Here is a 144,179-nt window from a genome sequence, read left to right as displayed (position 1 = left end):
CTCTGTGTCTTAGGACTTGACTTTCTCCTATATTCTCATAGAAATTTCATTTTGCTGTAGAAACTTACCTTATTAGTGTAGTGAGATTAAGTTTAACAGTTTAATTTCGACTTCCTTCACAGCAAAGAAAATACAAGGTTACAAGCCACCAAATGCAGGAGGTGTAAGAGAATTCACTGAAGAAACACAGGGAGCTGCAAAAGGTGGCCCTTGCTTGCCTTCTGCTTCCTCTTTACTCTGCATGGAGTTTGCTGGTGATGACCAGGATTGTGAGATTTTGAACTTCCTTAATTAGAATTTGCCTTTTCAACTCCTCCAAAGAGTGCTTTCCCAGAGCCTGCCTATCAATGACCTAGCAAAATCTCATGATTAGACTCTTGTCACCTGTGTAGAGATATCAGTCACTTGAGGAAACAAATTGGGCCAGAAAGAAGCCTAATATCTAGAAAAGAGTACTTGAATATAAGTCACCCAAAATTTTTCACATTGCATAAATTCACACATTTTTTTAAAAATTCAGCAAGACCAAATGGTGGTGGCATATGCCTTTAAGTCCAGTACTCAGGAGACAAAGGCAGGTGGATCTCCAGGTTCCCATTCAGCTTGATTTACAGAGTGAGTTCCAGGATAGCCAAAGATATACAAAGAAACTCTTTCTCAAATGAAAAAAAAAAAAAAAGAGCTCAACAAACGATGAAAAATAAGCACGAAATAGAAAAGTGCCTTAAGTTGAAATAAATCAGGAATCTTAAATATATTATCATACAAATATATATATTCAAACCTTTCAGCATACTCGATTGAAGCTAACATAGCCAACATGGCAGAATCTTGTTTCAAAAATAAAAAAAAAATAAAGTAAAATTTTGGTTTTTTATGTTATTTATGTACTCATTCAAGGTCACTTAAATTAATGAATACAAAACTCTTAATATGTTTGCCATATGGTCTTTAGAATTCTAAATACAGCAAGATTATAAGGTCCCTTTGCACATTTAGATGTCTATATTTTAATGACGTGTTTTTGATGTTGGGAGGAACAGTAAATAAATCTATAATGAAAGTCCATATGCCTGTAGATGTTCCAAGAAGAATAAGATAACTATGGTGTGTTTATATTTAAAAAAAATACATTTAAAGTTGATCAACTGAAGCTTTAAGAGTCAGCTGGAATGTTTTCATGCAGAGAAAGATAGTTCATTCATTTCTCCCTTCAAATAAAGTAAATTTGAATTCAATGTGTACAGTAGAGTCTCTTATGTCTTAAAAGTGTTGTTTTTGTTGGCTAATATTTTCTACACTGTTGGCTTTATCTTTACCACAATAATTCAGTATAACCAAAAGATTATCTCTCAAAATTAAATTGCTCTTTCATAACTGTCCCCTTTCAACATAGCATATCATTTACATTCCCAGTGGAAAAAAAATGACACATGTAAAATTCCTTATAAATAATCGTTTGTTGCATAAGTAGATGCCCGTGCATGTTATTTTAAGTAGGTAAGTCTGCAATTTACAATGGATTAAATAAATTAAGCTGTTTGATTATATAAATGATGCTGAAGAGCTTAGAGCAAATTAGCTGGTAGGTACAGATCATGAAGAATTTGATAATGAGAGTTAGAGATGCTTCATTACCTAGACAAAAAAATGCAGCCAGGAAGTGTAGGATTTCCCAGGCTAAAGTGCAATGTATTGGTGAACAGTCCAATTGTCATTTGTTATAGCCAAACACTCCCTGAAGTGGCTGAAATTCTGAGGTGAAATTGGCAATGATAGAAAGAAGGCAAACTTGACCTCCTATTATTTGTGTGTCTTACATAGAAAGTTCATGGCTTGAGAACAGAAACTTCTTCATGAAGTCATAGGCAAGTTTAAGATCTTGCTCTTGATGTATAACAACACACCCCTTTTGTTCTCATCCCCAAGCACAATTGTCATTGCCCAGCCTTCCATTTTACCACAACACAAGACAATGGCGCCAACGTGTTCATGAGCAAGTTCATGGTGAGAAGAATCTGAAGAGGAATACAGTATATAAGAATTGTAGAAATGACAATCAGAGCAGTTCCTCTTGAATTACAAATCACTAGGTCTCAACAATTAATCCTCTAAAGCTGATTCTGCATTAGAATCAGTTGAAGAATTGGTTAAACAAACAGACACCTTCATAAAACAGAGTCGGTGGAAAGTGGAATTCATCTAGACACCATAGCCTTTCCAGAAATTTCTCCAGTTCTCTTGGTGTTGGTGATTTTTTTTTAACATCTTATTATATTTTTATTCATTTTGGTATTTTTAACCTATCAAGCTTTTAAAATAAAAAGTTAGTTTTGCCTTGTCTAGCATCTTATTCTGTTTTTCTAGAATCCAAAAAGAAGAATTTGACACACAATAATTCTATCTAGCAAGATGTCACCCAATGATTTGCATAGTGAATGCATCAACTCTTATTATAAACTTCATTCCAGGTAACAAGTTTTTCTGTGCTCAGGTTCTGGAATTTTTCTGTTTCTTTGACACCTATAACAGTCCTTAATCAAGAGAAGTATACTATATTTGATCACACTACAAGACTGTATTCCTTGTCCTTATAAATTTTTCTGTAGCCAGCTTGCCTCTAATTTGCAAGAAAAATGAATGATGAGCCACTAATAGACTCATGTAGCTTTTCTTCTCATTCATCTTTCTCCCAAGAAATCACAGTACATGCAGCTAACTACAAGACTTGTATTTTACCCAATTACTAACTAGTACAAGTTTATGTGCTACCTGTACAGAATTGGTCTCTTTCATGGGACTCAACCACCTAAGAAGATGACTTAAAGACATAAAGATGTTTACTTCTTTTTAAAATAGCAATAAAAATGACAATTACCAAGGTGATATTTACTTGTTAGTGATTTGTGTGCCTATGGTCCATATCTTCAACAAAATTTAAATATACACTGGCCTAGAAAAATATCGTGTACATTTTGTCCCTGTAAAATTACATAATGATGGGACATCAAAAGGTTTCTTTTAAAAATACAAAAGACCACTCCACCAAAATAAGATTCCCTTATACTTGGCATAGCCTCAAAATGTTAATCATTTATACTGATTAATAATCATTATACACATCTACCTTCCTTGTGATCTACTAAGTACATGAGGCAATAATTTTATTAAGGAATAGGAGGCACCATCAAACCACACACAAAGAATATATATTTGCATTACAGTTTTCTCTGTGTACAAAATGCTCAAGTAACACACTATATAGCTGAAATCCAGAACTATCTCTCCTTCACAGAGCCCACCCATGCAGAAAAAAAGGGCTCACAGGATTCTAAACCAACTAGTTCTACCTTCCCAAAAGGAATTACTTCACTTGAATTACTTCATGGCTCAAATGAACGATGGGATTTGAACAGAACACAGAGCCGAAATTGTTTGTGTACTTTCTTTATTCCTGATTAGTGAAATCGCACTGAGACTCTTCATGGGTGATCATAATAGAAAGTGAGAACATAAAGTAATTGACTTTGTTTTATTTCAAATAATTACAATAAACATGAATTACCTACAATAGGCTACAGACTATGCTATGTTAGCATGTGAAGAAGATTAAGTTGTAGCGCTTGTTTACTATAAATTCTTCTAATAGGTATTTATAGGCAATTCAAGTGATAGATTGCTTCACTCGGTGTAACTAAGCTTCACTAGGACACTTCCTATGGAAATGATTCTGTAGCAGATATAAATAACTGTGAGCCAAGCATCAGGTGTTATTTTGTAAGATATTAAATTTTTAAGCTCTGAAAAAGAAATCTGGCAATTTAGTTGGTGTTATGAAGATTATAAATGTCTCTAAAAGAGATTGCATATTATACAGAGGGGCTTGAAGAGATCTTGGACCCACTACAGGCTTAAAGCAGAATGTGTGGATTCAAACCTATGCTCTACTGCTGGAAACTATATGAACCTCTGAATGCAGAGAAGAGTCGATTCACACTTAGGATAAACTCCCTCCACAAGACTCATCTCTAATATTAACTGAAAAAAGGAAGTGGCTCTTGGTTGAGGTAACATGGATGTCTCCACTAGTCATTCATAATGTGCCATAATGTGATGGATTACTCCTAATATTTCTACACACTCTTAGTTTAATAAATGTTTAGAAATAAAATAACCCCACTCAGAAATGTAGAGAGCGATCTTGGTCCGGGACCCGCCGAACTTAGGAAATTAGTCTGAACAGGTGAGAGGGTGCGCCAGAGAACCTGACAGCTTCTGGAACAGGCGGAAGCACAGAGGCGCTGAGGCAGCACACTTTGTGGGCCGGGGACAGCCGGCCACCATCCGGACCGGAGGACAGGTGCCCGCCCGGCTGGGGAGGCGGCCTAAGCCACAGCAGCAGCGGTCGCCATCTTGGTCCGGGACCCGCCGAATTTAGGAAATTAGTCTGAACAGGTGAGAGGGTGCGCCAGAGAACCTGACAGCCTCTGGAACAGGCAGAAGCACAGAGGGGCTGAGGCAGCACCCTGTGTCGGCCGGGGACAGCCAGCCACCTTCCGGACCGGAGGACAGGTGCCCGCCCGGCTGGGGAGGCAGCCTAAGCCACAGCAGCAGTGGTCGCCATCTTGGTCCCGGGACTCCAAGGAACTTAGGAATTTAGTCTGCTTAGGTGAGAGTCTGTACCACCTGGGAACTGCCAAAGCAACACAGTGTCTGAGAAAGGTCCTGTTTTGGGCCTTCTTCTTCGGCCAGGAGGAGGTCCAAATACAAGATATCTGCGCACCTTCCCTGTAAGAGAGCTTGCCAGCAGAGAGTGCTCTGAGCACTGAAACTCAGAGGAGAGAATCTGTCTCCCGGGTCTGCTGATAGACGGTAACAGAATCACCAGAAGAACAATCTCTAAACAGAGTCAACTATAACTACTAACTCCAGAGATTACCAGATGGCGAAAGGTAAACGGAGGAATCTTACTAACAGGAACCAAGACCACTCACCATCACCAGAACCCAGCACACCCACTTCGCCCAGTCCAGGGAACCCCAACACACCTGAGAACCTAGACCTAGATTTAAAAGCATATCTCATGATGATGGTAGAGGACATCAAGAAGGACTTTAATAAATCACTTAAAGAAATACAGGAGAACACTGCTAAAGAGTTACAAGTCCTTAAAGAAAAACAGGAAAACACAATCAAACAGGTAGAAGTCCTTACAGAAAAAGAGGAAAAAACATACAAACAGGTGATGGAAATGAACAAAACCATACTAGACCTAAAAAGGGAAGTAGACACAATAAAGAAAACTCAAAGCGAGGCAACACTAGAGATAGAAACCCTAGGAAAGAAATCTGGAACCATAGATTTGAGCATCAGCAACAGAATACAAGAGATGGAAGAGAGAATCTCAGGTGCAGAAGATTCCATAGAGAACATTGGCACAACAATCAAAGAAAATGGAAAATGCAAAAAGATCCTAACTCAAAATATCCAGGAAATCCAGGACACAATAAGAAGACCAAACGTACGGATAATAGGAGTGGATGAGAAGGAAGATTTTCAACTCAAAGGACCAGCAAACATCTTCAACAAAATTATTGAAGAAAACTTCCCAAATCTAAAGAATGAGATGCATATGAACATACAAGAAGCCTACAGAACTCCAAATAGACTGGACCAGAAAAGAAATTCCTCCCGACACATAATAATCAGAACATCAAATGCACTAAATAAAGATAGAATACTAAAAGCAGTAAGGGAAAAAGGTCAAGTAACATATAAAGGCAAGCCTATCAGAATTACACCAGATTTTTCACCAGAGACTATGAAAGCCAGAAGAGCCTGGACAGATGTTATACAGACACTAAGAGAACACAAACTGCAGCCCAGGCTACTATACCCAGCCAAACTCTCAATTATCATAGAGGGAGAAACCAAAGTATTCCACGACAAAACCAAATTCACGAATTATCTCTCCACGAATCCAGCCCTTCAAAGGATAATAACAGAAAAAAACCAATACAAGAACGGGAACAACGCCCTAGAAAAAACAAGAAGGTAATCCCTCAACAAACCTAAAAGAAGACAGCCACAAGAACAGAATGCCACCTTTAACAACTAAAATAACAGGAAGCAACAATTACTTTTCCTTAATATCTCTTAACATCAATGGTCTCAACTCGCCAATAAAAAGACATAGACTAACAAACTGGCTACACAAACAAGACCCAACATTTTGCTGCTTACAGGAAACTCATCTCAGAGAAAAAGATAGACACTACCTCAGAATGAAAGGCTGGAAAACAATTATCCAAGCAAATGGTATGAAGAAACAAGCAGGAGTAGCCATCCTAATATCTGATAAGATTGACTTCCAACCCAAAGTCATCAAAAAAGACAAGGAGGGACACTTCATTCTCATCAAAGGTAAAATCCTCCAAGAGGAACTCTCAATTCTGAATATCTATGCTCCAAATACAAGAGCAGCCACATTCACTAAAGAAACTTTAGTAAAGCTCAAAGCACACATTGCACCTCACACAATAATAGTGGGAGACTTCAACACACCACTTTCACCAATGGACAGATCATGGAAACAGAAACTAAACAGGGACACACTGAAACTAACAGAAGTGATGAAACAAATGGATCTGACAGATATCTACAGAACATTTTATCCTAAAACAAAAGGATATACCTTCTTCTCAGCACCTCATGGTACCTTCTCCAAAATTGACCACATAATAGGTCACAAATCAGGCCTCAACAGATTCAAAAATATTGAAATTGTCCCATGTATCCTATCAGATCACCATGCACTAAGGCTGATCTTCAATAACAAAATAAATAACAGAAAGCCAACATTCACATGGAAACTGAACAACACTCTTCTCAATGATACCTTGGTCAAGGAAGGAATAAAGAAAGAAATTAAAGACTTTTTAGAGTTTAATGACAATGAAGCCACAACGTACCCAAACCTTTGGGACACAATGAAAGCATTTCTAAGAGGGAAACTCATAGCTATGAGTGCCTTCAAGAAAAAACGGGAGAGAGCACATACTAGCAGCTTGACAACACATCTAAAAGCTCTAGAAAAAAAGGAAGCAAATTCACCCAAGAGGAGTAGACGGCAGGAAATAATCAAACTCAGGGGTGAAATCAACCAAGTGGAAACAAGAAGAACTATTCAAAGAATTAACCAAACGAGGAGTTGGTTCTTTGAGAAAATCAACAAGATAGATAAACCCTTAGCTAGACTCACTAAAGGGCACAGGGACAAAATCCTAATTAACAAAATCAGAAATGAAAAGGGAGACATAACAACAGATCCTGAAGAAATCCAAAACACCATCAGATCCTTCTACAAAAGGCTATACTCAACAAAACTGGAAAACCTGGACGAAATGGACAAATTTCTGGACAGATACCAGGTACCAAAGTTGAATCAGGATCAAGTTGACCTTCTAAACAGTCCCATATCCCCTAAAGAAATAGAAGCAGTTATTAATAGTCTCCCAGCCAAAAAAAGCCCAGGACCAGACGGGTTTAGTGCAGAGTTCTATCAGACCTTCAAAGAAGATCTAACTCCAGTTCTGCACAAACTTTTTCACAAGATAGAAGTAGAAGGTATTCTACCCAACTCATTTTATGAAGCCACTATTACTCTGATACCTAAACCACAGAAAGATCCAACAAAGATAGAGAACTTCAGACCAATTTCTCTTATGAACATCGATGCAAAAATTCTTAATAAAATTCTCGCTAACCGAATCCAAGAACACATTAAAGCAATCATCCATCCTGACCAAGTAGGTTTTATTCCAGGGATGCAGGGATGGTTTAATATACGAAAATCCATCAATGTAATCCATTATATAAACAAACTCAAAGACAAAAACCACATGATCATCTCGTTAGATGCAGAAAAAGCATTTGACAAGATCCAACACCCATTCATGATAAAAGTTCTGGAAAGATCAGGAATTCAAGGCCAATACCTAAACATGATAAAAGCAATCTACAGAAAACCAGTAGCCAACATCAAAGTAAATGGAGAGAAGCTGGAAGCAATCCCACTAAAATCAGGGACTAGACAAGGCTGCCCACTTTCTCCCTACCTTTTCAACATAGTACTTGAAGTATTAGCCAGAGCAATTCGACAACAAAAGGAGATCAAGGGGATACAAATTGGAAAAGAGGAAGTCAAAATATCACTTTTTGCAGATGATATGATAGTATATATAAGTGACCCTAAAAATTCCAACAGAGAACTCCTAAACCTGATAAACAGCTTCGGTGAAGTAGCTGGATATAAAATTAACTCAAACAAGTCAATGGCCTTTCTCTACACAAAGAATAAACAGGCTGAGAAAGAAATTAGGGAAACAACACCCTTCTCAATAGCCACAAATAATATAAAATATCTCGGCGTGACTCTAACGAAGGAAGTGAAAGATCTGTATGATAAAAACTTCAAGTCCCTGAAGAAAGAAATTAAAGAAGATCTCAGAAGATGGAAAGATCTCCCATGCTCATGGATTGGCAGGACCAACATTGTAAAAATGGCTATCTTGCCAAAAGCAATCTACAGATTCAATGCAATCCCCATTAAAATTCCAACTCAATTCTTCAACGAATTAGAAGGAGCAATTTGCAAATTCATCTGGAATAACAAAAAACCGAGGATAGCAAAAACTCTTCTCAAGGATAAAAGAACCTCTGGTGGAATCACCATGCCTGACCTAAAGCTTTACTACAGAGCAATTGTGATAAAAACTGCATGGTACTGGTATAGAGACAGACAAGTGGACCAATGGAATAGAATTGAAGACCCAGAAATGAACCCACACACCTATGGTCACTTGATCTTCGACAAGGGAGCCAAAACCATCCAGTGGAAGAAAGACAGCATTTTCAACAATTGGTGCTGGCACAACTGGTTGTTATCATGTAGAAGAATGCGAATCGATCCATACTTATCTCCTTGTACTAAGGTCAAATCTAAGTGGATCAAGGAACTTCACATAAAACCAGAGACACTGAAACTTATAGAGGAGAAAGTGGGGAAAAGCCTTGAAGATATGGGCACAGGGGAAAAATTCCTGAACAGAACAGCAATGGCTTGTACTGTAAGATCGAGAATTGACAAATGGGACCTAATGAAACTCCAAAGTTTCTGCAAGGCAAAAGACACTGTCTATAAGACAAAAAGACCACCAACAGACTGGGAAAGGATCTTTACCTATCCTAAATCAGATAGGGGACTAATATCCAACATATATAAAGAACTCAAGAAGGTGGACCTCAGAAAATCAAATAACCCCCTTAAAAAATGGGGCTCAGAACTGAACAAAGAATTCTCACCTGAGGAATACCGAATGGCAGAGAAGCACCTGAAAAAATGTTCAACATCCTTAATCATCAGGGAAATGCAAATCAAAACAACCCTGAGATTCCACCTCACACCAGTGAGAATGGCTAAGATCAAAAATTCAGGTGACAGCAGATGCTGGCGAGGATGTGGAGAAAGAGGAACACTCCTCCATTGTTGGTGGGATTGCAGGCTTGTACAACCACTCTGGAAATCAGTCTGGCGGTTCCTCAGAAAATTGGACATAGTACTACCGGAGGATCCAGCAATACCTCTCCTGGGCATATATCCAGAAGAAGCCCCAACTGGTAAGAAGGACACATGCTCCACTATGTTCATAGCAGCCTTATTTATAATAGCCAGAAACTGGAAAGAACCCAGATGCCCCTCAACAGAGGAATGGATACAGAAAATGTGGTACATCTACACAATGGAGTACTACTCAGCTATTAAAAAGAATGAATTTATGAAATTCCTAGCCAAATGGATGGACCTGAAGAGCATCATCCTGAGTGAGGTAACACAATCACAAAGGAACTCACACAATATGTACTCACTGATAAGTGGATACTAGCCCAAAACCTAGGATACCCAAGATATAAGATACAATTTCCTAAACACATGAAACTCAAGAAAAATGAAGACTGAAGTGTGGACACTATGCCCCTCCTTAGAAGTGGGAACAAAACACCCATGGAAGGAGTTACAGAAACAAAGTATGGAGCTGAGATGAAAGGATGGACCATGTAGAGACTGCCATATCCAGGGATCCACCCCATAATCAGCTTCCAAATGCTGACACCATTGCATACACTAGCAAGATTTTACTGAAAGGACCCAGATGTAGCTGTCTCTTGTGAGACTATGCCGGGGCCTAGCAAACACAGAAGTGGATGCTCACAGTCAGCTAATGGATGGATCACAGGGCTCCCAATGGAGGAGCTAGAGAAAGTACCCAAGGAGCTAAAGGGATCTTCAACCCTATAGGTGGAACAACATTATGAACTAACCAGTACCCCTGAGCTCTTGACTCTAGCTGCATATGTATCAAAAGATGGCCTAGTCGGCCATCACTGGAAAGAGAGGCCCATTGGACACGCAGACTTTGTGTGCCCCGGTACAGGGGAACGCCAGGGCCAAAGGGGGGGAGTGGGTGGGTAGGGGAGTGGGGGTGGGTGGGTAAGGGGGACTTTTGGTATAGCATTGGAAATGTAAATGAGCTAAATACCTAATAAAAAATGGAAAAAAAAAATAAAAAAAAAATTAAAAAAAAAAAAAAAAACTTATTTCAACATCAATTTTTGGTAATTCTTCAAGTCTGTGAAGGCTGGATTTCAAATGACTATTTGTAAAAAAAAAAAAAAAAGAAATGTAGAGAGCTCTGTGAATAATCGAATTTTATCACTAACCTTGTTTCTTTTTAATCATGAAATCAACTGAAAGCTGTGCAATGAACATAGTAAATGATTACTTATCTAACAATGACGTCTTCATGGGGGTGATTAAAGAGGAAGAGAAAGGAAGGAACTATCATTCCCAGAATGACTGTTAGTTCATCTCTGGCACAAAGTGTTCCAAATTCATAAAGTTCTCAGCAATGTTTGAAGGAAATGAGACTCAGGGATTTCAGAGAGTTTAATGTGCAACTTGTGGATGAAGCTAAAGTGATCACAAAAGAAACTCACAAAGAAAAGCCAACCCAGAATATTGGTTTGTACCTCTATCTTTTAGAAAATAAATGGCAGTATCAATCTGCCAGGCAAGATATGCCCATTGATGCAATAGGAACATGCCTGCCTGTTTGGGGACACCCAAGTATTAAATTGGTTTATGGGTACCTCTAAAGAGAGAATATCTTGGCCACCAATTCAAAAGTCCATAGAATAGATATCCTTAGCAGTGAACCCCCTCCACAGTTCTTTAAACAAATTTAGATATGTTGTCCAAATGTTTTGTAAACAATGATGTTTATATCCATATAAAAGTGCTGCTATAGATGTTCAACAAAGAAGCTCTTCATTGCAGAGGGTCATGTTTAACACAGAGACTTATATCTGAATAATGTGAAGAATAAATAATTATTGATTATTCAGTCACAAAAGAGGCATCTATAGCACACTCCCCAGGGCTCCAGGAATTCCACACAATGCAGGACAGAAAGACACACAAGCCAGAGGACAGGGTACTGTGAAACACTGACATCAATATACGGCATAGCACTGCAGCCATAAATTCACAGCAACTATACATGTCTCCACACACAAGGCCTACAAAGTTGAGGACCCTTCCACATCAAGGATAGAGTAGATACCCATTACCTATGAGGCCACAACTTTTTTTGTGAGGAGATATTTACACTTAGTGTCTTGGGGAAGAGCCTTATTTTTTTCTGGTGGTAGTTTCTGGGTAGTTCCCCTTGCATCAGCAAATACAGTAAATAACCATCTATGCAAACAATCCTAACTAAACTCAGTGGATCAAAACCAAAACAAAACTGGAAAAGAAGGAAGAGGACTAGGAAAGAATAAAAGGTTCAAAGAGAGAGACTGAGAACCAAAGAGCTACATACAGGACTATGACTGTAGTAATGTATTATATACAAGTATGAGACTGTTTTTTAAAAATTAGATTGCAGTTAGGAAAGGAGCTAATGAATTTCAGAGCCACCAATTTATAGCATTTTATTCACAATTGGGAATAATGGCCCCCGGCAGTTGCAAAGATATAGGTTTAACCACAATAGGTGGCTGAATGGATGTGAATCATTTGCTACAGCATCATCGGGATGGAATTACTACATTGCAGAAATACAAGTATATTTTGAGAAGTGGGTGATTGGCTTGTAGACCATCACAAACTCATTTTCATATCCCTACTGAAGTCAATGCTGTGCATGGGCAATCCACTGGCCATTTCCCTCAGGTCTGATTTTTATCAAAGGGATTAGTCCATTAGCACTCTCTTAAGAGCCTCACTCAGTGCAGCTTTTTTAGAGTTATGAACAAATCTGTTAATCTGTACAAAGGCAAAAGTAAACAACAAAACTTACATCGAAGTGGAACATTGTCTAAATTTGCCTTTTGTCTTAAATGGCTATTTAAGAGGCAACTAAAATGTGGAGAAAGTAAACAACTTTTATAAATTGCAATAATTCTACAGATCCTCTTGAGTTTACGCTTGCAATAAACATATGGTCGATACTACTATATACATTATTAGACTCCTTTTGTGATTGTTTCTGCAAGGGGAGTCACTGGTAAAAATGAAACTACTGGGAAGGGGGAGGGACATCTCTGCTTTACAACATAAAATGATATATCATAATGATAAATGGTTCAAGTTATTCAAAAGAGAGGAAAATGGTACCAAAAAGTTGGAAAACTCAGAAAATTTTGACTTAATGTCGATGATTTTAAATAGCACTTACAAAGAGGAGATAGATGGATAGACAGATATTGTAATGAGTTACCATATACAAACAAAGTACTCTACCTGTCATGACAGTTCACTAAACTGTTAAGAGTTATGACAGAGTTTCTGAACTTCCCTGGAATTAATAGCTTCTTTAAAATGTCCCTGTTGTGGAGAAAAGAATTTATAATTCTGTCAAAGTTGTTGCCAATTAAGATACAGTACAGAAGTGAAGGATGTAAATCTGACTAAGAGTCCAGCTCATCTGGCTCATTGTCCAGCAAAAGATCCCAACTGTTTAATCTAATCAAGTTTAAAATGACCCAAGAGTGTTAAGGAGACTTAGTCAAAATGCTGGACTCTGGTCCCAATATAATGTGACTCAAAAGTAAGTGATAACAGGCAATCTAATTGAAGTAGATGGGCAGCTGCTTAGGATGTCATGTAGACACACTATCTTAAGTGAAGATGTGCATGCTTTTCTCACCCTGCAGAAATAGACTCTGGGCATCAGACTCGCAGCTTTGAAAGACTCTTTGCTGACCTAAATGATTGAGAAAAATTTGTCCTGAAAGTCTATTCTTCTCCATCCTGTAATGGAGCGTGGCAAATGGGCAACTTTAGAATTATGTAAGCTTGCTCAAGTGGCTAATTTAAAACAATTAACGAATAGTGTGGAATGGGCTAGGGTTGAATACCTGAGGTGCATGAAGAACTCTGGGTTCAATTAGAGATCTTTTAGATGTGGGTATATCAGTATCCACGAACTCTTTGCTTAATGACCTGTGAGAAAAGCTGATGAATCCTTGAGAATCGTTTTCTATTGTAGAGATATTAATAAATAACACCATGCGACAAGCAGAGCGCTGTATTGTATTAACTATTCAAGCTGTGCAGAAGCAAAAAGAAGTTCTTATTCTGCAAACAATTTGGCTAATGTCTTTCTTTTCATCTCTACTTATGGAGAAATTAAAAGTGAATTTGCATTCACCTGAGATGAATGAAAACACACACATTTCCTATGTTCTCTGCTTGATGAGATGTGGCAGTGCTTGATGCAATGGAAAATACTGTAACTCATTACATTAATAAAATAATATTTATAGATTGAGCTGAACACAAAGCCAAACCGAATTATAAATGGTTATTAATCATATCATCCCAGAGAATGGCTGATTAACCTAACTAGAGTACCAATACCCAGAAAAATGATAAAACTCCTAGATAGTTCCTCAACAGAGATTCCTTCAACAAGCAAATGTAAATTATTTTTCTGCCTTTTAATCAAAGTAAGCAGCAGATTATGGTTTCAGGATAAGTCACACAGAACTTATGGGACTTATACTTGCCTCTACTCAAAATTTTATATATATACACACATATATATGTATGTGTGTGTGTCTGTGTGTGTGTGTGCATGTGAGTGTGTATGTGTGTATGTATTATATGTGTATACTTATATATGTGTGCATCTATATGTGTACATATGTATGTCTATGTATGTATATATGTATATGTGCACACATATACATACATGTATATGTATGTAAATGTATGTATATGTATATATTATATAGTTTTATCAGTGTATGTATTTATGTGTATATCTGTATACAGAAAGATGTATATATGTGTATATGTATATGCATATATGTGTATATTAATTATGCACATATGCATAATATGTGCATTTATACATGTTTGCATATGAGTATTCATATGGGCACATGTCATGTATGCATATATACATATATGTGTGTATATATATGAATGTATGCATGTGCATACGTATATATGTATATTTGTATATGTGTATAGATTTGTATATGTGTGTATATTTATAAATACTTTCTTAGTGTTTTAAAGAAACATGGCAAAACAACTGGTTTTGTGACTCAACCCCCAAAATACACTCTTCAAATAAATTTGATAAGTGTCTCATAAACTTTGGAGAAGAGGACTGGAATGTTTGGTAAAAGTCTGTTACTGACACCCACAGGTAACTGCCAGCATTTTCAATGGTGAAACAATATTACAGCATTAAAGCAAGCACAATTTCACTGTTCTAAATGCGACATTAAGTCACACCACCCCTCCAAGGCCCAGTGGACATGTCTGAAGAGCAGGCAGAAATAATGTAAAACAGGTGACAAGGAGAAGAGCCATGAAATTGTATTCCTAACTTAAATACCAATTATGAGTACACAGGCAGCTGTGCTACCTGAACAAGACTGGGCCACGGGGTTCTGCTGCTTCCTGGAGGAACTGTTGTCAATCAATGGTTGCTGGGATAGTCACATCATTTTCTTCAGTAACATAGCCACTGGTAAGTAGGACAGGAACTAGTTGAGAAGAAACTCAGCACTAGACAGAGGAGTTAGAAATGCATAATTAGGATAAAATTGCATTATACTTCTTTATATAAATTATCAAAATTAATGAAAAATTCTTATTTTTTATTTGAATTTTAGTTGAAACTGTTTCTTTTACAGAATTCTATAAACTGTTTTTGGAGTTGACATATTTTGACTCATAAATTTGTGAGATACTGTGGTATGTGTTTCTTGTGCTGGCTTATATCACTAAATACATCATCTATGTCATTAGTGTGGTATCAAATATCAGGACTGTACTGGGATTTTGTACTCGTTTGTTTATATTCCTCTATGCATTACTTGACCCCTCATTTGTTTTCATATTTTTGCCCACTATAAATCATCCATTTCTATTTTTAATACCCTGCTTAACAATTCTTTGAGATTTCCATACAATGTATTTTGAGTATGTTCACACACACACACACACACACACACACACACACACACACACACACACACACACACTACAACTCCTCAAAATCCAGCCTCTCGGCGTTAGCTTCTATTATACACAATTTTAAATTTTCTTCCCCCGAGCCACTGGCCCATCAAGTCCAATCTGTATAGACTGACTATTCTTGAAGTAGCGCATAGCTTGGAATGTATTCAGTCCATTATGTGGCAGGTCAGCTGAGAAAGCTTACTCTCCCTCTGCAAGCAGCAATGAAATGCCAATAGCTCTTCAGCCATGGGTGAGCTTTTGTTTGTACTGTGCTTGCTTGCGATACTGTCAGAATCACCTTGAATGAGTTCATCCATGGAACTGTCCTGTTGTGTCTGAAAAACTGTTTTTCTAAAGTCATCCTCCACTTCTTTCTCTTACTATTTCTTCTCAAAGTTCCTTAAGTCTTTGGAGAAAGTGTGTGATATTTATGTTGGATTTATGGCTAAGCATTCCACCATCTAAAACACTGAAGTCTGACCAGTTGGAAGTCTCTGTGTTAATGGCCATCAACTCCAAAAAGAAGTTTCTCCGATGAGAGTTCAGAGGTGCATTGTTCTATGGGTATGGCTATAAGTCACTAGCAGTACTATGTTCAATTAGCAGAATAGTATTAGGAATATCAGCCTAGCACCTAGGGCCTATCTAGCCACATATTCTGTTTAGATGTATCTCCAACAATAGGATAGCTGTACTGTGGAGTTATTCTATTTTTTAAGGTTTGTTTGTGTGTGTGTATGTGTGTGTGTGTGCGTGCGTACGTGTGCGTGCGTGTGTGTGTGTGTGCACTCCATTTGCATGTATGCCTGCATGACAGAAAAGAGGATTGGATTATATTATAAATGGTTGTGAGCCACCATGTGGTTTCTGGGAATTTAATTCAGGACCTCTGTAAGAACAGCCAGTGCTCTTAACTCCTGAGCTACATCTCTAGCCCTGAGTGATTTTATTTTTAATATCCTCAAATACAAGACTTTCCCTCAACAGTTTAACTATTTTATATCTCTAGTCTTTTCTCCATAGTCTCACCAGCTTTCTTTTCTTTTCTTTTTTGTCTTTCAGGCATTAGCAATTCTAACCATAGTAACATGATATTTTATTGTTCTTTTCTTGTGCATTTCCCTGATGGTTGGTGATGTTCAGCACTTTCAAAGATTTGTTGGCTCCTTCTGTGACCTTTGGGAAGTGTCAACATAAGTCTATTGCCCATTTTGAACCAGAATATATAACAAAATATTGAAAATTTTAGTTTGTTTTGTATTCTAGATATTTTGTATTCTAAATATCAATCCCACTTTCATCTCTCTTCATTCCATTGGCAATCTCCTTTAATGGATCAAAGATTTTTAAGTCTAAGGAAATTTCCTGTATCTATTTTGTATTACTTTCCATTCTTGAATACTTGGAAACAAAATCTTTTTCCACTCCAATGCCCTGACTGTTTTACCTGTTTTCTTTAAGTAGCATCATACTTGTGCACATTGCACAATACCTGTGTCATTTTAGGTTGGTTCTTGTAAGTGGTGTCAAGTATTCATCTAGTTGTTCTTCTGCACAGAGAAACCCAGTTTCCCTAAAGGTCACCATTGAAATGATTCCTCCTTCTCTAATGAGCACTTGTAACATTTTTATGACAATCAGTTGGCTCTAGGAGACAAGAACTGAGAAAGTCACGTGATCCCTGCCATTTCTTTGGTAAAAACTGTCACCTATCTCTGTTTTTAAGTTTGTTTGCTTTTAGTAAATTTTATTTATTTTATACTCCATATTTTATCCCCCCTCATCCACCCTTCTACTGCTCCACATCCCATACCTCCTCCCCACCCCTGTCTCCACGTGGATGTCCCCACCCCCCACCCCACCTGGCCTCTAAACCCCCTAGTGCCTCCAGTATCTTGAGGGTTAAGTGCATTATCTCTGAATGAACACAGATCTCTGCTGTATGTGCGTTGCTGTATGGCCTCTTATCAGCTGGTGTATGCTGTCTCTTTGGTAATCCAGTGTTTGAGAGATCTCAGGGATCCAGATTAATTGAGACTGTTGGTCCTCCTACAGGGTTGCCCTTCTCCTCAGCTTCTTTCAGTCTTTCCCTAATCAACAAAAGGTAAAAATCAGGGCTGGAGAGATTGTTCAAAAGATAAGAGCTTTTCCAGAGGTTCAATTCCCAGCATCCACATGGTGGCTCACAAGCATCTGTACTGGGATCCAATGCCCTCTTTTGGTATGTCTGAAGTCAGAGACCATGTATTCACACGTATAATATAAATTAAAAAATCTTTAAAATAAAAAGTAAAAATCATTACTGACCTTTCATGACATCAAATGTAAGATCTCAATTTTTGTAAGTTGATTCTGCTCTTTTGGTTCCTATGTCTGTTACTTCTTTGGGTTCCATTTGCATGGAATATCTTTTTCTATCTCTTGTCTTTTGCCCTATGAGTATCCTGACATATGAACTGGGTGTATTGTTGGCATCATGTTCCATTCATTCATGACCTTTAAATTATCTAATGAGAGACATTTCCATTTAAGGTAATTATTGATAGTTAAGCTTCTATTGTTACTAGTGTGTTACTTTCTTTAGCTTCATTGTAAGTTCTTTTCACTTTCTCCTTGCTTTAAAGTCTTCCTCTGTGGGCAAATGACTTTCTTGGGTGTTTGGATAGTAGCTTATAGCTTTTGCTCTGTGAATCATAGACTTATGTGGTTACCATGTGACTTATAAAATGTTGACTATAATAAGCTACTTTGAAATGACATTATTAGGAGAAGAAAAGAAAGAAAAAATAAATTCAAAACTACATGTGGAAGAAATAAAAACATACAAAACCCATGTATGCCCATTCTTCCATCAAGTAAAATGTTCCTATTTACATCTTTGTACATGGCCCATCTCATAACATATGAGTATCGCTTTTTAAATTTCCTTACTTGTCTTCATATTAAACACACTATCTTTATTAGATTCTAAATTATTCTACAGCCATTCTTTCAATTGATTATCCCACCTCTAATATTTCCTTATTGCCAGTCTGTCTTTTATTTTGAAGAGCTCCCTTTAGTATTTCTTGTAGGAGGTGGAGTCTCTCATCTTCTGTTTCTGTGAAAGTGTCTCTTTCTCTCCATCTTGTACAGCTTTGCCATGAGCAGTATCTCAGTTGGCAGTTTCTCTGTAGCTATACTGTCAAAAACATTTCTTCCCACTCCCTTCTGCTCTCATGTAAATTAAAAAAAACCCTTATGTGTTATATCTTTTCTTTTACTAATTTAAAAATCAACTCACTGTCATTTTCATTAATTTATTCATTCACTTTACAACCTAATATCACCCCTTCCTCTTTTCCCAGAAACTCCTAATACAAATCAACCCCCAATCAAAATCCCAACACAATTCTTCAACGACATGGAAAGAGCAATTTTCAATTAATCTAGAAAGGCAAAACAACAACAACAAAAACAAAATAGAATACCAAAAAACAATCTCAGCAATAAAAGAACAGCTGGGGGAATCACCATCCCTGACATCAAGCTCTACTACAGAGCAATAGTCATAAAAACTTCATGGTATTGGCACAGAGACAAACACGTTGATCAATGGAGTAGAATTGAAGAACCAGAAATAAAACCACACACTTGATTTTTGACAAGGAAGCCAAACATATATACTGGGGAAAAAAAAAAGAAAGAAAGTGTCTTCAATAAATGGTGCTAGTCTAACTGGCTGTCTGTATATAGAAAAAAATGAAAATAGACCCATATTTTCACTTTGCACAAAGCTCAAGTCCAAATGGATCAAGGACCTCAACATAAAACCAGATGCACTGAATCTAATAGAAGAGAAAATGGGAAACAGTCTTGAACTCATTGGCACAGGGGGAAATTTCCTAAACAGAACTCCAATGGCTCATGCTCTAAGATCAAGAATTGATAAATGGGGCCCTCATGACACTGAAAAACTTCTGTAAGGCAAATGACATAGTCAAGAATACAAATTGGCAACCTACAGATTGGGAAAAAAACTTCACTAACCCCCGATCTGATAGAGGGCTAATAACCAAAATATATAAAGAACTCAAGAAGCTAACCACAAAAAAAAAAGTATAGAACTAAACCGAGAATTCACAACTGAGGAATCTTGAATGACTGAGAAGCACCTAAAGAAATGCTCAAAGCCCTTAGCAATCAGAGAAATGCAAATCAAAATGACCCTGATATCCCATCTTACACCAGTCAGAATGACTAAGATCAAAACTTCAGGTGACAACACATGTTGGAGAGGATGTGGAGAAAGAGGAACACTCCTCCATTGCTGGTGTAATTGTAAACTGGTACGGCCACTCTGGAAATCAATCTGGAGGTTCCTCAGAAAATTGGAAATAGATATACCTGAATACCCAGCTATACCACTCTTGGGAATATACCCAAAAGATGCCCCACTATCCACACGGGCACGTGTTCCACTATGTTCATAGTGGCCTTATTTGTGATAGCCAGAATCTGGAAACAACCCAGATGTTCCACAACAGAAGAATGATACAGAAAATGAGGTTCACTTACACAATGGAATATTACTCAGCTATTAAGAATAAGGACAACCTGAGTTTTGCAGGCAAATGGATGGAACTAGAAATTATCATCCTGAGTGAGGTAACTAAGATGCAAAAGGACATGCATGGTATGTACTCACTAATAAGTGGATATTAGCCACAAAAAAGTACAGAATACCCAAGATAGAGTCCACAGAAATCAAAAAGACCAACAAGCTGAAGAAGAAGAAAGCAATAGAAGGGAGGGAGGGAAGGACCTGGGAGGGAGAGTGGACAGGGTAGGGGAAAGAGTGGAACCTGATCTGGCATTGGGTATGGGAAAAGGACTGAAGCTCTAAGGGTCAGCAGAAAGAATGGAAATAAGCAATCTGGGGAGGTACGAGGTTGGGGGGACCCTCCAGAATGTACCAGAGACCAGTGAGTTGACAGACTCTCAGAACTCAGAGAGGAACCTTGGATGAAATGCCCTACAACAGGCCTAGGAAACTTTTAGAGCCCACCTCCAGCAGAAAGACAAGGCATCAAGTGAGGGAGGGGGTTGCCATCCCACTGTCAAAAACTCTGACCCATAATTGTTCCTGTCTGAAAGAACTGCAGCGATGGAAATGAAGAGGAGCCTGAGGAAAAGAAGGTCCAGTCACAGGCCCTAAGTGGGATCCAGCTCAAGGGGAGGTCCCAAGGCCTGACTCTATTACTGAGGCTATGGAGTGCTCACAAAAATGGGATCTATCATGATTGTTCTCCAAAAGACCCAACAAGCAGATAAAAGAGTCAGATGCAGATATTTTCACCCAACCAACGGACAGAAGCTGCTGACCCCTGTGGTTGAATTAGAAAAAAGCTAGAAGAAGCTGAGGAGGAGGGCAACCCTGTGGAAGGAGCAACAGTCTCAATTAACCTGGACCCCGGAGATCTCTCAAACACTGGGCCACCAGACAGGGGTCAGGGAGGAGATATGGGATGTAGAACCGTCGGAGGATGCACTAGGAAGGGAATAAAAAGTGGAGAAGAACGAACGAATGAACGAACGAACGAAAGAAGAAAAGAAAGAAAGAAAGAAAGAAAGAAAGAAAGAAAGAAAGAAAGAAAGAAAGAAAGAAAGAAAGATAGAAAGAAAGGAAGAAAGAAAGAGAAAGAGAGAGGGGGAAGGAGGGAGGCAGGGAGGGATGGAGGGAAGGAGGGAGAGAGGAAGGAAGGAAGGAAGGAAGGAAGGAAGGAAGGAAGGAAGGAAGGAAGGAGTTATTTAAAAGAAAGACAAAAAATAATTATTATTTTATTTACAGTCCAAATGTTGCCCCCTTTCCTGGTCCCCCAACCACAAGTTCTTGATCCAATCGCCCCTCCTCTTTGCTTCTGAGAGAGTTCTCTCCCACCCACCCACCCACTCCTACCTAACCCTGCTACTCTCTGGGACACTCTCTGGGACATCAAGTTTCTATGGATTAAGCTCATCCTTTCCCACTGAGACCAGACAAGAGAGACCTCTGCTACATATGTATCAGGGGCCATGGGGCCAGCCCGTGTATGCTCTTTGGTTGGTGGCTTAGTCTCAGGGAGCTCTGAGGGATCTGGTTTAGTTTATACTGTTGTTCTTACTATGGGGTTGCAATCTGCTTCAGCTCCTTCAGTCCTTCCCCTAATTCTTCCATAGGGTCCCTGACTTCAGTCAGATGATTATTAGTATCTACATCTGTCTCAGTCAGCTGCTGGTAGGGCCTCTCAGAGGACAACCATGACTGTCTTCAAGGCTCTGTTTTCTAGTACAACATGGCATCAGTAATAGTGTCTGAGTTTGGTGTCTGACCATCAGAGAGCTCCCAATTTGGGCTGGTCTCTGGATGCCCTTTCCTTCGGTTTATACTCCATTTTTTGTTCCAAAACTTTCTATAGACAAGAATTCTGGGTCAGAAATTTTGAAGATATTTGGGTGCCCCAATGCCACAAATGGAAGCAATGTCTATCTACTGGAAGTGGTCTTGTTAGGTTCTATCTCTCCACTGTTGGGCCTTTCCACTAAGATCATCTCCATTGGGTCCTGGAGCCTCTCATATCTCTAGTGTCTGGGACTTTCTAGATGTTCTTTCCCACTCCACCTCCCCTACTGTTGTATATTTCTATTCATTACCCTGACCTTCTGAGTTCTCTCCTGTCTCTCCCATACCTCTTTTCCCTTCCCTTCCCATCTGGATCCCTCCCTCTATAGACCTCTCCTGATTATTTTTTTAGGTATTTTCCTCATTTACATTTCCAATGCTATCCCAAAAGACCCCCATACCCTCCCCCCCCATTCCCCTACCCACCCACTACCAATTTTGGCCCTGGCATTCCCCTGTACTGGGGCATATAAGTTTGGAAGTCCAATGGGCCTCTCTTTCCAGTGATGGACAACCAGGCCATCTTTTGATACATATGCAGCTAGAGTCAAGAGCTCAGGGGTACTGGTTAGTTCATAATGTTGTTCTACATATAGAGTTGCAGATCCCTTTACCTCCTTGGGTACTTTCTCTAGCTCCTCCATTGGGGGCCCTGTGATCCATCCAATAGGTGACTGTGAGCATCCACTTCTGTGTTTGCTAGGCCCCGGCATAGTCTCACAAGAGAGAGCTCTATCTGGGTCCTTTCAGCAAAATCTTGCTAGTGTGTGCAATGGTGTCACCGTTTGGAAGCTGATTATAGGATGGATCCCGGGATATGGCAGTCTCTACATGGTCCATCCTTACGTAACAGCTCCAAACATTGTCTCTGTAACTCCTTCCACGGGTGTTTTGTTCCCAAATATAAGAAGGGGAAAAGTGTCCACACTTTAGTCTTCGTTCTTCTTGAGTTTCATGCGTTTAGCAAATTGTATCTTATATTTTGGGTATGCTAAGTTTCTGGGCTAATATCCACTTATCAGTGAGTACATATTGTGGGAGTTCTTTGTGATTGGGTTACGTCACTCAGGATGATGCCCTCCAGGTCCATCCATTTGCCTAGGAATTTCATAAATTCATTCTTTTTAATAGCTTATTAGTACTCCATTGTGTAGATGTACCACATTTTCTGTATCCATTCCTCTGTTGAAGGGCATTTGGGTTCTTTCCAGCTTCTGGCTATTATAAATAAGGCTGCTATGAACATAGTGGAGCATGTGTCCTTCTTACCGGTTGTGGCATCTTCTGGGTATATGCCCAGAAGAGGTATTGCTGGATCTTCCAGTAGTACTATGTCCAATTTTCTGAGGAACTGCCAGATTGATTTCCAGAGTGGTTGTACAAGCCTGCAATCCCACCAACAATGGAGGAGTGTTCCTCTTTCTCCACATCCACGACAGCATCTGCTGTCACCTGAATTTTTGATCTTAGCCATTCTGACTGGTGTAAGGTGGAATCTTAGGGTTGTTTTGATTTGTATTTCCCTGATGATTAAGGATGTTGAACATTTTTTCAAGTGCTTCTCTGCCATTCGGTATTCCTCAGGGGAGAATTCTTTGTTCAGCTTTGAGCCCCATTTTTTAATAGGGTTATTTGATTTTCTGGAGCCCACCTTCTTGAGTTCTTTATATATATTGGATATTAGTCCCCTATCTGATTTAGGATAGGTAAAGATCCTTTCCCAATCTGTTGGTGGTCTTTTTGTCTTGTTGAGTGTGTCTTTTGCCTTGCAGCTTTGCAACTTTATGTGGTCCCATTTATCAATTCTCGATCTTACTGGACAAGCCATTGCTGTTCTATTCAGGAACTTTTCCCCTGTACCCATATCTTCGAGGCTTTTCCCTACTTTCTCCTCTATAAGTTTCAGTGTCTCTGGTTTTATGTGGAGTTCCTTAATCCACTTATATTTGACCTTAGTAAAAGAAGATAGGAATGGATCAATTCGCATTATTCTACATGATAACAACCAGTTGTGCCAGCACCATTTGTTGAAGATGCTGTCTTTTTTCCACTGGATGGTTTTTGCTCCCTTGTCAAAGATCAAGTGACCATAGGTGTGTGGGTTCATCTCTGGGTCTTCAATTCTGTTCCATTGGTCTACTTGTCTGTCGCTATACCAGTACCATGCAGTTTTTATCACAATTGCTCTGTAGTAAAGCTTTAGGTCAGGCATGGTGATTCCACCAGAGGTTCTTTTATACTTGAGAAGAGTTTTTGCTATCCTAGGTTTTTTGTTATTCCAGATGAATCTGCTGATTGCCCTTTCTAATTCGTTGAAGAATTGAGTTGGAATTTTGATGGGGATTGCATTGAATCTGTACATTGCTTTTGGCAAGATAGCCATTTTTACAATATTGATCCTTCCAATCCATGAGCATGGGAGATCTTTTCATCTTCTTAGATCTTCTTTAAATTCGTTCTTCAGAGACTTGAAGTTTTTATCATAAATATCATTCACTTCCTTAGTTAGAGTCACGCCAAGGTATTTTATATTATTTTTGACTATTGAGAAGGGTGTTGTTTCCCTAATTGCTTTCTCGGCCTGTTTATCCTTTGTGTACAGAAAGGCCATTGACTTGTTTGAGTTAATTTTATATCCAGCTACTTCACTGAAGATGTTTATCAGGCATAGGAGTTCTCTGGTGGAATTTTTAGGGTCACGTACATATACTATCATATCATCTGCAAAAGTGATATTTTGACTTCTTCCTTTCCAATTTGTATCCCCTTAATCTCCTTTTGTTGTCTAATTGCTCTGGCTAGGACTTCAAGTACAATGTTGAATAGGTAGGGAGAGAGTGGACAGCCTTGTCTAGTCCCTGATTTTAGTGGGATTGCTTCCAGCTTCTCACCATTTACTTTGATGTTTGCTACTGGTTTGCTGTAGATTGCTTTTATCATGGTTAGGTATGGGCCTTGAATTTCTGATATTTCCAAGATTGTTATCATGAATGGGTGTTGGATTTTGTCAAATGCTTTCTCCACATCTAACGAGATGATCATGTGGTTTGTCTCTTTGAGTTTGTTTATACACTGGATTACGTTGATGGATTTCCATATATTGAACCATCCCTGCATCCCTGGGATTAAACCTACTTGGTCAGGATGGATGATTGTTTTGATGTGTTCTTGGATTCGGTTAGCAAGAACTTTATTGAGGATTTTTGCATCGATATTCATAAGGGAAATTGGTCTGAAGTTCTCTATCTTTGTTGGGTCTTTCTGTGGTTTAGGTATCAGAGTAATTGTGGCTTCATAGAATGAGTTGGGTAGAGTACCTTCTGTTTCTATTTTGTGGAATAGTTTGTGAAGAACTGGGATTAGGTCTTCTTTGAAGGTCTGATAGAACTCTGCACTAAACCCATCTGGTCCCGGGCTTTTTTTGGTTGGGAGACTATGAATGACTGCTTCTATTTCTTTAGGGGATATAGGACTGTTTAGATCATTAACCTGATCTTGATTCAACTTTGGTACCTGGTATCTGTCTAGAAACTTGTCCATTTCATCCGGGTTCTCCAGTTTTGTTGAGTATAGCCTTTTGCAGAAGGATCTGATGGTGTTTTGGATTTCTTCAGGATCTGTTGTTATGTCTCCCTTTCCATTTCTGATTTTGTTAATTAGAATGCTTTCCCTGCGCCCTTTAGTTAGTCTGGCTAAGGGTTTATCTATCTTGTTGATTTTCTCAAAGAACCGGCTCCTCGTTTGGTTGATTCTTTGAATAGTTCTTCTTGTTTCCACTTGGTTGATTTCGCCCCTGAGTTTGATTATTTCCTGCTGTCTACTCCTCTTGGGTGAATTTGCTTTCTTTTGTTCTAGAGCTTTTAGGTGTATTGTCAAGCTGCTAATGTGTGCTCGCTCTAGTTTCTTTTTGGAGGCACTCAGAGCTATGAGTTTTCCTTTTAGAAATGCTTTCATTGTGTCCCATAAGTTTGGGTATGTTGTGGCTTCATTTTCCTTAAACTCCAAAAAGTCCTTAATTTCTTTCTTTATCCCTTCCTTGACCAAGGTATCATTGAGAAGAGTGTTGTTCAGTTTCCACATGAATGTTGGCTTTCTATTATTTATTTTGTTATTGAAGATCAGGCTTAGTCCATGGTGATATGATAGGATGCATGGGACAATTTCAATATTTTTGTATATGTTGAGGCTTGTTTTGTGACCAATTATGTGGTCAATTTTGGAGAAGGTACCATGAGGTGCTGAGAAGAAGGTATATCCTTTTGTTTTAGGATAAAATGTTCTGTATATATCTGTCAGATCCATTTGTTTCATAACTTCTGTTAGTTTCACTGTGTCTCTATTTAGTTTCTGTTTCCATGATCTGTCCATTAGTGAAAGTGGTGTGTTGAAGTCTCCCACTATTATTGTGTGAGGTGCAATGTGTGCTTTGAGCTTTACTAAAGTTTCTTTAATGAATGTGGCTGCCCTTGTATTTTGAGCGTAGATATTCAGAATTGATAGTTCATCTTGGAGGATTTTATCTTTGATAAGTATGAAGTGCCCGTCCTCGTCTTTTTTGATGACTTTGGGTTTGAAGTCAATTTTATTAGATATTAGAATGGCTACTCCAGCTTGTTTCTTCATACCATTTGCTTGGAAAATTGTTTCCCAGACTTTCATTCTGAGGTAATGTCTATCTTTTTCTCTGAGATGAGTTTCCTGTAAGCAGCAAAATGTTGGATCCTGTTTGTGTAGCCAGTCTGTTAGTCTATGTCTTTTTATTGGGGAGTTGAGCCCATTGATATTAAGAGATATCAAGGAAAGGTAATTGTTGCTTCCTGTTATTTTTGTTGTTAAAGTTGGCGTTTTGTTCTTGTGGCTGTCTTCTTTTAAGTTTGTTGAGGGATTACCTTCTTGCTTTTTCTAGGATGTGGTTCCCGTCCTTGTATTGGTTTTTTTCTGTTATTATCCTTTGAAGAGCTGGATTTGTGGAAAGATAATGTGTGAATTTGGTTTTGTCGTGGAATACTTTGGTTTCTCCATCTATGGTAATTGAGAGTTTGGCTGGGTATAGTAGCCTGGGCTGGAATTTGTGTTCTCTTAGTGTCTGTATAACATCTGTCCAGGCTCTTCTGGCTTTCATAGTCTCTGGTGAAAAATCTGGTGTAATTCTTGCCTTTATATGTTACTTGACCTTTTTCCCTTACTGCTTTTAGTATTCTATCTTTATTTAGTGCATTTGTTGTTCTGATTATTATGTGTCAGGAGGAATTTCTTTTCTGGTCCATTCTATTTGGAGTTCTGTAGGCTTCTTGTATGTTCATGGGCATGTCAATCTTTAGGTTTGGGAAGTTTTCTTCTATAATTTTGTTGAAGATATTTGCCGGTCCTTTGAGTTGAAAATCTTCATTCTCATCAACTCCTATTATCCATAGGTTTGGTCTTCTTATTGTGTCCTGGATTTCCTGGATGTTTTGAGTTAGGATCTTTTTGTATTTTCCATTTTCTTTGATTGTTGTGCCTATGTTCTCTATGGAATCTTCTGCACCTGAGATTCTCTCTTCCATCTCTTGTATTCTGTTGCTGATGCTCACATCTATGGTTCCAGATTTCTTTCCTAGGTTTTCTATCTCCAGTGTTGCCTCACTTTGGGTTTTCTTTATTGTGTCTACTTGCCATTTTAGGTCTTGGATGGTTTTATTGAATTCTGTCACCTGTTTGGTTGTTTTCCTGCAATTCTTTAAGGGATTTTTGTGCTTCCTCTTTAATGTCTTCTACCTGTTTAGCAGTGTTCTCCTGTATTTCTTTAAGTGAGTTATTAAGGTTCTTCTTGATGTCCTCTACCATCATCATGAGATATGCTTTTAAATCCAGGTCTAGCTTTTCGGGTGTGTTGGGTTGCCCTGGACTGGGCGAAGTGGGAGTGCTGGGTTCTGATGATGGTGAGTGGTCTTGATTTCTGTTAGTAAGATTCTTATGTTTACCTTTCGCCATCTGGTAATCGCTGGAGTTAGTTGTTATAGTTGTGTCTGTTTAGAGATTTTTCCTCTGGTGATTCTGTTACCCTCTATCAGCAGACCTGGGAGACTAGCTCTCTCCTCTGAGTTTCAGTGGTCAGTGCACTCTGTGCAGGCAAGCTCTCCTCTTACAGGGAAGGTGCACAGATATCTGGCGATTGGACCTAACTCCCTTCTGGCCGAAGATGAAGGCCCAAAACAGAACCTTTCCCAGAAGCTGTGTTGCTTTGGCCTGTCACAGAAGCTGTTAGCTTCTGTGTGCACACTCTCACCTGTGCAGACTACTTTTCGGTGGAGTCCCGGAACTAAGATGGCTCCAGCCGTTTTAGAGGCAAAAGCCTCCCGGGCCGGGTGAACACCTGTCCTCTGTCCGCGGAGGTGGTGGGATGTCTGGAGCCCAAAAAGGGCACTGCCTCGGAAGCTCTGTGGCTCCCACCTGTCCCAGAAGCTGTCAGCTTTTGTGTGCACACTCTCACCTGTGCAGAGTACTTTTTGGCGGAGTCCCGGAACCAAGACTCCTGATTATTTTGTTCTCCCTTTAAGTGGAATTAAAGGATCCTCACTTCAGTGTCCCTTCTTGCTAAGCTTCATATGATTTTGGGTTATATCCTAGGTATTCTGTAATTTTTGGTTAATATCTACTTATCAGTGAATAAATACCATATATATTTCCTTTTGGGTCTGGGTTGCCACACTCAAGATGATATCTTCTGTCCATTTGCCTACAGAATTCATGATGTCCTCATTTTTAATATCTGAGTAGTATTCCATTGTGTAAACGAACCACATTTTCTGTATGCACTCTTCAGTCGTGGGGCATCTGGGTTTTTTTTTTTAAGCTATTATTAACTTTTACCTCTAGGACTTTATATTTTGAAAACTGGGCCTTAATATTATTGTCCAGGCTACCCTTAGCTCATTGTGTAGTTCATGCTGGCCTCTAATTCATAAAATCCCTCTATTTCAACTTGCTATCTATTTTAGTTCTTTAATTATCTCAATTTGTTAGGAGCCTCTAGTAAAGGATTTAATTATTTAGCTTTGTCTTCTTTAATTCACTGAGTTTCGTTAAGATAGGTATTTTGAATGCTCCACACAAGAGAGTACACTTACTGGTTGCCATATGCTGGGTTTCACCAGTACAGGACAAAGTTCCCAGGCACTGTGATACAGTTACTTTCCTGTTCTGATTCTACTATGGATAAAAATCTTTGCTACTTATGCTGGGAGGTTGTGGTAGTTCTTTGGCTATCATGCTAAAAGCCCAACCTTGCTCCCTGGGGAATGACCTGGAAATAACTAAGAGGTTCTATCTACTGCTGGGTTTTATTATGACAGGCTTACTACTCTACATACTTGTACGAATTCCTTTTCTCACTGCTAGCGGGTGACAATACCAGTCACCTTTCTGTCTTCCACAGTATCTTTTCTTATTATACCAGGCCAGGCATTGTGATCTTCATTGTGGTGGGTTTTGTTTTCCTGTTTTTGCTCTTATAAAGTTAATTTGTTACATAAATAACTACTTTTGTGTTTCTGTGAGATGAGCACTGGGGTCATCTTCCTCAGTCATTCTCTTGCTGCGTGTATGAGATTTGTTGAACTGGATAAAGCAGAAAATGTAACTACAATTTAAAAAAAAAAAGTCCAATACAACTAGATAAAAGAAGTTGAACATGGGCCTCCAAATCAAAGAATTTCTTATAGAATTGGAGGTCTCTATTACAATGTAGTAGCCCCAAGTAGTCTCTTGGCTACAGAAATAGAAAGGAAGGAGCTTACACTAATGCTGGCAGCCAACCATTGGACTGAGTGTGGGGTCCTCGATGAGGAGTTGGAGGAGGGACTGAAGGAGCTGGGAGGGTTTGCAGCCCCATGGGGAGAGCAACAGTGTTAACCAGCCAGACCCCCCCCCCAAAGCTCCCAGGAATTGGACCACCAACCAAAGAGTACACATGGAGGGACCAATGGCTCCGGCTCCATGTGTGGCAGAGGATGACCTTGTTGGACATCAGTGGGAGAAGCGACCCTTGTTCCTGTGGGTTATCAATGCCCCAGTGTAGGGGAATGCCAGGGTAGGAAGATGGGAGTGGGAGGGTAGTGGAGCATCCTCATCAAAGCAGGGAGAGGGTGATTGGGATAGGGGGCTTCTGGAGGGGAGACCTGGAAAGGGGATAACATTTGAAATGTAAATAAAGAGAATATCGAATAAAAGAAACAATAATTCCCTAAGCAAAGGTTATTGCATACATGACAGTTTGATCTGTCAAGAAACATCCTGTGTGAATAACATGGATCTTCATATGAGGACCTACTGTGTGCCTGGCCTCTCTTTCTCAACTTTACTGTGTCCTTAGTATTATTTGTAGTGAAAATATGAATAAAAGTAGCATTACAAGGATTGAACAGGTCATATTTAGGAACATATACATATACTCATGTAATAACAACTAGTAAAAACAAGACTATGAATTTGAAGTTCAGTCTCCATCACTGTCTGTGGAGTCCTTTTAATATTCCCTCTAAACATCTTATGTCCTCCACAAGTCTTGCATCAGTACATGTGTCTGTCTCAGCTGACATCACTCTGCCAATCAACACAAGCAAGAAACCAAAAGTTTCTGGTGGAAGTAGAGCACACTACCAGAAGATTTTTGGGGGTTTTTTGTTTTGTTTTGTTTTGGGTTTTTGGGTTTTTGTTTGTTTGTTTGTTTGTTTTTTATTTGGTTGGTTTTTTTTTTTTTTTTTTTTTTTTTTTTGGTGCACTCCTCTCTATGGAGTCCCGACAATTGGAGTTCAACTATGCAATGTAAGGCAAACCAACACATGTGTGTCATTAACAACAACAAAAAAATCCTTCATCATGTGCCATTTCATATGCTTGCTTTAAGATAGTATCCTTTCACCTGCATCCACTTCAACAAAACATTCCTTCATGTGTTTGTCTTAGGACTTCTCAAAGAACCCTCAAGTTTCCACTTCATATGTACATGCTGAAAACAGATTATTTTCATATTAGAAGAAGAACTCTTTTCTCTGATTACAAGGAAACTTGGGCAAATATGAGGCTCTTTTCCACATTAAATCCATAAGAACGTATTCTTTCCTATGATCAGAATTCTGACCTGAAGATGAACAAAGGTCATAAGATGTAAGTTGATGCAAAATGCAAGACAAAAGCATGCATAAATCCAAAAGAAAATAGGATAGAGAAACATTCAATGATGCTTTGCAAATGCTTGGTTTTAGCATTAAGATATCCCAATACTAATAATATTCAACAGAACAATTTAGCACAAGTATTGCTTAGTCCTTAGTAACAATTCTCTGATGTCTGATGCCTATGAAATATGTGAAATTACTATTCTAAGACTGTGAACTTTGTTTCAAATTAACATACATGACTAATAAGCCAAAATTTAATTTTCAAAGTGGGGACAATAATTTTATAGTAAGTTAACCTTTTCTTTGACTTTTAATTAAATTTCATCTACAGGGACTTAAAAATATGATTTGGATAATAATAAAACTGGTTTGTTTTTATTCATCAATTCTATTGCTTTAAAATGGAAAAGGGCAAGGCAAATTCACAAAAAGAATGAGTCACAAATGAACTTTAGAATATCACAATATGTACAGATTTTATGAATATATACTTTAAAAATATATTTGGTTCATTTACTTAAACTATGAATACCTATGATGTCTTGAACATAGACTAGCTGACAAGCTGCTTGACATTTGGCACCAATTATTTTTCCCAGTGATAAAAAAATTAAAGTGACACTTTGTGCTAAATGAAATAAAATCTATTATTAAAAGTGATGGTACAAGTCAAAAAAGATAATCTTTGCCATTTTGCTGTAGAAATGACTGGAAATATAGAAATACTGAAGCTAAAGTAATTCCCAGCTAGGTTGATAATATTAGCATTTTAAAATTCTTTTTTAAAAGGGAGTAATGAGTTGTGGTGACCTAGCTTTGGTGCATATGCTCAGAGGTGACCTACTATGTTTGTCAGAGATCAAGACTGCTACAAGAAAATAAACTTAACAAGAGAAGACTGATCGAGTTATCAATGTGGTTGGTGGTCATACTCCTGTCTACAAGTTCAAGCAAATAAAAGCTAGTTGCTGAATATTTTTTTTAAAAAAGCAATGCAAAACTACTTTGTTTGTAATTGTAAACAGAACCAATGACTTTCATACTATATTTTAGCAGTAGAAACACATAAAAATAACAAAAATATAATTTCTATTAGTGGAAATATAAAGAGGAAACAGAATAAGGTAGATATATAAGTGTAGGTGAAATTTGCAGTACTGATGGAGAATATATAACCAATAAAACTAAGAGTTGTAGTATTTGAGGACAATTTGTGTCAAGGATTGTATGCTCTCAGCTTTGTCTACTAGAGAGAGAAACTAATCCACATGATTTAAAAAGATGCTAATCACTCAGGGTAACAGCAAGGTTAGTGTTGTAAAGGAAACCCTGATTGAAGGGGAAATCAAGTGCATTGCTGTGTAGAGGGAGGGTGTGAATAATTAAAGGAGTTTTCTATCAAGAAAGAGAATGTTAAAATGAACTCAGCTGATAGAGAACATGGTCCCAACAGAGTTTGGTAACTTGGTTTCTGTTTGGTTGCTTGCTTTTGAAATTCACCTTTTAAAAAATTAGAACTACTAGAAATAAAAGAATATGGTGATAAATACTGGAAAAATTGAAGTTCTTGGACTAATGAGATAGCATGATTAAGGCAAGTGTATGAAAGGAGACAATGGAAGAGGGCCAAGAAAGATAAGAAAATAAACAATGTTAGATGTTCATAGTCCAGATGCTAGTAATATCTATTAATGTTATTGGTATATATGATATATTATTAAATATACCATAAATATTATATATATTATTACTATACTATTAATATCCACAAAATAAATTTACATTCAAATGAGGATATCTATTTCTTGTTATAGCACAGAAATAACCTTCACTCTACTCTGGGACACAATATCTATCACTTTGGAAAACCAATGCTATTTAGGGAGAATTACTTTCTCTTTCTCTCAGAAGTTGGTACAGTTCTGTCAGAATTATAAATGTATATTTATTTCCAGAAATATATATATATATATATATATATATATATATATATATATATATATATATATTTCCAATCATGAAATGAAATTACTAATATATCTACCTAAAAGTTATAAGTGATTGCACTTCAGTCTACTTTTCTAGGTTTTTCACAAGACTTAAAGAAAATTAAGAAAAATAAATATTAGGAAGCAGACAGAGGTATGGAACCTAAGTCGAAGAACATCTTTTATTCAAAGACATGCATTTGTGTAAAGACCCAATGTGAGAATGTCACAATAATAAGCCAGACAGCAACTAAAGACCAGTCTACTCTTGAAAAATGCATTACCTGATGCCCACTTGAATGTGTGTACTCCTGTATCATGTGCAGATGAAATGATAAAGTAGCAGTCATGTTGGCTTAGACTAATAGAAGAAAGTTTGGGGCCAGCGTAGAAGTGGGAAGCTGGGTGTGAGTTCTCAGAGACAAATATAGCACAGGCATTAGGCTATCACATGCTATTTTAGTTATGGTTTCTGTTGCTGTGAATAAACACCATGACTACGGACACTCTTATAGAGGAAAATATTTTACTGAGGCTGTCTTACAGTTCAGAGGTTTAGCCCATCATCATCACTGTGGGAAGCCTAGCAGAGTACAGGAAAATATGGTGATGGAAAGCTATCAGGGAGTTCTACAACTTGATCTGAAAGCAGCATAAGGATACTGTGTGTCACCCTGGGTGTAACTTGAACAAATATAGGACCTCAAAGCCCACTTCCACAGTGACACACTTCTTCCAACAAAGTCACACCTGCTCCAATAGAGCTACACCTCTTGATATGGTCACTCCCTATGGACCAAGCATTCATACACACGAGTCTATCCAGCCACACCTATTCAAAGGACCACACATACTGAAAAAAGAAGTGAGTAAAAGGACTAAAAGTAACAGAGAACTGAATACAGAAAACTGGAAACAAGACAAGCTAAAAAGCATTTGTAAGTAACAAAATCAGAGAAACTAATCAGCTAGTCAGAGTAGGGAGCAGAAAGTCTGCTGTTAGAATTTAAGAAAATTAACTATGTACTAGATCAAAACCAACAGTCCCCACAAGAGTGCAGTAGTATTCAGGGTTTCCATGCTTATTACTGCTTATACCCTGTGCTTTCAAAACAACAATTATAGTGCTGTAGAGCTGAATTCTAACTGTGACCATGCGTGAATTTACAAGAAAGTAATCTTGAATTGGGTTGGAAGGGATGAGTAATGAAAGCGTGGGAAGGCAAGTTGAAGGTGGTGAGTGTGTTCACATTACAATGCAGGAGATTCTGAAAGATCCCAGGAAGAGACCCTGTCTCACAAGCTAAGGCACAAAGCGCCTGAGAAATGGCACCTGAAATTTACCTCAAGCTTCCATATACATGTTATATATATATGGCATTGATACACAGAAATAGGAAGGAAGGAAGGAAGGAAGGAAGGAAGGAAGGAAGGAAGGAAGGAAGGAGATGGAAAAGAAGGAAAAAAGGAGATGTAAAGGAAGAAAGAGAAAGGAAGAAAGAAGGAGAGATGGAGGGAGGAAAGAAAAGGAGAGAGAGAGGGAGGGAGAGAGAGAGAGAGGTAGTGAGGGGAGGGGAGGGAGGGAGGAAGGAAGGAAGGGAGGGAGGGAGGGAGGAAGGGAGGGAGGGAGGGAGGGAGGGAGGGAGGGAGGGAAGAAAGGAAGGAAAAAAGAAGCAAAAGAAGGAAGGAAGGGGAGAGAGAGAGAGAGAGAAACAAGGCCATATGAAGTAATAACAACTGGGTATTCTTAGGGAAAAAAAGATGTTATCCTATAGAAAATGTAATTAAAGTTAGACAGACGTCTTATTAAAAGTCATAACTATAAACTTAATCTGCAAGTCTTAATCATGACTGTAGAAGGAAAATATCCTTTTAAAGCAAAGAAAAACGTAACAAATCAAATTATTAATTGAATTTTATCTGGCTAATAATTTTTGGGTATATTCATACGACACACTTAAAAATGAGAAACAAGCTATAGTATAAAAAACGGTCATTATAAGCAAAAAATGATTATGAGTGCATGTTCAAAATTTGTTTTTAAATTTTTCATCCTGAACCCTTGTTTTTTGACCTACAGGCAACTGCAGGATTAGGGCAGGGCGGGGGAGGGTCATTGCCTTGATCATTCCAAATCAGTGCCAGACAAATATCCTAGTTAACCTGAAAATGTCTAAAACAAACCAAAGAGCAATAATGAAGGAAAGTAATCTGCAAATGGATACAGGGAGTAGCAGAGGTGGACTTAAGAGACGAGGAGGGTAAGGATAAACAGAATACACTATTGCTATGCATGAAATTGTCAAAGAAGAAACTTAACAAATTAAAACTCATTTTGGAAAACTGCTTATAAAATTATCAGTGCGGCAGGCTAGATAGTTGAAAGTAACACTTTGACATGGCAACAAAATGAAGATGACTTTCATGCTCTTCTTAAAAATACATATTTATTTTTATTTTATGTGTGTGAATGTTTTGTCTACATATAGTCTGTGTACCATATACAAACCTGGTGTTCATTGATGTCAAAAGAGAACATTGTATCCTGGATCTGCAGGATCTGTTACAGAGTGTTGTGAGCTTCTGCATACGTGCTGCTGGGAATAGAACCTTGGACCCATGCAAGAGCAGGGAATATTCTTCACTGCACCAATGTCCACTCAAAATTAATAATAATAATAATAATAATAATAATAATAATAATAATAATCTACAATGCAGTGGATGCTGAAACTAAAATTCAAGATAAATTTTAATAATTGACATAAGAGCACGTAAAATGTCAGTTTAGCATAAATTATTAAACTGCAAATTAGAGTCACACTGTGATATTTTTACCCTTGATTTATTTTATGTGTTTGGCTGTTTCCTGCATGTATGCCTCAGGGAACTATATGTGTGCCTAATGCCTGTGGAGGCCAGAAGAAAGTATCAGTTCGCCTGGAACAGGAATCACAGATAGCTGTGAGCCACCATGTGGGTGCTGGGAATAGAACTCTGATCATCTAGAAGAACAACAGTGGCCTTTAACTGCTGATCCAATCCCTCCAGCTCCTTTGCATAACTGTTTTTGTTTTGATTCATTTCCTTTTTCTCAACACTTCACATTTATTTAAAGCAAGATTCTTAGTGGTTTAAAATAGTACCAAGTCACTAAGTCCCACTGTTTAAACCCTTCCTTTCATTACATATCTAATGTTACTTAGAGAATTACTTTTCATACATGGCCCCAGGCCCATGACATCAGCATCATCTGGGAATTTGTTTCAAATGTGAAATGAGTCATAGTACACATATTACATTAGTAGCTGAAGATTTGAGAGCCCTCCAGACAATGAACATAAAAAAAACTGACTCAAAATGAGGGAAATTAGTAAGTTTGGTGTTGGAGAGATGGTCCAGTCATTTAGAGCACATACTGCAAAGGACCTGGGTTTGCTTCCCAGAACCGATATCAAGTGGTTCAGAAAAGCCAGTAAATCAAGCTCCAAAGAAACCAACATCTCTGGCCTCTGTAGGCACCTGCACTGATGTACATGAACTCACATGGACACACAGTCACACACACACACATGCATGCATGCAAATAAAGTTGTTTAAAGAAGGCTGAATTCAACTTTCCAGACATCTGCTACAGTATGTTAGAACAGAGACAACTACATCATGCTTTTAGTCAGATGCTCATCCATACATACAACTAGTAAACATACAAGACACTCTGAATATCATTTAAGGTTAACTTCCTTTTAAAAAAATCCTGAAATACTGATTCTGTAAGGAAATGTATTAATCACTGACTTTTAGCATATTCAAGTCTTTGCTTCTCAACTTAGTAAACTGATATATAATTTATTAAATATAAATGTTTGGTAATAAAATATTGTCACTAGCAAATTTAAATTTAACATCAATATAGAAAGACTAAATATATATAGTACAAAGACACAAGTTTGCTTTTCTTAGTAATATAGGACATTCTAAGAAACACATACATTTGGTTGTATGTTCTAGGCAACAGTTTTCAGATGCAGAGTTCTGCAAATCTTAAAATTATGGTTCTCAACCAGGTACCCTGAGAAGAGAGGTGAGTTCAAGGCAGAGTGGAGATTGATCCTAATGAGGGAGGCTGTCCACTCTTGCAGCCTCTGGTCACTAGCTGAGGAACTTGAGAGGGTCTACACAATTATTGTCCATTCTACAACGATCTGTAGCTTGAGAGAATATTTTGCTTAAAGACTAAAACTTATCCAAGAGAAAGAAGTTTGACTTAAAATTTTACACACACACACACACACACACACACACATATATAGTATGGCCATACATACATTTATGAATGTATGTTTGTTTGTATGTATGTACATATAAGAAACAGAAGCCAGGCATAATATACTATAACTAAATTAATGCAAATGGAGAAGCCAAGGCAAGAAGATTATTGTAAATTCAAGGCCAGCTTGAACTACAAAATAAAATTCTGTCTCAAAACAAACAAATACACACACACACACACACACACACACACATATGCACAGACACATATGCTCAGACACATGCAGAGGCACATGAGGAGAGAGAGAGAGAGAGAGACTATGCATCACATCTCCTAGTCAGGGAAACTAAATGGCAGGGTGCTGGTAACCTCACCAGACTCGGTGATGATGGCATCATAGACGCAGCACCAGTTGCACCGGCCAGAACGACCTTTTCTTGGGTATAAGGACAAGAGCAGCAATGCTACTTTCTCAACAATCACTGAAGAAACCAGTGTACTATGTTCCTCTGAACAACTTAACGGTTAAGATTTTTAAGAGTGACTATGCCATTTTAGAATAAAAGCACCTTTATTGACAATAGTTAAATTATACAACAGATAAGTAAAGAAATATGTGGAATAGACATTCACTGCTGTATCCCTGAGGAATAAATAAGGAACGACTCATGATACACATGTAAATAAATCTTTTAAATGGTCAGCTAAAGGAACTCAAACAAAGTGACTATGTAGCATGCTATTTAATTTCTATGATGCTCTAGTATAGAACGTTGTTGCAGAGTATTTGATCACACTGTGAACCTGGAGGTTGTATTATTTACTGGAAAAACTGTTTCTAGTTAGAGTGTGACTCAGCTCAGAGCTTCCTGCTTATGGTAAACAAGATTAAATAAATTCAACCACAGATCAAGAGGTAAGGCAAGCAACCAGGTGACAGGGAGTGAACATGGGATTATTAAGAAAAGACAGAGTAAGAAGTCAGAAGAATGTGTAGAGAGAAGAACAGGAAGTAGAAAGGAGGGACATTCAGTTTAAAAGAGTTTTGAGAAGGAAAGCTGCCTTTTTCTTCTGGCTATCAGCAGTGGAGGAAGGTCGGCCTGGTGCTTTCTCTGCCTCTCTGAGTGAGCATGCTTTCAACCTAGCATCTAGCTCCTGAGTCATTATTGGTAAAATCAAACGACTGAGATTCTGTTAAAAACAAAGGAACATGGATTAGGAGTAGCCTGGCACAGAAAAAAAAAAAAAAAAAAGAAATGGAAAACACCCTGGATAGTGAAAAATTCTAAATCTTGATTACACAATTAGTTGCACAGATGTATAAACCTTCAAAACTTACAAAATAATGTATGGAATTAATTCCTGAGAAGATACGTTTTTGTAAATGTAACAAATACTCATGAGGATTAAAACTTTAATTTTTAGAGACAAAATAGGGAAATAGAAATATAATTTATAAATATATAAGATAATTCCCTCAAATGTAATTATAAGTTAACTAAATTTATTAACATAAATTATTTAAATTAATATAAATGTATAGTATACATAAGTATACTCTTTGATAAGTTTTAATAAATAAAATGGAAAGAAGAGTTTAAAGAAAAAGAAGCGATAAAATACTCAGCTATTAAATAAGAGGGAAAGTTTTTCTCTTATATTAATGATTATAGATTTGAATTGCTAGTGTTTGGATTCCAGTGCCTACTTTAGGAGAGGAGAAATAAATTGTAACTGTCTAAACCTGAAGGGGAAGGCCTTTATGTGTCCACTTTAACAGAAATAAACCAGTAAAAAATTCTGTTAGAACTCTAAGTAACGATGATGCAAAACTGTTATGTCTGTTTGGACGATGTAACTATCTATATTTACTATTTATTATTTTCTAGTTTCCTCCATATTGTTAGTCAAGGTATATGTCCGTCTTCAAAGAGGCCCTGTCAGTGGTATATAACTTACTTGTACCAAGCACACTACTTCTCTTAGTAAAACATATTCCAAATCATTAATTAAAGAAACATGAGGCGGAGATTGTTGTCTTGTTCAATGATGTGTCAAATATCTATCACATTCTTAGTCAGTTGTCTAATAAATGTTTGCTATTGAGTTACATGACCACAACTACAAGAAGGATTAGACAACGTGATACACCAGAGAATTTCAGATTTTATCTGTAAGCTGACATCTAACATCTGGCAGATGGTTCCTGACTTTGCCTCCTCCCACAGTCTTTCTCAGTAAGCACTTGAGTATAGACCAATAGTTACCTACAGAAAAATGCCAGAATCAATTCTGAAGACTGCTACAGTGATGAATGTCAAAAACAAGTATTACAAAACAGAAGAGAGGCAGAAGCAGGCTGATCTCTATGAGTTCAAAGCCAGCCTAATTCACATAGTGATTTCCAGGACAGCCAATGCTGAGTTAGTGAAACCCTATCTCAGAAATTAAAATAACAGGAAAAGCAGAGACTTGTAGAATGCTAATTTTACTCAGAGCCCCATGTCTTCAAATTAGAAAGGAACCCCCAACACCCAGATGGATTCTTAGGGCTGATGCACATATTACACATGCAAGATGCCAGGTTTTCCAAGTCCTGAGAGGTGTCTTTGCTCTGAGATCACTCTATTTAAGGATCAGAGTCATAGTATGAGATAATTCTCATTAAACACAAAGACAAAATGGAGATAAGGGTCACATGACCATGCCTTACAATATAACTCCTTCAGTCCATTCAGCTTCCAATTTCCTCCTTAAAATGATTCAGCTAATCACGTTCCCACCATCTCTTTGTGGGACTGGCCTCTAGTAATCGTGTATCTGAAGACAAATATAGAACGTATCTAAGCAACAAGATCAATATGCTCCACACTGTTCTCCTTTGGTGGCTCTAGCAGAAATTCCCTGAAGATTCATTAGAAGATGGTACATCCTGGATTATAAGGGTTCCTCAAAGATCCACCAGATAAATGTTTGGTCAGCTCTTGTTCCATAATTGGAATATTGGGATAGCAAATGTTAGAAGTTAAGTCCTTGGAACTAGGCAATTGAAATGAATACCGAAACACCAGTCCTTTTCTCTCCTTTCTTCCTGGCCACCATAAGGTAAGCAGCCTACTTGCTCCTATCAAATTATACCACCTCATCTCATGTCCAAAAGAAGTTGTTAAATAATCATGGAGAGGCATTTTTAAGATCTATAGCCAAAATTAACCTTGCCACTTTTAAGGTTATTGGTGTTTTGTCATAATGATGAAGAGTTGGCTGATACCTGAGTCTGGGAATTCCCTATGGCTGAATGAAAAGTTTAGGTATTCCCCACACCTGTATTGCCACCAAGCTCTAGCACAGCCTCAACTCACAAGCCTCCCTTTTTAAGGACGGTTTAACACATCTACTTGTGAATATAATGGTAGACACTGCCTACACCTACCCTGGCCTGACCTGACGAGAAGTCTGGATCTCTAGTCTCTTACTAGAAGTTCTCTTTATAGGCATCAAGCCATCCAACTCTCTAAGTACTTATTTGAGGGTCTGGCTGATAAATCTCTGGGAAGTGATGGACTTTGGACTCCTAGACTTCAGCACATAAGGCAAAGATAACTTTTAAATTTGTATATGTTCACATATCTACTTTCCTAAGTTAAAATGGTCTATATGGAATATAAGAATTTGCAATAGCATCTGTGCTTGGGGTAGAGGAGAGTGGCTAGAGGAATGCTGACTCTCAGTTTCTCTAAGAAGTCTAGAGGACACACGAATACTCCTGCCTCTCTTGCCATATTCAGGAGACTAGTTTGAAATTCAATTGATTCTGGTTATAAAACTAACACACAAAAACCTGACACTGAACTATCTGGAGAAAATGAATTTATAACACAATTTACAGTAGCACCAAAGAAAAATAATTGACATAGACTGTATTTAATTAATGAAGTAAAGTTCCACAAACTACAAACTACAAAGTGCTAACGAAATAAGCTGAAGACAGCACAAGTAAATAGAAACTTATCTTGTATCTGTGGGCTAGAAGACTTAATGGTGTCAGTGAATGTGTCCAATACAAAACAAAGCAAATTGTAAACTTAATATTATCCCTAATAAAACATTACTGGCATTTTCACAGAAATAAACAAAATAACCCTAAATACATGGAACTGACAATAACTCAAATAGTTAAAATAATCTTGAACAAAAATGAAAACAGAGCAATTATATAAACCAATTTCAAAATGATTGAGATCATTCTCTCTTCCACCTTTACATCTGCTCCAGGGACTGAATTCAGGTCAAGTTTGAGCAATAAATGCTGACAGAGCATGGTCCAAGAATGGACTCATGCACAGAGAATTCTGAGTGCTTATGAGAAAACTCCAAGTATGCGAGAGTCTTGTGACTTTATTTTTTTCAATACAGAATTGTTTGTGGGATGTATTTTTGTGCTCCTCCCAGGTGTAGCATATAGGAATCAGTTTACTTCAGATCATTCATTACAACTGGCTGTTGTTTTTATGCCTTTATGGAAAACATGGTTTTTTCCCATGCAGCCTGCCTACCATGTGTGATTTGCCCTTGTGATTGTACACTCTACTCAGGTGACTTCTCTTAACCCTTGGAGTATAAATTCTCTGATTCTCTGACATGATATCCCCATTCTCCTAGATCACAAACCCTCTACATGGTAAACAAAATGCTTTACCTTTGAGTCATTTTGCTCCCCCTCCAGCCCAAGTTCTGTACCTAAATGATTTACAGCAAAGGTATTAGGAAACTCAAGGGGAAAGGAAAAATGTCTTCAATGGAAAAACTAAATATACACAAATAGAAGAATGAAATCGAATGGTTTCCGATATTGAATGCAAATCTCTGAGTCCAACTCCAGATACAGAGAAGAAAAGTGGGGAGAAAGAAGAGAATGACGAGAATAAAAAGTAGAAGGAGGAGGAAGAAGAATTTAGATATCTAGCTGATTGTTATAGACTAATGTATATATAATATCAACGTGTCATTATTATTTCTTTTTATCCATATTTTAACATTTGATATATTTTGAAAAAATATTTTTGAATTACACATATTGGTCTTCTTGTAAATATCTTATTATAGTCTGTTCTTCAGAACAGAGTTATTCATATTTACTACTTCGACATCAAAAATGAACAGTGTCTTATTCATTAAATGTCAATTAGCAGTAAAATAACACAAATTTATTTTGTATTTTAGAATGATGTGTAAGAAATTTGTGAAGATAGTTCCTAATATAATCTTTGTTTTGAAGAATTTTAAGTGCTTGTTTCTTTCAGCTGTAGTGAACTATGAAAATAAAACACTTTATAATGAAATTTGAAAATAAGAGCACCTGTATTTCTTCAAAAGTTTCTATCACCAGACAGCCACTTGGATAGTAAATACAAGTACAGAATGCTCTAACAAAGACTGTCTATACAGTACCTACTGTTCTGCTAGATGGACATAATATTAAAATGACTCCTAATTATTTATTGTGATATGCATAGATCATAACATCCTTCAACCCAAATCAGAGAATGTTTATTGAGTAGATAGCAATTAGCGGAAGATCCCTATACTGTCAACATGAAGATAATGAGATACTCGGAAGTTATCAGGCTTAAATGGGGCATTCATATGATATTCTCCCACACAGGGTTCAGGGATCTTCATGAAAGAGGTGGCAGAATGATGGTAAACGACAGATGTGAGAGATAATCTCAAGAAAGCAATATTTTCTATACACAAGGTACATGCACATATGAACTCATAACTATTGCAACAGCATGCATAAGACCTGAGAAAACTCCAGAAAGACAAAATTCTATCATAGAGAAGGAAAGGTAGGCGTGAAATCCCACCATCAGCAGAGAAGCTATTGGCATCTGATATCTCTCTTTAACAATACAACTCCCAACAGGTTAAGTACACACCAGAGCATGCTCTACTCTCAAGAGTAGTTGGGGTCCAGAAATTGGACTCAATGGAGAAAGAAGGAAATATAAAAAGAGATGAAATCTCAAAGATGACTCAGAAAGAAGGAAGAATGTTATTCAAAAGAATATGTAATGGCAGTGAATATGTTCAAAATACATAGCATGAAATTTTCAAATAATTACTAAAAGTATTATTAAATATTTTAATAAAATCACAGCCTAGAAATTGAAAAAGAAATGAAACTAGTGCTTCACACCTCAATGCGTCTGGACATTAATAATAATTAATCAGAAAATAAACCATGAGCTCAGAGCCTAATCAGCTTACCTTTCCATGAGTCATCAGCTTTTACAAAAGGTTACACTTCTTCATTATTTGCCTAATGTATTTCCTTAAACCAACGCATAAGCAGGAGGTTGGGCTAGTGGTTCTATTTATTCTATATAATAATTCTATCTATTTACATATGACTGATAGCCAAGTATAAATACTGTGTTTTGAGTCATGCTGTTCCTGATTTGCCTCTGTATTTTCTTGCCTGAGATATTTGGTCAGGCAGATATATTTAAATTTGGAACTGCAGGGAACCTCAGCCATTCTGGCCTCATAGGGAACAACTCTGAAGCAGGACCTTTACTGAAATCCTGGTGATCTACCCTGGTTACTTCCTCTCTTGAAAATGTTTTGCGGGGAATATGTGAGTACACTCATTATTTCTATAAAACTTTTTAGTCTTTTGAGAATTAAGTTACTTGGCATTTTGAAGAGGAAATATTGGTTTTAATTTGTCTTCATTAAAATTTTAATTAGTTATTGTCCAATATAACTATTAAAGAGAGTTAATATTATTAAGCCTTAAATCCATGCTAATATATTATTCTATTATAATTAAATTGCTTCTACTTTAATAAGTAGTCTGACTCAGAATCATGACTGGCTATACTAAAAATTGATCTTCATGTTTATTTCTTAATATAGGAAATTAAAATGATGTTGAATGCAACTCTTTGTTTTGAATGAGTATCTGTTAAACTTAGTGCCATTTTAACTTAGTTCGATTTTTCTTTATATAAATTATTTCAGTACAAACCTTCTGCTAGTCCACTATCTTTGAAAAAACAACAGAGTCATCTGTATATGCATATATGAATAAGTATCCATTTCAGATGGTAGTTTTATATGATTGTCTTAAATCTATGCTAAAACTATTCTCTAGAAAAGTTTTATGCCAGAGATTCATGGATTTAGCAGAACAAAAATATTTTATTTACTCATATACACAGTATTAATTCCTAGAAATTTTGTTTATCTATTTCATTTTTCAAGACAAGCACTCACTGAGCCCTTCAAATGTGGCTACTTTCTATCACTCTTGGTTCGGTAGTTTACATGTATAACTTTAAGATCTTATATATAGTTGAAAGCTGTCATTACTTTCATTAGTCAGATCATAGTTATACATGACTATGGAGAAATTAAAAGTGTTCTATAGCTCAAGGCTGAAACATAATGAATTAATTTATGAAAATCTTTAATTTTCTACCTTTTTGATTAGAGTAAAGTTACAAAAAAGTATTTAATGTTAATGTACCAGTCTTATACTATTGCTTATACTATGTTAACAAATGTCTTTAAAGAAACTTTTATGATATTTGTTCTAAATTAGAGATTAAAAGGTATCATTACATAAAAATTTTAAGATATACAATTTGTTTCACTTGTAGAACCAATAAGATATGAAATTTAAAGGGGTACATTTAACCTCATCTACACTTTATTTTAAATATTTTGATTAACTATATTGTAGAGGAATGTTATAAACTTTTATAACAATCACAATATGAATGGAGAATAATATGAGCTTAAGTCTTACATCATCAATGTCATTATAGTATAAACAAATTTCCAATCTTAAGATATTTATAGTCCAAGTACCCAGGATTTGATGTTAAGGCAGCCAATCTTTAAGGGCAAATTCATTATTTCGTCTCCATTTTGCATGGGGTGTCTTCAAACAAGAAACAAGTTCTCCATCAATCAAGAGAGTTCTTATTTTCTAATAGAGATGATAACTGACTAGGTTGACTCTTGACTGACCAGTTGAAACCAGACTCCTAAACCTTCTACTTAGCAGTTCTGGTTTATAATCTTGATATTTGAACATTTATGTTTGATATGTACAAAATTACATTTTTGAGATCTACAGAATAGTACAGGAATGTCATATCAATCAAGAAGCAGTAACATAGAAAAGTAGCTACATTGCTATGAATACCAATGTGTAATTTTTTTCAGTTATTTCTAGAAGTCCGGAGGTAGACATGTCCTAATGATTAATGCAGTTCAAGAATGTTTAGCCATGCCTTTAATCCCAGCACTTGGGAGTCAGAGGCAGGAAGATTTCTGAGTTCAAGGCCAGCCTGGTCTACAGAGTGAGTTCCAGGACAGCCAGAGTTACGCAGAGAAACCCTGTCTCAAAAAACAAAAATAATCATAATACTGTTTCACATGATCAGAAGCTAGGCTTATTTCTGACATCACTAATGTGTTTTATTTATGTGCTTATATGTAAGGCATCTGTTGAAGATAAGATTAAATTGACTATTCCAAACCTGAAACCATTTGACTTATTAATTAGATATGCCATGTTTCAGGAGGAATTCAAGACATTATACTGAATACTATTTAAAAACTCTTGCTCAAAACAGGATTCAAACACAGGCATTCCAACATCCACAGAATTCGAACTCTTTGAATAAAATGGTCTCTTTAAAATGCATTATGCTGATTATTCTATGGAAATGTTTGCTAATTTTGTCTTATCCTGTCTTCAACCAGTCCCAGGTGTTTTGTTAGCATAAGAACTTATTTATAGATCCATTGATATGATGATAAGTTTATTTTAATTCTGTTACTTCTCTATTCAACTTGAGACTTTTACATATTTCTACCACATTTATTGGCTGGCAGGAAAACATTAATCATTGTAATATTAAAAACAATAGAGCATATTCATACTTACACCAAATATACACATGCCCAATACCTAAATTAACATGATATAATATACATAAAGTTGAGAAATTATTCCAATTTTTGAGTACCTACTGAAGAAACTTATAATTAGAACTTTGTCGAATTTAATGTCCACACTTAACTATTTTGTAAGAATAGATATTAATAGGCTAAATATTTATAAATTTCTTCTAATTCTTACTAGACATTCTGCTCTGTACTTCAGATATAAGATTTTAGGCATCCCTAACTTCAATGAACCTTGCCACCTTATATACAAGATTAAAATACAAAACGTCAGCAATATTAATTACTTAAAAGCCAGAAAGTTGCAGAAACAGGATCATGTCTAACACAAAATAATTTATATAAGAGACATAAGAGGGGAGAAAGGCCAAAAGAGAGGGCAGAAGAAAGAGAAAAAAAAGAGAGAAGCCAACATGATTATTCTATAAAATTCAAGATTTAAGTAGAAAAAGTAGGCCCACTGTTCTATAGGTTTACCTGATTTACCATTAATTTTCTGGGGTAATAGGGAATAAAACTCAGGACAACTAAACTACATCCTCAGCCTTTACTGTATTTTATTCCAAGGCAGGGTCTCACTCAATTTTCCAGTCTGGTGTCAAATTTTTTGGCCTTCTTGAATAGATCTTAGCCTATTAAATAGGCCTACTCAGTCTCCTGAATAACTCAAATTACAAATGCAAACATTATCAGGCAAAGAATAGATTCCTTGTGAATCCAATTAAGAGATAGAAAAAAAAAAAAGAAAGAAACATTTTTACAAAATGACTCTACTTCTAAATATGACTCAAGAGGCAGGGTTCATATGGACAATGAGATGCTAAATAATCATATTCATTTTGGCAACAAATTCCATAAACAAGGAAAGATGTCAAGATGCATAATCAATGAGTAACCACAGACTGGGGTGAAACCAAGTAAGAGTCAAAGTTGTTCATATGGCAAGATTATTTTCGAAGCAGAAGTAGAAAGGTTACTTCTGAGAGAAACTTCCCTCCCAGATATCTAAGTTGGACTGTTTATCTGTAATATGACTTACTGAGCAAATATTATTAAAAGGTTATTCATATTTCAGATTGCTTTTCACTATCACAAGACTACATTTTGTGAACTTTACACATATGATTCAACAAAAGTTGAGAATTATGCTGGGTATGGCTTCAACCTTTACTGAAGTCTTGGTGGCATTAATAAGTGTTGGAATAAAAAAACTGAGCACAAGAACTTTTTCTCTGGAGTAAAATGTCGGCACACTGTTATATTTTTGAAGGAAAAAATGCTTATTTTAGCAACTATTAATTTGCCTTTAAGGTAAGGGCTGGACAGACTCAAGAGTGGTAACTAGGCCCACAGGCAGTATCATGTGGGATCCATGTGTATCATGTGGGATCTATGTGGTTCAGGACTTTTTTTTCCTTTGAGTCTAGTCTCAATTTCTCTAACTTTTAAAGAATATGAGATTGGGGTAATGTTGCAGGTCTGCAACCTCAGGACTTAGTGAAACAAGAGTTCAAGATAATCCTGTACTGCATAATGATACTTGGCCAGCCTGGACTACCTGAGACACTGTCTCAAAATAATACCTACCACCATTTCTTTTAACCATCTCTTTAGAAGTAGTTAATATATATAGCTTAAAGGGTACAGGGAGTACAAAAACATCCCCAAAGTGAATTACTTTTTTTTTCAAGTAAATCAATCTTTGTTCTTATGCGTTCGTTAGTAAGATATCATAGACAGAATATTTTGAATCAAGTTTAATTAAAATACAAAGCAGATGCACCATTCTTTTGTCTCAGAATGTTGAAGTTTCAATGTGAAACCATTTGGGGTTTTTTGTTGTTTTGGTTTTGAGGTACAGTTTTGTTTTTGACAGTCAGTATAGTCCTGGAACTCTCTATGTAGCTCAGGTGGGGCTCAAATTCAGATATCTGTCTAGCTCTGACAACCAAGCACTGGGGTTAAAAATGTGGGCAATCATGCTGGACCAGAAATTCATTTTGAATTTATAGCTTTACTATTAGCACTATTATGTTCATTTAATGTTAGTTTTAGTCCTCAATCTGAATAAAGAAAATATGTGTAACTGAACTGCAATTTTGTTCTTCCTAATTAATCAACCCTGAACAAACAATACAGGAGAGAAGTCATTAGGTTGTCACAAATTATGAACTTTTAAAATGCTATTAAGTTGTAAGATAAAAGTCTTGAGAAATAGTGTTTGGCCAATAAGAGTCATAGTTACTTTAATGAGTCATGCATTTCTGTAATTGGGAGAGGAGGTAAGATCAGAAAGAGTCTGTTACAGGACATTGCTCACTGATTTCCTTTTCATCTTGTAGGATAGTCTCACAGACCAACACCCAACTTCCTAAGTGCTATAGAATTTGTTTATCAGCAGAAGTCCCTTATAATCAGGAGTAGCTCAGGCTGACTCACCAAAAAGAAAAAACTTACAGGAATTTTAAAACTATTTTGGACTCCATGCTGTCAATCTCAAAGTCCTTTAGTCAATTCTCTTCAATAATTCACAAACATTTGTTTACGGTTTATAAATGTGCATTTCTTATCTAAAGAAGAATAAAAGTTGGAAAATTCTAGGGCCTGTTTTCTTGGTCCAATGTCACATGTACTCATATAGTCTCCTATGTGCTATAGAATTCATTTATCTATTTGTATATAGGTATGCGTGTATGCATATGTATTCATGCATGTATCATATATATATATATATATATATATATATATATATATATGTATGTATGTATTTATCTACATACATTCTTTCTGTTATGGCACTACTCAAGTCCTTCATTTAATTATGCAAGCAAGAAATATAAAGTAATTAGACAATCTCAAGTATCATGTACAAAACAAAAAACTAATTTGTACACACAATTGTGTACCTATTGTATAGTTGTTATGAATCAAGTAAGACTCAGTCTCATTCACAAGCTGTTTCAGGTCTCTTTTTCATCTTTATATTGTGGCAATCTATAAAAAAAAAAGTAACAGGATACCTCAGTATAGTTATCATTCTGATTCGAAATTGAACATTGGAACTATTTTGTTTCAAAGAAGCTGGAAAGAGTGAGCCATGGTTAGACTTTTCAGGTTATGAAAAGGGAAAGCACTTTCACCCCAGAAGACTCATCAATGTGATATGTGTGTTGCTAGTGTTTGGGATAACTAAGCAAATCATATTATCTTTTAAAGCTGGGTCATTCTTTTCCTTACTGTTATCATTTCAATAGCAGTCTTCTCAAATCATTGTTCAACTCCTCGGAGATATTGATATTGATATGTATACATTCTCTCCCAAGCATTCATTCTGTGGCCAGTCTCAAAATGTCACTGTTTTAAAGGGTTAAGTAAAAAAAACTGACAATGGTTCTGAAAAACAGAGGCACTGGTACCAGGGAGCACAGGCTCCTTCTGTGTATCTTTCATTTGCTATTGTGCTGACTTTTACGTGTGTTTACTTACGCATGCAGCTGGAATATAGGAAAGCAAATATTCACAGCGAATGCAGTAGTCACATTCATGAACCTTGAGTGATAAGAGAACTAAGGCTTTGGATATGGGGATGTTGTGTATATGTAACAAAAGTCACAACTGCGCCTTTCTCAGCTAATCAATAGAGTTCCTCACTAGTCTATTCCCTTACAACACTGACTCTCTTTATTCCAAGATATCACAGATGCTAGGATTAGTATTCATGGATACTCCAGATCTTTCTTCATGCTATTCAGGGATTTACAAATTAAGAAGTTAGTGGGTAGGATGACATTTAGCATATTATGTCAGTAATAAACAGGTAGATTTGTCCCTTCTTAGGTATTACACACCTTTCCTTTCTCATAACAGATACAAAAATACAAATTTATGACCCATTCTGTTTTCACTCTTTCTTTGTCCATTTTTGTGTGCATGTATACATACATATATATATATATATACACAAACACACATATATAGTGAATTGTACATGTGTATATGCATACACATTCTTGTGTGTGTGTGTGTGTGTGTGTGTGTGTGTGTGTGTGTGTGTGTGTGTGTGTGTGTGTGTGTAGGCCACAGGCCAACCTCTGGTACAACTGCAAATAATTTACACAACGATTTATCTTCCTTGTCTCTTTCTTCCTTAATATTCATAGAAAAACTCATGTCATTTAAACTTTGTTATTTGAATTAACTAAGTAGGTATGGGAAACTTTTCAAAGTGGTAGAATTTTATTCACTGTAATTAAAGGCATTGACTAACTTCTACATAATAGTCACATTTTTATTGAGTGGTCCTCCTACCATGTCCAGCAGCCCAAAGAAGCATGTAGACTGGATAATTTATAAACTTTAGTTTCTCTGGCCATGTAGCCTCCTCTTTAATCAGTCCATTTAATTCTACAAAAATATTCACACCTCTACCTGAGATGTAAAGAGATTCATTACAGAATATTGAATCTGTGAAATTATCTGTCCCTTCCCTCTGGCAACAATAAGAGGCAGGATACTTCAGATACTTATCTCTATAGTAGTATGTCACCTTTCAACTCACAACTTTGTTCCCTCTGGAAGTTCTCCACCCTTTCTTTTTTTTCCATTTTTTATTAGGTATTTAGCTCATTTACATTTCCAATGCTATACCAAAAGTCCCCCATACCCACCCACCTCCACTCCCCTACCCACCCACTCCCACTTTTTGGCCCTGGCGTTCCCCTGTACTGGGGCATATAAAGTTTGCAAGTCCAATGGGCCTCTCTTTGCAGTGATGGCCGACTAGGCCATCTTTTGATACATATGCAGCTAGAGACAAGAGCTCCGGGTACTGGTTAGTTCATAATGTTGTTCCACCTATGGGGTTGCAGATCTCTTTAGCTCCTTGGATACTTTCTCTAGTTCCTCCATTGGGGGCCCTGTGGTCCATTCAATAGCTGACTGTGAGCATCCACTTCTGTGTTTGCTAGGCCCCGGCATAGTCTCACAAGAGACAGCTATATCTGGGTCCTTTCAGCAAAATCTTGCTAGTGTATGCAATGGTGTCAGCGTTTGGAAGCTGATCATGGGATGGATCTCTGGATATGGCAATCACTAGATGGTCCATCCTTTCGTCTCCACCCTTTCAACTCACAACTGTGTTCCCTCTGGAAGTTCTCCACTCAAAGATATTGTTGTTTATCTGTATTCTGGTGTCTTTCTCATTTAAATGCAGCTATGACCTATCTCCTCCCTACAACCCTTCATTCTCATTCCCATTTCTCAAGCTGAGACTTACTCCTCCAGCATCACTGACACATTATTGTTAGAAACTAAATTCAGAGCAATGTACTAGTACATGGCAAATAGAATCCCATTGACGGATTTATGAAAATAGACTTGAACCTAAAACATTTTGAGAAACATTTAAATTCATTCAGAAGTCATACAAATGATTTAACCCTGGAGAGATGGCTCAGTTGCTGAAACTATTTGTACTTGCAAAGGACCAGTGTTTGATTCCTAGCACTCACGTGTCAGCTCACAACCATCTGCAACTCCAGTTCCAGGGGGCCTGACATTGTCTTTTTACTTCCGTGGGCACGAGGCATGTTCATAGTATACAGACAAACATGTTCGTAAAACACTCATACACATAAAATAAATAAATTTACATATAAATATATAAATAAATATATTTTTTAGTGATTTAGACTACCAATTGTCCTTTCTCTAACTCTCTATTTATGTTTACTGAAGTTATCAAAACTAGACTATTACAACAAATTGAATAATAGCATCTAAATCACCGATACAATTTAGATTATATCCAATATTTCATAAGTTTCCTTTACTGTGTCAACAATTATTCAAACATATTGCATCTTATTATCATATTTTTATCTCTAATAATCTCTAATAAATCCTCAGTTTTCCCTCAATTTTCTGGCCTTGATGCTTAAAGAATTATGAATAAAATGTCTTTTAACTTAACATTCTCTAATATTTTTCTTAATTATGTTATACTTGTGCTTTGCTCAAAAGAATAGTATGAATCCTTTCCAGCGCATGCTATGAGAGGGATCACAGTATCAACCAATCAGTCCTGGATATGATCATTTAATTGCAGTGAACTTGATAAGATGACTGTGTACAGATGTCCCACAAAAAAGGATGACTCTCATGTGTTAGCGAATAAATACTTTAAGAATATTCAATGATCTTCTTTCACTCTAAATTTGGTATTGCCAATTTCAGCATCCATGTTAGGATTTATTTTCTAATTATGTTATATATTCAACTTTTAGTAATTGGAAATCTTTTTTTGAGGAAGATATATAAGCATAATCCTATTTATTGACACACTAATGTATTAAACATGAAAAGACATTCATCTCCATCTTTAAGTAAATGTACACTCCTGTAAGTATTTGTCTATTTCTTCAAACTGTTCTGTCTATGATTATTCAAAACATTAAAGTCAACTCTTACTTTATATTACATTTGTTGTGGGTATACATGTGTGTGACTGTGTATGTGTGTGAGTATATTTGTGTGTGTGTGTGTGTGTGAGAGAGAGAGAGAGAGAGAGAGAGAGAGAGAGAGAGAGAGAGAGAGACGGAGACAGAGACAGAAAGAGATGGATATCAACCATCAAAAGTTGCTTCCTTCTGCTTCTGCCATGTGAGTACTAGAGGCTGAATCCAGCTCAATCGACTTATTACCAAGTGCCTTTATCTTCTGAGCCATTGCACTATCAGTCTATAGAATGTATCTGTTGTGCACTAATAGCTTCCTCTACTTTCTGCAAAGCTGTTCATCCCTTATTAGTTAATTGTTGAAGAGAATTAGGATTTACATCCCACTCAAGGGTATCAAACAGAGGTTTAAGTTCTCCTGTGGTGAGCTTAAGATGAGGTCTTACCCAATTAATATCTCCTACCAGCTTTTAAAAACCATTAGGAGTCCTGGACGTAGTGGTACACGCCTTTAATCCCAGCACTCAGTAGGCAGAGGCAGGCAGATTTCTGAGTTCAAGGCCAGCCTGGTCTACAAAGTGAGTTCCAGGACAGCCAGGGCTATACAGAGAAACCCAGTCTCAAAAAAACAAAAAAACAAAACAAAAAAAAAAAAAAAAAAAAAACCACCAACACCAAAAATAATCATTAAGACTAAGTAAATTATCTTTTCTTATTTGAATTTTCTGTGCTGCAATTTGTTTAGGATGTAACTTATATTTCAATTATTGAAAAAGATATTGCCTTTGGATTTTTTTTCTGGAACAACCACTCCCCCAAATTTTAAAGTTCATTGTATAAGAGCAAAGGCTTGTAGTAAAACTCCTTCAGTGGGGTCATCTAATAAAATACCCATATAATGAATAGTATACACTGAAAGATTCAGAATTCTAACTTGTATTGAGGCAGTGACATTTTTGCTGTGCATTGATGGCACATACCTTTAATCTCATCACTCAGGAGGTAGAAGCAGGCATATTTCTGAGTTTGAGGCCAGGCTGGTCTACAGAGTGAGTTCCAGGACAGCCAGGGCTATACAGAGAAGAAACCCTGTCTTGGAACCCCCCCCCCAATTTATCTTTTTTTTTTTTTTTACATAATGTAGGCTATTAGCTATTCCTTGAGGCAAAACATTCCAATGATATCGCTTCATGGGTTCTTTAAAATTACAAACTCACTAAAAGCAAATCTCCCACAGTCACCAGGACGCAAAGGAACAGTATAAAAACAATCCTCCAAATTCATAATAATTCTATCTGCATTTCCTGGAATGGAAGCTGGAGTGGGCAAACCAGACTCCACAAGTTCCATAGCCTCTTCAACCCATTGCAAACCCTGCAACAGTCCCCACCTGCCAGATTTTTTTCTTCATTACAAATGTGTGTGACTTAGAATCCTGAGCCAGTGATCGAACTGCAAACTACAGCCAATGGAACACTGGCAGTTTAACTATAATTTTTAAGTTTCCCTTGCAATACCAGAGCACAACCATAACTTTGGAAAGCAAAACTCAAGCTCCAACAAACAATCCAGAGTCTCCAAAAACACCAAGTGAATCACCCCCATGCTACAAACTTTGGCTGCCAGTTCCTGCACATGAACACATGATGGTGCAGCCTCTAATAACATCACCAAAGAGACACTGCCCTAAATCCTATCTTTTATAAGTCTTGTTTCTAGGATAAGAATTACATAAAATATTATCCCAATTTAGAGGTATCTTAGAGACCTGTTTCCCCAGGTTGTCTCATGCCACGTGTTGTTGTTTGAATGACTCCAACTCTGAGTTACCAGTTTTAAGCCAACTTTCTAATACCAAAGTTATGAAATTTTAATCACACCCAATAACTTATAAGCCAGTAATACATAACCAAGACATGCAGAACATATTTCTACTTTTAAGACCAGTCAGAAACAAAACTGAAATGGCCACACACATCTTATATACTTATACTAGACAAAATTCTTACTTTTTTTCTAGTTGTAGTTTCAAGTGAGAAGCACCTCGTCACCTGGTGAACCCAATAATCACAATTAGAGATTTTTCTAGGAGAAACAAACATCAGCTTCCTGTCGAGAAAAACTAAGAAGCTGCTGGCCCCTTTAAGATTGGCTTGTACAGACAATCAGCCCCTAGCAGGGCTTCTGCGGCTGTGCTCGACTCCTAACTACAGATAAATGGCTCCAAAGACCAATTGAAAGTGCTTTTCTTTTTTCTTTTTTCTTTTCTTTCCTTTTTTTTTCTTTCTTTTTTTGGAAAAAAAGAAGTTAAAATTAATCAAGGAGTGAACATTAACCATTTTTTCTTTCAAACATGAAACACAGAACAATCTTCAAACAATGAAAAAAAAACACAGACATAAAGTGACAGACATGGACAGATTGGTGCACCAAGGACAGACAATAGACAGAGGGAAAAGAACTAGATAGATGTCCCACCAAAGGGATCCAGCTATCCTACCTAAGAGACCCAGAACCAGAACTAAGCGTTCCTCCAGTAGGAGCCAGAGAGGAGGCAAGACATCTCCCAACCTCCTCCAGTCCCTAGGAGAGCTCTGAAACAGCTTACACTCATTTTCCTTCTCTTTCACCAAAGTATCCCCAGATAGGCTGGCAGGACTGCTTTTCTCAAACCCAATTTCTATCACATCTAGAGTGTAAACTGTGTCTAGTCAAGGTCCAAAGACTAAAAGCATCTATGAGAATTACCTTTGCTTCTCTAAACTTTAGCATAACTCTAAACACATACACAAAACACATTTTATCATTACTGTCTACAAGGTTTATTCCTTCTACAAAGTTTATTCACCACTGGCCCAAATCTTCTTTACTTCACGCACTTCTCATTCCCGTGGTGTCCTTCACTGTACCATGCTTACTGGAGCTCCAACGTTGAGGCGCCTACTGACCAAGCCAGCTCAGTTAGTCAACAGGTTCTCCAGCGTAGGAGTGAGGATTAAAAAGAAAAAAAAAAATAGACAATACTGTTGCATGATCCCACCAGTTCGGAGGCTGAGTAGGTGTTTTATTCATTTTTTATTTTTTTCCCAATCCTCTTTTATACCATTTTAATTACATGGAAGTATTACATCAGTTGTAGGTTGAGGAACAAGCAATATAATAAACATAGTCAAGGAACAAGCAAGGCAATAAACAAAGTCCCAAAATCACTGTTTCTAAGGGCTTATCAGGATGACCAAATTATCTGAGCCTATTTTTGCTGCCCTAGCCCAAAGTAACATTCTTGCCTGAGCCTTCTTCTTTGTTATAGCCTAAAATTAGATTCCTGCCGGAGCTTACTTCTTTGTCCTGGCCCAATGTCAGATTCCTGCCAAGCAGCCCCAAAGGCTCTCCACACAAGCCTCATGTGTAGCAACCATCAATGCTTATGGAGGCCCACACACTGCTGGCTCTGTTGCAGCGGTGAGAAACCACATCCCACTGCCCCTTCCACATTGCTATGCAGGACTCACAACTATCTTCTATTTAAGAGAGAATAGGCTTTCTTGCTTACCTTTTGGCACTGGACTACACTTAAGCAGAAAGTAAGTCAACATTACAAGAAAAGAAAATTGAAAAGCAGAAATCTTTATGGAAACAGCTGCAAATATATACAATCTAAAAAATATACAAATGTGGTGATATATAAAAAGAAGAATCAAAGCAAAAATGTCCTCATTAGGAACTTAATACCATTTCTTTTTAATATGAGAATAATCATAAGCAAAGGATAAGTACAATGCACTGTAAAAACCCTGGGCTTAAAGTCATCACTCTCTTGTTTTGTGTTACCAATTATCATACTAATGGCTATTCATAAATATTGAATTGTTATTTTTGCATATATAAATCTTTGAAACGGGAACAATCACCTTACTTTATAATGTCTTGTTGATATGATGTTTTAGACCACCCATAGCAAAGTTTGAGTAGCACGCTTAAAACTGCTCTACAGTATTTGTTTTCAAAGATAAAAAAATAGCAACATCAGAAATGATTTTATAAGGTGTAAGAGAGGGTAGATTGCTAAATAAGATGTCAAAGTTATTCAACTAAGAATAAATTTCATATGATTATTCCAAAGATATGAAAAGCATGAAAGAGTATCTGATACACTATGTCTTCTAGTGTCTTTGATTAAAATTCTCAACAATTCTTTGTACTGAGAAGAGAAATTATTTTAATTGTTTTCCAGAGATTTTACCATTTACAAAGTTGATTATGTTAAGTTCTTGTGCATTTTCTAATGTTTTTAAAATGTTGCCATTCTTTAGCACAAAACTTGTTATATAGCAAAAATTCAGTTATTGCTGGCTATTACTTTGCATTGATTTTAAACATCAATATTAATAATATTGAAGTGTTTATCCCACTTCTGTTCATTGATTCTACTTTCATTGGCTAAAATCACTCTTGAGTATTATTTATGAAATAATCAGCAAGTAGTATTTTCCTTTCCCTTTCTTTTAAGTTGTCATTTTGCTGGATTTAAGGCTTTTGAGTCCTAAATCTTTTCCATAGAGTTCTGTAAGTGATCAGGTGTATTTTTACATTTAATATTAAGGAAGAAAATTTTTACACCAATTTGTTTCCTTTGTAAGTGACCCAAATGTGTCTAAATGTAATGGTATAAACATTAACTTTAGTCTTTGTATTAATATTGACCAATATGAAATTATTACACTACATTCTTAATGATACAATTTCTTCTTATCTGAAGATTTACATATCCTTACTTTTTTTCATGTCTCTGTCATTTCCAATATGCAGACATTTATTGTGAGTATAAGAAATCTGCTTGGGGGGTAGGTAAATTTGTGGAGTGGGAGTTTAGGATTGATGGACTCAGAGACAAGGATTTCAAGCAAATGATTTAATTTCCTAAACTCATGTAGCAAAACATAGAAGACAAACTCCACAGCTCAGACCCACATAGTTTCATGCTCTCCAAGTTTCAGGATTCTAAAAATCTACAGCTAAACCTATTAGCCTGAGCTTAAGGTATCAGCAAACTAGTTTCAGCTGGAGACTCTAAGAAAGTGTTTCCTTGCCTTTCCCAGCTTCTAAAGGACACTTATATTCCTGGGTTATGTTTCCTCCATGCATATTCAGAGTTAGCAGAAGAAATTCTTGCTTCTATTATCCTGTTGCTCCTCTTCCATTGTTGACAGTCAAATCTCCCCTTGACTCCATCTTATAAAGCCAGTCATGTTTATGATTTATTCAGACAATCCAAAAGCAACTGTTCCACCTTGTGACATTTAATTTTACAGTATGTAGAAAGCCTACTTGGTGTAAAGTAATATTCACACATTCCAGGCACTAGAAAATATACACTTTTAAAAGTAATCAGCATTTGAAGTTTCTATTTTACTGCAATTAGCTTGAGTTTAGTATCCTTTTACTGAGTTAAAGTTATTTGCAATTACATCTTCCTGAAAATTGTCTCCTATAAATTAGCTAAGATATTTTGCATGTTAATTTTTAAGAAGCTGTATATGGCTTCCACTCGACTCGAGACTCGAGCCCCGGACTACCTTGCCAGCAGAGTCTTGCCCAACACCCGCAAGGGCCCACACGGGACTCCCCACGGGACCCTAAGACCTCTGGTGAGTGGACCACAGTGCCTGCCCCAATCCAATCGCGCGGAACTTGAGACTGCGGTACATAGGGAAGCAGGCTACCCGGGCCTGATCTGGGGCACAAGTCCCTTCCGCTCGACTCGAGACTCGAGCCCCGGGCTACCTTGACAGCAGAGTCTTGCCCAACACCCGCAAGGGCCCACACGGGACTCCCCACGGGACCCTAAGACCTCTGGTGAGTGGAACACAGCGCCTACCCCAATCCAATCGCGTGGAACTTGAGACTGTGGTACATAGGGAAGCAGGCTACCCGGGCTTGATCTGGGGCACAAACCCCTTCCACTCCACTCGAGCCCCGGCTACCTTGCCAGCTGAGTCGCCTGACACCCGCAAGGGCCCACACAGGATTCCACACGTGATCCTAAGACCTCTAGTGAGTGGAACACAACTTCTGCCAGGAGTCTGGTTCGAACACCAGATATCTGGGTACCTGCCTTGCAAGAAGAGAGCTTGCCTGCAGAGAATACTCTGCCCACTGAAACTAAGGAGAGTGCTACCCTCCAGGTCTGCTCATAGAGGCTAACAGAGTCATCTGAAGAACAAGCTCTTAACAGTGACAACTAAAACAGCTAGCTTCAGAGATTACCAGATGGCGAAAGGCAAACGTAAGAATCCTACTAACAGAAATCAAGACCACTCACCATCATCAGAACGCAGCACTCCCACCCCACCTAGTCCTGGGCACCCCAACACAACCGAAAATCTAGACCCAGATTTAAAAACATTTCTCATGATGATGATAGAGGACATCAAGAAAGACTTTCATAAGTCACTTAAAGATTTACAGGAGAGCACTGCTAAAGAGTTACAGGCTCTTAAAGAAAAGCAGGAAAACACAGCCAAACAGGTGATGGAAATGAACAAAACCATACTAGAACTAAAAGGGGAAGTAGACACAATAAAGAAAACCCAAAGCGAGGCAACGCTGGAGATAGAAACCCTAGGAAAGAGATCTGGAACCATAGATGCGAGCATCAGCAACAGAATACAAGAAATGGAAGAGAGAATCTCAGGTGCAGAAGATTCCATAGAGAACATCGACACAACAGTCAAAGAAAATACAAAATGCAAAAGGATCCTAACTCAAAACATCCAGGTAATCCAGGACACAATGAGAAGACCAAACCTACGGATAATAGGAATTGATGAGAATGAAGATTTTCAACTTAAAGGGCCAGCTAATATCTTCAACAAAATAATAGAAGAAAACTTCCCAAACATAAAAAAAGAGATGCCCATGATCATACAAGAAGCATACAGAACTCCAAATAGACTGGACCAGAAAAGAAATTCCTCCCGACACATAATAATCAGAACAACAAATGCACTAAATAAAGATAGAATATTAAAAGCAGTAAGGGAGAAAGGTCAAGTAACATATAAAGGAAGGCCTATCAGAATTACACCAGACTTTTCACCAGAGACTATGAAAGCCAGAAGAGCCTGGACAGATGTTATACAGACACTAAGAGAACACAAATGCCAGCCCAGGCTACTATACCCGGCCAAACTCTCAATTACCATAGATGGAGAAACCAAAGTATTCCACGACAAAACCAAGTTCACACAATATCTTTCCACGAATCCAGCCCTTCAAAGGATAATAACAGAAAAGAAGCAATACAAGGACGGAAATCACGCCCTAGAACAACCAAGAAAGTAATCATTCAACAAACCAAAAAGAAGACAGCCACAAGAACAGAATGCCAACTCTAACAACAAAAACAAAAGGGAGCAACAATTACTTTTCCTTAATATCTCTTAATATCAATGGACTCAATTCCCCAATAAAAAGACATAGACTAACAGACTGGCTACACAAACAGGACCCAACATTCTGCTGCTTACAGGAAACCCATCTCAGGGAAAAAGACAGACACTACCTCAGAGTGAAAGGCTGGAAAACAATTTTCAAAGCAAATGGTATGAAGAAACAAGCTGGAGTAGCCATTTTAATATCGGATAAAATCGACTTCCAACCCAAAGTTATCAAAAAAGACAAGGAGGGACACTTCATACTCATCAAAGGTAAAATCCTCCAAGAGGAACTCTCAATTCTGAATATCTACGCACCAAATGCCAGGGCAGCCACATTCATTAGAGACACTTTAGTAAAGCTCAAAGCATACATTGCACCTCACACAATAATAGTGGGAGACTTCAACACACCACTTTCTTCAAAGGACAGATCGTGGAAACAGAAACTAAACAGGGACACAGTGAAACTAACAGAAGTTATGAAACAAATGGACCTGACAGATATCTACAGAACATTTTATCCTAAAACAAAAGGATATACCTTCTTCTCAGCACCTCACGGGACCTTCTCCAAAATTGACCATATAATTGGTCACAAAACAGGCCTCAATAGATACAAAAATATTGAAATTGTCCCATGTATCCTATCAGACCACCATGGCCTAAGACTGATCTTCAATAACAACATAAATAATGGAAAGCCAACATTCACGTGGAAACTGAATAACACTCTTCTCAATGATACCTTGGTCAAGGAAGGAATAAAGAAAGAAATTAAAGACTTTTTAGAGTTTAATGAAAATGAAGCCACAACGTACCCAAACCTATGGGACACAATGAAAGCATTTCTAAGAGGGAAACTCATAGCGCTGAGTGCCTCCGAGAAGAAACGGGAGACAGCACATACTAGCAGCTTGACAACACATCTAAAAGCCCTAGAAAAAAAGGAAGCAAATTCACCCAAGAGGAGTAGACGGCAGGAAATAATCAAACTCAGGGGTGAAATCAACCAAGTGGAAACATGAAGAACTATTCAAAGAATTAACCAAACGAGGAGTTGGTTCTTTGAGAAAATCAACAAGATAGATAAACCCTTAGCTAGACTCACTAAAGGGCACAGGGACAAAATCCTAATTAACAAAATCAGAAATGAAAAGGGAGACATAACAACAGATCCTGAAGAAATCCAAAACACCATCAGATCCTTCTACAAAAGGCTATACTCAACAAAACTGGAAAACCTGGACGAAATGGACAAATTTCTGGACAGATACCAGGTACCAAAGTTGAATCAGGATCAAGTTGACCATCTAAACAGTCCCATATCACCTAAAGAAATAGAAGCAGTTATTAATAGTCTCCCAACCAAAAAAAGCCCAGGACCAGATGGGTTTAGTGCAGAGTTCTATCAGACCTTCAAAGAAGATCTAATTCCAATTCTGCACAAACTATTTCACAAAATAGAAGTAGAAGGTACTCTACCCAACTCATTTTATGAAGCCACTATTACTCTGATACCTAAACCACAGAAAGATCCAACAAAGATAGAGAACTTCAGACCAATTTCTCTTATGAATATCGATGCAAAAATCCTCAATAAAATTCTCGCTAACCGAATCCAAGAACACATTAAAGCAATCATCCATCCTGACCAAGTAGGTTTTATTCCAGGGATGCAGGGATGGTTTAATATACGAAAATCCATCAATGTAATCCATTATATAAACAAACTCAAAGACAAAAACCACATGATCATCTCGTTAGATGCAGAAAAAGCATTTGACAAGATCCAACACCCATTCATGATAAAAGTTTTGGAAAGATCAGGAATTCAAGGCCCATACCTAAACATGATAAAAGCAATCTACAGCAAACCAGTAGCCAACATCAAAGTAAATGGAGAGAAGCTGGAAGCAATCCCACTAAAATCAGGGACTAGACAAGGCTGCCCACTTTCTCCCTACCTTTTCAACATAGTACTTGAAGTATTATCCAGAGCAATTCGACAACAAAAGGAGATCAAGGGGATACAAATTGGAAAAGAGGAAGTCAAAATATCACTTTTTGCAGATGATATGATAGTATATATAAGTGACCCTAAAAATTCTACCAGAGAACTCCTAAACCTGATAAACAGCTTCGGTGAAGTAGCTGGATATAAAATAAACTCAAACAAGTCAATGGCCTTTCTCTATACAAAGAATAAACAGGCTGAGAAAGAAATTAGGGAAACAACACCCTTCTCAATAGTCACAAATAATATAAAATATCTTGGCGTGACTCTAACTAAGGAGGTGAAAGATCTGTATGATAAAAACTTCAAATCTCTGAAGAAAGAAATTAAAGAAGATCTCAGAAGATGGAAAGATCTCCCATGCTCATGGATTGGCAGGATCAACATTGTAAAAATGGCTATCTTGCCAAATGCAATCTACAGATTCAATGCAATCCCCATCAAAATTCCAACTCAATTCTTCAACGAATTGGAAGGAGCAATTTGCAAATTTGTCTGGAATAACAAAAAACCTAGGATAGCAAAAAGTCTTCTCAAGGATAAAAGAACTTCTGGCGGAATCACCATGCCAGACCTAAAGCTTTACTACAGAGCAATTGTAATAAAAACTGCATGGTACTGGTATAGAGACAGACAAGTAGACCAATGGAATAGAATTGAAGATCCAGAAATGAACCCACACACCTATGGTCACTTGATCTTCGACAAGGGAGCTAAAACCATCCAGTGGAAGAAAGACAGCATTTTCAACAATTGGTGCTGGCACAACTGGTTGTTATCGTGTAGAAGAATGCGAATCGATCCATACTTATCTCCTTGTACTAAGGTCAAATCTAAGTGGATCAAGGAACTTCACATAAAACCAGAGACACTGAAACTTATAGAGGAGAAAGTGGGGAAAAGCCTTGAAGATATGGGCACAGGGGAAAAATTCCTGAACAGAACAGCAATGGCTTGTGCTGTAAGATCGAGAATCGACAAATGGGACCTAATGAAACTCCAAAGTTTCTGCAAGGCAAAAGACACCGTCAATAAGACAAAAAGACCACCAACAGATTGGGAAAGGATCTTTACCTATCCTAAATCAGATAGGGGACTAATATCCAACATATATAAAGAACTCAAGAAGGTGGACTTCAGAAAATCAAATAACCCCATTAAAAAATGGGGCTCAGAACTGAACAAAGAATTCTCACCTGAGGAATACCGAATGGCAGAGAAGCACTTGAAAAAATGTTCAACATCCTTAATCATCAGGGAAATGCAAATCAAAACAACCCTGAGATTCCACCTCACACCAGTCAGAATGGCTAAGATCAAAAATTCAGGTGACAGCAGATGCTGGCGAGGATGTGGAGAAAGAGGAACACTCCTCCATTGTTGGTGGGAGTGCAGGCTTGTACAACCACTCTGGAAATCAGTCTGGCGGTTCCTCAGAAAACTGGACATAGTACTACCGGAGGATCCAGCAATACCTCTCCTGGGCATATATCCAGAAGATGCCCCAACAGGTAAGAAGGACACATGCTCCACTATGTTCATAGCAGCCTTATTTATAATAGCCAGAAGCTGGAAAGAACCTAGATGCCCCTCAACAGAGGAATGGATACAGAAAATGTGGTACATCTACACAATGGAGTACTACTCAGCTATTAAAAAGAATGAATTTATGAAATTCCTAGCCAAATGGATGGACCTGGAGGGCATCATCCTGAGTGAGGTAACACATTCACAAAGAAACTCACACAATATGTATTCACTGATAAGTGGATATTAGCCCCAAACCTAGGATACCCAAGATATAAGATATAATTTGCTAAACACATGAAACTCAAGGAGAATGAAGACTGAAGTGTGGACACTATGCCCCTCCTTAGATTTGGGAACAAAACACCCATGGAAGGAGTTACAGAGACGGAGTTTGGAGCTGAGATGAAAGGATGGACCATGTAGAGACTGCCATAGCCAGGGATCCACCCCATAATCAGCATCCAAACGCTGACACCATTGCATACACTAGCAAGATTTTATTGAAAGGACGCAGATGTAGCTGTCTCTTGTGAGACTATGCCGGGGCCCAGCAAACACAGAAGTGGATGCTCACAGTCAGCTAATGGATGGATCATAGGGCTCCCAATGGAGGAGCTAGAGAAAGTAGCCCAGGAGCTAAAGGGATCTGCAACCCTATAGGTGGAACAACATTATGAGCTAACCAGTACCCCGGAGCTCTTGACTCTAGCTGCATATATATCAAAAGATGGCCTAGTCGGCCATCACTGGAAAGAGAGGCCCATTGGACTTGCAAACTTTATATGCCCCAGTACAGGGGAATTCCAGGGCCAAAAAGGGGGAGTGGGTGGGCAGGGGAGTGGGGGTGGGTGGATATGGGGGACTTTTGGTATAGCATTGGAAATGTAAATGAGTTAAATACCTAATAAAAAATGGAAAAAAAAAAAGAAGCTGTATATGTGAGATCAAATTCTTCTTTCTCTCTTTAAAATTCCTGAACATCTAACTGCTAACTTAGAAAGACTTTATATTCACTAATTTCATAATTGGATCTTAACTATAAATACTTCTCCATCAATTTTGCTAAATATATAACTGTCCCATCTCAATATCACTAGCTGTGGCAGTACTAATAAACTAGCCATCTGTTGATCAAATTTTATTTTAATTGAATAAAATATATACTTTCTTTGCAAGATATAAGCTGAAGTCATAATGCCCTTTTAGTCAGAAATTAGATTCATAAAAATCATATCTCAGTGACTGCTTTGCTAAAAATATTCATAAGCTTGAGAATGCAGAAAATAAGGTTAGTTTTTCTCTCACTCAAAGTCGAATTTTTGTTTCCTGAGATTAATTAGTTTAGGGAATATCCAGTCAGCACAAGCCTGAATTGATTTTTTGTTTCACCTTTGAAGCAGAGTTGGAGTTTATTAAGAGAATTTAATATAGATTTTAACCTCTTGAGTTGAAAGAAAAGTAGTTAAAAAAGAAGACACAGCTAGAACATTGGAATGACCCTCTCAAAGGAAAGGACCATGCTAGGCCCTCTTAATGGCAGGTAATCCTGATGTAGAGTAGCCTGATGCTTTCATTCACTCAAGTGCCATCAACAAAATTTATCTGCAACTAATCTCCTGGTGATTCAATATAGCAGATAAATTCACATTGAGATTATACAGATAATTTTAAATTAAATATTAGATATTTTAAAATATTGAGAACCTAACCACTGGAAATTTACATTTGTTTGCCTTTCCTTTTTCCAGTATTCCCTCTAACATACATACATAAATACATGCATGCACTCACACACACTACACCGAGAGAGAAAGATGCATGCACATACACAGAAGCACACACATGCAGATGTGCACACAGAATTGCTGTCTTCTTTCACTTTAAACTGAAGGACTATAACAATTTCACTTATATAACTTTTTGGTTTTCCTGTAGAGAACTTTACAAGTGGGAACATATTTTCTTCCACATAAATGAGAAACCCTCATCTATAGAATGTTATTTCATCTTACAATAATTAGTACTATAATGAAATGGAGCTAACTATGAAGTTAAATTTGAATTTGAGGGTTTTCTTCATAATGCACTATCAGTGTGCTCTTAAGCAACTAACATCATAGATTCTCACATGTGAACGAGATAAATGGAATAAGTCCCTTAAGTCTGCTCACTGGGATGCAGGTGAATATAGAAAATAAGCTGCTCATGGGAATGATTAATTTTAGAAAAAAACTACTTACTGGGTAAATTAAAGATCTCCATCCTCGTTAGAATTTTTTCAATCTACTTGACAGACACCAGAGTGAGAAAAGAGCACTTCAATTGAGAAAATGTCTCTACCAGATTGTCTATATGCAACTATGTAGGATATTTTCTTGATTACTGACTGATCTAAGAGCACTCAGTCCATTGTGGGTGGTACCACATCTGAGTAGGTCATTCTGTGTTGTATAAAATATCAGGCTGGGCAAAAACTGAGGAACAAGCCATGAAGCAGCTTCCTCAAAGCTCTCTGCTTCGGTTCCTGCCTCCAGTTGCTACCTAGATCCTGCCCTGTCTCCCCTTCATGGTTGACTGAGCTATAAGATGAGATAAGCCCTTTCCTCTCCAACTCGCTTTAGGCCATGATGTTTAACACAGCAATAAAAACTTAATGTCCTTGTGCAATCTGGGAATCTTTCTGGTATATAAAAAAAATATTTGAGTCCACATTATATTTAAGGGAGTATATTGGTTGCTCACTGGGAAGTTACAATTTTAAGATATTGAAATGTAGAAGAGAGGACCACAGGTAACATAGGTATAGGCAGAAAGCACTCTGATAAAATCTAAAATGATGCCATATAATTGGTAGATTTTGAACTGGGTTTGAATTTGGGAACAATATAATCCTCTTAGATAGAACAAGTGCCAAAGAATACATTCCAAAGCCATGTCTAAGAAATAATTGTTGAGTGGCCTCTTGACAAATATGAATAAAGTTCAAAGACTGAAACTTCAGATCTGGACTTCTTCATAGCAAAACCAATTTGCAGTTTCCCTCCTAGCTGACTGTGCTTCCTATCAGCTCAATAGCAGAACTAAGGTTTGTTACATCATTTTCTTGTCACCACAACAATAAAGAGAACAATTAGAAATTTCTGGAAAAAAATCTCCACACTTTCCAATGTTCAAAAGCTACTAAATAATTCGTGTCTGAGACTTTTTGCTAACTTTGTGTAAAGGTATTGCATTAGCATTCTTTATACTATTGAAAAAATTCTATGATACATAACTTCCAGATGTTCTAAAAAGGTAACAAATATATTTCTACTAACATTTGAAGATTACTTTAAAAGTCAGAACCATTCTTCATATAAAATAACTGAGTCAGGCCTCAAATATGCAAAGGATTTTCCAAAAATAGGATAGAGCATGACAAATCTTTCTCCATTATTCCCTTCACTTGTCATATTGTTCCAGCAAAGACATTACATTACTGAATATAAATGGATACAATTAGAATTAGTGTTCATGTTTTTTTTTTTTAATGCTTATCTGGTTCTGCGTTCAGTCAGAGAAGATGCACCTAACCCTCAAGAGACTGGAGGCCCCAGGGAATTTAGAGGTCTGGTCGGATAGGGGGTGGGGAGATGGGGATATCCTCCTGGAGTCAGGAGTGGGGGAGGGGGACAGAGAGAAGGTATGGGATGGGGAACAGTCAGAGGGTGGAGCTGGAGAGGAATAAAATTTGGAGTGTAAAAAAAAAGATTAAATAAAAAAACAAAATTCACAAAATAGGTTTGTATTTGGCTGGTTTTGGCTGGTAGCACATAGCAAATTTAAGATTATTCTGAGGTATTAAGTTAAAAAAAAGATTATTAGGTACTAAGTGGTAATTTTCAAGTGGTGAGTTCACTTCCAATTACTGTTATAGCACAAAAGAAGGTACCTCTTATTCAAAAAACAAAAAACAAAACAAAAAAACATTTAATAGAGCAGAGAAGAAATTATAGAGGACTCTTACAACCTTGAAGCTACTATGTGATATCATAACAGTAGATAAAATGATGATGATTCACACACTCCTATGAGTATGTCACCTCCCTCGATAGATGCCCCAGTGTAGGGGAATCAAGGGCAGGGAGGTGGGAGTGGGTGAGTGGGTGGAGGAACACCCTCATAGAAGCAGGGGGAAGAAGGATGTGATAGGGTGTTTCTGGAAGGGAGGGAAACCGGGGGAAAAGGGATAACATTTGAAATGTAAATAAAGAAAATATCCAATTAAAAAAAAGAGAGAAGAAAGAAAAAGAAAAGAAAAACAGCTTGTCACCTCCACAAGTGACCCATAATATAAAATATGGGCTGAAGATTATTATGTATCAAATTGATCCATGTATCAAATGTACTGCTCTGATAAATATTGATGAGAGAGGGTGTACATAGAGAGATGAGCATAGGGTGTGTTATAAGACAATATCCATTCTGCTAAATATGTTGAGAATTTAATATTGCCTGAAATAATATATTGTTAAAATTCTTTTCTTGGTGGATAAAACACATAGATATATACATTTTATAAAATATAGTGATGGTATCATAATCTCATCATTAAAGTTAGGTGACTAGTATTTGCAATATTCAAATCGTAAAGTCATCTAAGATTGAAACATTAAAAAGAAAATGTCTAAGCTGGAGAGAAGAATCAATAATTAAGAGCATTGCTGTACTTGCAAATGTCTTGGATTCATTTCCCAGATCATAACCTCTTTCAAATTTTAGAAATCCAGTATCCTTCTCTAACCTGTATATACATGCTGCACATACAAACACTCAAAACAGAGACACGTACAGCAAAATAAATAAAACAAATATGTTTAAATTATGAAGATATAAATATTTGCATTAAAATCTGCTACCTCGGCTTAATTTAATAAATAACAGAGATATTTGTCATCCTAATGGTGTGCCACCATATGACATTTTGTTAGACATGTAAGTTAAAATTGGGTGTTTTTTACCTAAACAATAGTCTTTATAACTCGGGATTGACCTAAGAGAATGTTCTTTCAAGGTCATGTGCAATACACTTGAGACCTTGGAGGTTAACTGGAAATGCACTTGTGCATGAATGCACTAGGGCAATGTAGATGAGGAATGGGTTTGTGGTGATAGGTGTTTTGTTTCTTGAGAGTCTTCCTTTACAACCCTGGCTATGTGGAAATTACTGTGTAGACAATGCTTGCCTTGAAGTCACACGTTCCTGTTGCCTCAACCTCTCAAATGAAGCTTGAGATGTGGTGGAATGGTAAGGGTGAGCTACTGTACCTGGTGGCCCTCATTTTAATGACAGATGTCTGCCTCTATGACTGCTCGAGGAGCACAGAGCACATTGCACCCTCATAGACTTCTAAGTGTAAAAATGTGAATACACCACACATTATACAGTTGTCTACTTCAAATTCATGACTATACATTTATTAAAATCAAATCTACATATAACTGAAGGAAAGAGAGCATTTAGTATTCCAATTCCTTTACTAAGTAATTTGGTATCAATGGATTCATACTCATTTAACAATAAACTATGGACCAGTCTTCTTCTTTTTAACTAATTAATCTCCTATTAGACAATGGGCACTAGAGAGCTGCATAATCACCTGATATTCCCCAAAGCAGTAGGTCAGTGAATGAATTTTTCAATCCTCATAGGTTCATTCACTATGAGATAGCGTTTTTTTTTCCAGAGTTCCAGACACACTGACAACAAATGTAGAGAGCTGACCCTTGTTCTTAATAATATCTGATTGACAGCTCTTCCTGTTGAGGGTAAGCATAGGGCACAGAGTCTACCTGGCTCTATCTGAAGTCAGAACCATGTGACTCTTAACACCTTCTGTAAATGTTCTGCGATTTTATTATTGTCAAGACATGACAGGGTCATTTTTTTAATGTTTTCTCTGCAGCTGGGTTCTCTGGGTGAGTAATATCAGTCTTATCTATGTTCCTTCATTTTTTCCAAATTCCAAACTCCAAATTCAATTATTTCGATTTTATTCATATGATTTTAGGTTTACTTTTATGGGGGTAAAAAGTGGTGAATGACACTTATAGTTCAGATAAATAGACTGAATCAATATAGTTTCCTTTAAATTTCTATAAGTAGTCATCAGTATCAAAGAAAATGTGATTTAAATTTGGTTTTAATTTTTTTTATTATTGATCCTAAGATCGAATCTTTTTATCTGGATAGTAGCAGCATAGTGGAAGCCACTGAATAAAATACGCTCAATCAATTCAGCTTTCTATATTTAACACACAACTATGTCATGTCTGATAAACTTCAAAAATGTACACTAGTTTAAACATGTGAAGTGCATTTATGTAGATCATTTTAATGAAACTTTTCATGGAAATTCATACAATCTCTTAAGTGTTGATTTTTTTTTCCCGACAGGTCCAAGGAACCATCTTCCCAGCTCCAAATTTCAATCCCATGATGGATGCCCAAATGCTAGGCGGAGCACTCCAAGGATTTGGTAAGCCTTGGAAATACATTCGTTGATTATGAAAAAATATAACGTAAAAGTAAATTTCTAGGCCTTTAGGCCCAGGCTTGAGAATGTGACCTCTATGACTCAATGCTCCAAGGTATGCTAATCATAAAACAGACAGTGACATTCCTCCACCCACCTGTTTCCTGTGTTCAAGGAGTGTTCATTCAAAGAAAGTCACCCTGACCCACACTGACCATTGCTGGAACCCGCTACACAAATGTGCTATTGTTAGGGGCTCTTAGAAACTGTCTTGAGAAATAACCCGCACAATTACCAGGTATTCCTTGTGATTCTTGTGACTTTGTACTTCCTTGTGACTCTTAACTGGTATTTTTGGTATTCTCCAACAACGCCCTCCCCACCTCCTTGAGTTGTGGTTTCTTCCTTTAAATACCCCCCTTACTCAGCTACTTCGGGGCCATGGTCCTCTACCCCTGTGTGGTGTATGACTATGGGCCCGAGAGTGCTCTTGAATAAAAGCCTTCTTGCAGTTTTCAGCAAGACAGTTTCTCATGAGTGATTTGGGGTGTTGCCTCTCCTGAGTCAGATCGTGGGGGAGTCCTCATGTTGTGGGTCTTTAACTTCATGTTAACATAATATCATGAGTGTTAACTAAGGTTTTGTAGAAGACAGATACAAGATCATAGAATTAGAAGAAAATAATAGAAGACCAGATGCTAAGGCAAAATTACAACTTGGGCCCTGAAATGTGCTCCTTATGCCCTCAAATGCCTCATTGTTGACTACATTAGCTTCCAAACCATAAATTTAATCAAAAGTAACACATCCTTTCAACCTCTGCATTCGTTTTCTTTCTACTTTCATTTCTGTTGCTATTTACCCTTACACCTAGAACTAGATCCCTGCTGTCCAAAATGGCTTTTTGCCCACACCTCAAAAACCGTCCCAATATAATTCTTTCCTGAGATGCTATTTTCTATATTGTCTGTTTTTAACTTAAGTTCTCCAAATGAACATCCTCTCTGCTTCCTTCTCTGAGGCTCTAACACTGGGCCAACCCAGGTATCTTTCTCCCTAGGTCCTCTTTTGCTAACCATTTGCCTTGTGCCTGTCCATGGCACCTGCAGATTGGTCTGTGAGTTCCTAACATGTGCAACTTGGCTTAGAAAACTGATGAGTCATCTGATACTATCAGAGTTTAGAAAGGCAATATACAAAAAGGAGGAAGAGAAACTTTTCCATTCTTTAAGAATTCTTTTAAGTTTTGATGTGAAACTTAAATAGTCATATATTTCCTTGAGTAAAACTGATTTTTTTAAAGACTTCTAAATAAGCAGGTAGATAGACACAAACAGCAAAGAAGAAACTATTACAGAAAAACATTAATCCCATCCATAAAAAAAAAAAATGTTTAACTTAGGGACAACAAGGTTACCTGTTTTACCTGCTTTGAAGAATATTTTCTCTCTCTCTCTCTCTCTCTCTCTCTCTCTCTCTCTCTCTCTCTCTCTCTCTCTCTCTCTCTCTCTGTGATTTTCTTCTCGAAAACTAAATGCCAGAGCAATCTGGTCATCAAAAATAATTATAATTTTCATGTTTTAATTTTTCTATCATTACATTCTAAGAGTGAAAATGGGGATTCATTTTGACTGTCATAATGATGTTTGGTTGGTTGGTTTGTTGGTTGGTTGGTTGGTTGGTTGGTTGGTTGGTTGGTTGGTTGGTTGGTTAGTTGGTTGGTTGATTCTGTGAGGTTTAAGATGAAATATTCCAGAGTATTTGTAGTTTGGTAGCACAGTGACTGAGGAACCATGCCAGAGTAACAACACAATTTCACATGTATTAAATAAGAGTCTGTCAATTTTAATGACTTTCTTCAAGAGCAATTGGAAAAGATAATTATCAATGTTTTACTCAGATATTCTTATTTAATTAACTATGAAAATAAAGTGAACTCTAAAACAAGTGAAAATCAGAATTTTTAGCAAAAGCTGTAGAATACATATTAGTTCAGCCTAAAAGGGAATACCTCTTAACTGTGTATTGCCTAATGAAACAGTTAGATTCTTAACTCACCACCATTAGTAGCTGTTTACATACATGTATATTCTCAGAACTGCTGTGTGGATTCTTTTAAGCTAAAAGGAGAATACTTTCCACACTCCATGTGACACTGGATAACTGAAAGCATTATTAACCTATGTCCCTAAATCTTAACAAAGAGGTACATATTTCAAAACTAATCTGTTTTAAAATATACTCAGCTAAACATGGTCAATTTCACTGTGTGAAGGACATTTCTCAAAAGAACAATAATGATGGGATTTTGCAAATGTCTTTTATCAGGCTAAAGAAGTTTCTTTTGATTACTACTTTGGTTAAAATTTTTGTCTTGAACAGCTATTGTGTTTGATCAAATACCTTTTTTTACATGTTTTTTCTTGTTATAAAAATTTGCTTGTTTAAACTGTCTATGGCTTAGGTTACATTGGCTGTCTTCTGTTAGACCTATGTATAATTCTTCATACATATTGCTGTATACAATTTTTGAAAGGTTTTTTATGGGGAGGGTATCTTAAAGATCTTTCTCAGGAGTTTACCTGTAATGTCTGTCTCTGATTTGAACATTAGATTAATACAGGTTGGTATCAAATACTGTTTCTGGTATGTGGAAGAAATTGTAGACAACTGGTTTTTCTTCTTTTAAATTTTGCATTTGTTATTGAAACATCTAATATTAATACTTTGATTTCAAGACACTATTAATTATTGATTCAATTATTATATCTATAGACCTATTCAGATTGTTAAATTCCTTGTATAAGTTTGATTAAATCATATCTTTGAAGAAAGTAATTCATTTATCTTTACAATTAAAATTTGGAGCATAAAGTAATTTATAATATCCCTTTATTATATCCCTAATAAAGTTAATGAATAATGGGCTTTCTTTCCTTTATACCAGTATTTTGTTTCTGTATTTTAATTAAATCCCTTTAATAAAATTTTTGAGATTCATTTAAAATTATTATGCAATATCTCATAAAGAGTAAATGAACAAAAATACTATAAAAGCTAATAAACACAGAGTAAATCAGAAAGATAGTTTATCTGTAATATCAACAAAACAACAAAAACAGATGAGTATAGTAACTCAGTAAATGTTATGATTATAAGAAAAACACAGTGGAAATCAATGAAAATCTTCTATTTATTATTTATAAATATGTTCAAAGTCTTCTCTCTCTTTCTGAATCATCCATCTTTGTATTCTTCTGTTAGATGGATGGATAGAATAAATGAATGATAGGTATGATAGGTACATAGGTATGTGATGATGATGAAGATAGATGATACATAGATGATAGATAGATAGATAGATAGATAGATAGATAGATAGATAGATAGATAGATAGATAGATAGATAGATAGAGTATAAAATTATTCCCAGGTTATAAAACTGATAAGAGCAAGAATATTTATGTCTCTCAGGAGAGAAGAAGGCATCTATACTTCTGTGTTTTTTAAGATAACCCTAAGAAAAAGGAGGTCATGAGGCTTTTGATAAAAATGAATCAGTTTACATTTTAGTCAAGCTAACACAAAGTTAAAGTTATCTTGGTCATCTACTCTAAAGAGTTATAAATAAGGCACAATAGAAAACAATTATGAAATATGACTTCTATGAGTGTTGCAAATGTGATATATGATGTCATGTCCTATCATGTCATGTCATATCATGTCTTGTGGTATGAATAAGTGTGCAAAGCACAGGAAGTCAATCTAGGTAATGGATGAAAGCGACCATGTTCCATCCACAGATGGATAGGCTCACTTCCCCCAACTAAACAATGAAGATACCTTGTGCTTTCATTATTTCCTTCTGTGTTTCTCCTGTGAGTCCTACAAAAGCAGCCCTATTTGTATAATACAAGTTCATTATAAGCCATGTATGCTAAATATACTTTGAGAACCTGTAGGATTCATCAAGTATTGCTATTGGATAGATATCCAATAGTATTTAAAAGTGTAAATTACTATAGGTTTAACACCTCCCCATTGGTTTTAGTCCAGAAAGGATGGAGTCTCTACCTACTGAGTAAGAGATACTTTTTTTTTATTGTTCCTTCCTAGACTGCAACAAAGACATGCTGATTGACATCCTAACACAACGCAGCAATGCACAGCGGCAGATGATAGCTGGGACCTATCAGAGCATGTATGGCCGGGTAAGACTTCCTCACCTTAACCTGTCAAGTGCATGAGCGTCAACACCCTTCTCAGAGAAATGGATCTATTATTTTCCTTGGCTTCACTGAGCACCAACATTTCTGAACTCCGTGTTAGTTTAAAAAATTAATGTCTTGCTCTTAAGTGTTTCAAGGGATAAGAGCTTTATCATGGAAAGTATTACGTATGAGGTACATTCATGTTCACAATGGTTACCAGTGCTTTTCTAATTCATACAGCATCTGACAAAAGAAAGATTGGATAACCTTTTATTCCACTTGGTCCAATTACGCTATAAGTGTTGGGCCAGGAACGCCTATATGGAGGTTTAGGGGCGGCATAGAGCAGACTAATGATCACTGGGGTCAAAAAATAACATCTTTTCCTCCAGTTCTCTGCAGGTCCTAACCTAGCTCTGAGCCAATGTGAATTTTCTTCCACCTTTTCTTCTCCACAGCCTGCAGTGATGGAGACCATTAACAAAAGGAATGGCAGTTTAAAAATAGTTTAAGGCAATAAAACTATCCATGTTTTAAAGTAATCACATTCTAATTTCAAAGCAAGAACCATTAAGGAGTCTTTGCTTTTGTTATGCATTTAAACCACAGATTCAGAACAAAAACTCTTCAGGCCAAAAGGGCCTGGAACAGCAATTACTTCGTCAACTGAACATTATCGATGAAACACTCTCATAAAACTTTCTCTCCAGAGTTAGTCCATAGAAATTGACTCTGTCTCTAAAGCTCAGCCGTTGAACAACTATATAACACTTGCGACAAAAACTAGCCCTTAGTTTTAGAATGGTTAATGATCCAGAAAGCTCTACAAGTAGAGACATGAGTTGAATTAAACCAAAGAAGGAGACAGTTGTAGATTTTGTCCACATAAAACTGTTAGCTCAGCTCACACTCACAGAGCTTCCTTTCTTGCAAACAATATGTAAAAATGTTCAAAGTAGTACAGTTGTTAATCTATTATGATCTAAATGTACACAGTACTATGAGTAGTGCTATTTCTCAGGAACAGTTTTTATTCCAAGTGTGTGCATAGATCTTACCTTTTTCATATGACTAGTTAAATTCAGCTGAAGAACTTCTGTGTATCAAGTTCTGCAAAAAGCATGCCAAAGCAGATTAAAATAAGACATGAGTTCCTTAGACTCAAGGGATTTAAAACCCATTTAAAAATAACTTACACCAGAGAGAACCCCTTTTCACTGAGGTCTTAGAGGTGTTTATCCTGTGCTTTGGCTGAACAATTCGGTATGTCATGGCTGATCACTAAATTGCTGAGGAAATAGCACAACACAGAGCCAGCCTTGTCACTCAGAAATACCATTGTCATTCAGTCAGTTGTCAAGCCCTCCATTTACCATCCCCTCACGTTCTTCCCCTTCCCCAGTACAGATCCTTGATTTAGATCACCAAGGTTTTCAGCCCAGACCTATCCTAATTGCTTCCTGCTACCCAATTCTCTATCCTCCTCGCTCCTCTTTTCTTTGACTAGACCAGTCCACCTAAAACCAGAATGATACAAAACTTAAAAATTCACGAACATTTAATCTATTACTCCATCATAAATATATATGTGTGAATGGCCCAAACCTCCTGAATCCCTTCATCCTTTCTCAGAATATGGGAAGCCTTTCTTACTTACTTCATTTTTATTTTATATCCTCTCTCTCTTTCTTCTTCTCTCTCTCCATTCCTCCCTCCCCCTCCATCTTCCTCTCCCTTTTATCACCCTTGCTCCCTCTTGCACACCGTGACTGTGTCCCCAGGAAGCATCTGTAGTTTCCCTCAGCACACCTGCATGCTTCCCCCTCCTTCATCATGCTGTTTCATTGTCTTCAGGAGACTCAATTCCCTTCACATTAGCTGTACCCATCTAACTTACAGACAATGCACACCCACTCCTCAAACACAGCAGAATCTAGCACATGAGTTTGCTTTGATCTGTTCCTCATTACCAGTGCACAAATTGGAATAACATTTATTTGGCCAGAGCTTAGTATAAATGCTTGCTTAACACCAAGGCTGTTTGACTGATGTCTGTTGATGACTATGACCAGAGAGCTAAGTGAAAGCCCTCCAGCAAGATGCAGTCAGACTTTGGGTGCTCCTGACAAACTCTCTGCTCTGAACTAGCTGCTTCCTGTTTGAGTCCCAGAGGTGTCTCTACATAATACTGTAACACTGGCTATTGGTTCATGTTTAAATCTTACCAAGTGTACTATAACATCTAAAATAAAATAGTGAGTGGCTTAATTTGCAGCTTGCCTCTAGAACTCAGTCCAAGGTCTAATACGTAGGAAGTTCTTTATTTAGAGCATAAGCCAGTCTAGTGCATTGTGTTCTGCCCCTCTGCTTTCTACCATCTTCTTTGAAAATAAAAATTGAATTAAAATGGAGGATTCCCCTCACCATCTACTCTAGAGTTAATGTATACTCATGATTGCCTGAGTTTCTCTTTTCCCTCATCCCCCTGCAGTGGCTGCTATCATGTTAATCTGACAACCTTCAGGTAGGTCCACCTGACCTCTGCCACTGATAACATCCAGAATTGCTCCTTCTATTTGACAGTTACTGCCTTCTGCCTTCTCAGTGGAAAACGCAGATTATCTTCTATGTGAATTGTTGATATTTTTATTTTCGTTCACATAAATAATGAGGAATTGACAACAGGCCTGTTTTCTTAGTTGTGAGGAAAGCACAATCTGAGGTACACTCCATAAACACCTTTTGTCTGACAGTTCATGCTAGCACAGGCCTTTTGAGTTCATCGCTATCGTTATTTCCTTAATATAACAGAAAACAAATCCTCAAACTACCTGAAGAGGTATTTACTGTGCAGCTTATTGGCAGAGTTGTCAGTACAAATAATGAGATAACCCACTAGTCTTTCCCGCCATAGTAAGTGATGGTCTGTTGACAATCCAACTGGACTAAGAGATGGGAAAGAAGGTTGTCCATTCTCAACAAGCTTCACAACAAGACAACAGTTCCTCAAGGGGTTCAAGAGAAGCAATAAAGCAATTTGTGTTCTCAGTTTTCATCTGTAACTGGTTAACTCTGAAATATATTGATTTCTATCAAGCATATCTAATCACAGCATTGGTTGTATAAGTGTGTGCAAGGCCAGAACAAAATCATCTGGCTAATTTGTGCCTTCCACAGCCTTTCCTTACTGCCCTTTGTTCTTAACTAAGATAGCACCAGAATTGTCAAAGGCAGTGAATACACCATGTTCTTCAAGGTCTCAATCCAGGTCAACTACTCCAGAAGGTTTAATATATTTGACAATGTAACCCACTCAAGGTATATATTTAAACTAGTAACTTTCTCTCCTGTTGTCTGGTGTGTGTGTGTGTGTGTGTGTGTGTGTGTGTGTGTGTCCATGACACTTATCATCTTAATATGTCCATCTATTCTTATCCATGATGTGTCGCCTCCCTCTGAAACACAAGCTCCAGAAAGGGAAGAATATTTGCTTTAGTTACCAGTGAGCCCAGAATGCCCATGACAATTCAATTGAAATTGTTGACACTATTGATGGAACCTAGGTCCCCAAAATGTATGTCAGAATGGGTACAGAAAATGTACACAGTAGAGTACTACTCAACTATTAAAAACAATGAATTTATGAAATTCTTAGGCAAATGGATGTATCTGGAAGATATCATCCTGAATGAGGTAACCCAATCACAAAAGAACACACATGATATGCACTCACTGAGAAGTGAATATTAGCCCATAAAATTAGAATACCGAAGATACAATTTGCAAAACACATGAAACTCAAGAAGGATAAGGACCAAAGTATGGATACTTCTTAGAATGGGGAACAAAATACCCATGGAAGGACTTACAGGGACAAAGTTCAGACAAGAGCCTGAAGGAACAACCATCCAAAGACTGCCCCATTTGGGGATCTATCCCATAAACAACCACCAAATCCAGACACTAGGCAGATGCCAACAAGAGCCTGCTGACAGAAGCCTGATATAGCTGTCTCCTGTGAGGCTCTACCAGTGCCTGGCAAATACAGAAGTGGATGCTCACAGTCATCCATTGGACGGAGCACAAAGTCCCCAATGAAGGAGCCAGAGAAAGTACCCAGGGAACTGAAGAGGTCTGAAGCCCCATAGGAGGAACATCAATATGAACTAACCAGTAACTCCAGAGCTCCTTGAACTATACCACCAATCAAAGATAACTCAAAATAGACTTTTAAGGAGTCAATTCCATAATAAAAATAAAACCTGAAAACAAAAAAAGGAAAGATCCCTCTTCTAGAAGGACTTCTTTCATAAGAAAAAAAAGAGACACCAAGGATGTGTGTATGATGAAAAGGATGCAGCCACATGCATGTCAGGGAAATAGACCTCAGTAGAGATCAAAATTTGACTTTCTGCCCTAAGTTTTCTGAGACAGAAACTCTGATATTTACACCGATAATATCCTGTGATGGCATTCCAAGCTGTCTGGCTACACTGGAACTTCATAAATAGATGTGAATTATAAAATGTTTATTCTACACTTCCCCATTCTGTCCCTGAGCTTCACAGTTGAAACTATCATTGCCTGAAGAGTAATATAGCTGGAAAGTAGTTTTCTAGAAATTATCTGATCTACTTTATAGATATGTTCCTCCTTCCTATAGAAGAATACTTTCTCAATTCTAGTTTGAATAGGAGTAACAGACACCGCCTTTGTCCAAAGACTGAAATTGATTATATAGTTTGTCACAGATAAATATTTTATAAGTATTAAATAGGCATTTACATAAGTTAAAGAATTCTGATAAAACAAGGAACTTAACAGATAAGAAAAATCATTTCTAATTTCTAAAAAAAAAAAAAAAAAAAAACCTCTAAAGAATCAAAGTGTCATGATTTCAGAAAATCATGTCTTTAGTTTTCTTATTGAAATTGTTTCTCCTTAGAATGACATGCACAGTGGTGAAGGCAGGAAGGAAGAATGAGAGGAGAGGGAAAGAAGGAAAGGTAACCTAACAATACAGTTATCTCTGAATTAAAAGGAGCCACACTGGGCTTCATGTTTCTCTCTAAAGCAGTTCTGTGAATTGGCACTTGTACCCACAATGCATGATTCCTGTTCCCCTTAGGTGATCAGCAACACTGGATGTTATGAAGCTTCATCAGTTCAACTTGTCTATCATGTGGGCATCCCTGAAATCTCACAGCAGTTTTAACCAGTCTATCACATGTGTGTAATTAAAATCTCACCATAGTTTTTAACTTGCCTCCTTTTCCAAGTGTAATGGAGGATAGCTTTCCATGTCCCTTTTATAGACAAGATGCTGCTTCTTGGCAATTAGCAATCTGCATTCTCTATGCATTTCTCTTCCAGCATTTTGTCCTTTTATATTGATATGCAAGTATTTATACTTTTTCAATTTTTTATTAGATATTTTCTTCATTTACATTTCAAATGCTATCCCAAAAGTCCCCTATACCCTTCCCCACCCTGCTCATCTACCCACCCACTCCCACTTCTTGGCCCTGGCGTTCCTCTGTACTGAGGCATATAAAGTTTGCAAAACCAAGGGGCCTCTCTTCCCAATGATGGCCGACTAGGCCATCTTCTGCTACATATGCAGCTAAAGACACAATCTCCTGGGGGTACTGGTTAGTTCATATTGTTGTTCCACCCATAGGGTTGCAGACCCCTTCAGCTCCTTGGGTACTTTCTCTAGCTCCTCCATTGGGGGCCCTGTGTTCTATCTGATAGATGACTATGAGAATCCACTTCTGTATTTGCCAGGCACTGGCATAGCCTCATCAACTTCAAGTACTTATACTTTTACACTACTAATTTCTTGAAATAATGCTAATTCAAAATATTTACATAGTTATATTTTATATTACATGATTATTATTTTAATGGTCATAGTTATATAAAATACATTAGATAGATTGATGATAGATAGAGATAGAGAGATAAAATATATAATTATATAGATATTCATTAAGAACTATAAAGAGTGTAAGATTTTAACTTCTTTATAAGATAGTAATAATCAACCAAGATGGCATAAATGCTAGTACAGAAGACTTTTAAGTCAAAGACAAAAGACATTTTCAGTACTTTCATTAGGAATGGCCAAACACATCTTAGCTGTTCACGTTTCAGTAGTTCCCTGGACTGCAGTTCCCAGAGATCAACATGGAGAGCATCTTGACATATTGGAGGGGGGTTGCATTATAGCCAAGAAAGCAAGAGATCACAAAAATAAAATTCTTTAAATGGACAAAATGCATGCCTACATTGCTCTTTAGGGAGACCTTATCTCTGTCATCTCCACAAATATATATAAATCGTTGGAGAAGCAAGATAGAAGGAAAAGTTGTCACTGCCTCATGGTGCATAATATTTCTAAATATGAGGCCCAGAGAAAACTGCCACCTGCTTGTATTAATTCCACTTTCTATACATCTTTGACAGCTGACAAATGTTACAATTGTGCCAAGTATAATTCACTCTTACTGCTTTTACCAACAAAGTCTGACAGATCATCAGTTTCTCTTAATCTTCATTAAAACTCCTATAAACAGGAGTCTACACAACAGAAAAATGTAAACTGGCATGTTATTCCTAGTAGTACTTTCACTGAGTCCTAGATTCAAACCTTACAATGTCTTTGGGGACTAATCCAAAAGTATCCAAGTAATCTTTTCAAATTTAATACATTTGTCTTGAAGTTTGGGATAGCATTGGAAATGTAATTGAGGAAAATACGTAATAAAAAAAATATCTTAGCTATGAGATTGTTTTCACCTTGATCATAAGGAAAATGGCTAATGTGACTCTATCATCTGTAATCAACTTAGTTGTTGCCACTGTGAATGCTAGCCAAGGTCAAGATAGTTTCAGTATGTAATCCAACCCAGGCCAAGGTGGCAAGGCTATTGTTCTTCCTTTATCAAGAGAAAACTATCAACTTCCATTTCAGTAGCTCCAATTTTACCTTTAGTTGTATTATCTCCAACATATAACTCGGACTATTTGGAATTGTTAAGTAGGGGAGGGACAAGGTCATTTCTATATGATTTCAGAAAGCCAATACACCCTACAAAGAGACAGTATGTTCAGTGAGGAAGAGATACTCTTTTACAGCCCAGGACTATAAGAATCCTGAGACTACAAGAAGGTAAAACAGAATCACAGTAGAATTTCTAGCCCACTTTTGGTTAGGCTACCAATGAGCATAAGAGACCAAACATTGTGCCTAGAGATCAGCCAGGAGAAAAAAATGAACATCTGGCTCAGGAATGGTAATGATAGAATATTGAATATTAGACAAGTCTACATAACCTCACTCCCCCTCATTATGAACATTATCAAGGAAAAGGCTGACTAGATATGATATTTTTTCTCTTATGCTATCATATCTGGGGACCAAGTGACCTACTGCACTGGACACAACTATAGAAAGAAAAGGAAGCAATGTGAGAATTCTTACTAGGTTGATGAATTAAGAGGATATAACTGGTGGACCACACTGTAGGTGTATGAGATGCCTGGATCCAACTCTATATTTGAGATGCTTTTCTAAAAATTACAAATGAAGACATAGCATGGTAAGTCCAGAAATCCTAAAACACAGCACAGAGTAGTGTCAAGGACTAAGATAATGTGTGATGAGAAACAACCAATTGACCAGAAACAGCAGCACTGTGACTTGAAAATGTTCAATTATGGGTAGCTCCAATAAAGGAATCTAGTCTGCCAGGGGTACAGGGCAATGCTCTGTGAGATGACTTCCTTTCTGTGGAAAAAAATCAAGTTAAATGTAACAGAAGTTACAAGACTGGCAAGCACTGGCAACCTTGGCATGTAAGACATTGAGGTATCTACTACATGCCTAGATGAGAGGTGTTTTATGATGTCCACTTTGCTGACAGATGATAGTGGCAACATTGTAATGTTGGTGGAGAATGCAGTCTAAATTACTAGCAAGACTACAGATTTTTAAAATTTGGTTATTTTATTTATTTACATGTCAAATGTTATCACCCTTTCCAGTTTCCCCAACACAAACCCCCTAACCCCCTCCCCATACCCCCTGCTTCTATGAGGGTACTCCCCAACCCTCCCACCCAGTCCCACCTCAGCACCCTAGCATTCCCTTAAGCTGGGTCATGGAGCCTCCACAGGATCAAGGAGCTCCCCTCCCATTGATGCCAGATAAAGCAATCCTCTGCTACATATGCATCTGGAGCCATGTGTAATCTTCCGTTGTTTGTTTAGTCCATGGGTGCTTTGGGGGGTCTGGTTGGTTGATATTGTTGCTCTTCCTATGGTGTTGCACACCCCTTTAGCTCCTTCAGTCCTTCCCCTAACTCCTCAATTGAGGTCTCTGCTCTCTATCCTATGGTTTGCTGTGAGCCTCCTCATCTGCATTGGTCAGGCTCTGGCACAGCCTCTCAGGGGACAGCTATACCAGCCCTTCTTGGCAGCAGCAGATGGGATGAATCCTAGGTGGGTAGTTTCTGGGTGGCCTTTCCCTTCATCTCTGCTCCACTCTTTGTCCCTGAATTTCCTTTTGACAGGAGCAATTCTGGATTAATATTTTTGAGATGGGTGAGTGGCACCATCCCTCAACTGGGGGTCATGCCGACCCTCTGGATATGGTCTCTACAGGTTCTTTCTCTCCCTTGTTGGATATTTTGGCTACTGTCATCACTATTAGGGCCTGGGAACCAATTGGGTCCCCGGCATCTGGGACTTTCTAGTGGCTACCCCCAGTTCCTCATTGCTACACACCACCATTCAAATTCCTGACCCTCTTTACTTCCACCCCTATCTCCTCCCACACCTGATCCTGCCCCCCTTTTCTCTCCCCCTCCTCTCTTCCTCTCGGATCGCTCCCTCCCTCTACCTCCTGTGATTATTTCCCCCTCTGAGTAAGACTGAAGCATCCAGACTCTGGTCTTCCTTTTTGGATTTCATATGGTCTGTGAGATGTATCATGGGTATTCTGAAGATTTTTGGGTTTTTTGTTTGTTTGTTTTTGTTTGTTTGTTTGTTTTTCTTTTTGGCTAATATCCACTTATCAGTGAGTATATACCTTGTGTGTTCTTTTGTGACTGGGTTACCTCACTCAGGATATTTTCTAGTTCCATCTATTTGCCTTTGAATTTCATGTTTATCAGAGAGAATATGTCTTCCTATGACTGCAAGAATATCATCAAAGGTATTAGCAGAAGTCATAATATTTTCATCAGTTACAGACCCAATGAATTTCACAAGTATTACTTTTAATGTAATAAGCTGAAACTGTCAGCCCAACAGCCCAAACATGAATAACAAAGATAAAATCATCAAAGGGGGTAATCTACTTACCATAACTGTGAGAACAGCCTTGGTTAAGCCCCTGTATAATTATGGTCCAGTTCTACATGACTTAACTACCTGTGCAAATTGACCCAATGAGTATTTTCCTATCTGCATATACTGCCCGACATTTCACATTAATGCCCAAACCAAATAGCTTTCAGAACTAGTCTAACTAGGTCCTACTTCCATTACTTCCCAATAGAGATAGAGTGGGAACTGAGCATTAACATAAGCGCCTCTAAGGAAAGTCTAAGACCCAAACTAAACCAACTTCAATATGCTGTGTTTCTCTAGAAGACCAAACTATTATCATTCCCATCAGACAAAACGGAACATCTCATGTTTGCATCAGAAACTGAAGCATTAAATGAAATGTGTGTGGAACACAGCTGTTTGGAAGAATATTTTCTTACTGTAACAAGTAATACAACTTGCACAGATGTCTTTATAATGAAGCACAATTGTGGAGTTATACAGGGATCTCACAGTAAGGAGAATTAAGACAGATTTAAACTCTCACTCTATGTGCTCGACTTTTGAGTATTTCAATAATAGGCCTTGTTTTTATGATTAATTAGGGAAAGGCATACAAGTCAAATGCATATGAAAGTGTACCCCTGAGTATATTCCAACAAGGAGAAAATCATAGTTCACTTTTGACCCCCATTTCATCCATAAGGCGATGTGAATAAGAAGTCACAGATGAGAAACTGTTGTTTCATTTTTAATTTAATCAGCGTGGTCAGATGGTTTCGGCAGTGGCACCGAACATCTCAGTTTGAAAGGCAAGTACTCATTAGCTTAATGGAAGGCCAAGCTGTGATTCCGGCAGAGCTTGCTTGAGGGCAGGGCTTCAGAAAATAGGAAATCAGAGGTGATGAGGCTGGGGAAAGTCACACTCCAGAGGTTGCATCTGAGAAGTTATTTATATAACTCCAAGTGAGAATGTAAGGGTCTAATTAGGAAGCCAACTTGAATGTTCCTCTTTGAACTTTCAAAGTATACTTATTTAAACATACAATTCAATATTTATCTTCCCAGCTGAAGGCACAGTCTCCTTCCTGGTACCCTGATAATAGCATGCTGTTCCCCCATCTATAGACCTCAGCCTGCTATGCAGTGTGCCTTGGCTATTTTCCCTGATTTCTGTACCCTCCACTCAAGGGAAGCGGCAGGGGATAGAGATTGCTTTCCTTGTTTATTTTCACACTAGCCAAGACTGAGTACAAACAAATAATTGTTGAATTACATGTTGTCCTATCCATTCATTTGCTCGCTTTGTTATTATTGTACAAGTACTTAGTAGTTACCAGGCACAGCTCCATGGGCTGATGAAAAAGCCGTGGATAAAGCAGGTCAAGTCTCTGCCATGGTGGAGCCAATTCCTGCCTTGGTGACAAGGGACATTATTTGCTAAAATATACCAGTTTGCAGTGGGTGCTGCGTAATAAGACCAAGTCAGGTGAAGTGTGCTGGTGTGCTGGGGGACTGCTCTGTACACTTTCTCTGAGAAGCCAGAAGGGCAAGGGCACATGAAAGGCAGAGTGAAAGTCAAAGTCAAACATCAGACCAGATCTGCCCTTCCAGAAGCAGTAAGAAGACCACTGTAGCTAAATTAGACCAATCAGAAGCAAGAAGAAAAGCAATGTGTGCCAAGATAGGATCAGAATGTAATATGAATCTTTTCAATGCTGGTAAGAATGTATATTCTTATTTGCATGCAATAACATACCCAGTGCCTGCTTTCTTCTGAGATAAACCATAATGAAGAAGGACAATGTTTTCCTTTGAAGTAGAGGAACATTTAAGGCCGAAGAATAGTTATTCTTGTTTCCTTTTTTTTCCCAGGATATTGACATCAAATTTTTAGAGAGAACATAGGGAAGAAGCACAGAAGAGCTCATTAGATGGCTGCTCTGTTATTGTAGAGGAGGGAGGATGGTGGCCTATCCAAGGCGTGTGGAAGGAGAAGCAGCATGAGTTGGCCAGAGATGGTCAGTACTGTTGGCCAATTCTAGGACTGTAAGCACATGGTGCTTACCAAGGACAGGAGAGGAGCAAGGCATAAGATGCATCCATTGCATGAATGTCACAGACTGACTATATTTGCTCATATTATGAACCTGAGAGTCACTAAGTGCTGGGAACTTCTCATCTCTCTTGTGTTCTTGTCGAATCACCATGTGTGCAGCCCAGAGAACAGGGCTGTGTTTCCATGTTAGAGATGATGGACTGGACTGATACCAGGCATGGTGAAAATAGAAGGAATGAAAGATAACAGAAAAGGCTCTGAGCTGTGGGGATAGTAAGAGACACGTACTGTGAAGACAAGAAGATGGAAGCCACACTACATTGCCATTATTTGTAGCTAAAGACTATTAATATGCAAGCTTTTTGAGTATTTTGGAAGGAATGACACTTTTGGAGTACATTTTGGAGTGTTGAAAGTATTTTTAACAGTTCCCTTTAAGACTTACAATACTTGTGCTCGTCCTGTGAGGAGGGCTTTTGTTTTCTTTACTCAGGTAACATATACAAAGAAATTTAGTAATATTCTTTCAATCTCATGCCAATATTATACACAAGATTAAAACTATAACATAGTGTCAGTAAAGAGTATCAAAAAACCTGGCTTCTTTCACTAAACTGTTGTTTAATTGAATTTTTTAAAGCAAACTTTACTATAGCATTCTCTCTTTGTCTTGCACACACACAGAAAGATACAAAATAAAGACATATATCGCCATCTAGTGGCAATTCCAACCTGTTAGTAGTGGAATACATATTCAATATTGTCTAAAATTGATATAATGTGTAAAGAAACAAAGGAGATGTTATATACATATGGGATAAGTGCAGTGATCAAATATGCTAAAAGATTAAATCAAAGATTTGGAATGCTCACGTAATCTTCAACTTGAAGAGAACAAATATTCTTTGCAGATAATAAAATCTATTTCTCTTTCCATACTCATTTATTCATGTGGTTTTTTATTCTCTCATTTTTATGTATCTACTTACATATTACATATGTTCTATCCATATGTTGTACAATACTATCATATAGTCAAATTCTGACTTTAGGAAAATTTTTAAGATAATCTATGCGTTCATAGACACTAGAAAATATATGCATATGCAGTTTTATCATATACCTTGATTGTTGTAATATAATACATTTAAAATTATTGATATATCAAATAAGCAATTGATTTAGGATTAGAGAAAGACTGGTGGCTCAGGAACCAGTTCAAGTATTAAACCTTTGTATTAGCTGTCTGAGCATTGCTATCTCTTCATAATGGTATATTGAATATGTCTGCATGCATTAATATTTTCAATCCACTGTATCATATCTAAGTTAACATAAACTCCTCATTCTCAAAAGTATGCTGTATTTACTATCTAGGCTCCCTGTTTCCTACACACCATTACAAAACAGACTGGCTAGGCATGGTGGCATGTACCTATACTTATAGTATTCAGGAGGCTGAGGCAGGAGGATAGTGAATTCAAGGCCAACTTAGGCAGTACAGAAAGACTGCCTTTTCAAAACGACAGACAGGTCATATCTAGGCCCCGTCTCTTATGTTTCACCTAATTGCAGAATTGATGCAGTGGATCAAAATTCTTTTCACATCCTCAAGGCACATCCTAAATAGTGGCTACTTAAATTCTCACACTCTTCCATCTGCTCTGCTTACATCTGTTGCGGTAAATCTCCTCCCAATATGCCCCAGCAATGAAAACACAACACAGTTCATATGATCACATGCTGAGCACCTAGATTGGGCAGATCTACTGATATACTACCATCTTCCACATCTATGAGCCCCTTAGAACTTGTGGTTTCTCCAGGCCATGTGCTTCTGCTCTGCTTTTCTTCTTCTTCCTCCTCCTCTGCATCCTCTCCCTCTTCCATTTTCTCCTTTTTCTCTCCTCCCCCTTCTGCTCCACCTTCCCTTTATCTTCCCAATTATCAGCCCTCCTTTATTTTACAAATTAAGGTGGGAAGCAGGTTTACAGGAAATCACCTGAGTGCTGACTCATTCCTTGTTTGCAGCCACTCATAGGAGAACTGAATTAACATCAAATATAATTAGCCCCAGGGCTATCCACAACACAGATGCCAGTTTTTCAGGACCATTCCTGGTGCACTTGAAAACAGGTTGGAAAAAATAAGGTCTGAGTCTCTGTGAACATTTAAGTTTTAAATCAACTTAATGTTGACTTAAAGTTAGTTTGTCATTTTATATACATATTCTATTTTGCCCAGCCAGTGTCTTGCCAGTCCTTCAAGTTTGTCTCTTTTAATATCTTTGCCATGCAAGTAAAGTATGACAAGATTGAATTTATTCTAATAAATTTTATTATGCCCTAATAACAGTGTAAAATACTAAATACTATTGCACACTTTTAAGTAGAACTAGATATATTTTATACTTTTTAGAAAAACACAATAAACTTAAAATATTTTTCAATTGTCTGTATAAACCTACAGAAATGTAATTTAGCATGTTTTTTAAATTTCTTATTATACCAGAAAATAGAAAGTATAAATGGAAGTATTAATTTCATATTTTATACCTGTATTCCAAGAACTAAAATCTAGCATGTATGTTTTTCTATTTAAGTAACTTTCAATATTTTATATAATGTGGCTGTTATTTGAAAAATGTATAAGATTGGTCAGTTTATGTAAGTTTTAGTTCATAGAGTAACCAAGTACACCCTGCTAAAAGAAACTTTGTATGAGGAAATAAAATAAAACATATATTATATTTAAGGATTAATGGTTCATTAGTTATATCCAGGAAAACCAAAGGCTGCAAGTTCAAATGTTTGCAGGTTCAATGTTTATTTTCAGAAGGAAACCAAAAGAAGCATGAGGATTGAGGAGTATAAATGGAAATAGCTCCTCTACTGCTATGACTAAATTTTCCATACTCTATCCTTCACAGAAGTGATTAACAAATCAGTCATTTCAATACCTCAAATCCATTGTCTAGTGTTACCCAAAAATATGTGAGTGAGTCAAAACCAGACTTATTGTTTGATGATACAAAAAGGATATTTTCATAAAAGATTCCTCACAGTCTTATTTCTCTTATAGATTGGGTGCATGTTTTAATTTTTTATGTTTACTTCTTCCTCCATAGGACCTGATTTCAGTTCTGAAGGAACAACTTTCATCTCACTTCAAAGAAGTGATGGTGGGCCTGATGTATCCTCCACCATCTTATGATGCTCATGAGCTCTGGCATGCCATGAAGGTAAATGGCCCAGTAACATACCTGCACCAGATAAAGGCTGATCCAATAATACAACTGTGACAGGGACAGGCTCACATTTCAACAAAGGATAGACTTCCCTGTGATGGTCCTGCAATTTGTATGATCAGGGAGACAAAAGGGGATATCTAACCCATCATGAAACTATGGAAATAATATGGTGAAAAGAGGCTTGCTGGGAAAGGAGAGTGTCTGAGCCAAGGGGCCAGGCCAGCCTATTCTTCAGTTGTAGAGACTCGGACATATTCTGCTATCTGGAGCTCACGTCCAACCGGAATGAATGAGGCAGCTTCTGCTACTGCCCAGACTTATCTCTCTTCCATATGTGGTCTCAGGTTGAGGAAGATGTGTTTAAATTCATGAGAATCTTTTAAACTTATTTGTAAACATTTGGCTCAGAATCAAAATAAAATCTATACCAGAGTCAAAATATCAATGACATTGTTATTTTTATGACCATAAGTTAAATACATATGGAGAGTGCTGCTCAGATGTATCAAAATTGTTTCTCTAGAAAACTTAGATCTTACCGAAAAGACATTTTGAAATAAATTTCAGATTTTATTGTATAGGGATGTGGGGGAAAGAGGGCCTTTGACTTCTTTCAGCTGCTAGCATTAAATACCTTTACAATCATTTAAATACTTCCATAAAGTGCTTGCCAAAGACCAGATCAATCTAGTGTGTGACAGAGATGAGGCAAGAGACAAAGCATTAAAGATACATGGATTTTAGCCATTAATATATACTGATCAGAACAGTGACTTATAAACTTCATAGGAATTCCAACTAATCATATGTTTTTTTTTTCAAATTTTACATTCCAATAACCATTTCTTATAAAGCCATGTAGAAGAAAATTGTAAGAATGCGGTCTCATGCTACTGTTTAGATGGAAGCATCAAGCTTTCTCAACATGTCACAGAATGGTGTCCCCCAAAGACTTCTGGGAAAAGATATGTTGCCTTTAAGACCATAGCAGATTGATGATATCATTGTGTGCTAAATGATACCATAGAACATGGCCAGTTCAAATGTTGAGGCCTTCTGAGCACAGTTCCACAATCAGGGGGAGGGAGGCAAGCATGGGTCACCAAAATAGACTTGATAAATTATGAGACCTATGTTCAAATTTCAAACTTTTTAAAAAACGTTATTCCAGCAACACAGAGTTTCAAATTCCACTCCAAAGGAAAGTGGAATATTTTGTGTGTTTTCCCATCTTGATTAGTGATGCCCATAGTATTGTTCAAAGTAAAGGGACTAAGTTCCTGAAGACCGCATCATCCGTCTAGGGGCATCAAAGAAAGAACAGCTGATAGAGACCTGAGAGTGGGCTGACTTTTATCCAGAAAGCCCTTCTTTTCCCATCTACCTACTCAAAGAACACCATGAATGCTTTGTTCATTCATTCTCCATAAAGTAGACTTATTGTTCTAAATAAAAGTATCTCCATGTTTCTCTCTGACTTTCAGGGACCAGGAACTGATGAGAATTGCCTCATTGAAATATTAGCTTCAAGAACAAATGGGGAGATTTTCCAGATGCGAGAAGCCTACTGTTTACGTAAGGAAATACATAAATATGTATGCATTATGCACGTGTGCAAGCATGCTTTTCAAATAACACGTAAAAGTATTTCATTTCGTGTATTTATGCTTAAATACTTTTAAGGCCCTGTTCTGGTTTATTTCTCTGTTGCTGGGGTAAAACACTGACCAAAGCAAGGGGAAAGGGGCAGTTATTTGACCTGCGTGTTATAGTCCATTGCTGATGGGGGTCAGAACAGAAACTCAAATGGAAATATGAGGCAGGAACTGAAACAGAGATAATGAAGAAATGCTTCTTACTGGCTTGCTCTCCCATGCATTGCTCAGCTACCATTCTTCTCTAGCTAAGGCCAACATTCCCAGAGATGGCACCAATCACAATGGGTGTCACCCTCCTACCTCAATGAACACACAAAATTCCACTACAGACAGGCCCACACACCAGTCTAAAGGAATCAATGCTTTTTATGATGTTCCCTCTTCCCAGATGTGTCAAGATGACAACCAAGATGACAGGCACTCTTCCACTTGTAACATGATTCACTGAGGTAAAATAAAGGTTTTCAATAGCTCTGGAGTCAGTAGAAGGAAGGATAGAGAGGTTTATCAACTGCTTCACTGTCCCAGTTATATTAGAGAAGTAAGATCTGATAGTCTGCTTCACAGTACAGTGAAGACAAATAATAATAATAATAATAATAATAATAATAATAATAATGTATTTTGTATGTCAATGTAGCCGACACAGAGGAGTAGCTATATCAAATAGGAATGATACGTGGCAGATAGCATTATACAATGTACGCATAGGTTGAAACAATATATTGCACCATATAAATATATACAATTATAATCAATCAGAATACTAAATTATGAAAGACAACAAAATGAAGCAATATGACTCATTCAAAACCAGTTGGTTCAGTAAATAAAACTGATGACTGTGACCCTGAAAAGGAAATAATTCCCCAGAAAATCAAGCAAAATTTCCTCAAGTGTATTAACAAATATCGATGAGGCAGACACTTTCATCTTAATTCAGGGGAATGTTGTCCTTTACCCTAGAGACACTTTGAGTATAAACAAAATACAACAAGTGGTTGCCATGGCTCAACAAATATCTTTTTACTTTTTGTAAATGTCGCTGTCCCAACAAGTTACCTCAAAATCAAACTTTTTCACTTTTTAAAATAAAAATATGATTATTTTCATACTAAAAAATGTAATGCATTAATTTCCATCCCACTGTGTGTTGTGAGCATTGAGCAGTTCTTACAGTCACTCCTTATGCTTCTGGACAAAAATGAAAGTTTTCCTAAATGGAACGAAAATTTTCACTCAGAACAATGCAATAAGATAGACGGAGCACTTGGAAAAATAGTTAGCCTAGCCTAGTCTATAGCATGAAATTAATAACCCTAATCTACAGGATGAGAGACTGTGAAGTGATTTCCAGTGTTCTTTTTCATCCAAAATCATCTGTTTAGTAAATCAGACTAAGATGATATTATTAACATGAAGGAATCTTTAACACAGTTTATGATTGTTAAAGAAATGCCAGCTGACTGATGGCTTCCTCATACTGAACATTCAATAGCATTAGCTATGTAAAGCCCATTGATATAAGGTTCTGTAATAAGTCATGTTCTTAACATGGATATTTTATTGCCCAGAGTACAGCAATAACCTTCAAGAGGACATTTACTCAGAAACCTCAGGACACTTCAGGGATACTCTCATGAACTTGGTCCAGGTATGACATTGCAAAATCATACCATTTTACACTCTTTATAAAATAGAGACATTTTATTCTTACTAAATAGAACAGAAAGTCCAGGTCTATTATATTTGTATACATTCTATGTAATAAAATTTAACATCAGCCAAGTTTGAGTCACTTAATTTAAAACTTGGCATAAGTATGAATATGTGCCAGCTTTATATGTGTATTTGCATGGATGTTGTGTCTGAATGCCTGGTGCCAACAGGTGCAAGCAGAAGGCATGGTGTTCCCTGGAAACTGGGATACAGATAGTTGTGAACTGAACCAAAGTCTTAGGGAAGAACAGCCCTTGCCCTTAACCACTGATCTATCTCTCCAAGTCTGTATTGTACTTTCTAAATTATTAGATGAGTTGGAGACATACAAAATTTCCTAGGGAGCTACCCTGTGCTTAGTGTTGTGTAGTGAGTTAATTTCTCATCTACTGCCACAAAATTATATAATACAAATATTCTTATAAGCGATTTACAAGCAAGGGAACAAATAATCAAAAATAGTATGATGTCAAGGACATGCATGCCCAGCAGCACAAAAAAACAAATGTGTGTCAGGGTGTGTGTGTGTGTGTGTGTGTGTGTGTGTGTGTGTGTGTGTGTGTGCAACGACTGCCCAGAGAGCCAGTACATTGAAATGCTGAATTGAATTAGATCCTATTGTATTTCACTTCCAGCAAAAGATTTCAATGCTGCCTGTACAAATTCCACTATATTATATATTACCAAAGAAGAAACTTACTTCTAATTAAAGTTATATTTTGTCATTTATCTTCTTATTCTACAATGACTAAATGGTATGTAATTATTTCTATCCAATTAACATTTCTCAAAAACATTCCACATATTAGCATTGTAATAACAGTAATATTTTAAAGTATAATTACCTTTTAGTTGCTGTCTGCATTTGAATGTTCCTGTCATCCTGTTGAGGCAAGGCATTCAGGAATTCAAGTGGAATCAGTGATCTGAGTTTAAAGAATAAAAGTACAAAACCCTACAGGTTCAGAGGACATTTTAAAGGCCATGGACTTTTCTTTATTTTTATAAAGTGTGTGTTACAGTGTGTACATTTTAATAAGTATGCTATGATATGTGAGTTCTGGAGAGGGGTGTGTATGTGTGTGTAATGGGGTGTGTGTTTTGTGCTGTGTGTCTAAAGTAAAATAATCATTTCTAAATCTGTAAAACTTTCTTTTATACATCAAAAACATAACCCTGTAATTAGCAAAACAGATTTTTTAAAGTAAAAGAAAATAATGCGCTACAAATCATAGAATTTCATACATGATAATGTGCAGTGAAGAAGAGAATTACTGCCTTTGAAGATGGAAGCAGGAAGTGTCCTTTGCAGTAAAGGACAAAAGGGATACAAAAAGAAGAGAAGTGATAGACGCAGATTCTATTTGGAGATTAATATAATTAACTCGTCTCTACTTTCTCTTTCTTCTCTCTAAACCCTCTAATATACTCCCCTTGTTTATTTTCAAATTCATGGCCTCCTTTTCATTAATTGTGTGTGTGTGTTCCTAAATATACATCCATTATACATGAATAATGTTACTTGTATGTGTGTTTTCTGAGAGCTGCACACCATTTGGCTTTCCAGACTCACATTCTCTCTATAGAATCAACAGATGAAAATACAACATTACACTTCGTGTATTCTTTCTTTGCCCTGAAAAGCTCTTTTGCCAATTAATAGATTTGCCTTCCTGGATTTTTCCATTAAAATTTATTTATGGGGGTAGCACATGTATCCCATCCTAACAGAGTAAAGGTCAGGGTAACACTGGTGGGAGCTGGTTCTCTCCTTCCACAATGTGGGTACCACTGTCAAAATCATACCATCAGGTTTAGCATCAAATGCCTTTTCTTCCCCGTGGAGCTATTCCGACCAGCTCCCTAAATTGCTTTTAACCTGTGTATTTCTCTGGCTGCCTTTTAAACTGAATTGTCAAAGCCAGTACATCTCTGTGGTCATTTTCCCTTGTCTTTCTTGTGAAGGGTTACCATGGAGTGTACCTTCCTTGAGAGCTCAATTTTGACAAATATAAAAGGATTAATAGTCTACTCAAAAAATGCATAGGCTCCTCTGTTTTGAACATGGGTTTCTAACATCTTTAAAAATAAACAATTCTAAATACTTGGAAGAAGGCTGACATGCCCACACAGTTAGATTCATGCACAATTGTGCAGGCTCTGACCTTTTTGAGATGTATGCTTTAAAGGACTTGTTTTTGAATCCTTGCATCCCCTTTATGTCTCTTTGTTTCACGCTTACAAGGTTCCTGAATAATGAAATGAGCCTGTTGTTACTGTAAGGCTGAGTTGTCATGGTCTTCCTTTCAAGCACTCTGCAACTTTCAAGTCACTTAGCTTGGCACCTACAAGGATCTTCCGCCTTCTAAGCTAATGGGAGCTTAAAGGGATAGGACAAGTTCCATTTCTTGAGGTCCTATGAAGATCAGGACAACTGATGATGAGAGAGCTTGTCTCTCAGTCTCCTTCCATCTTCTTATCTCCACATTCATTATGTCACTCTGATCTCCGGAATCAACAACACAGTGGAGGGTCATTCATGGGAGATTTGGGGGCTTTTTTTTATAAAAGCTGTAATTTTTTTTCTCTCAAATTTAAATCTAAACCTAAGTCAAACCTGCCCTATTTAAAATCAGGAGTGGCTGAATGTGTTATCCCATTTACATTTTAAAGAGGTTAAAATAAGCTTGTTGATCATCTACAGTGAACATCAAAACTAGGGAAAAAAAGTATTTCATTTTCTTTTATCACTACTATTACTACTTCTACTACTACTGTATTGTGGTGTGGGGCCGATGCTCCAGGCATGTGTATGGAGGTCAGAGTGCAATTGTGTGCAATTATTTCTCTCCTTTCATCTTTAATTGGGCCCCGGGGATTCAATTTGGGGCATCAGGCTTGTACAGCAAGCGCCTGTACCCACTGAGCCACCCTGAGAGCCCTCCTGTCCACTTACATGTCAAATGTATTCTATTACTCCATTTCTCACCTCTTTTTCCCTAGTACCATTTATTGCTACCTCATGGTTCTCTTTCTAAGTTATTGTCAGTTTTTCAGCTAAGACTACAGACAATTTGAGAGAGGGCAACAGAAGCAGAGAGTTAATAAAAATACAAATTATAATGGGGCATATGGATGAGTATACTTATGGGTATACATGAGTATCATTACTTCATGTACCAACCTAATTTTTTCATTGAAAAAAAAAAAACCCTAAAAATCGAGAAACACTTTTTTGTAAACTGCTAGCGAAGCCAAATATTACTGACTTCACACTGGGGAAGACGGTTAATGACCAATTAGATTCTCTCTAATTTCTCCATTTATAAAAGTAAAGCATATTGTCCAGCCTTAGTGTAAAGGCTTTCTCCTTGTCTTGTTATATTTTGTTTTGTCCTGTTTGGCTGTTGTCTCTTAAAGGCCTGCTCTTTTCTGAAGAGGAAACGGAGGAGGAGTGGATCTGGGAGGGAGGGGCTGGAAGGAGCAGAGGGACCAGAAGCTGTGGTTTAGGAGGACTGTGTAAGGGACTAATCTATTTTTAATGAAAATAAAAGAGGCATATTACCAAGCAAATCTATTAACCCATTAGTTAAACTGAAATTTACATTTTATAAGAAATCAAGAACTTGTTTCATTGTACGTGGTATTGGTTTGGCTGGGTTTGGTTGGAGTCCTTGTTGTGAATACACAGCTCAGAAAACTGCCCCTATCACCAACCTCAATTAGGTAAGACCTGGACTGACAATTTTAACTTCTAGTAACATATGAAATGAAGAATGGCCTGCATTTTATCATCGCCCGAATTAAGACCTCTGAGTACAGTAACACAGTGATGATATTTTGATATAAAATGGAAGGTTTTTTTGTATCAGAAAATAATTATATAGTGTTTTAAGATATTTACTCAGTATTATGTCAATAGCTCATTTCTAAGGTAACAGCTCTTTCATAAGGTAAATTTTTACTACATTTTGTGATTATCTCATGCCTGCATGCCACAACACACATGTGGAACCTGGGAGAGCTATGTATAAAAGTCAGTTGTCTCCTTCCACCATGAAGGCTCTAGGAATCATACTCAGACCATCGGACATGTATGCAAGCACTTGAATCTTCTTGCTGGCCATCATGAGGTTAATTTTAATTAAAAGATTCTCTAAATTTAGGAATCTTTTTTTTTAAGTAGTGATGCTTCATAATGTAAATTAAAAGGGTTTCCACTCAGAGAGTCTTCAATACAGCTGCAATAGAGTTGAGGAAGAGGAAAAGATATTGTGTGCCTGCCTGCGCTCCTGTCAGTGTGTTTGTCTGTCTGTCTACTCTATCTACCTACCTATCTATCTACCTACCTACCTACCTACCTATCTATCTATCTATCTATCTATCTATCTATCTAACTAACTAATCTATCTATCTATTGATCATCTATCATCTATCTGTCATCATCTTCTATCTACCTATCATCTCTCTATCATCAATCTAATCTCCTTTTTGTTTATTTGTAAGGTGTAATGCATGTTTTTATCACTGAATTTCACCTAACATGGTTATAAATTGACAAGATAAAGTCCTAATTCTTAAGTTTGATAATAGGAGTCTGAACATGCTCTCTCTCTCCCTCTCTCTCTCTCTCTCTCTCTCTCTCTCTCTCTCTCTGTGTGTGTGTGTGTGTGTGTGTGTGTGTGTGTAGGAGTGTGTGTGTGTGTGTGTGTATAACCCTGAGGCAACATGGTATATAGTAAAACTTTTAACAGAATAAAATGAGGGTGAATTGGAACTTAGATTTTGCAGGAAGCAAGAGAAGTTTGCTTAATTTACTACTTTACTAAAACGTATTTGCTTCTTTTTATTTTACTTGTTTCTTTGCCTTGGCATTCTGTACAAACAATGTGTATTTAATATTACATGCTTACATAGTTTCACAGTACATTATCTGCAAAATGCTAAACACAAAACCTAAAATAATGCATATTTCATGGGGATTAGTGAAGGCCTAATAGAAAATTGAGAAAACAAATTCTGCTAATGCAGATTTAATACAGTCTCATTTATTTATGGTGCTTTTGAAGCACAGAAGTTCTAAGTTTATTCATAATGCTTATTGAGCTTTATGATTTTATAGACTTCTGATTTCTATATTCAGTAATTACTTTCATGGGCCCCCTGGTTTATAGTTTATTATTTCCAAAACAGTGATTTGGGAATTTGAGAGTTGATCAGGTCTCTGGACCATTGTGAGCTGATGGCCTCTAACCAGACAGCTGGGGAATACTACAGTTTAGATTGATCTCATCTATTCTTGTCTTTACCACACTCAAATAGGTATCATGCTCTCTCCGTCTTTGCTTGTTTCTCTTTTCCTCTCTTTCAGGCATGCATGCTTATGTACTTGCACATGGACACACAAACACATAAACACACAAACCGAAAGAGATGGATAGGTGATAAATAGAAGATAGATAGAGGGATAGACAGGCACACATAGACAGACATACACAGACAAACAAAGAGAAAGACAGAAAGATAGGAAATTATCTTTTCCTCTTCCTCTACAGTTGTATATCCTTGGATTTATCACTTGATCTTTTTGAGAGTCAAACTGTGCTTACCGAATTAATGAATATGAGCTAATTCTCTCAGTTCTTCCACAATACAAATATTCTATTGTTCTACAGTTGTAGCAATCATGCCATCTGGTCCCATATCCACCTTCACTTCAAAAATCAAAGGAAAGATAATTTATAGATTTCATTCTGCAAATGTCATTAAAATTCAGACACACCCCTTTGGCATTATAGTAAAGACAGGGAATTAGAACATGGGAGATTTAAGGTGTTCATGAGCTACAGAGACAGGAAATCACTGCTATGATTTCTGGGAGGGAGACCTTGTACTTAGTTTGCACAGAGTTTTCTGCAAAGAAACAACTGAGGGAGAACACACTCCCCTTGAAAACTGATGCCAGTAATTAAGATGGCCCACAGCACTTCCTGCACACTTTTATTGCACTAGATTTGTGGAGGGTCTAATTATTTGTCAAATAAAGAAGGATTACTCTCTTGGAGATTAATTAATCAACATGTGCAAATTACATTTGAACAAGTGCTTTCTCAAAGAGAAAGAAGGGAAGCTAGCAGGTTAAATACTCCAGCCTCCCTCCTCATCTTGTCTGTTGGGGTTCTCCTGATGGTCCTTTTTGAAACCTGTACAGTGAGGCATCCAGAGCATCACTGCTGTCATCCTGCTTTCTGTAATCGTCTGGAGTCAGTTTATCTGCTCAAGAACTTCCAGGTAGTTTTCCTTGTCTTTAATGTCTGTCATGTTGATCTTTCCCCTTACTCAAATTCTCTGCTCACATACAGATGGACACCACTGCAAGTTAAACATGCAAGATTGTCACCTTTTTAAGCAAAAGCTCAGATAAATAGAGAGGCAGAAAAATCTCTAAGCAGTCCTCACAATTTTCACACATGCTGGAGTTTACTTAGCTGCACAGTTAAAGATCACACTTCAAAGATACAGAAAAACAAACATAAAAGTCTAACATCCAAAAAGGATTCTTTGCCTTCCACATGAGAAGTTCCTCAATACTCAGATATGATTTCTGACAGTTGGGAATCATGCATAAACAGAGGACACTTCTACATCTTATTACATTCACATCTAAAAACAGTAAATTATGCTATAAGATATTAATGAATAAGGGCATTATAAAAAACTTTGGAAAGTGATGAAAGTGTGACCAATCAGGATGTGGGAGACAGGAACTGTAGGGCTGGACAGAGTGGGAAGTTGCATTGTGATAGGATGGTCGGAGTAGATCTCATTAAATATAGGAATTTTTTTCTGATTCATTTGCCTTCCCCCCAAAATATATTTTCATAAGAAACAATTTGATACTAATTGATAAAGTTAAACTATGATCCAACTTTACTTCTGATAAATGAAAATTAATTCACATGAAACATAGATGAGTTAAACAAACATCGAGATGAAAGAATGAATCAAAATACAGATAGATGTAATAGAGTGAAGAGTCAACATACAGAACTGGAGAAAAAGTCCAATGCAAGATAAGAACCAGATAAGGTTAAAGAAGCAACAGGTGCTAAGGATCAATCAAACCTTATAGCCTGTATAAACATGGAATTTATTCTGAGTGGCCAGGGTGTTAGGTAAACATTATGTAGGTTTTTGAGTAGATGACATCTGTGATTTATACTTTATGATATTTACAATAAATTCTATATTTAAGAAAATACAATATGTAAATATATATAAATAATATATCATATAACATAATATACTAATATAATATAAATATACAAATAATGTAACAAAATATATAAATCTATAAATATTAATTAATCAATAAAACTATGGAGACAAGCACAGAGCCAGAAGCCTACATGAAGCCAGTCTCAGCAGAAACCTAGGATATAATGTTAGCTGTGAGCCACGTGGCAACACAGTAAGAATCAAGAGCACTCCTGGATGAGGGGGGGGGGGAGACAGTGTTTGTGTGTTAGCTACTGGGGAATTTTGTATGAAATATGAAACAAAATAAAAAGAATCAAATATGACTCGGGTTTTACTCTGAACAATAAGCATGGAATGGCCATTCACAGAGAGGTGGAAAACTGGAAGGGGCAGACCGGAAGCTGGTTGTTGAGAGTATGGAATTATACACATAGTGAAAGGGTCATGGAGAGATACTGAGTTTGACACTGGAATAGCCATACATAATACAAAATTCTGTAGTGGATTCCTACTAGAGAACCTGAATAGCATTACAAGACAGACAGAATCTAAGCCCTTATCAATAGCAGGAAATAGGAGACTAGGAAGACTAAAGGCAGACAAGAGTGCACAGCACCACAGCAAGGAGATTCAGCACGTTAAGGAACTGGATATTAAGAGGAACCAGTTCCCAAGACTGGAGAGTTTTCAGTGAAACAGAAGCAAAGTAACAAAGACTACATAAAGCCAAGCAATGAAGTCCTGTGAGGAAAAATGATGAACTTACACCAAAACCTACAGAAAAATCAAATAAGATAAACACTAGCAGTTACTGTGATAAGCTTATCAAATAAATAGTATGTATTCACAGAAGATATAATGGTTCTATTATTTTCACTTTTTTTTTTTTTTTGTAAACTAAAATCATTACAGATAACTGGAAAGGGAGCCCAAGGATATTGTTTGTCAAGAATGACTTCTGGTATGGTAACTAGATCCCAGAGCACGTAAAGCCACTGATATCTCGTAATTGTCCTTCTTTAACTCTCAGACCTATGACAATTGACTTAATAACTCAAAGTCCATTCATTGTTATCTCCAAAATAAGAGGAAGATACATAAGACCTCTAGGGATCTTGTATTGCAATGTGTTCATGACTTAAAGATAAAATACCTGTAATCCCACTAGCCAGTAAAGTTGCTTTCATTCTTTAAATGCTGTCTTCTATTCTTAAATTTTCACGGCTACAAATTTAGTCATAAGAAAATGTGAATTTATTTCTCTATGGAAATTGAACTTTCCTAGATGGGTTTAGGTTTCTGTTAGCAAAAAGAACATAGAAATTATTTAATTCAATATGGCAAATTAATCCACACAATACTTTAAACAGTCAAAATGTATGGGTACATAATCAATTTTTTGGATACTTTTACACTTTTTGATGCTTTTGATTCTTGCCATCATCTCATCTCTCCAGGATGCTGCTAGGTGGAAAAATATATATATATATACATGCACATTTCTGTATGCGTATACATACACACATATATGTATATGATGTCTTAGCAGGGGTCAGTGATGATGTCCTTCAACAGCAAAGATCTACATCCTTGATGATATTGACTGTGAGATTACAGGTGCTGGAAACAGTGAATAGATAATATAAGGTTGTAATGTCCATGATATATGTGCATACTTCTCAGTATTAACTCTGCATATGCACAGTTAGTTAATTAATGATGCTTTCTGTGTCTCTGTTTGGTCAGAGGTAGGATGAGTTAATGAGCCTCACCTTTATCTTCTTGGGATCTGAAGAGTCCCCCCAACATCTAGCCTTGTCTCCCAAGCAGTTCTAGTCAATGTTATCTCACTATAACCTTTGTCCTTGTAATGTCCTCGTAATGATCATAAACAACATCCTCATTCAAGCTTCAACACCAGTCCCTCAGCCAAAATGTAAGTTACTCTAGTCAGAAACAGGTAAGAAAATTGAGGTCCTATTCATGCTATGTAGGAATTGAGACAAATTCAGGACGACTGAATCCAATATTATCTCCACACCACACACACACAGACACACACACACACACACACTTTGTCCATCTTCCAATCTCACTGACTCCACTGGCATAAGCCCATTTCATGACAGGGAAAGGGCACTGGTCTTTAATGTTATCTCATAATTAGTAATCTCTCCCTCCATACTTTGGCTCAAAACCTGAAATACACTCTAATCACAAGCCTCTGCCACCTCTTTCCTCTTTTGCTTGACCATGGAGTCTGTTGGGTCTTGCATTGATGATTGGTCCTCCTTTCTTCTGTGTCAAAGGTCAAACAGACTCTCTGCTATTTATACTATAAGGGATGGAGGCTAAAAAATTTTACAGAAAATTCTCATTTGCAAAGCCTAGATTTCATCATGATTTTGTTGTTCCATAAGCCATGTTTTACAAGCCAGACATGACTGTGTCTGCATCATTTCACTAAGAGTGTCAAGCTCCATTACTACCACATCTGACAAGAGATGGCCAATCATGTTGATCAGAGCACAACAGAGAGGTGAAAAGTGGAAAACATCTCAACATTTTTCACTAAGTACCTCTGTTGGGAAGAAAAGATCACAAATAAAGTCCTTACAAAACTGCCTAATAATTCCTCGTATTTTTAAATATCCAAATAATAAGACAGATTGATAAAGAATCACCAGTGTTTGATGATTGAAGAATTTTGTTCCAGGAACCCTATATTCTGTATTGAAACCAATTCCCTGCTTATTCCACAGGCAAACAGGGAGGAAGGATACTCTGATCCTGCAATGGCTGCTCAGGATGCAATGGTAACCCGGTGTGACTCCCCACCTGACTCATAGAGCTTTGGGTAAAGCGAGGCTTGTTCTGATGATTCTTCCTGGCTGTGTGATGTTGCAGGTGCTGTGGGAAGCCTGCCAGCAGAAGACTGGGGAACATAAAACCATGATGCAGATGATCCTGTGCAACAAGAGCTACCCACAACTTTGGCTGGGTAACTAGAAACAGGCTCTTTCCAGCTCTTTAGCCAATTGAATGACATACAAGTAGCTAGGATAAAAGAGGAAATGTCACCCAGAAATATAGAAAAGCCAATTACTGTACTGAATTACGTCTATAGTATGTTTCATTTAATGATACTGCAACAGAATAAAGCTCTGCCACTGTTTATCTTCTTTCCAAAAACTAAAGTCCATAGCTTTCAAATACTGACACTTAAAAGTTACCTATTTAGGTATATGAACTCTTTCTTAGCAGGCACATTATATTGTATCTGAACAGTCTCTAGAGAGCTTACTGTGGCCAGACTATGAGTCAAGGTCTTTGTTACAGACAAATGTGATTTATGAGCTATCAGTAGCACCTATTGGTCTTCAAGATGTGCTCACATTAACCTACACTTGACTTTCTTCAGATTCTGCAACCATTCTTTTCCCTTATTAGAAAAACAAATTAAATACAATTAAATGAAACATAAAGTCATCAATTTTTTTTAGCAACAGCCTACTCTAACTCAATTATGCCTCTTTTACTTTGTATCAATTAAAGATTAATACTAATGATAGCAACACTTCACATCTGAGTTGAAACAGCTGAGAACTAAACCATTGCCAAGGAGAATGCCAGCTGAGTACATTCTTTGAAGAGGACAGAATTATTGAACATTATTTTATGTTACTAATGAATCTCCTATTTCTCATATGAGCTGTTCCAACTTCTATCGTCAATATCACTCAGAGGATTTTTGTATTTAACTTTTACATTTAGGCTCTAAATAAAGTTTGTTGTAGACAAATAAATTTAGACTGGTTATTTTTTATGTTTCTGGAGATGCCTCATAGACAATAGTTCACTCTGTGCCTCCTTCCCATCTATAAATGAGCACTTGATTCATTGGTCCAACTCAAGATAACATAGTCCCCCAGTCCAGCAACAGTAGTTCTTTGGAGTCCAAGATTCATGTAAGTTTTAGCATCTCATAGGAGCTATACTTGTTGTTAAGAGTAGATACATCATCATGAAGGGTATTAGTACTAAGAAATACTTCAGAGAACATACTTATCTTTGCTAGGATAGTAATCTAACTAGTATTTGTACTTTATGATATTTATGAAAATCCCTTTTGAGTGATAAATTTCTTGAAGTTTTCCAGGAATTTCAAAATATTTCTGGCCAAGACCTGGTGGATGCCATCAATGACTGTTACGATGGTTATTTCCAGGAGCTGCTGGTTGCTATTGGTAAGATGGATTTCATATGATGAACCGCAGACCTTGCCTTTCACAGCACTGAATGGCTCTGACTGAACATGTGCATGAGTAGAATCTTAATTGAAGCATTTTTCTCAGGGCAATTATTTGAAAGATCCTTAAACTCTCAGAAAGTCTGTCAGCTACTGGTTCAATTCAATGAACGGGCAGCCTGGAGACATTAATCAACTGCCATTAATTCCCCAAGAGCAGACTCAATTTCCATATGAGAAAAGTGAAGTCTTGGATGCCTAGACTCATAAGTGACTTCTCATAGCTTTAAGTCTATGTTAGGACCATTGACTTCCTCTCCTGTTTCAAGAGCAAATAAATGCTAATAGTGTGACTAGTTTCTTGTCTCCAAGAAGAAAGGTGATATTTTTTTAGTTTGGCTTTTAATGGTTATTTAAATTTCTACTATCCTCAGTAAATTTCCCTTTAGAAATAAATCTTGTCATCAAAAATAACTTAAACTATTAATTAGTAGCAAGTACTACAGGCATGACTTCCCAATGTTGTTAGAAATTGTGTGCCTGCTGCAGAAAAGACCAGGGCTCTTATTCATCAAGACTATTCCAGTGTTCACACTTAACATGTACTCTGTGATTTGTCAGCACAGACTACAAAAAAAATGTACATAAAGAATCATTGTGAAGTATCCTATAGTAGGTGCATCAAATGAACACTTAGACATGTACTGAATAAACAATCAGTCCCAAGAAGGTCTTGGCATAGAGCTGAAGTGTAAGTCACAGCACTTTTATAAATAATCTAGTATGAGATTTTTAAGCAAGTACCCTATGAAAAAGATTTGGTGGATTTCTATGATACACCTAAAGATATATGATATGAAGGCTTTTGTCTATGAATGTTTAGATAGATAGATAGATAGATAGATAGATAGATAGATAGATAGATAGATAGAATTCATCAAATTCCAAATAAATATAATAGTTATATATCTATCACATGTCAGCTAGTTAGCAAAACAGTTAGAGTAGAACTCATGTCATTGTAATCTCAAGGCAGCCCAACTGATGTCAAAAAACAGTGGGCCTAAGGGTCATCAGCAATACCAGGAAATATCTATCTGGTTCATCCCATCATTCAATACTGAATAAGCACCTACTCATTTCCAATATGGGTGGTACAGGTGGAATAGTGAATTAACAAAGCCAAGAATAGCAACACTAGCCTCTGCTTTCTGGAACCTTCCTTCCAGAAATCACTTCTCAGGTTTACTTGTCTCAGTAATAAAAGTGAGATAAAGATGAAGAGATGGTCTCATGACCTAAAATAATTACTAGAACTATAGAGAAATACTAGTTCCTCATTTATTATTCATTTATGTAATTAATCTATTAACATTTCAAATAAAGGCTTATTGGTGGCCTACAGTCTGAACTGATATTTTACAGGGACAACTGTTGGATAGGTGCTGGTCTGTTCACAACCCTAGCATTTATAATCCAATGATATCTAAACCTGGAGGAGGCGCTTTACATTTGTAACGGTTTATCCTTAAATGACCTACATTCTAGTCACAAATCTTTCAGGGATCAAAAAGCTGCTGGTATAGACCAGTTTTTGAGGTTATCTGAAAGAGCAGCGTTCTGGAAGGTGAATGGATTATATGTGTTTGATTTTATATCTCGCACCACAGTTTTTAAAAATTAATAGTAATGGTCATATGTTCAGTGAAGGTCATTTGTCATTATAAAATATATTGACATGCTGTGCTTCTCAATAGAGTGTGGCTAGTGTTGCCATCATTCTAAGCCCTGAAATTATAATGCAAGGTGATGATGGTGGAAAATATGTAAGTGCTCTATTTCCTGACTTCTGAAGAATTACCTCTCGTCATTCCTATTTGTTCCTTGTTCTCTTCCTCTCTAGTTCGTTGTATCCAGGACAAACCAAGCTATTTTGCTTATAAATTATACAGGGCAATCCATGTAAGTATAACACATATATTTAACTTATTCAAAATTAGTATCTATTATTTTTATTTCAAAGAAAATATGTTCAAGTAAAAGGAAACAAGTTAAACACCAAAAGCAAAATTCATTAAATACGGATAATCTCTGCTTTCTACAACATAGGTACATAAGACATGTGATACTTCATGGTCTTTCATCCTCATATACTTTAGAATCTTAGTATTTACCATTTATTTAAATTGATAATTCAAATGTGCCATGACGGTGACAACTAATGCCTTCCCTGTGTATGACCTGGGCAAATAACCACCATTATTGATTCCAGCTATGCCCTGATTCAGGAAACTTGGTCAGATATTTTGTTGTTGTAATTACCCCAAATTATGAAATCTTAGTAGATTTATACTCAAAATATTCTGATATGGGAACATTAGATTATGTTGAGTGGCCACCAGATGTCACCATTATTCCATGTGAAAAACATTTGAAACTTCCCTGGGGGGAGCCCCAGGCATCCCATAGCAGTGAGAGCAATGTTGAAGTCCTGTGGGCTCACAAACAAATCACTACTGAAAAGGAAGAGCTTGCATGCTGGACAAGCCTTTGAAGTAGTAGTCTCTCTACCCACATTTCTGCTGTTTTTAGGATTTTGGCTTCCATAACAAAACTGTCATCAGGATTCTCATCGCCAGAAGTGAAATAGACCTAATGACCATAAGGAAACGTTACAAAGAGAGATTTGGAAAATCCCTCTTTCATGATATCAAAGTAAGTTTGCTCTTCATAATTGACTTTACCTCACATATTCTTTCTGGACTGTAAATAAAAGCTTTAAATTCAAACAACTTGCTGTAGGGATCTAAAAAGTTCCATGTCTGCCAAGGACGGTTAACTTAAAGAACTCAGAGTTCAGTGCTTTAACAAACATCAACTTGGAAAGTCATTGCTCCACAGAAATAAAACTTTTTGATCTTTGCTTTTAAAACAAAAAAAAAATTTATGTAATTGTAGAAAATATTCCCTCCCTATGACTGTGTTTCCAGGTTTGCCTTCTGATGTGAACAGCAGAGGGTGTGGTAGTTTACCTGTAATTTCACCTGCAACCCTCACACTAGATCTACTGAGGTGGCGGGTGGAGGACTGACACTTCAGGGTTCCCCTCAGCTCCATAGCAACTGCAGACTAAGATCCACTATCTGAAACCTCTCAAAACACAAGCAAGCAAGCAAAGAAACAAACAAAAACAAAAATCAATATTTTGCCATGGGAATTATTAACTACTGCCTGGCAACACTCCTCATAAAATCACAGAAAACAAGGCATCCAATCAAACACCATCAACTGCCAATTTGGAGAATTTTATTACTGAACATGTAAAACTCGAAATGACCAATCACTTCACCAATCAGAGGGCAAGGAAATAATTCAAAACCAAACAAGCTAATTTCTTATTCTGGTCTTCCTAAAAAATTTAAAATGTCTTATATAACTTGGCAAAAAAAAAAAAAAGAAGAAGAAGAAATATATGGACCATCTATGCAATTTGTGGGTGCAGTACAAAATCAATATGTTTAGTTTCTTCACCAAAGAAAACCAAAAAGGTATTCAGGATGGAGAGAATAGAGCAGCAGAACACAAGCCATAATTGAGACTGTGTTTTATAATTGATACCTTGGACAGTCGCATTGTTTTCAAGTGAAACTCCCAGTCACAAGAAAAAACCAGTTTAGCTCCTTGTATTACTCAAGACATAACCCTCAACATCTCAGAGACGGGAGCCACAAATTCCAAAGTGCTTTCTAAGCCTTTGTTGGAATCAAAATGGCTCTAAGAAATTGATGCACCAGTTAAAATCAATTTGATGGGTTTTTTTTTTAATCTTTGATAAAATGTTCATTATGTCTGTCTTGAAGTCTGAAAACTGTTAGTGGTGATCAACATGTACCAGTGAGTCAGAATTCAGTTTCCAAGTGAACAAGCTAGCTTGTTTATACTATTTGTAACTATTCCTAGCCATATTGAAGACAAGTTATAATAATGCGATGCTACTCTGTGCTTTTAAATCTGTGGGTCTTAATTAAACAGCTTTGTGTAAAGAAGCATTAATATGATAAATGATTTTTATGAAAATGGATTCTATAATGGCATTCGTTCAGCTACCTATTCTGGAGTATTTAGACTTGATGAAAGAAGATAAAAAGAAACAAAGTTGCCCTAATTTTCTACCACAGACACCCAGTAGTGAGATGCTTCTAGGTCCTGATATGGCTGGAAACCTTGTTTCCCCACATTCCTACACTGAAACCCTAACACTAAGGAGATGGTTTTGGGAGCTGAGCATTTGAGAGTTAAGTCAAGAGGGTGGAATCCACAAGTAGAGCTATTTTCCTTTGGGGGAAATAAAAAGCTCCTGGATGTTCCTTTGTCCCTTCTGCCATGTCAGGCTGCAGTCAATAAAGAAGTATTCACAAAACATTTTGTCACTTAGATCTCCCATCCTCCCTAACTTAGACATAAACTTCTGATATTTTAAGCCAAGTCGATTGTGAAAGGCCCCAGAAGACTAAGGTAGCTACTGTTGATCTTTTTCACACGTACATAAACAGTAACATTTTGCTTTCAAAAGGAAGGATTTTATTAAACCAGAACATCTTCTTTATAAAGTATGCTGTGAAATAGAAAAACTCCCTCAAATGACTGACTATCGCTTTTCAACCTTTCATTGTCATATGTAACACTACAGTGCATATCTTTTTTGCGTAAATCTCATGCTCATCTATAATTGATAATATTTTAACTGTATTTCTTTATATAGGATTACTGAATTAAACAGTATAAATATTTTCAAATCTTTTGAGCCACAGTGGCGATGTCCAGACACTATACTGATTTATGATAACAGTAGTAGTAGGGTATCAATTCCTAAAGCTGAGGAGAAGATTCACTGTAACACGTTACTGTGCTCACAAATACACATTAAAGCTCCATCCGCTTTATATAAAACATATTGTATTAACTAAAACATAGCACTATTTTAACAAGTTTCACATTGAATAGTACTTAGAATATCTTTATCCAAAAAAAATTAAATAATTTTAGTGAAGACTAATGGTCCATGAATCTTTTATACTGCAATTAGAAAATTTACAGCTGACCTTTAGAAACAGGGAGAGATTTGATTTTTACATGCCTTTATTTTTTTTTTCTTTTCAGAATTTTGCTTCAGGGCACTATGAGAAAGCACTACTTGCCATCTGTGCTGGTGATGTGGAAGACTACTGAAAAGAGGGAGAGTTTGAAGGTGATGCGATCTTCTTTATAGGCACCCGACATAGACTGCTGAACGCGTGCTGTATTCACACTGAAACAGAACTATAAAATCAAATTTTTCTTCTATCTCTACAATTATTCTGAGACAAAAATCTCCTCTGTTGGAAATGTGTAATCCTAGATTTGTAGCCCTTATTCAATTAGTAATCAATTAAACTGTATATGGTAGAATAAGAAAAGCACTGCATTGGAATCAATTTTATTTACATGTGAACTGTCAGTTCCTACAACAAGAAAATCTGACAGGACTGTTTTAATATCAGTCTGAAATGTGGAAAATTGACCACTGTCTGTGTGACCACCATCCATATTATGGTCACCATTAGTGCCTGATCACCCTCTGTGTGTGACCACTGTCAATGTGACCACCATCCATGTTATGGTCACCATTAGTGCCTGATCACCCTCTGTGTGTGACCACTGTCAGTGTGACCACCGTCCATATGTGTTCACCCTCAGTGTGTAATAACTCTCAGTGCATGATCACCCTCAAAGAAATTGCCTGGACTCTTGGACAAACAAAACAAAGCTGAAGCAAGGGCCTAGAATAGCCTTGTAATGAAAATAGATAATCACAAATAAACTATACCAAGAGGCATACTTTCTGAATTAGTTGTACTAAAACTTGAATAAAAAGTAAGGGTTTGCGTGCATCTGTGTGTATAACCTGATTGTGTAAATGTCCCTCCAATAAAAATAGGTAAGCTACTGTTTTAAAGGGAGCTCTTTGTTTAGTTTTGGAGGAAGGCTAGGCACATATGGACCATGGCTCATGTGCTCCATGGCACATATATAAAGGCCTGAGACAGTTACCTGGCAGCAGTTTCCCTGTGAGCTCTTGAGATCAAAATCAATCACTTGCTCAAGAAACGCAAAATGCCAGAAGAGTTATTGCTCGACATATATAATTTTTACATTTAAAATATATTCGTATCAATGACCCCCTTCTCTTTCCTCCTTCTAAGCCCAACCATGACTTGCCTTGCTCTCTCTAAAATTCATGGCCTCCTTTTTAAATTTGTGTGTCTGTGTGTATGTGTGTGTGTGTGTGTGTGTGTGAGAGAGAGAGAGAGAGAGAGAGGGGGGGGGGGGGAGAGAGAGAAGAGAGAGAAAGAAGAGAGAGAAGAGAGAGAGAATATAATCCTTAATATATAAATACAATTTGCTCGATAATTCTAATGTTTCTTGCAGATATAGGACATGAGGGCTAAACACTTCGCATTGGATAGGCACTTGGGGGTCCTTCCCAGCAGAAACAGATTTCTCCTGCTCTAAGAATTCCTTAATTGCCTAGTCTTTCTCTGGGGTTGGGGTCCCATGAGATTTCCTTCTTCCATGTTAGCATGTCCAGTGTGGCCTCCTTGTTCAGATCCTTTATCAGATCACACATGTGATGGGACTTCATGAGTGTAGCTTCTGACAGATCTAGGAGACACAGTGTCACAAAAAAAATCTCTGGATCCTCAGTCGTTTCCAGTCTTGCTGCCTATCTTCTGTAGTGATCCCAGAGGCGTCGATGTAGGAGTCATGTTCCAGATGTATCAGTTGGGGCTGTGCACCACCTGATGACTTACATTCCACATTTTGATAGGTTATCGTTTTCTGTAAGGTGCAAGGAGTCATTTCTTAAGCAAGGGTGAGGTCTACACTTGCATGTAAATATAGTGAATGAACAACAGATGAGAAAGAACAGGTGGCCTGTGTCTTTCTGAATCTGGGTTATCTTACTTAATAAGATCTTTTCCACACTCATTTACTTATTTGCAAATTTCATAATTTCAATTTTCATGAAGCTAAAGAGTATTTCATAATATATATTTTCATTGTCCATATATCAGTTGCAAGATTTTTAGTTGTTTCCATTTGCTAGCTACTGTGAACAGAGCAGCAATGAACAAGTAATTGTGGAGTCCAATGTTGAGTCCATTGGGAATATACTAAGACATAGGATAACTAGATGATACAGAAGATTTCTTTTTAGCTTTTGAAGGTTCCTTATACTGATTTCTAGAATGCCTGGACCAGTTTGCAATCATCTTGGGCTTTCTCTTCACTCAATTGTTTTCTTTAGCTGTGCAGAAACGTTTTAGTTCTATGAAAGCCCACTTGTTGATCCTTCCTCTGAATTCCTGAGCAAATGGGGTCCTATTTAGAAAGTTCTTTCCTACACCCACATCCTGTATGGTACCACCTGTGTATTTTGTTCTTGCTTATTGTATTTGTTTACATTTCAAATGTTGTCCCATTCCAGGTTCCCCCTCCTACCTCCCACATCCCTCTTCCCTTTGCTTCTATGAGCGTGGTCCTCCACCCACCCAAACACTCCTGCCTCACTGCTCTAGCATCCCTTTACACTGGGGTATCAAACTTCCATGGAACCAAAAGCCTCTCCTCCCATTGATGCCAAATAAGGCAATTCTCTGCTACATATGCAGCTTGAGCCATGGTTCCCTCCATGTGTACTCTTTGGTTGGTGATTTAGTACCTGGGAGCACTGGGTGGTCCAGTTAGTTAATATTGTTGTTCTTCTTATCAGGTTGCAATTCCCTTCATCTCCTTCATTTCTTCCCCTAACCCTAACCCTAACCCTAACCCTAACCCTAACCCTAACCCTAACCCTAACTTAAACCCTAAACACTAAGCCCTAACATAAACCTAAACCCTAACCACTAAACCTAACCATAACCCCTAACTCTAACCCCAACATCTAACTATAACCATAAACCTAACCTAACCCTAACACATGACCCCTAGCCCTAAACCTTAAACCTAACCCCTAAACCCTAACCCCAAACCCTAAACCCTAAACCCTAGCCCTAAACCCTAAACCTAAACAAAACCCCAACCCTCACCCTAACCCTATCTATCCCTAAACCCTAAACCCTAAACCCTAACCCTAACCCTAACCCTAACCCTAACCCTAACTCTAACCCTAACTCTTCCATTGGAGTCCCCAGGCTCGGTCTGATGGTTGGCTGTGAGCATCTGCATCTCTATTGGTCAGGCTCTAACAGAGCCTCTCTGGGAACAGCTATACCAGGCCCCTGTCAGCAAGCACTTCTTGGCATCAGAGTTGAGGCTCAATAGAGTTGAGCGACTACAGATGGGATGGGTCTCTAGGTGGGGTACTCTCTGGATGGCCTTTCCTTAAGTCTCTGCTTCATGTATTGTCCCTGCATTTCCTTTAGATAGGAACGATTCTGAGTTAAAATTTTTGAGATGTGTGGGTGGCCCCATCCCTCAACTGGGGATTGTGCCTATATACTGGAGATGGCTTTTACAGTTTCTATCTCCCCTTTGTTGGGTATTTCAGCTGTCATTCCCATTGCATCCTGGGAACCTCTTGCTCCCCTGGCATCTGGGACTTTCTAGTGGCTACCCCCAGTTTCTCATCCCCCACTGCTACATATTTCTGTTCAATTCCTTTTTTTAATTGGTTATTTTATTTATTTACATTTCAAATGTTATTCCCCTTCCCAGTTTACCCTCTATAACCCCCTGTCTCCCAGGACATCTGGATAGTTCCCCTTTTCTGGCTATTATAAATATGGCTGCTATGAACATAACGGAGCATGTGTCATTGTTATATATTGGACCATCTCTTGGGTATATGGCCATAAATGGTATAGCTGGGTCCTCAGATAGAACTATTCCCAATTTTCTGAAGAACCACCAGATTGATTTCCAGAGTGGTTGTATTAGCTTGCAATCCCAGCAGCAATGGAGGAGTGTTCCTCTTTCTCCACATCCTTGAGACCATGTGCTATCACATGAGTTTTTGATCTTAGCCATTCTGACTGATGTAAGGTGGAATCTCAGGGTTGTTTTGATTGGCATTTCCCTGATGACTAAGATATTGAATATTTCTTTAAATACTTCTCACCCATTCAAGATTTCTCAGTTGAGAATTCTGTTTAGCTCTGAACCCCATTTTTAATAGAATTATTTGGTTCTCTGGAGTCTAACTTTTGAGTTCTTTGTATATTTTGGATGTTAGCCCTCTATTGGACGTAGGGTTGATAAAGATCTTTTCTGAATCTGTGGGTTGCCATTTTGTCCTATTAACAGTGTCCTTGGCCTTACAGAAGCTTTGCAATTTTATGAGGTCCCATTTGTCAATTCTTGGTCTTAGAGCAAGTGTTCTGTTCAAGAAAAGTTTCCCCTGTGTCAATGTGTTCAAGGTTCTTCCCCACTTTCTCTTCTATTAGATTCATCATATCTGATTTTTATGGATTTTCTTGATTCACTTGGACTTGAGCTTTGTACAAGGACATAATGGATCATTTGCATTCCTCTACATGCTGACTGCCAGTTGAACCAGCACCATTTGTTGAAAATACTCTTTTTCCCACTGTATGGTTTTGGCTACTTTGTCAAAGACCAAGTGATCAAAGGTTTTGGGTTCATTTCTGAGTCTTCAGTTCTATACCATTGATCTGCCTGCCTGTCTCAGTACCAATACCATGTGTTTTGGGGTTTTTTGTTTGTTTGTTTTTGTTTTTGTTTTTGTTTTTTCACTATTGCTCTGTAGTACAGCTTGAGGTCAGGGATTGTGATTCCCCCAGGAGCTCTTTTATTGTTGAGAATGGTTTTTGCTATCCTGGGTTTTTTGTTATTCCAGAGATTAATAAACATTAGAATTGCCCTTTCTATCTCTGTGAAGAATTAAGTTTCAATTTTGATAGGGATTGCATTGAATCTGTATATTGCCTTTGGTAAGATGGCCATTTTTACTACGTTAATCCTGCTGATCCATGAGCATAGGAGATCTTTCCATCACTGAGGTCTTCTTTGATTTCTTTCTTCAGAGACTTGAAGCTCTTGGTCATACAGATCTTTCACTTGCATGATTAGAGTCAAACCAAGATATTTTATATTATTTGTGGTTTATTGTGAAGGGTGTTATTTCCCTAATTTGTTTCTCAGCCTATTTATCATTTTAAGAGATGAAAGCTACTGATTTGTTTGAGTTAATTTTGTTTCCAGCTACATTGCTGACATTGTTTATCAGGTGTAGGAGTTTTCTTGTGAACTTTTTGGGATCACTTATGTATACTACCATGTCATACGCAAATAGTAATATCTTGATTTTGTCCTTTCTAATTTGTATCCCTTTGACCTCCTTTTGTTCCCTAATTGCTCTGGATATAACTTCAAGTACTACATTAGATGGGGGAGAGTGAGTAGCCTTGTCTTGTCCTTGACTTTAGTGGGATTGTCCCAAGTTTCTCTCCATTTAATTTGATTATTGGTTTACTGTATATTGCTTTTATATGTTTAGGTATGAACCTTGAATTCCTGATGTTTCCAATACTTTAACATGAAGGGGTGTTGTATTTGGTCAAAGGCTTTTTCAACATCTAATGATATGATCATGTGGTTGTTTGCTTTGAGTTTGTTTATACAGTGGATTATGTTGTACATTGAACAATCCCTGCATCCCTGGAATGAAGCCTACTTGGTCATGATAAATGATTGTTTAGATGTGTTCTTGGATTCAATTTGCAATAATTTTATTAAGTAGTTTTGCACCAATATGCATGAGGGTAATTGGTCTGAATTTTTCTTTCTTTGTTGGATCTTTGTGTAGTTTAGCTAACAGTGTAAATGTAGCTTCATAGAATGCACTGGGTAGAGCCGTGAAAGGCAGCCTAGTTTCTGGTTAAGCTAGGTTTAAAACGCCAGACACCCAGCAGATAACTCTGTAAAGAACTGTAGGCTTTTGCCATGCTCCTAAAACCAGGCTCCTGACATGAGGCCTCAGCTCTCCATAATTCTGTGGCCATCCCCAAGCCCCTCCACAAGTAGAGGCTGTGACCACAGATCACAAGAGAGATCTCCATTTTAACGAGGCAACTAAAGACCTGAAAGGCTTAGGGAATTAAGCTCCCCTTCCCAGACACTCCTCCCTACAAAAGGTATTTAACCTCAAGCTCACCCTGAGAAAGTGGTGTAGAGTTTCACTCATCACAACTCTCTACCATGACAATAAATACTTTAAAGCCATAGACTCTGTCTTCTCATTGGGATCTGCCATGCTGGAGCAATGGAGCAGGTCTTCCGTCTAATGAGCAGCGTGTCTAATCTCCTGCAGGAGCCAGGGTTTCCACTAAGGCAAGCCACCTGCTGAGGAAGCCTAGGACACTCTCCTCCCCAAGGGAACCAGCCAGAGCTCTCCTCCCTTCTTTTCCCTTTGGTTCTGGGCTAGAGACAGCCCAAAGTGTGTGTGGGGGGGGGGGCACTCTGTTCTCAGTTCTTCCACAGCATCCAGCAGATTCTGGGGTGTCCCAGAGCCTGAAAATCTGTCCTCTTAAAGCTCTGTGCAGGCCTGGGATCCCCAAGCCAACTCTGGCAGTTCCCCGGGGACTTCATACTGTGCTTTCTCACCCCCAGAGTGGTATCCTGTGGCTTCTTACAGCGCCATGCCTGCCCAGGTATGGCATAGGGAATGAGCAGTCAAATTCCCATGTCCTGCCTCCACAAGTGGCTCTAGCTCTGTGGAGGAATGGACACAGGACACAACTTTTAACCCACAGGTAGTGTTCTTTCTGTTTCTGTTTTATGAAATAGTTTGAGAAGTATTGGTATTAGGTCTTCTTTGAAGATCTGATACAATTCTGCACTAAAACCATATGGTCCTGGACTTTTTTTGGTTGGGATACTTTTAATGACTACTTATATTACCTCTGGGGTTATGAGACTGTTCAGATGGTTTATCTGATACTGATTTAACTTTGGTACCTGATATCTGTCTAGAAAATCATCTATTTCATCTAGATTTTCCAGTTTTGTTGAGTATAGGCTTTTGTGGTAGGATCTGATGAATTTTTAAATTTCTTCAGTTTCTGTTTCTATGTCTCCATTTTCATTTCTGATTTTGTTAATTTAGATACTGTCTCTCTGTCCAATGGTTAGTCTGTCTAACTGATTATCTTGTTGATTTTCTCAAAGAACTAGCTACTTGTTTGGTTGATTCTTTGTATAGTTAGTTCTCTTTGATTCTACTTGGTTGATTTCCTTCCTGAAGTTTGGTTATTTCCAGCTGTCTACTCCTCTTGGATGTATTTGCTTCTTTTTGTGCTAGAGCTTTCAGATGCACTGTTAAGCTGCCAGTATATGCTCTCTCCAATTTCTTTATGGAAGCACCCAGAGCTATGAGTTTTCCTTTTAGAACAGCTTTCATTGTGTCCCATAAGTTTGGGTATGTTGTGCCTTCATTTTCATTAAATTCTAAAAAGCCTTTCCCTGATCAAGTTATCATTGAGTAGATAGTTGTTCGGGTGTGTTTTCTGTTGTTTTTGTTGTTACTGAAGACCAGCCTAATTCGTGGTGATCTGACAGGATGCATGGGATTATTTCAATCTTTCATCATTTGTGGCTTGTTTTGTGTCTGATTATAATTTTGGAGAAATTTTAATATAATTTTGAGGTGCTGAGAAGACGGTATATTCTTTTGTTTTAGAGTGAAATGTTCTGAAGATATGTTAAATCCATTTGGTTCATAACTTCTGTTAGTTTCACTGTGTGTTTAGTTTCTGTTTCCATGATATGTCCATTGGTTTTGAAGTCTCAATATCTGCGCTGAGCTTTAATAACATTTCTTTTACAAGTGCCTTTGCATTTGGGGCATAGATGATCAGAATTAAGCGTTGTTCTTGGTAGATTTTTTTTCTTTGATGTGTATAAAGTATCTTTCCCTATCTTTTTTCATAACTTTTGGTTGAAAGTCAATTTTATTCGATATTAGAATGACTACTCCAGGTTATTTTGGGGGGACATTTGATTGGAAAATTTTTCCAGCCCTTTAATCTGAGGTAGGGTCTGTCACTGATATGTGTTTCCTGTATGCAACAAAATGCTGGGTCTTGGTTTTGTATCCAGTCTGTTAGTCTATGTCTTTTTATTGAGGCAGTGAGCCCATTGATGTTAAGACATAGTAAAGACCAATGATTGTTGCTTCCTGTTATTTTTGTTGTTAGTGGTAGAATTACATTTGTGTGGCTCTCTTCTTTTCTGTTTGTTTTGAGAAGATTAATTTCTTGTTTTTCCTTGGGTGTGGTTTCCCCATTGTGTTGGAGTTTTCCTTCCATTATCCTTTGTAGGGCTGAATTTGTTCAAAGATACTGTTTAAATTTGGTTTTGTCATAAAATATCTTTGTTTCTCAATCTATGGTAATTGAGTGTTTTGCTAGGAATTGTAGCCAGTGCTGGCATTTTTGCTTTCATGGGGTCTGTATAACACCTGTCGAAGATCTTCTGGCTTTTAGAGTCTCTGTTAAGGAGTCTGGTGTGATTATGATAGGTCTGCCTTTATGTATTACTTGACCTTTTTCCCTTACCACTTTTAATTTTTTTTCTTTTTTCTGTGAATTTGGTGTTTTGATTATTATGTGATGGGAGAAATTTCTTATCTGATCCAATCTATTTGGAGTTCTGTAGGCTTCTTGTATGTTTATTGGCACTCTTTTTTTTTTAACCTATTATTCTTAGTTTTGGCCTTCTCATTGTGTATTGCGTTGCGTCCCACTCGACCGGCAAGAAAGACGCAACCACCGGAATCTTCTGCGGCCAAGCTTTATTGCTTACTTCTCAGGAGGGAAGACCCTAACCGGGAAAATGGCGCTGCTTATATAGCCCACAGCGTGACGTTTCAGCACTTGATGTGGTGTGACAGCTCCTGATTCGTTGCTCGCCGATCACCCCACTATTACGCCCCGAGAATGGGCAGTGACTAGGAGTGAGTTCACTCTCGTGCCTGCATACAAGGCTTGTTTACTAGTTAGGCACAGCGGAGGCCAGTGCCATCTTATAATGGCGATTGCTCGTGGCACGCAAGGCTCTCCTCAGCGATTGGATTGCTCGCGGCACGGCTCTCCACAATTGTGTCCTGGATTTTCTGGATGTTTGGGGTTAGGAGCATTTTGCATTTTACATTTTCTTTGACTGTTGTGCCAATGTCTTCTGTGGTAACTTCTATGCCTGTGGTATCTCTTGTATTCTGTTGGTTATATTTGCATCTATGATGCTTGATCTCTTTCCTAGGTTTTCCATCTCCAGGGTTGACTCTCTTTGTGATTTCTGTACTGGTTTTATTTCTATTTTTAGATCCTGGATGGTATTATTCAATTTTTTTTTCCTGTTTGGTTCTATTTTCCTGTATTTCTTTAAGGGTTTTATGTGTTTTCTCTTTAAATATCTACCTGTTTACCTGCATTATCTTTTATTTCTTTAAGGGAGTTATTTATGTCCATCTTAAAATCCTCTATCATCATCATGAGATGGAATTTTAGATCAGAACCTTGACTTTCAGGTGTGTTGTGGTATCTGATGATGTCAAAACATTGGTTTCTGTTGCTTATCTTCTTGAACTTGCCTCTTGCTATCTGGTTATCTCTGGTGTTAGCTGGCCTTGCTGTCTCTGACTGGAGCCTGTCCTTCCTGTGAGCCAATGAGTCTGGATGTGTAAGAACTCTTTGGGGTTAAGCTGTCTCTTGGTATGATTGGTGTAGGAATGGCTGGAGCACAGGATCCATTCCCAGGCACAGATGTGAATGTGTGCAGACTCACCTGTGAACCTGGGTGTGTCAAAATTCCTGGGGGGGGGGGTTAAGCTGTCTGTGGGTTTAATTGGGATGGAGAGGGCTGAAGCATATAATCTGCTCCCAGGCACAGATCAGTTTTTATAGTTACACACAGATCATCATATAGATAAATGACAGATAAAAAAATAATTTTTCTATATACCAATAATAAACATACAGAAAAAGGGATCATTGCTACCCCTCATAATATCCTCAAATAAAAAAGAAATGTCTAGAAATAAACCTAACCAAAGGGTGGAAAGACTTCTACAATAAGAACTTTAAATTTCTCAAGGAAGATATAGAGAATGTACTAGAACATAAAAACACATCCCATGCTCATGGATTGGTAGAATTAATATTATGAAAATGACCATTCTAGCAAAAGAATTCTGCAGCTTCAATGCAGCTCCAGTGAAATTCCGAATCTCATTCTTCACAGAAATAGAAAACCTATCCTGAAATCCACTTAGAACCACAATCGACTCCCACATAACTTAAAACATTCTTTAACAAAAACAATATTGGAGGGACTAACTAACTTTCTAGACTTCAAGACATATTATAGAGCCATAGTAATAAAAACAAATATGGTGCAGATACAAAAACAGACATGTAGACCAAGGGAACAAAATCAAAGACCCAAATATGGGTACACATAACTATAGCACTCTAATATTCAACAAAGATACCAAAACATGATAAAGAAAAGAAAGTATACTCAAGAAATTATTCTAGGAAACCTGGATGTTCACATGTAGAAGAAAAAAAATAAAACCTGTATCTATCACTTTGCGAAAAACCTAATTCCAGGTAGCTCAAAGACCTAACTGTGAAGATGGAAACTACTAGAAGAAAATATCAGCAGCACCCTACAAGGTATAGGTGTAGGAAAAGACATTCAGAAGAGGACCCCACATACCCAGGAACTGAGGTAACAACTGACAAAATTTCATATAACTTAAAATTTTCTCTATAGCTAAAGAAACAAGCAATTGAATTAAGAAGCCCACGGAATGAGAATCTTTGATAATTTCAGGGCCCTGAAGAAACTTCATCCTCAGCCAGTAGGTGGAGCTGATTCTCAGTCCTCTCTGTACCCTCTCTGCCAGAGGAGAGCTTGCCTCCAGAGAGGGCTCTCACCCCGGGACTCAGGTGAGATCCCCATTTTCTCCACACCCACAGTGACACACCTACTCCAACCAGGTCACACCTATTCCAACAAGGCCACATTTCCAAATGGTGCCACTCCCTGGTCCAAGAATATACAAACCACCACACTTACCAACAGTAACCAAGACAACTTGGAATCAAAAGAACACAGTATTCCCAGCACAGCAAGATCTGGATACCACAACACACCAGAAAACCAAGATAGGAATTTAAAAAGCATATATCATGATGCTGGTAGAGGATTTTTAAAAGGACATTAATAACTCCCTTACAGAAATAAAGGAGAACACAGCTAAACAGGTAGAAGAGGTTAAAGAGGAAACACAAAAATCCCTTAAAGAATTACAGGAAAACACAATCAAACAGGTGAAGGAATTGAACAAAACCATCAGGATCTAAAACTGGAAGTAGAAACAAAGAAAACACAAAGTGAAACAACTCTGGAGATAGATCCTAGGAAAGAAATCAGGAGCTATAGATGCGAGCATCAGCAACAAAATACAAAAGATGGAAAAGAGAATCTCAGGTACAGAAGATTCCATAGAAAACATGGACACTTCTGGGTCTTCAATTCTATTCCATTGGTCTACTTGTCTGTCACTGTACCAGTACCATGCAGTTTTTATCACAATTGCTCTGTAGTAAAGCTTTAGGTCAGGCATGGTGATTCCACCAGAGGTTCTTTTATCCTTGAGAAGAGTGTTTGCTATCCTAGGTTTTCTGTTATTCCAGATGAATTTGCAGATTGCTCTTTCTAATTCCTTGAAGAATTGAGTTGGAATTTTGATGGGGATTGCATTGAATCTGTAGATTGCTTTTGGCAAGATAGCCATCTTTACAATGTTGATCCTGCCAATCCAAGAGCATGGGAGATCTTTCCATCTTCTGAGATCTTCTTTAATTTCTTTCTTCAGAGACTTGAAGTTTTTATCATACAAATCTTTCACTTCCTTAGAGTCACGCCAAGATATTTTATATTATTTGTGACTATTGAGAAGGGTGTTGTTTCCCTAATTTCTTTCTCAGCCTGTTTATTCTTTGTGTAGAGAAAGGCCATTGACTTGTTTAATTTTATATACAGCTACTTCTCTGAAGCTGTTTATCAGGTTTAGGAGTTATCTGGTGGAATTTTTAGGGTCACTTATATATACTATCATATCATCTGCAAAAAGTGATATTTTGACTTCATCTTTTCCAATTTGTATCCCCTTGATCTCCTTTTGTTGTCGAATTGCTCTGGCTAGGACTTCAAGTACAATGTTGAATAGGTATGGAGAGATTGGAGAGCCTTGTCTAGTCCCTGATTTTAGTGGGATTGCTTCAAGCTTCTCACCATTTACTTTGATGTTGGCTACTGGTTTGATGTAGATTGCTTTTATCATGGTTAGGTATGGGCCTTGAATTCCTGATCTTTCCAAGACTTTTATCATGAATGGGAGTTGGATCTTGTCGAATGCTTTTTCCGCATCTAACGAGATGATCATGTGGTTTTTGTCTTTGAGTTTGTTTCCACATACCTATGGTCACTTGATCTTCGACAAGGGAGCTAAAACCATCCAGTGAAAGAAAGACAGCATTTTCAACAAATGGTGCTGGCAAAACTGGTTGTTATCATGTAGAAGAATGCGAATCGACCCATTCCTATCTCCTTGTACTAAGGTCAAATCTAAGTGGATCAAGGAAATTCACATAAAACCAGAGACACTGAAACTTATAGAGGAAAAAGTGGGGAAAAGCCTTGAAGATATGAGCACAGGGAAAAAATTCCTGAATAGAACAGCAATGGCTTGTGCTGTAAGATCAAGAATTGACAAATGGGGCCTCATAAAACTGCAAAGCTTCTGCAAGGCAAAAGACACTGTCAATAAGACAAAAAGACCACCAACAGATTGGGAAAGGATCTTTACCTATCCTAAATCAGATAGGGGACTAATATCCAATATATATAAAGAACTCAAGAAGGTGGACTCCAGAAAATCAAATAACCCCATTAAAAAATGGGGCTCAGAACTGAACAAAGAATTCTCACCTGAGGAATACCAAATGGCAGAGAAGCACCTGAAAAATGTTCAACATCCTTAATCATCAGGGAAATGCAAATCAAAACAACCCTGAGATTCCACCTCACACCAGTCAGAATGTCTAATATCAAAAATTCAGGTGACAGCAGATGCTGGCAAGGATGTGGAGAAAGAGGAACACTCCTCCATTGTTGGTGGGATGGCAAGCTTGTACAACCACTCTGGAAATCAGTCTCGTGGTTCCTCAGAAAATTGGACATAGTACTACCGGAGGATCCCGCAATACCTCTCCTGGGCATATATCCAGAAGATGTCCCAACCGGTAAGAAGGACAGATGTTCCACTATGTTCATAGCAACCTTATTGATAATAGCCATAAGCTGGAAAGAACCCAGGTGCCCCTCAACAGAGGAATGGATACAGAAATTGTGGTACATTTACACAATGGAGTACTACTCAGCTATTAAAAAGAATGAACTTATGAAATTCCTAGCCAAATGAATGGACCTGGAGGGCATCATCCTGAGTGAGGTAACCCAATCACAAAGGAACTCACACAATATGTACTCACTGATAAGTGGATATTAGCCCAGATACTTAGGATACCCAAGATATAATATACAATTTGCTAAACGCATGAAACTCAAGAAGAATGAAGACCAAAGTGTGGACACTGTGCCCCTTCTTAGAATTGGGAACAAAACACCCATGGAAGGAGTTACAGAGACAAAGTTAGGAGCTGTGACGAAAGGATGGACCATCTAGAGACAGCCATATCCAGGGATCCACCCCATAATCAGCTTCCAAATGCTGACACCATTGCATATACTAGCAAGATTTTGCTGAAAAGACCCAGATATAGCTGTCTCTTGTGAGACTATGCCAGGGCCTAGCAACACAGAAGTGGATGCTCACAGTCAGCTATTGGATGGATCACAGGGCTCCCAATGGAGGAGCTAGAGAAAGTACCCAAGAAGCTAAAGGGATCTACAACCCTATAGGTGGAACAACATTATGAACTAACCAGTACCCCGGAGCTCTTGACTCTAGCTGCATATGTATCAAAAGATGGCTTAGTCAGCCATCACTGGAAAGAGAGGCCCATTGGACACACAAACTTTATATGCCCCAGTACAGGGGAACGCCAGGGCCAAAAAAATGAGAATGGGTGGGTAGGGAAGTCGGGGGAAGGGTATGGGGGACTTTTGGGATAGCATTGGAAATGTAATTGAGAAAAATACGTAATAAAAAAATAGTAAAAAGTAAAAAAAAAAAAAAAGAAAAAGAAAACTCGGACACAATAATTAAGGAAAGTGCAAAATGCAAAAAGCTCCTAACCCAAAACATCCAGGAAATCTACACAACAATGCGAAGACCAAACCTAAGGATAAGAGGTATAGATGAGAATGAAGATCATCAACTTAAAGGGCCAGTAAATATCTTCAAAAAAAATTATAGAAGAAACTTCCCTAACCTAAAGAAAGAGATGCCCATGAACATACAAGAAGCATACAGAACTCCAAATAGACTGGACCAGAAAAGAAATTCCTCCTAACACATAGTAATCAAAATAGCAAATGCTCTAAAAATACAGAATATTAAAAGCAATAAGGAAAAAAGGTCAGGTAACATATAAAGGCAGACCTATCAGAATTACACCAGACTTCTCACCAGAGACTGTGAAAGCCAGAAGATCCTGGACAGATGTTATATAGACCCTAAGAGAACATAAATGTCTGCCTAGGCTGCTGTGCCCAGAAAAACTCTCAATTACCATAGATAGAGAATCCAAAGTATTCCATGAAAAAACCAATATCTTCACACAATATCTTTTCACTAAACCAGCCCTTCAAAGGATAATAAAGGGAAAACTCCAACACAAGGAGGGAAAGTATGTCCTAGAAAAAGCAAGAAAGTAATCCTTCAACAAACCTAAATGAGGATAACCACAAGAACAGAATCCGAACTCTAACAACAAAAATAACAGGAAGCAACAATAACTTTTCTTTAATATCTCTTAATATCAATGGACTCAATTCCCCAATAAAAAGACATAGACTAACAGACTGGCTACATAAACAGGACCCAACATTCTGCTAAATACAGGAAACCCACCTCAGGGACAAAGACAGATACTACCTCAAAGTAAAAAGGCTAGAAAACAATTTTCCAAGCAAATGGTCCCAAGAAACAAGCTGGAGTAGCCATTCTAATATCGAATAAAATCGGCTTTCAAACTAAAGTTATCAAAAAAGACAAGGAGGGGCACTTCATACTCCAAAAAAATCTGCTAAGATGAACTCTCAATTCTGAACATCTATGCTCCAAATGCAAGGGTATCCACATTCATTAAAGAAACTTTACTAAAGCTCAAAGAACACATTGTACCACATACAATAATAGTGAGAGAATTCAACACCCCACTCTCATCAATGGACAGATCCTGGAAACAGAACTAAACAGAGATACAGTGGCAACAGAAGTTATGAAACAAATTGATTTAACAGATATCTATAGAACATTTTATCCTAAAACTAAAGGATATATATTCTTCTCAGCATCTCATGATACCTTCTACAAAACTGACCATATAATTGGTCACAAAACAGTCCTCAAAAGATACAAAAATATTGAAATAATCCCATGCATCTTATCAGATCATCACAGACAAAGGCTGATCTTCAATAACAATATAAATGATAGAAAGCCCACATACACTTGGAAGCTAAACAACACTCTACTCAAAGATAACTTGGTCAAGGAAGAAATAAAGAAAGAAATTAAAGACTTTTTAGAGTTTAATGAAAATAAAGCCACAACATACCCAAACTTATGGGATACAATGAAATCAGTCCTGAAAGGAAAACTCATAGCTCTGAGTGCCTCCAAAAAGAAATTGGGGAGAGCATACACTGGCAGCTTGAAAGCTCTAGAAGAAAAGGAAGCAAATTCACCCAAAAGGAGTAGAAGGCAGGAAATAATCAAACTCAGGGCGGAAAACAACCAACTGGAAACAAAAAGAACAATACAAAGAATCAACCAAACCAGGAGCTGGTTCTTTGAGAAAATCAACAAGATAGATAAACCCTTAGCCAGGATAACTAGATGGCACAGGGACAGTATCCTAATTAACAAAATCAGAAATGAAAAGGGAGACATAACAACAGAAACTGAGGAAATCCAAAAAGTCATCAGATCCTACTACAAAAGCCTATACTCAACAAAATTAGAAAACATGGATGAAATGGACAATTTTTTAAACAGATACAAGGTACTAAAGTTAAATCAGGATCAGATTAACAATCTAAACAATCCCATATCACCTTAAGAAATAGGAATAGTCATTAATAGTCTCCCAACCAAAAAAAGCCCAGGACCAGATGGGTTTAGTATAGAGTTCTATCAGACCTTCAAAGAAGACCTAATTCTAATTCTCCTCAAACTATTCCAAAAAATAGAAATAGAAGGTACTCTACCCAATTCATTCTATGAAGCCACAATTACTCTGATCTAAACCACACAAACACTCAACAAAGTAAGAGAATTTCAGGCCAATTTCCCTTATGAATATCAATGCAAAAATACTCAATAAAACTCTCACAAATTGAATCCAAGAATACATGAAAATGATCATCCATCATGATCAAGTAGGCTTCATCCTAGGGATTCAGGGATGGTTCAATATACAGAAATCCATCAATGTAATCCACTATATAAACAAAATCAAAGACAAAAACCACATGATCATTTCGTTAGATGCTGAGAAAGCATTTGACAAAATCCAACACCCATTCATGATAAAAGCCTTGGAAAGATCAGGAATTCAAAGTCCATACCTAAACATAATAAAAGCAATACACAGCAAACCAGTAGCCAACATCAAACTAAATGGAGAGAAACTTGAAGCAATCCAACTAAAATCAGGGACTAGACAAGGCTGCCCAAGGTTGTGTCCATGTTTTCTATGGAAACTTATGCACCTGAGATTCTCTCTTCTATCGCTTGTATTCTATTGGTGATGCTTGCATCTATGGCTCCTGATTTCTTTCCTAGGATTTCTATCTCAAGTTGTCTCCCTTTGTGATTTCTTTATTGTTTCTACTCCCATTTTTAGATGCTTCACCTATTTGGTTGTGTTTTCCTGTAATTCTTTAAGGGTTTTTTGCATTTCCTTTTTAAGGGCTTCTACCTGTTTATCTGTGTTCTCCTGTATTTCTTTAAGGGAGTTATTAATGTCCTTCTTAAAATCCTCTACCAGCATAATGAGATAGGATTTTAAATCCTAATCTTGCTTTTCTGGTGTGTTGGGGTATCCAGAACTTGCTGTGGTGGGAGTACTGGGTTCTGTTGATGCCAAGTAGTCTTGGTTTCTGTTGGTAAGATTCTTAAATTTGCCTTTCTGGTAATCTCTAGTGTGAGATGTTCTTGTTGTCTCTGTCTGTAGCTTGTTCCTCCTCCTATGACTCTATAAGCCTGTGTCAGAACTCCTGGGAGACAAACTCTCTCCTGGAAGACCAGTGCACAGAGGGCTGTGGAACAACCCCAACTCGTGGCTGCAGATATAGGTTCGTAGGACCCTGCCTCAGGTGCTCTGCTACTTCTACAGCTGGTGCACTCCTGAGTGGACCCATGTTTGAGAGTCACCAGAGAGAAAATAGTGATCTCTCCTGAGTCCTGGGGATCAAAGCCCTCCCTGGATGCAAGCTCTAGATCTGGGTCCCAAAACCTTCATGATGTTTCAAAAGTACAGCTGCAGTCACAGAAGATACAACACAGTGCTCTGTCCTCTGCATGCTCTTGGCATGAATATGGAATACATACAAAGCTTGAGGCAGATAATCAAACACATAAAATAAAAAAAAATAAATATAGTTTTAGGGAATGAATGATGCTGATATTTTAAATGTAGTTTTTAACTGACATGAGAAGATAAATATGGAGTCCAGTGTGACATTCATCGCATTGTGTCACAATCAGATTGGTACAATTTGTATGTCCATCACTAAACATTTACCATTTCTTTGTAGTAGGAAAATTTAACATTGTACTTGCTAATAATTGACACCAATAATAGCCTTATTTTTGCCATAAAGCACAAGAAAGTATTGCTCCGAACAACTGCACCCTTCTACTTGTCTCATAGTCTCTGCATTCTGCTTTGCAGACCTTTCCTAGCCTCTAATAACCAACTACTAATGTACTCCTTATTTTTCCATAACTCTATTCTCCAGCTCCAGTCCTCATTTCTGCCAGTGACATATTTCTGCATGTATTCATTTACCTAACACTTGATTGCACTCTACATCTGGCTTATTGTGAGGAATGCTATAAGCAGCCTGAAGGTACAGATGCCTGACTTCCCAGCAGTGGGGTCTGGGGGTGATATGAGGAGTTTCTTTCTATTTTCCTTGAGAAATGTCCATTTTTTCATAATAACTATACTCATTTACATTTCCACCAAAAATGTACAAGACCCTTTTCTCTGAAGTGCTGCAGTATTTTATCTTACTTAGTTCAGCCATTTTTACATAGCTAATTGGAATAGGATCATATTTCAGTGGAACCCTAATTTGTGTTCTCTTAGTTGTTTACTAGAGTTGAGTCTTTTTTCATGTACCTGGACACATTCCTTTGATAAATGCCTATTGTGGTTATCTGTTCCTTTTTTAAATGGTGGTTTAGAGTAATTTTTCTGTTTGAAAAAAAATTTTTTTCTTTTTTAGTTTTTTGTCTATTTTTTATTTTATCCCCTTCTCAGATATATAGTTTACACGTGTTCTCTCTGTTGGTTGTTTACTATGCAGAACTTTAAAGTAAGATATAATCTTGTCAATTTATGGTCTTGTTGCTTTTAGAGTTACATCCAAACCTTCTTTGCCTCAAACAACACAGACACATGTTCTGCTTCTGTGAAGAGCAGTAGGAGTGAACTCCATTCAGAGACACAGGAGACATGAAATACATGTCTACCTTGAACTTGCTTTCTCCAAGTGTAGAACCCACTTAAGCCTGGTGCACTTTTCCATGTGTGAAAACTGCCAAGTTGGAGAGACCAGCACCGTGGGTAAAGACCAACATTTCTTTTACTGTCTGTCTGTAGCTTTTATTTTATTCTCTGAGACCTAAGGAATCATCATGATTTCTATAGTTCCCAAATATTCTAAGTAAAAATCTTGCCAGTACATAGTTTTTGTAGGCTTTCTGAGTCAGCAAAGCAAGATATCATAGCTTTACCTTTCTGCAATGTATCTCTTCCCAACTCACTTGAGAAATCGAAAAATTGTCTCCTGAGAAATTACTGCTGCTTACACTTCAGATTTAACTAAAGGTTGAAGAAACAGTGTATATACCCCTAGACCCAGTAGACTCACCTCAAAGATGTTAGGTATAATTATACACTTTTAAGAAGATTCCAGATGTCAAAAAATGACCTCAGTCTTGGAAAAAATCTAGCAGCCAATTAACTCATGCATATCTATTGAGGTGGATCTTCACTTCCCTGCTGATTCCTACATATAAGCTTAAGTTGACACTAACATGATAATAACCTTCACACTGTGTAAAATTCCAGTGGGTGGAGTTTAGGGGGTGTTAGACAGGATGAGGTTATTCTAAGTGTTTGGGGGTTATAGCATTGTTGTAGCATTTAAAGAATGGAAACACAGGCCAAGAGGTGGTGGTGCAGGCCTTTAATCCCAGCACTTGGAAGACAGAGGCCAGCCTTGTCTACAGAGTGAGTTCCAGCACTCTGGAACTCAAGGCTACACAGAGAAACCCTGTCCCCCAAAACAACAATAACAACAAGATTAGAAACAGTTTAAACTGCACCCCCAACCCCACCCCAAACGTAGAGATTTCTAACATGGATCTAAATGGTATCTCTTCCTACAACTGAAATTTTTCTGATTCAGAAATAAATGGACCATAACTGTTTTTTAGCCACTATAGTCTATGTATAGTGCTACAAAACAAAACAAAACAAAATAAAACAAAACAAAACAAAAACCATCATTCAGCAGGATACCTGAAAAACCACATCTTTTGTTTTGAAAGTTAACCACTGTGAGTTCAAGTTGAGAGCTTAAAATTCTAGCACTGAGAATTGAGGTTAAGAACTCAATTAGAGATCCCTTCTAAATAATTGTATTGAATGAGTGGCAGTGTACAGTGGATTAATAGAGGAGTATTATTTCAAACAAATGAAACCAGTGACATCATTATTTCAACAGTCATTTATATACAATTAAAATGAAGAAAAATATTAGCTACATGTTTTCTTTAAAAGCATCACAAAAATTCAATGAAAATATACATATTTTACATTTCATATTATATCAAGAGGTATTATTTCATTAACTAGCTATCTAAGCAGTGAAATCCCTTTATGTTGATTGTATAGATTATATTACACTTTCAGGATACTAAAATCATTTTTTTCTATCTTCAAAAGTAGTTTTAGACATACTAACAGTGAAAATATGTAAAATGCAATATTTGATTGGGTCTCATGGAGTGTAAAAACTGTCTTTAAATGTATATATGTAATATTCTTGTATTTTTTTTCCTTCAATCCTCAATAATTTAGAAATATAAGCATTTTTGTCAACTTTTTGAGAAACCACCAAGTACATTAGAGGCAACCACAAGAAGTTTGATGGCAACTCTATTTGCTTATTCATTCCATCTCATCATGTATGATTGTTTGAGTAAGACATAAGAGTAAAGATATATAATTCACAATGATTCTATGGTGATAGTTTAAGCAGTTTACATAGTTTTTCTTTTCACACTAATTCAAACTTCTCTTGAAAAGACGTAGACAATTGTTCAAATGCTAAAACAACATTGTCTTCTTCATTTTCACACAGTTCACGCAAGGAGACACTATAAATAGAAAAATACAAATATATAATATATGTATATATATATGCATAGATATATTCAATTAAGTAACATTGAATAATATAAAAAAGGGCTGTCCTCTAAAGTTATGAAGTAATATTAGGAATTTATAAGGAATGTTGATAAGAAACAAATTTATTAATAAAATAATACTTGTACAAAAAATAAATAAGAAAAGAAGACAATGTGTCACATTCAGCAAAGGGTGATTGAAAGGACACCAAATTTTATTACTTTGATCCTTGATCCCTTAGGCAATACAACACAAATTTCTTTTCTCTACATATCTCATGGACACATTTTGTGGTTTTTCAACTACTGTGTCCAGCATTTTCTGAAGACTATGATGGAGAAAGAAAGCTTCCTTTCTTTATCTAGGTAGGGGATAAAAAAAACAAAACAAAAAAACAAAAACAAAGCTGGGGTGTTGTCAGCAGAGTAATACACCTCATCTAATTCAGATGACCTCACCTAAATCCCCAGAAACCAGGACTCATGTTAGGCTCCATGACAAAGGGCAATTACCATCACAGATGAGCCCACAGAGGACAGCTAATGATCAGTGGAGATAAATGATTACTCTGGATTCTTTAGGTATGACTAATGGAATTCTCAAAGGTGCTCATGAGTGCGAGGAAGGAGAAGATGGGAGTCAAAATGGTGAAATGTGGATATTTGATTCATAATGTCAGGTTTCTCTATTGAACATCCCTGGCCTCCAAGTCAGAAGGAAACTCTGACCCAAAGATGCAGACAACCTCTAACTGTTGGGAAAGAGCCAAGGTTTTCCCTTAGAACATCCAGACATCTAATTTTGTCTGGTGAACGCACACTTTGATGATTGGTCTCCAGAATGGTAAGATGATACATTTATAGAGGTTCATACCATTGAATGACAATTTGTTACACCAGCATTAAGAAACTTGTGAACAGGCATGAAGAAAGGGAAAAGAAACACACCACTCTATTAATGGGTCCCAGCATTAGGAAGGTTGAGAACCACTACTGCAGATAAACAAAGCGTTTCCCTTCTGCTCCCATATACCTCAAATTAACTCTGTGTATAAAATAACAAATAAATAATAAAACTATATAAAAATAAATAAATCAGATTAAAATAATAAATAATAAAAATAATAAAATAAATTATAAAGCTCTCTGTATAAAAAACACCCATAAAGGTCTGATTCGGCTCTGATCAAGGAAATAAAATAGAGAACTGTTTTTAAGGACCCTATAATGATGAGATTTATGGTCACTTGAATACACATGTGACAAAATAAAAGTCACTGTCAAAGTGTTGGAATACATATGAATATGAGGGGTTAAGGGGCTATTTAACTAGGTGACAATATATGGCCAATGGAGCCAAGGATGGGGGTGATCACAAAGAGTTTGATATTGCTTTGTGAGTAACTGGGCTTTGTTCCAGATCAGAATAAAAAGTGACTATGAATTTACAGTCAGACAAACCCTGAAGAAAAATATAGACTGTAGCAGGAGACTCAAGAGCAAGCAAATGTTATAAATTGGAGAGCTGCTGGCACCTCAGAGATTTCTGAAACGTGTATTTGCTACGATATTGCAATGGGGATCATTGAGAATATCTAGGATCAGGGATGCTCAGGAATGGTTTTGAGCTATGTGCACTGCCCTAGTCTGAGGCTCTATCTTGATGGAACTTAATCTCAAAAAAACATTTTTTTAATTAATTATAAAACAGACCATAACCAAAAGGTTGTAGGGATGGGGGACTCTACAGACCCTCTGGGAAGTTGAAATGCATGGTATGTAACAGATGCAGTGACACTTTTAACTTGGATCATGGGGGGGGGTGGTAATAATCTCAACATTTCAAAATGACAATTAAATTTGGGGAAATACAAAAGTAACATTTAAACATGTAACGTACCTGATAGACTTAATGATAAGATTAAAATCTTTCAACAGGCTATAAGCTTCCCCTGGATGTATCCTAAGGGACAGGAAAACAGAAATTAACGATACGATTATTTACTATTGATGTTTATATCCATAAATTAGAGCTGGCTCAGACATGGTCAAAGATGCTGCTGCTGCTGCTGCTGCTGTTATACAATGATTAATCAGACTACTGAGAATAAGTGACTGTTGAGCACTAACACCTATTTGGAACATCTATGTCACTTCACCAAGACTCAGAAAGAATCACAAAAAAATGAGACAGAGAGAATTAAGAGCTAAGTGAAGCAAGTGCTGAGAAATGCTATCTTCTGGGCCTGATGTGATTCATGCGTCCACAGCAGCAAAGGCTGTCTGAATAGGGTCTGCACAAGAGCAGGACCATTAATATCAGCCAAGGATGAGAGACAAGCTCCTAGGACAAGAGTTCCCAGGAAAGGCAGGGGCCCTATGGGCTAAAGAAAGGAGAGTCATTTTTCTTCAGTATTGTTTTCTCTGATGAGTCTCCTGACTTCCAGGGGATGGCGACACACTCATGCAGATAGCCCTAGTAAAACTCAGTGTGACTCAAAGTGAAAATAAACCAAAATTTAAAGACAACACAAACATGGACAGCTGACTTGCTGGGGTTAGGGGATACAACTGAGAAGGTATACAAGAATAAACGGGGAGATATGGTCATAATATTTTACATACAATTATGAAATTATCAATGAACAAGTTTTAAAACCAAAAAATATTATCAACTAATGTAAATGCAACTTTATTCACAAAAATAAATCAGCCTTAATAAGTAAAAATTTTCTAGGTTTCTGAGGACTATTAAAACTTTTTATACCTTAACTTAGTAAAGAATGTTCAAATTTTTATGTCTACTGCATGTTTAATTCCTTAATATATCTGCCACTAGATGAGGTGTTTAGCACTGAGACAAGTATCTCCCTGCTCAGGGATAGTTTCCTGGATATTTCCCTAGGAGTGAATATCTAATTTGCTTGGCATGACTAACTACTTCTTGAAATTATCAAGAGAAAACATATCTATTGACCTGGTCTTACAGACGTCAAAGCCTATGTGTTGACTGACAGTTTTCTTCCTCAACTATCCAAGTTTTGTGGCCACAATACTGGAGTTTGAGAGTGATGGATGCTAACTGTATGAAAAATGACCTAAATAATGCCTGCTTCTATTTATACCTATAAAAATGGCTTCCCTGACAAGCTAAAGTGTCAGACCCAGATATGTAAACTAGACACTTTATATTCTCTCAGGCATTAAAAAAATGCCAGATTGCTATCTGCCATTATATCTAAAATACTAAATGGTGCATAAATAGAACTGTAATGTAAAGATATATTTGATATACACAAAGACACATTTAAGGCATATATTTAGATCAAGTGAGTTGGCCCATGTGCTAAACTTTTGCTGCTAAACTAGAAATAAATGTATAAAATATGCCATCATCTGTGCCATTTGTTCTGGAAGTGAAAATCTAATATGTTTGTCAGGAATAGTCATTTCTTGGAATTTTCAAGATAAAACATACCTATTGTCCTGGACTAATCCAATAAGGGATCCATGCTTATAGAAATCAAGTGCATAGGCATTAAGTGGAATTTTTCTTCCTTGACTATCCAATGCGTATGGCCACAGCACCGGGGCTTGTGTGTGATTGATACCAAGTGTGTGTAGAATGACCTAAAGAAATACAAGTTTTTAGTTATTCACATGGACAGAGGCTTACAACTTAGAACTTGTAGTTATCTGTAGAGAAATTTTAATCCAACAATATGGCTGATCAGGCAAGGGATGATACCCAAAGACTTTCTAGGTCTGTGTGGTCCAGTCAGAATACAGACAGTGAATTACAGTATTATCTGGCTAGAATATAAATATGCTCAGCACACACCTTTAATCCTTAATAATAGAGGTAAGATTAGTTTGTAGAAGGAAGCAGCCATGTTTGAAAGTAACATCTAATTGAGGGGCAGACAAGGTGACAAATCAGAGAAATATCTGGCAGAATGAGTCAGAAATAGGATATGCCCAACTCTCATGAAAACAGAGGCAATCTGAGAGAGCAGCTGAGAGAGAAGGGGGAGAGGGACAGGGACAGGGGAAAGGGGAGGGGGAGAAACAGGGAAGGAAAGAGGGAGGGAGAGGGAGAAAAGGCAGTTTTATCAGGACAGTTTTACAGAGAAAGGTTGCAGGTGAAGACAGAATGAGAATGAAAATGAGAACTAGCCAAAAGATTAGAACATATTGAAAAGTTGTTATTTATAAGGCCAAGCAGAGCAATTCAGTCAGAAGTCCAAAGAAGCCAGATTGAATCAGTCAGCTTGGAGAGGACTTTGGCCTGGAAGAGCTGAGTTGAACCAGCCAGCCCGACTTCAGAAAAAGTTAGAAAGGGTGAGCTTACAATAATATTGGGAGAATTCAACACCCTACTCTCACCAGTAGACAGATCCTGGAAACAGAAACTAAACAGAGACACATGGACACTGACAGAAATTATGAAACAAATGGATTTAATTGATATCTACAGAACATTTTATCCTAAAACAAAAGGATATTCTTCTCAGAGCCACATAGTACCTATCCAAAATTGACCATATAATTGGTTACAAAACAGGCATCAAGAGATACAAAAATATTGAAATTATCCCATGCATCCTATCTGATCAGAACGGACTAAAGCTGGTCTTCAATAACAACATAAATAATAGAAAGCCAACATTCATGTGGAAACTGAACAACACTCTACTCAATGATTCCTTGATCAAGGATGAAATAAAGAAAGAAATTAAAGACTTTTTAGAGTTTAATGAAAATGAAGCCACAACATACCCAAACTTATGGGACACAATAAAGGCAGTCCTAAGAGGAAAACTCATGGCTCTGCGTGCCTCAAAAAAGAAACTAGAGAGAGCATACACTAGCAGGCTGACAGCACACCTAGAAGCTCTAGAACTAAAGGAAGCAAATTCACCCAAGAGGAATAGACAGCAGGAAATAATCAAACTCAGGGCTGATATCAACCAAGTGGAAATAAAAAGAACTATTCAAAGAATCAACCAAACAAGGAGCTGGTTCTTTGAGAAAATCAACAAGATAGATAAACCCTTAGCCAGACTAACTAGAGGGCACAGGGACAGTATCCTAATCAACAAAATAAAAAATGAAAAAGGAGACATAACAACAGAACCTGAGAATATCCAAAACTTCATCAGATACTACTACAAAAGGAGTTCTATCAGACCTTCAAAGAAGACTTAATTCCAACTCTTCTCAAACTATTCCACAAAATAGAAAGAGAAGGTACTCTACCCAATGCATTCTATGAAGCCACAATTACTCTGATACCTAAACCATACAAAGATCCAACAAAGAAAGAGAACTTCAGACTAATTTCCCTTATGAATATCAATGAAAAAATAATGAATAAAATCCTCGCAAATTAAATCCAAGAACATATCAAAATGATCATACATCATGACCAAGTAGGCTTCATACCAGGGATGCAGGGATGGTTTAATATATGGAAATCCATCAACGTAATCCATTATATAAACAAACTCAAAGACAAAAACCACATGATCATTTCATTAGATGCTGAGAAAGCATTTGACAAAATAAAACACCCATTCATGATAAAAAGTCTTGGAAAGATCAGGAATTCAAAGCCCTAAACATAATAAAAGCAATCTACAGTAAACCAGTAGCCAACATCAAACTAAATGGAGAGAAAATGGAAGCAATCCCACTAAAATCCGGGACTAGACAAGGCTGCTCACTTTCTCCCTACCAATTCAATATATTACTTGAAGTTCTTTCCAGAGCAATTAGACAACAAAAAGAGATCAAGGGGATACAAACTGGAAAGGAAGAAGTCAAAATATCACTATTTGCAGATGATATAACAGTATATGTAAGTGACCCCAAAAATTCCACCAGAGAACTCCTAAACCTGATAAACAGCTTCAGTGTAGTAGATGGATATAAAATTAACTCAAATAAATCAATGGCCTTTCTCTACACAAAGGATAAATGGACTGAGAAGGAAATTAGGGAAACAACACCCTTCACAATAGTCACAAATAATATAAAATATCTTGGTGTGACTCTAACTAGGGAAGTGAAAGATCTGTGTGATAAGAACTTCAAATCTCTGAAGAAAGAAATTGAAGTAAATCACAGAAGATGGAAAGATCTCTCATGCTCATGGATTGGCAGGATTAATATAGTCAAAATGGCTACCTTGCCGAAAGTAATCTACAGACTCAATGCAGTCCCCATCAAAATTCCAACTCAATTCTTCACTGATATAGAAAGAGCAATTTGCAAATTCATCTGGAATAACAAAAAACCTAGGATAGCAAAAACTCTCCTCAATACTCAAAGAACCTCTGGTGGAATCACCATGCCTGACCTAAAGCTGTATTACAGAGTAATTGTGGTAAAAAACTGCATGGTACTGGTATATCGACAGACAAGTAGACCAATGGAATACAATTGAAGACCCAGAAATGAACCCACACACCTATGGTCACTTGATCTTTGACAAGGGAGTTAAAATCATCCAGTAGAAAAAAAGAGAGTATTTTCAACAAATGGTGCTGGCACAACTAGCGATTATCATGTAGAAGAATGGGAACTGATCCATCTCTATCTCTGTGTACTAAGGTCAAATCTAAGTGGATCAAGGAACTCCACATAAAAACAGAGACACTGAAACTTATAGAGGAGAAAGTAGGGAAAAGCCTCGAAGATATGGGCAGAGGGGAAAAATTCCTGAATAGAACAGCAATGGCTTGTGCTGTAAGATCGAGAATAGACAAATGGGACCTCATAAAATTGCAAAGCTTCTATAAGGAAAAAGACACTGTCAATAAGACAAAAAGGCCACCAACAGATTGGGAGAGGATCTTTACCTATCCTAAATCAGATAGGGGACTAATATCCAATATATATAAAGAACTCAAGAGGTTGGATTCCAGAAAATAAAATAACCCCATTTAAAAATGGGGCTCGGCGCTAAACAAAGAATTCTCACCTGAGGAATACCGAATGGCCGAGAAGCACCTGAAAAAATGTTCAACATCTTTAATCATCAGGGAAATGCAAATCAAAACAACCTTGAAATTCCACCTCACACCAGTCAGAATGGCTAAGATCAAAAATTCAGGTGACAGCAGATGCTGGCAAGGTTGTGGAGAAAGAGGAACACTCCTCCATTGTTGGTGGGATTGCAGGCTTGTACAACCACTCTGGAAATCAGTCTGGGGGTTCCTCAGAAAATTGGACATAGTACTACTGGAGGATTCCACAATACCTCTCCTGGGCATATATCCAGAAGATGTTCCAACTGGTAAGAAGGACACATGCTCCACTATGTTCATAGCAGCCTTATTTATAATAGCCAGAAGCTGGTAAGAACCCAGATTCCCTCAACAGAGGAATGGATAAAGAAAATGTGGTACATTTACTCAATGGTGTACTACTCAGCTATTAAAAAGAATGAATTTATGAAATTCCTAGGCAAATGGATGGACCTGGAGGGCATCATCCTGAGTGAGGTAACCCAATCACAAAAGAACTCACATTATATGTAGTCACTGATAAGTGGATATTAGACCAGAAACTTAGAATACCCAAGATACAAGATACAATTTGCAAAACACGTGAAACTCAAGAACAAAGACCAAAGTGTGGACACTTTGCCCCTTCTTAGAATTGGGAACAAAACACCCATGGAAGGAGTTACAGAGACAAAGTTTGGAGTTAAGACGAAAGGATGAACCATCTAGAGACTGCCATACCCGGGAATCCATCCCATAATCAGCCTCCAAACTCTGACACCATTGCATACACCAGCAAGATTTTGCTGAAAGGACCCTGAGATAGCTGTCTCTTGTGAGGCTATGCTGGGGCCTGGCAAACACAGAAGTGGATGCTCACAGTCAACTATTGGATGGAACACAGTGCCCCCAATGGAGGAGCTAGAGAAAGCACCCAAGGAGCTAAAGGGGTCTGCAACTCTATAAGTGGAGCAAAAACATGAACTAACCAGTACCCCCAGAGCTCGTGTCTCTACCTGCATATGTATCACAAGATGGCCTAGTCGGCCATCATTGTGAAGAGAGGCCCCTTGGTCTTGCAAATTTTATATGCCTCAGTTCAGGGAAATGCCAGGGCCAAGAAGTGGGAGTGGGTGAGTAGGGGAGTGGGACTTTTGGGATAGCATTTGAAATATAAATGAAGAAAATACCTAATTAAATAAAATAAATTATAAAAAAAAAGAAAGGACAATTTACAAATTCATTTGGAAAAATAAAACACGTAGGATAGCAAAAACTATTCTCAACAATAAAATAACCTCTGGTGGAATCACCATGCCTGATATTAAGCTGTACTACAGAGCAATTGTGATAAAAACAAAACAAAACTGCATGGTAATGGTACAGTGACAGACAGATAGATCAATGGAATAGAATTGAAGACCCAGAAATGAATCCACATACCTATAGTCACTTAATCTTTGACAAGGGAGCTAAAACCATCCAGTGGAAAAAAGACAGCATTTTCAACAAATGGTGCTGGCACAACTGGCAGTTATCATGTAGAAGAATATGAATTGATCCATTCTTATCTCCTTGTACAAAGCTCAAGTCTAAGTGGATCAAAAATCTCCACATAAGACCAGAGACATTGAAATTAATAGAGGAGAAAGTAGGCGAAAGCCTTGAAGATATGGGCACAGGGGAAAAATTCCTAAACAGAACAGTAATGGCTTGTGCTGTAAGATCAAGAATTGACAAATGGGACTTCATAAAATTGCAAAGCTTCTATAAGGCAAAAGACACTGTCAATAAGACAAAAAGGCCACCAACAGATTGGGAAAGGATTTTTACCAATCCTAAATCTAATAGGGGACTAATATCCGATATATACAAAGAGCTCAAGAAGCTGGACTCCAGAAATTCAAATAACCCCATTTAAAAATGGCGTTCAGAGCTAAACAAAGAATTCTCACCTGAGGAATACCAAAGGGCTGAGAAGCACCTAAAAAAATGTTCAACATCTTTAATCATCAGGATAATGTAAATCAAAACAACCTTGAGATTCTACCTCACACCAGTCAGAATGGCTAAGTTCAAAAATTCAGGTGACAGCAGATGCTGGCAAGGATGTGGAGAAAGAGGAACACTCCTCCACTGCTGGTGGGATTGCAAACTTGTACAACCACTCTGGAAGTCAGTCTGGAGGTTCCTCAGAAAATTGGACATAATACTACTGGAAGATCCAGCAACACCTCTCGTGGGCATATACCCAGAAGTGCCAACTGGTAATAAGAACACATGCTTCACTATGTTCTTAGCATCCTTATTTATAATAGCCAGAAGCTGATAAGAACCCAGACATCCCTTAACAAAAGGATGGGTACAGAAAATGTGGTACTTTTACACAATGGAGTATTACTCATCTATTAAAAACAATGGATATATGAAATTCCGGACAAATGGATGTATCTGGATGGATGTGAGGTAACCCAATCACAAAAGAAGACATTAGATATGCAATCACTGATAAGTGGATACTAGCCCAGAAACATAGAACACCCAAGATACAATTTGCAAAACACAAGAAAATCAAGAAGAGGGAAGACCAATGGGTGAATACTTTATTCCTCCTTAAAATAGGGAATAAAATACCCACTACCCCACCCGGGGATCCATCGCATAATCAGCCACCAAACCCAGACACTATTGCATATGCCAGAAAGATTTTGCTGAAGGGACCCTGTTATAGCTGTCTCATATGAGGCTATGCCAGTGCCTGGCAAATACAGAAGTGGATGCTCACAGTCATCTATAAGATGGAACACAGGGCCCCCAATGGAGAAGCTAGAGAAAGCACCCAAGGAGCTGAAGGGGTCTGCAACCCTATAGGTGGAACAACAATATGAACTAACCAGGACCCCCAGAGCTTGTATCTCTAGCTTCATATGTAGCAGAAGATGGCCTAGTCGGCCATCACTGGGAAGAGAGGCCCCTTGGTATTGCAAACTTTATATGCCCCAAAACAGGGGTATGCCAGGGCCAAGAAGTGGGAGTGAGTGGGTAAGGGAGCAGGGTGGAAAGAGGGTATAGGGAACTTTCGGGATAGCATTTAAAATGTATATAAAGAAAATATCTAATAAGAGAGAAAGAGAGAGAGGGAGGGAGGGAGGGAGGGAGGGAGGGAGGGAGGGAGGGAGGGAACAAATCTAATGATCTTCAGGATCAACAACCAGAATAAAAAGAGTAGAGAGGTGATAGAAGAAAAATCTGAATAATGAAGAAAGCAAATCAGTAGTTTTCTATGTCTGTTCATTTTTTCGAACTGCCTTATCCCATCAACAGGAGCTCAGATGTAGGGTTAATGATGCTGTAAGCTGGCCCAACTACAGTCTAGAGTGGGTTAGAGACATGGGTAATAGACTCAAATATTTTAATATCCCTATTTTCTTATAACCCAGAAAACCTAGAGGAATTTGAACATATGTAATAGACATTATTACCAACCGTGTTTGTAGCAACAAAGAACTAAAAACAGACCAAACATTGACAGAAGGCAGAAAAATGCCTAGTTTTATGTTATGAATTATGTGGCACTTGAAAAATGAACTAGAGCTTCACTTCAAAACATGAATGGATCTTACAGACATAAAACTAAACACAGGAAAAGATACTTTCATTAGACTACAACAAACCATCCCTTTACTTCTGTAAAAATAAAACGCAAGCATAAATAAAAAGTTGTGTAAAGTGAAAACTTTTGGAAGACTTTGAAAATTTAGGTAATTTTAGTAGAATACAAGGAAATGTAATAAAGGAGAGGTTTATGAGACCTTAGTTCATGGGTACCTAATATGTGCCTATAAGCCATCTAGAAGCATTAGAATGAAGATTTAACTAGAATGTAATTTAATCAGAACTAAACTGTAATAAGTAATATAAGGAAATGAAATTTATATAAAGTGAATTGGATCAAGCAAAAACCAGATTATAATCAAGTAACATGAATCTAAATACCAATGCCAGCTGCTTCAAAATGAAGGAAAGGGGAGCAAGAGTGAGTGAGAATGAGTTGATGCACACGCTAATTGATACATCGACTAATTGGTCCCTTCTAATTGGTGTCGATTTTGCAACAACAAGAAACAAACTTTTTGGTCTATTCTCATTGCATCAATAACCCTCTGAATCCCCATGAAAATTTTACATGTAAAAAGAAAATAAAAGTGATTGTTATATTTTATAAATTGAATTAATTGCATAATAAATGGAAAGGGAAATTATTTTGCTTTCCTCCTCTTCCTCCTCCTTGTCTTGAAAAGGGATTGCTGAACCTCATTATATAATACTTAAATTTCTAGCCATCCTCCTGTCTCAGCCTCTCCAATGCTGGAATTATAGGCATGAGCCATCACTTCCATCTTGGGAAAAAAAAACTATAATGCTTAAAAATTAAGTTTTACAACCAAAGAATATATATAGAGCAACCCATGGTGCTGGCCCCATATGTGGCAGAGGTTGGCCTTGTTGGACATCAATGGGAGGAGAGGTCCTTGGACCTGAGGATGTTCAATGTCGCAGTGTAGGGGAATGCCACAGCAGGAGGATGGGAGTAGATAGAGGAGGGAGCACCCTCATAGAGGTGGGGGTTGGGGGTGGGATAGGGGTTTTCTGAAGGGGATACCTGAAAAGGGACAAACATTCAAAATGTAAATAAAGAAAATATCCAGTCCAAAAAATAAATAAATAAATAATTTAAAATTTTTAAAAAATATTAGGTTTTTTAAATATACTTAACTACCAATTTCTTATATGTCCAATTAATCACTTATAGACATCCAAACCAAAGGAAAAAGAAAGAAAGAAAAACCTTTAAAAATTATTTTTCCTTTCAATGAAAAATAAATTTTTTATCATTTGTATGCTAGATTTTCAAAGCTTCAACAGCAGTTTGATAAGATAACCACACAAACTAGAGCAAAAGCCCCACAGAGACTAACTAATAAGCATCATTCTTTACGTACATGATTTGGAACTCCTGGACTAAGCAAATCCACATCAAAGTTTCCAGACAGACAAACAAAGGGTGAAACCGCCACCCTTCCTTCCTTGCAGTTCATCAAGTGAGACACAAGTGGCGAATCTTCACATTCTTTACCTGTGAACTCTGAGCAGAATGAGTTGAGATACAATACTTTTCTTGTTATTTTAATTTCTTATTTGTTTGCTTGCTTGTTTGAGACAAAGTCTCACTATATATCCTTAGGAAGCCTAGAACTCTCTAGGTAAGCCAGGTTGATTACAGAGATTATCCTGTCTCTGAATACTAGAAATTTAGGCAGGCTCCCGCATGCCTGGAAGATTCATTTTTGAATGCAGCCATTGTGCCAAACCTCATTTCCTTGTATGAGAGCTAAACGATGCTAATAGGGAAGGCATTGAACCTAGCAAGGACCATACCAGAGCGAAGATTGAATTGATACATAGAGCCTAGACAGTGTGGGATGGAATATATTCATTAAACAGAGGTTATTGGTGCTAGTGTTACTAGTGACAAATACATACTGTACTTTTGATCACTCAAAAGTTAATTAAACTAGAAAGTTGTCTAAAGTAACTTGTACATTTATAACCTTTTCCCCACTGAACTGAGACTCGGCCTTAGACTCTTCCCAGGTACTAACCATACCTAACTGTGCTTAGCTTCCAGATCAGGCAAGATTAGGCATGTTTAGAGTGACTTGGAAATAGAATAAATAGGCTATTCTAAGTGTCCACTATCAATACGTTTGGAAATGGTTATGAGACATGTACATTACCCATTCCTATTTTTAGAACACGCCAATGTGGGCTCTGGTGTGTCACTGAGGCAGACTGTCTCCCTGCTCCAATCTCAGCTGGCCCGAGAGGTGTGTGCTCACCTTTACTACATGCTCTTGGCCATGTTCCTACATTTATAGAGTCTCAGAGAGTACATATTCCACATCCATGAATTGCTCCAACTGGAGATATCAGGGTATAACAAATCATAGACATTTCTCCCCAACTCAAAATTTTATATCTCAGTCACTCATTTTTCTGTTTATGATCCAATAGATGAATGAAAGCTTCCATCTATTGGTTATGAATAAGAACAACAAAAGCAAACCATTTTACCATATGCTAAGCCCTCCTTCAGGATATTCATGTCCACGAATGATTTGAAACTAGTCATTTGATGCACACTAGTACAAAATAATACTCTTCTCTGTCTCCAAGGTCCATTGATAAAGCAAAGACATGATTAGGACATCACTTCTTCCAATTCCAGAGTCAGAAGTATCAGAGTCAGGGACCCTGATCAAGGTCTATGACAATCAACATCAAGCCTGGCCTGAAAATACTCCTAGATTTCCTCGTTTCTCTTGTCTTGGAGTCAGCCTTCTTCAACTTTCAAGAACTCACCTGGAGTCTGCCCTGAAAATGGTTTATAAATGATAATATTTGGTTTGAGTTTCATTCTCCACTGTCATTTTAACTGTCAATCACCAACTTCCTTTTTTAGCAGAAAGAATCCAATTGTTCTCAGGCAGGCTGTCTGTTCTAGAATGTCAGCCTTCAGAGGTAAATATGGGAGAGATGGAGCCCTACTACTGACCTGTTATCCTAGCATCCACCTGGCATGTCCTTGGGCAAGACTATTATTCAATTGCTTCATAGTGAACTAAAATACACGTACCGATTTTTGACAAGGAGAGTTGATACTCCTGTTTCATATCAGCCAATCGGGATACCATTAGCAGAAAGGAAGCGAAGTCTTCTGTCACTTGCGTATTGTACTCAAGCAGGGCGTGACTGAAGTCCTCGGGAAGGTCATCAAGGAACACCTACAAGTCAGAGGTTTTCAGAGAGAACTGAATACCCTCCTTAAAACATCGATTAACTAAAGCAATGAAAGCAAAAGACCACATACTATAATTTATTGTTTTCAATAAAGCTGCATTTTCTTCACTTCTTGGTTGAACTGAGGTATTAAAAAAAGGAACTATTCTTATTCTTACATATATGCACGTGTAAAAATAAAATCTCTCCTCACAACGTTTAGTCTGACACAACTT

General features: G+C 37.4%; 2 protein-coding genes across 5 annotated transcripts in view; one reads left to right on the top strand and one right to left on the bottom strand.

Moving 5' to 3' along the window:
* The first annotated feature begins 43,904 nt into the window (after positions 1 to 43,904).
* Positions 43,905 to 110,056, top strand: Anxa10 (annexin A10). 2 transcript variants are annotated; one of them, NM_001136089.2, is made up of 12 exons: positions 43,905 to 44,087; positions 70,307 to 70,388; positions 74,502 to 74,596; positions 89,119 to 89,232; positions 90,726 to 90,816; positions 92,474 to 92,553; positions 102,641 to 102,694; positions 102,786 to 102,879; positions 104,030 to 104,125; positions 106,031 to 106,089; positions 106,720 to 106,842; positions 109,288 to 110,056. In NM_001136089.2, exons 1-12 carry the CDS (start codon positions 44,070 to 44,072, stop codon positions 109,354 to 109,356), a joined length of 975 nt encoding a protein of 324 aa, NP_001129561.1. In that variant the 5' UTR covers positions 43,905 to 44,069; the 3' UTR covers positions 109,357 to 110,056. The 2 variants fall into 2 exon arrangements, with proteins under 2 accessions (NP_001129561.1, NP_036052.2); NM_011922.3 differs by lacking the exon at positions 92,474 to 92,553 and having other exon boundaries at positions 90,726 to 90,836.
* Positions 110,057 to 129,393: 19,337 nt separating this feature from the next.
* Ddx60 (DExD/H box helicase 60) overlaps positions 129,394 to 144,179 on the bottom strand; it is a 109,632-nt gene continuing 94,846 nt past the window's right edge. For 2 of the 3 annotated variants that reach the window (XM_030243448.1, XM_006509393.2), the window contains exons 33-37: positions 143,801 to 143,948; positions 142,107 to 142,249; positions 133,572 to 133,723; positions 131,994 to 132,056; positions 129,394 to 130,063 (exon numbers count right to left, since the gene is read on the bottom strand). In XM_030243448.1, the coding sequence (XP_030099308.1) occupies positions 129,964 to 130,063; positions 131,994 to 132,056; positions 133,572 to 133,723; positions 142,107 to 142,249; positions 143,801 to 143,948 (606 nt within the window). In that variant the 3' untranslated portion in view covers positions 129,394 to 129,963. The remainder of the gene's footprint in view (positions 130,064 to 131,993; positions 132,057 to 133,571; positions 133,724 to 142,106; positions 142,250 to 143,800; positions 143,949 to 144,179) is intronic. The other variant, NM_001293783.1, reaches the window with a different exon arrangement.

The sequence above is a fragment of the Mus musculus genome, chromosome 8, assembly GCF_000001635.26.
Source record: "Mus musculus strain C57BL/6J chromosome 8, GRCm38.p6 C57BL/6J".
Taxonomy (NCBI): Eukaryota; Metazoa; Chordata; class Mammalia; order Rodentia; family Muridae; genus Mus; species Mus musculus.
This window is presented reverse-complemented; position numbering and strand designations above follow the sequence as displayed.

Excerpts from the sequence above, each read along its gene's own strand:
- Anxa10 (NM_001136089.2), top strand. Across the intron at positions 70,389-74,501 it reads CGGAGCACTCCAAGGATTTG|ACTGCAACAAAGACATGCTG; the intron begins GTAAGCCTTGGA and ends GTTCCTTCCTAG. Across the intron at positions 90,817-92,473 it reads GCGAGAAGCCTACTGTTTAC|AGTACAGCAATAACCTTCAA; the intron begins GTAAGGAAATAC and ends TTTATTGCCCAG.